This window comes from Oncorhynchus mykiss, chromosome 11 (genome assembly GCF_057628025.1).
Source record: "Oncorhynchus mykiss isolate SJ-2025 chromosome 11, ASM5762802v1, whole genome shotgun sequence".
Taxonomy (NCBI): Eukaryota; Metazoa; Chordata; class Actinopteri; order Salmoniformes; family Salmonidae; genus Oncorhynchus; species Oncorhynchus mykiss.
The window spans coordinates 71084855-71229033 of record NC_143032.1 but is presented as its reverse complement, the minus strand read 5'-3'; the positions used below and the strand labels follow the sequence as shown (position 1 = coordinate 71229033).

Below are 144179 nucleotides of genomic sequence, written 5' to 3'. Positions count from 1 at the left end.
TGAGAAAGCCAGAGGTCCCCCCCTGACCTTCTCCTCCAATGGGTTTTGAGGAGGGGAGAGGATGCGAGGAGTATGCAATTGAGATCTTCCCATGGAAGCAGTATGTAGCATAACGTATAAGCCAGGCCTCTGATATGAGTCAGCAGGCTAATCCGTAGTGACTAGGCACTGTTGTCATTTAACAAGGTCGAGGACATACATGCTGTTCTCCTGTAGACTGAAATACAGTAGTTTCTTTACCTCGTCTCCTCTCCTTCACACGACCAATGACTTTTCACGGCTCCTTGTCAGGGGTTATATGCCAAAATGTGAGGATGACTCCGCCTTCGGACATGATGCTGTTAGTTAACCTTCCATATCATGTTGGATAGCACAAGGACACAAAGAAATAGGCCTACATGAATGGATGAATTTTGACCAGATTCAAGTGGTTTGACTAGGACTGCATTCTCAGTCTATAAAACCATATTAGCTGTATTCATTTACCAGATGATCTCCCACTCGGGGTATAGGATTTATAAAGGAGATACTGCCCTATTACCCAGTTGCTTACTAACTGTACTGAGACTGTTGTCATTGTCATCTGTTTGTTTAATTTGGGAGACCTCTGCCCACCCCATACTCATTACTAATGTCAGGTTACCGTTAAGCTGTTTCTAAGCATGTAGGTGGCTGAGTATTCAAACATCGCAGAGCGCAATCTACTGTAGGCCTTGGCTACTGGCAGTGTTGCTGCTGCTGGCAGTGTTGCAGCCGGCAGTGTTGCTTCTGCGCAGTGTTGCTGCTGATGTTGCTACTAGTATTGCTACTAGACCTCTTTTGTTGTTCAGTCACTAGGCCTATGTTGATTTCTCAATAGGGCCTTTCATGCATTAATAGGCGAGGCATCAAGTTCCAATCAATCAATCTTACAGGTCATCTACAAGTCCATGCTAGGTAAAGCTCCGCCTTATCTCAGTTCACTGGTCACGATAGCAACACCCACCTGTAGCATGCGCTCCAGCAGGTGTATCTCACTGATCATCCCTAAAGCCAACACCTCATTTGGCCGCCTTTCCTTCCAGTTAGCTGCTGCTCTTTTGCACACCAGTATCTCTACCTGCACATGACCATCTGATCATTTATCACTCCAGTGTTAATCTGTTAAATTGTAATTATTCGCCTACCTCCTCAGGCCTTTTGCACACAATGTATATAGACTCTTTTTTTTTCTTTTTTTCCCATTTTTTTTTCTACTGTGTTATTGACTTGTTTATTGTTTACTCCATGTGTAACTCTTTGTTGTTGTCTGTTCACACTGCTATGCTTTATCTTGGCCAGGTTGCAGTTGTAAATGAGAACTTGTTCTCAACTAGCCTACCTGGTTAAATAAAGGTGAAATAAAAAATTAAAAACATGCACACTTATGCCATCACATATTGGCTGTGTAATTGCACCGGTCATAATGGTCCTTTATCCCACTCACTCTTCCTCAGGAAGGCCAGAGCTGTGCTCTTTCATCAGCTACACACACATGCGCACTCTCTCCTCTTTCTTTCTCAGGCCAACCTAGTGACAATAAGAGGTATGTATTATTCAGTCCATATGTCTTTTTAAAGTGAGCTCTTTTTCATCTTAAACTGTGTCTCTCTCATAGATGCATGGGTAGCTCTCTCTTTCTCAACAATCTATCTGCTCAATCTATTCAGCTGTCTCTATCTGTCTGTCCCCTATATTAGGCTATATATGTGTTATTGTTTTTACCATCGAGGACCACTTTGGAAACAAGCATTTTAATTAATTATTTCAAGTGATGTCGTCCAGTACATGTTGTTGTATATGTCTGTTACACAAAATACATTCAATTCAATACATGTGTTGTGCTTTACTGCTCCTATTTCTATCCCTCTCCAATCTGTTGCGCTGCAGAAAACTGGGGCGTAAGTAATTATGTGTGTTGTGTTTATTTGCCCAGGACGGAATTGGTCACTAAGCTCTAATGGACAAAAGCTGAGGGAAACATATTCCAGTGTTGTTATTTAGTTCAAGCTATCCCTATCCTCTCCCTTCTATCTCTATCCTCTCCCTTCTATCTCTATCCTCTCCCTTCTACCTCTATCCTCTCCCTTCTCTCTCTATCCTCTCCCTTCTACCTCTATCCTCTCCCTTCTATCTCTATCCTCTCCCTTCTACCTCCATCCTCTCCCTTCTATCTCTATCTTCTCCCTTCTATCTCTATCCTCTCCCTTCTATCTCTATCCTCTCCCTTCTACCTCTATCCTCTCCCTTCTATCTCTATCCTCTCCCTTCTATCTCTATCCTCTCCCTTCTATCTCTATCCTCTCCCTTCTATCTCTATCCTCTCCCTTCTATCTCTATCCTCTCCCTTCTATCTCTATCCTCTCCCTTCTATCTCTATCCTCTCCCTTCTACCTCTATCCTCTCCCTTCTATCTCTATCCTCTCCCTTCTACCTCTATCCTCTCACTTCTCTCTCTATCCTCTCCCTTCTACCTCTATCCTCTCCCTTCTATCTCTATCCTCTCCCTTCTATCTCTATCCTCTCCCTTCTACCTCTATCCTCTCCCTTCTATCTCTATCTTCTCCCTTCTATCTCTATCCTCTCCCTTCTATCTCTATCCTCTCCCTTCTACCTCTATCCTCTCCCTTCTATCTCTATCCTCTCCCTTCTATCTCTATCCTCTCCCTTCTATCTCTATCCTCTCCCTTCTATCTCTATCCTCTCCCTTCTATCTCTATCTTCTCCCTTCTATCTCTATCCTCTCCCTTCTATCTCTATCCTCTCACTTCTCTCTCTATCCTCTCCCTTCTACCTCTATCCTCTCCCTTCTATCTCTATCCTCTCCCTTCTATCTCTATCCTCTCCCTTCTACCTCTATCCTCTCCCTTCTATCTCTATCTTCTCCCTTCTATCTCTATCCTCTCCCTTCTATCTCTATCCTCTCCCTTCTATCTCTATCCTCTCCCTTCTACCTCTATCCTCTCCCTTCTATCTCTATCTTCTCCCTTCTATCTCTATCCTCTCCCTTCTATCTCTATCCTCTCCCTTCTATCTCTATCCTCTCCCTTCTACCTCTATCCTCTCCCTTCTACCTCTATCCTCTCCCTTCTACCTCTATCCTCTCCCTTCTATCTCTATCCTCTCCCTTCTATCTCTATCCTCTCCCTTCTATCTCTATCTTCTCCCTTCTCTCTCTATCCTATCCCTTCTATCTCTATCCTCTCCCTTCTATCTCTATCCTCTCTTTTCTATCTCTATCCTCTCCCTTCTATCTCTATCCTCTCCCTTCTATCTCTATCCTCTCCCTTCTATCTATATCCTCTCCCTTCTCTCTCTATCCTCTCCCTTCTATCTCTATCCTCTCCCTTCTATCTATATCCTCTCCCTTCTATCTCTATCCTCTCCCTTCTATCTCTATCTTCTCCCTTCTATCTCTATCCTCTCCCTTCTATCTCTATCCTCTCCCTTCTACCTCTATCCTCTCCCTTCTATCCTCTATCTCTATCCTCTCCCTTCTATCTCTATCCTCTCCCTTCTACCTCTATCCTCTCCCTTCTACCTCTATCCTCTCCCTTCTACCTCTATCCTCTCCCTTCTATCTCTATCCTCTCCCTTCTATCTCTATCCTCTCCCTTCTATCTCTATCCTCTCCCTTCTATCTCTATCCTCTCCCTTCTATCTCTATCTTCTCCCTTCTATCTCTATCCTCTCCCTTCTATCTCTATCCTCTCCCTTCTATCTCTATCCTCTCCCTTCTATCTCTATCCTCTCCCTTCTACCTCTATCCTCTCCCTTCTATCTCTATCTTCTCCCTTCTATCTCTATCCTCTCCCTTCTATTGAAAATGTAACGAGTACATTTGGGTGTCGGGAAATACTTTAAAGTATTTTTACTTAAGTACTTTCACCACTGCCCATCATCCATCTCTTTCATTTCTCTGTACTCTTTTTGATGCCTGTTCAGAGCTCTGTAGAATATCAGAGTGGTTGTGTTACTGAGTGAAAGGTTGGGTCCAGCAGCATACTATACTGCTCGGCCCAGCTTTGCTCTGCTCTGCTGCTGGTGCTCATGCCTCTGCCTGTACACTACAGAAAGACACTCTTGCTTTAGCTAACTCATTTGCCATATTCATGCTAAAGGAGAAACATACTGACTATCTGATAAATGTAATGAGTACACAGAACCTCTATCTATGCCTTATAAATTAATAGTAGGCCTACTTCCATGCCCCTAGCCTGAACTGCCTGGTGGTTACTGGTTAGCCAGTTCTGTTTCCAAACATGACAATGAAAAAGGAGTTGGCTGAAGGCAAACATAGTCTAGATCTGTCTACCAGGCTACAAGGCTGTGTCAATATGAACACAGAGCCTATTAAGCCTATGCCTCCCTGTGCCTCTCGGTGCTCCCTGTGTCTCTCTGCCTCCCTGTGTCTCTCTGTGCATCTCTGTGCTTCCCTGTGTCTCTCTGTGCATCTGTGTGTGCCCCTCTGTGTCTCTCTGTGTGTCCCTGTGTCCCCAGACTGGTTCAGTCTCACACCGCAGGGACGCCCTATCACACTGCCTGGATGAAAGCAAGGCATTCTGGGGATTGGGCCATTTGTCTTAATGGTAGGGCTGCAGCAGTAACGCCTTCCCCTCCTTTTATTTAGGGAGAGGGGAGCTGACATTATCGCCCGCTGCAGGCAGATTGTAAAATAATTGCCTATATGATTGCTATTTTTTTCATGCCTCTTTGAGGAGGTGTAGCCTTTGTCTTGGAATCAATGGCTGCTCAAGAGTGGACAGGGGAAAGGCAGCCTCCTTTCATGTGCAGGTGAAAAGGATGTATTTTCTTTGTGCTATTCACTTAGCACTGTATGCTATTCAGTTGTAATCTATTGGTCCATGCGCTGTGTGAGGAGGAATCCAATCTGGAATACCTTACCATCAACTGCCGCATTACCTCTTTCGAGAATTTTCTTTGGTTATGGTCACTGCCGTGTACATCCCTCCACAAGCCGACACCGCGACGGCTTTCAAGGAACTACACTGGACTTTGTGCAAACTGGAAACTGCAGATCCTGAGGCCGCATTTATTGTAGCTGGGGACTTAAATAAAGGACATCTGAGGAAAACGCTCCCAAAATTCTATCAGCACATCTCCTTTGTTTCTCACTGCGAAAGTTTGCAGACGACACAACAGTGGTAGGCCTGATTACCAACAATGACGACGGCCTACAGGGAAGAGGTAGGTGCCTTGGCGGAGTGGTGCCAGGAAAATAACCTCTCCCTCAAAATTAACAAAACGAAAGAGCTGATCATGGACTACAGGAGACTGCAGACAGAGCACGCCCCCATCCACATAGATGGACACAGAGGGTCAAAAGCTTGAAGTTCCTCAGTGTGCACATAACATACAACCTGAAATGGTCCCTTCACACAGACAGCGTGGTGAAGAAGGCGCAACAGCGCCTATTCAACCTCAGGAGGCTAAAGAAATTCAGCTTGGCCCCTAAGAGCCTCACAAACTTTTACAGATGCACCATTGAGAGCATTGTGTCGGGCTGTATCACCACCTGGTACGGCAATTGCACCATCCGCAACCGCAGGGCTCCCCAGAGGGTGGAGAGGTCAGCCCAACCCATCATCGGGGGTCAGGGTTGGGGAGTAACGGATTACATGTAATCCGATACATGTAAGGGATTACAAAAAAGTGGTAACTGTAATCCGTTACGTTACTAGCTAAAATATTGTAATCAGATTACAGATACTTTTGAAAAATTAGATGAGTACTTTGAGGATTACTTTTAAATTCAGAAAGGGTGTTTGCGAAAAAAAAATATTTAATACTTCTCTGTTTCCTCAATGACATTCAAATCAGCATTGAAATAAGGCGCAAGTTTAAGTTTGTTCCCCTAGAGCGAATCTGACTACAAGTCAGAGACCACTATGATGTCAGAGACTACTCTGATGACACACCAAATGTGTTTGATGAATCGCAGGAAAAGAGCAGGAATAGGCTTTGTAGGCTACAGTCCAAGCTATGTCTTCCAATGGTGCAACTGCTGTCGGCATCCAAAGATTATCCAATTTAAATAAATGCTTGGAGGTAAGGATTAGAGCAGTGGTGTAGTCTACGATGATATGTATACCACTTATTATTGATATCTACATAGTGCATTGATGTGAATCACACTGCTGCTCTCTCATTTAGCTATTTGCACCGTACGGATTGTGGTTGTTGTGGATGGCTGTTCACAAATCTAAATGTGTATTTGAACCCAATAATGCTGCCTATCAATCATTGTTTTTGAAACCAGTGGACAGCCAGTGAAAAATGTGCTCTTGCAGCAGCTGCACAGTGTGGATCACAGTCTATGGAACAACAGCTGCACAGTGTGGATCACAGTCTATGGAACAACAGCTACACAGTGTGGATCACAGTCTATGGAACAACAGCTACACAGTGTGGATCACAGTCTATGGAACAACAGCTGCACAGTGTGGATCACAGTCTATGGAACAACAGCTACACAGTGTGGATCACAGTCTATGGAACAACAGCTGCACAGTGTGGATCACAGTCTATGGAACAACAGCTGCACAGTGTGGATCACAGTCTATGGAACAACAGCTACACAGTGTGGATCACAGTCTATGGAACAACAGCTGCACAGTGTGGATCACAGTCTATGGAATAAAAGTGGGGCTTTTATTGCTCAATCTATTTCATGCTGATAAAAAAAATGTATTGATAGGCCTAATGGACACTTTTTTACGTATAAATATATATATACAGTATACACATCCATTGATTCCTGATGAATATAAAATATAAGCTTGTTTTTTCCCAATGTTGTAAATGTAAACAAACACTGTATAGCCTCATAACATGGTTAAAACATCCATAGCTATGTTTATTAATCTGAGAGTGGTTACATTTCTCCAGGCCCATGCATCATATGGCATTCATTTTCACGTGTAAAAAGCACTTTTCAGTAGTGCTCAGAGCATGCCATTCCATGAGCGCAGCATTTATGAGCCCAATCAGTCCTCCATGACAAGCAAATCATAAACAACAGAGTAGAGCTGGCTAATAAGTCCTTAGATTTAGGGTCATGCTCAGGGAAAACAATTTGGCTAATCTACTGTATACTTCCATATTTCCAAGTCCTTTTCTTGAAGATCAAGGGGTATAACATGTATTTGAATGTTTGGAATTCTAATAGACTTTAGATTTCATGTAAAGATATAATTTAATCATATTATCATATGTAGTAGAAAGTGATGGGTAAGAAGAAGCCTACATAACCAACCCACAAAGTAAAATGTAACATCCATATATGGCCAGCTATGTAAACTTAAAACATTGATTTATCCGGCAATAGATATCATTCATATGGTAACTAACATTTTTGTCTTCTTCTAATGCCTCTTAAGGGGAAAGTAATCTAAAAGTAACGGAATGTAATCAGATTACGTTACTGAGTTTGGGTAATCCAAAAGTTACGCTACTGATATGTATGTATATGTACTCCATATGTATATACAGTACTCTATATCATCTACTACATTTTGCCTATGCCGCACGGCCATCGCTCATCCATATATTTATATGTACATATTCTTATTCATGTATAAGGTAGTTGTTGTGAAATTGTTAGATTACTTGTTAGATATTACTGCATGGTTCGGAACTAGAAGCACAAGCATTTTGCTACACTCGCATTAACATCTGCTAACCATGTGACCAATAAAATTGATTTGATTACAATTTTGGACCGTTAACTAGTAACTGTAACGGATTACATTTAGAAAGTAACCTACCCAACCCTGTCGGGGGTACACTGCCTGCCCTCCAGGGCATCTACAGCACCCAGTGTCACAGGAAGGCCTAGAAGATCATCAAGGACCTCAGCCACAAGGACCCGAGTCACGGCCTGTTCACCCCACTACCATTTGGAAGGCGTAGACAATACAGGTGCATCAAAGCTGGGACCTAGAAACTGATAAAGAGCTTCCATCTCCAGGCCATCAGTCACCACTAGCCGGCCTCCGCCCAGTACCCTGTCCTGAACCTTAAACACTGTCACTAGCCGGCTACCACCCGGTACTCAACGCTGCACCTGAGAGACTGCTGCCCTATGTACATAGTTATTGAGCACTGATCACTTTAATAATGTTTACATACAGTTTTACCCACTTCAGATGTGTTTTACTGTATTCTAGTCAAGACTCATCCTATATAACTACTGCTATACAGACCTTTTCTATTCACATACTGTCTATACACACCATTCACAGACATATTATTGATATTCTCAGGTCCGGAAGCTAATTTAATGAAATTCTATCAATTTTGCTAAGTAGCCTTGTACTGTGTATTTATCTGCTGGATTCTTGACATAGCTCACTCTAATATATCTAATGCTGTACATATCATTCCTAGTATATCTTGTGTACATTCATCTGGTGTAGATACGTATACATTTATTGATTTCTTGTTGTTCTTTCAGGCTTTTAAATGGATTTGCCATTTTACTGCATTGTTAGGCGCTAGTAACAGAAGCACCATAACACTATAACTATATCTGCTACTCTGTGTTTGAGACCAATAAACTTTGATTTGGAACCGAGGGCTTCAGAGGTGCACCACGATGTGTGATAGAAAAGAGATATTGACTCTCTCTTATTTACTTCCTTACTTACTGACTGTAAATGTCCCCATGGGGAAATTTTATTGCAGTGTCATGTACACATTTAAATTGGCATTTAAATACAAGACAAAATTGACAATACAACTTTCATAACAGTTACATACCAATAAAACATTTTTTAAATAATAAAAACTAGCCTGCTGGCCTTACTAAGTCGATAGGAACATTAGCCCGAGCTATTTAGGAGGGATATCACACATGGCACAAATTAATGTCTGGTTCTGTTTTTACTGCTAAGGGGTGCCCTATACCTGCGCCCAGAGGGGAGTATTTCAAAGTCCGGGTACAGGGGGTGGCTTGGGTCTAAAATGATTTTGTGAGCCTTGCGGAGGGACCTGACCTCATCCAGGCCTGATTAAAAAGATCTCATCCAGGCCTGATTAAAAACATAAACGAACGCCACACCAAACATCACACACACTGCAAGATGCAACAGAGCCGCGCCCCTAGGAGTGATTAGGTGATTCTGAGGCCCTGTTCCAGGAAGTAAGTGTGCGTTTTATGCTTCCAGTTGTGATATTCTTTGGTTGTTGTTGTGCGACTGTGTGTGCGTGCAAACGAGAGAGAGAGAGCTAGTGAATTCTCAACACTCCATGCCTCAGCACACTTAACACAACAACAGATGGCTGTGTGTCATCAGAGCATTCATTCAGGCTGCACATACAGTATGCATGGAAGAAGTAACAGCAGAGGGAGGCTGTTTACTCCACCACAAGCTGTCCCTAGGGGTAGATGAAGGAAGATGTAGGCCTCTTTTCAGCACTGAGTTTATCATGGAGGCCTATGGCCAGAGCTGCTTGGGACATAATCTTCATTGATTAGCAACGTTGCCATGCATGGGCTTTCAATTAAGTTTGTTTTTCCAATACCCATCATCATGCCAAGTTCAATTGAGTACAGGCTTAACTGAATGAACAACAAAGATTGAATATGACATTTCATTAAATAGTTTGGGGAATGGCCTCGTCTCCAAGGGAAGATCCTCAGAGGCAGATGATGTGATGGCAGGTGCTCTACGCAGTGCTGCTGGCATAAAAAAAACCCGTTGGGGAAAAGGAGTTCCAATGACGAGTCTTAAGGTTATTATAGCTGGTGATGGTGGGGAGGTGGATGGCTGTCAAAAACTTCTACTGAAAAACAGCAAGTGAGAGAACGAGGGTAAGTTGACATATAAAGTCAGTATTCAGACCCCTTTACTTTTTCCACATTTGTTAAGTTACAGCCTTATTCTAAAATGGATCAACAATATAAAAATCCTCAGCAATCTACTCAATACCCCATGATGACAAAGCAAAAACAGGTTGTAAGAATTTTTTGCACATTCATTAAAAATTATTTACATAAGTATTCAGACCATCTGCTATGAAACTCGAAATTGAGCTCAGGTGCATCCTGTTTCCATTGATCATCCTTGAGATGTTTCTACAACTTGATTGGAGTCCACCTGTGGTAAATTCAATTGATTGGACATGATTTGAAAAGGCACACACCTGTCTATATAAAGTCCCACAGTTGACAGTGCATGTCAGAGCAAAAACCAAGCCATGAGGTCGAAGGAATTGTCTGTGTCTGTGCCTCGACACAGGATTGTGTCGAGGCACAGATCTGGTCAAGGGTACCAAAACATTTCTGCCGCATTGAAGGTCCCCAAGAACACAGGGGCCTCCATCATTGTTAAATGGAAGAAGTTTGGAACCTTCAAGACTCTTCCGAGAGCTGGCCACCCGGCCAAACAGCAATCGGCGAGAAGGGCGTTGATCAGGGAGGTGATCAAGAACCCGATGGTCACTCTGACATAGCTCCAGAGTTCCTCTGTGGTGATGGGAGAACCTTCCAGAAGGACAACCATCTCTGCAGTACTCCACCAATCAGGCCTTTATGGTAGAGTGGCCAGACGTATGCCACTCCTCAGTAAAAGGCACATGACAGCCCGCTTGGAATTTGCCAAACGGCACATAAAGACTATCAGACCTTGAGAAACAAGATGCTCTGATCTGATGAAACCAAGATTGAACACTGAATGCCAAGCATCACATCTGGAGGGAAACCTGTCACCATGTAACCTAACAAAATGTGGAAAAAGTCAAGGGGTCTGAAAACATTCTGAAGACACTGTAAATACATCCCAAAATATGCATACAAAATGATGTATTATTAACTAGCTAACTCAAATGAGCTGCTAATGTAATGTTTGCTACTGTTAGAGAATACTTTAACTCACACATTGTTTGAATTGTTCAGCTATATGTTCTCATTTTAAAAACGATACCAGTAGACAATGTATGAGGCTAATCATTATACTGGATTTTGTGCTGCCTTGTGCTGACATGAAATTGTTTAGTGCAAATCCAACCCTTGTGATCTAGGTTGTGAAATGTCTTGAAGCAGGAGTTGATGGGGTCCTTAGCTTTAAACATACAACTACTACCAAGTTCAATGCCAGATACTTTTTTCCCCCAGAAGGTCTGAGTGGCACTTGGAGGTGCCGCTGTGATAATGAAGATGGTTTGCCTAAAACTACCACAACAATTACATTGTCTATGCTAAATGTGTTTAAATTGTAAAATAAATACAATAGTTGTGCTATAATAAATATTTTTATTAAATGGGGCTAGGCAAAACAGAGATTACAAAATACTTTTCATTTCACCTATACAACAATAGTCTATTATTAAAGTACAGAATGTTTACAATATCAACAATTGTCTTTTACACATCCTACATTTGTCACGCCCTGACCATAGAGAGCATTTTATTCTCTATGTTGGTTAGGTCGGGGTGTGACTAGGGTGGGTCATCTAGGTAATTATATTTCTATGTTGGCCTGGTATGGTTCCCAATCAGAGGCAGCTGTTCGTCGTTGTCTCTGATTGGGGATCATATTTAGGCAGCCATTTCCCCTTTGTGCTTTGTGGGATCTTGACTATGTGTAGTTAGTTGCCTGTTAGCACTATTGTTAGCATCACGTTTCGTTTTGAGATTTATTGTTTTTGTTTTGCTGTGAGTTTCACCTAGAAATAAAAAGATGTGGAACCCAGAACACGCTGCGCTTTGGTCCAGTTATTCTAACAAACGTGACAAAATTAAATGACATATATTAATAGTTTAAGGCGGCACTTTTGGTTTAAGGCGGCACTTTTGGTTTAAGGCGGCACTTTTGGTTTAAGGCGGCACTTTTGTCATGATGACGAGGTGAAGGTGCTCTCTACGTAAATGACACAACAAAGTCATTCAGATTGTCCGAAGCACAGCCTATGACAACCATCTCGTATAACTGAGGGATTTCTTCTTTCATATCTGGAAAAGGACAAAGTAGAAACTGATGCTGCTACAGAATTGCTCATTTTCACAGTGGGAATCCAGTCGACATGGGTGTCTTCTTCAGGTCACCTATACTATCAGGGTTGTTTTAAATTCATTCCAGGTGTTTTAGTGTTAAACATGGAATCTATTGTTGGGCTTGGATAACCTGATGTGTTATCTCATTGAGGCCTTTGTCCTATGCTGTAATGTCCATACATCTTCCCTCATGAATGAAGTTATCAAATTATCATTGTGTTGGACTTTTATTGTATAATAATGTCCTTCAGGCTATATGGACATCATCATATTGTACAATTTGCTTCTCCCCTTTTCACAGTCATGGCTAGAATGGTTCCAGCTTTTGTCAAATGAAAGTAATATTTGACATTTCATAGTAGATTAGGATAATTTAGCAGGATTGGAAAAAAAAGTTATGTTTAGCTAAAATGCAAAAATGTAACTTTTTACATTAATTTGACAAAAGCTATATATCCCTTTTAGCTAGGACCCTTTTTCCTAGAATACATGGTTTCTTTCAAGACGAGGTCATTTTGGTTGATCTGTTGTCAGTGTCAGAGTAGGCCTAGAATACCATCGTTTTAAAAAAAGATTCTGCTAATGTCTCCAGTCATATAAAGTGTAGTAGAATTGCATGAAATGTTTATGAAAGGCCACATTTCTTCTGTGCAAAGGAAATAAATGTATCTGACAGCCTATAAACCTATGCTACTGCACACTAATTAATAACCTATATGATCACTATCCAATCTACTCATCATATTAGGAATAGTAGGCTTACATTAGTCTGTAATGCAATGATAGAGGCATACAATCCTTTGTTGTAAAGGGGAATTTCAATGGTGAAAAAACTCACGCGACACATGCTAATAGCAAGACTACACGTTATCGAGGTCATTTTGGCTAATTTAGTGTTGTTGTTAACACCTGGTTAGCATAACTGCAAAACTAAACTCGAAATCGATCAGACTAAATTAAATTATAAAGCAAACCCTGTTTTGACAGCTGCCTGGGTTCAGGTCTTGACGGGCAAAAATGTTTCTTCACTTTTCTGACAGTTCTTGAGTCTTGTGTCACCAATGGTGTTTCATGATTGCGGGGAATCTGTAAAAATGTTTTTTTCCCCTGTTGTCTTTCCTGCCTTGTTAGAGCAGAAAAATACTCCACAGAGGCGACTCTGCCATATCTCAGACTGGCCAATAAAAATAAAAGATTAAGATGGGCAAAAGAACACAGACACTGGACAGAGGAGCTCTGCCTAGAAGGCCAGCATCCCGGAGTCACCTCTTCACTGTTGACGTTGAGACTGGTGTATTGCGGATACTAGTTAATGAAGCTGCCAGTTGAGGACTTGTGAGGCGTCTGTTTCTCAAACTAGACACTCTAATGTACTTGTCCTCTTGCTCAGTTGTGCACCGGCGCCTTCCACTCCTCTTTCTATTCTGGTTAGAGACAGTTTGCACTGTTCTGTGAAGGGAGTAGTACACAGCGCTGTACGAGATCTTCAGTTTCTTGGCAATTTCTCGCATGGAATAGCCTTAATTTCTCAGAACAAGAATAGACTGACGAGTTTCAGAAGAGTCTTTATTTCTGGCCATTTTGAGCCTGTAATCGAACCCACAAATGCTGATGTTCCAGATACTCAACTAGTCTAAAGAAGGCCAGTTTTATTGCTTCTTTAATCAGGACAACAGTTTTCTAATGATCAATTAGCCTTTTAAAATTATAAACTTGGATTAGCTAACAACGTGCCATTGGAACACAGGAGTGATGGTTAATGAGAATGGGCCTCTGTACGTAGATATTCCATTACAAATCAGCCATTTCCAGCTACAATAGTCATTTACAATACATTTGGTCCATGTTATTTTAATGGACCAAAAAAGTGCTTTTCTTTCAAAAACAAGAACATTTCTAAGTGACCTGAAACTTTTGAACGGTAGTGTAGGTAATGAGGTAAATAGTGAATGACATTCCACACACGGCTAACAACCACGTTGTTCTACCTCCTACATATGCGATGACAACACCTGGTTTAAATGTCTCTAGAGACTATATCTCTCTCATCATTACTCAATGCCCAGGTTTACCTCCAATGTACTCACATCCTACCTTACCTTTGTCTGTACACTATGCCTTGAATCTATGCTATCGTGCCCAGAAACCTGCTCCTTTTACTCTCTGTTCCGAACGTACTAGACGGCCAGTTCGCATAGCATTTAGCCGTACCCTTATCCTACTTCTCCTCTGTTCCTCTGGTGATGTAGAGGTTAATCCAGGTCCTACAGTGCCTAGCTCCACTCCCCAGGTGCTCTCATTTGTTGACTTCTGTAACCATAAAAGCTTTGGTTTCATGCATGTTAACATACTCCCTAACTTTGTTTTACTCACTGCTTTAGCACACTCTGCCAACCCGGATGTCTTAGTCAGGTCTGAATCCTGGCTTAGGAAAACCACCAAAAACCTTGAAATCTCCATCCCTAACTATAACATTTTCCGCCAAGACAGAACTGCCAAAGGGGGCGGTGTTGCAATCTACTGCAAAGATAGCCTGCAGAGTTCTATATTACTATCCAAGTCTGTACTCAAGCAATTCGAGCATCTACTTCTAAAAATTCACCTTTCCAGAAACAAGTCACTCACTGTTGTCGCTTGCTATAGACCTCCCTCTGCCCCCAGCTGTGCTCTCGATACCATATGTGAATTGATTTCCCCCCATCTATCTTCTGAGCTTGTGCTACTAGGTGACCTAAATTGGGACATGCTTAACACCCCGGCCATCCTACAATCCAAGCTTGATGCCCTCAATCTCACACAAATGTTCAATGAACCTACAAGGTACGACTCCAAATCCGTAAACACGGGCAGCCTCATAGAGGTCATCTTAACTAACTCGCCCTCCAAATACACCTCTGCTGCTTTCAATCAAGATCTCAGCGATCACTGCCTCGTTGCCTGCATCCGTAATGGGTCTGCGACCAAACGACCACCCCTCATCACTGTCAAACGCTCCCTAAAACACTTACAGTATGTGAGCAGGCCTTTCTAATTGACCTAGCCGGGGTATCCTGGAATGACATTGACCTCATCCCGTCAGTAGATGATGCCTGGCTATTCTTTAAAAGTGCCTTCCTCACCATCTTAAATTAGCATGCACCATTCAAATAATGTAGAACTAGGAATAGATATAGTCCTTGGTTCACTCCAGACCTGTCTGCCCTTGACCAGCACAAAAACATCCTGTGGCATTCTGCATTAGCATCGAATAGCCCCCGTGATATGCAACTTTTCAGGGAAGTTAGGAAGAAATATACACAGGCAGTTAGGAAAGCTAAAGCTAGCTTTTTCAAACAGAAATTTGCATTCTGTAACACTAACTCCAAAAGGTTCTGGGACACTGTAAAGTCCATGGAGAATAAGAGCACCTCCTCCCAGCTGCCCACTGCACTGAGGCTAGGAAACACTGTCACCATCGATAAATCCACTATAATTGAGAATTTCAATAAGGATTTCTCTACGGCTGGCCATGCTTTCCACCTGGCTACCCCTACCCCGGTCAACTGACCGGCACCCTGCACAACAACCCGCCAAAGCCCCCACCATAAGGTCTTCGAAAGCCAAGTTAACAAACAGATCACCGACCATTTCGAATCCCACCGTACCTTCTACGCTATGCAATCTGATTTCAGAGCTGGTCATGGGTGCACCTCAGCCACGCTCAAGGTCCTAAACGAAATCATAACCGCCATCGATAAGAGACATTACTGTGGAGCCGTATTCATCGACCTGGCCAAGGCTTTCGACTCTGTCAATCACGGCATTCTTATTGGCAGACTCGACAGCCTTGGTTTCTCAAATGATTGCCTCGCCTGGTTTACCAACTACTTCTCTGATAGAGTTCAGTGTGTCAAATCGGAGGGCCGGTTGTCCGGACCTCTGGCAGTCTCTATGTGGGTGCCACAGGGTTCAATCCTCGGGCCGGCTCTCTTCTCTGTATACATCAAGGATGTTGCTCTTGCTGCTGGTGATTCTCTGGTACACCTCGACGCAGACGACACCATTCTGTATACTTCTGGCTCCTCGTTGGACACTGTTAACTAACCTCCAGACGAGCTTCAATGCCATACAACTCTCATTCCGTGGCCTCCAACTGCTCTTAAACGCAAGTAAAACTAAATGCATGCTATTCAACCGATCACTGCCTGCACCTGCTCGCCCATCCAGCGTCACTACTCTGGACGGCTCTGACTTAGAATACGTGGACAACTACAAATACCTAGGTGTCTGGTTAGACTGTAAACTCGCCTTCCAGACTCACATTAAGCATCTCCAATCCAAAATTAAATCTAGAATTGGCTTCTTATATCGCAACTAAGCCTCCTTCACTCATGCTGCTAAACATACCCTCGTAAAACTGACCATCCTACCGATCCTCGACTTCGGTGATGTCATCTATAAAATAGCCTCCAACACTCTACTCAACAAACTGGATGCAGTCTATCACAGTGCCATCCGTTTTGTCACCAAAGCCCCATACACTACCCACCAATGCGACCTGTACGCTCTCGTTGATTGGCCCTCGCTTCATACTCGTCGCCTAACCCACTGGCTACAGGTCATCTACAAGTCTCTGCTTGGTAAAGCCCAGCCGTAGCTCACTGGTCACCATAGCAGCACCCACTCGTAGCACGAGCTCCAGCAGGTATATCTCACTGCTCACCCCCAAAGCCAATTCCTCCTTTGGTCGTCTTTCCTTCCAGTTCTCTGCTGCCAATGACTGGAACGAACTGCAAACATCTCTGAAGCTGGAGACTCATATCTCCCTCACTAGCATTAAGCACCAGCTGTCAGAGCAGCTCACAGATTACTACACCTGTACATAAACATCTTGCTCCTTTGCACCCCAGTATCTCTACTTGCACATTCATCTTCTGCACATCTACCATTCCAGTGTTTACTTGCTATATTGTAATTACTTCGCCACCATGGCCTATTTATTGCCTTAACTCCCTTATCTTACCCCATTTGCACTCACTGTATATATATACTTTTGTTTTATTTTGTTCTACTGTATTATTGACTATGTTTTGTTAATTCCATGTGTAACCTTGTGTTGTTGTATATGTCGAATTGCTATGCTTTATCTTGGACAGGTCGCAGTTGCAAATGGTAACTTGTTCTCAACTAGCCTACCTGGTTAAATAAAGGTGAACTAAAAATAATAAAAAGGCTATGCTGACAGTGATACGTTTCTATTCACACCCACTATGCCCTTAGAATAGGAAACAAAAGTGTTATGTTATCCTTACTGGATGAAGTTAAATGAGCATTCAGACCAACCTTCCTTATTGATCTTTCATAAACTACATTTCATCTAGCAGTGATATGGACACACATTCGCCAGGCCGTAAGTGTTCTTTTATAGGAACTGGCTCAGAGTTAATAACTTGGCTGTATTACAAATGCATTAGGAGTAAGCCTACATTATGACCATAGAAGTAAATTGGAGTTCATATATTTTACTGAACCTTGTGTATTTCCTGTGAAGCCAGTTCTGACAAGCTTCTCTCATTGGTTTGCCCTCTCCTTTGGTCCTGCCCCAAAAGGACATGATTGACAGAAAAGAGCTATATAAGCCAGTCCTGTGTGAGTGTGGCTCAGTAGATGTGGTAGCATGTAGGCTACGTAGGCTACGCTGTAGGCTGGCCTCAATGGTTATTGCTTCACCACTAGAGACGACCTCCTAGTCTAACCCAGGAGTCCACTATTTCAACAGGAGATGGAGAGACTTTTAGTGTGGAGAGAGAGAAAACAAATTAGGCTATTTAGATTATGTTTTCCAGTTGAGCTGTGTGCTGCACGGAGCTGGCTGGCTTCACTCTGTTGTCAGTTAGATTAGTTCTGGACTGATAGGGCTTTACACTTCTGTCTGTCAGAATAGGTCAGACAGAAAAGACAGACAGCCTCCTCCCCTCCTCAAACCTTCTCTGCTTATTGAATTCACAGTATTCTCTTAAAACAGACAGGCTGCGAGATACAGGGAGAGAGATACAGGGAGAGAGATACAGGGAGAGAGATACAGGGAGAGAGATAGAGGGAGAGAGATACAGGGAGAGAGATACAGGGAGAGAGATACAGGGAGAGAGATACAGGGAGAGAGATACAGGGAGAGAGATACACAGGGAATTCTAACAGAGAAGGTGAAATGAGACGGTAGGGGGAGAGAGGGAGGATTACTGACAAAAAGGATGAAATTATAATGTGGTGGAAGAGAGGGAGAAATAGAGAGAAGGGGGATACTGACAGATAGAGGATGAAATGAGAGGTTGGAGGACATGGATGAGTACAGAGAGAGAGGGGGGCATGCTGACAGATAGAGGATGAAATGAGAGGTTGGAGGACACGGATGAGTACAGAGAGAGAGAGTGAGGGGGCAAGCTGACAGATAGAGGGAAGGTGAAGGAAGCAGAAAGAGAGGGTTTAGTTGAATGGTGTGATGGTTGGAGGAGAATAGAAAGGGGTGGACAGCTCTCTTCATGGACATCATGTGCTGGGAGGGAGAAGCAACATACAGCTCAGAGAGAGAAAGAGGTCAGTAACCATACAAGACTGGATTCACTACCTGCTGTATAGTCGATGTTCCACAACAACATAACAGTAAGATGCAGTGGTTTGAGGGGTGAATGATACCGACTGCCCTTTAGGGTGTGTTATTAGGTGAACAATGACACTACAGGCTGCTTCGGAGTGGAGCTCACCGCTACATATTACATGTGAAGGTTGCATCATAATCTAGGCTATTTATCTGCCTGAAAAGTATGTGTATGTGCTTCCTTGTAAACCATGTCTTAAGCACTTATACACCAATGTTGAGTGTGCAAGCAGTAGTGTCTGTGTGTTTGTGCTTTTCTGACATTTTCTAGCCTTGTGAAACCAGCCTGAGGTCACAGTAGTTCATTCACACTGTGAGTTCAAATATGAACACAGACATGAAACTGACCTACCTCTAAAACCCATGTCTTCATTTCCTTGCTTTTCTTTGTTTTCCTGATCACTCACTGTTAGTTACAACCATCAAACCTCATCCTGTCAGGGCAAAGCAGTCACCATGGCAACTGCCCCTTGCAGCAACTTTTTCCAGGGAGGATATTTAGGGGAAGGTGTGGGTAAGGTAGGGTACTAGGGGGTAGGGTAACCTATACTACACTAGCTGGCAGGCTGGGTGGGTGAGGTGGGGCGGCACCCGTATTTCTTCTTCTTATCAGGTCACTCTGTCTTCATGAAGCTGTCTATTGCCATACAGAGGGTTTAGACAGGACAGGACTACTCACTCTACAGCCAGCACACAGCTAAGTCAGGAGAAAGGTCCTGGTCAAGGTTTCTGGAGAGAAAAAATACAATAAAATATGTAACATTTGGTGACAACTTATTTTGTCTTAAATTCAAGATTTGGAGTGCTGCCTGGATGGATGGATGGATGGATGGATGGATGTTAATAATAATAAATCATAATAATTGGGAACTCAGTTGAGGTCTCAAATACAGTACCTTGCGAAAGTATTCGGCCCCCTTGAACGTTGCGACCTTTTGCCACATTTCAGGCTTCAAACATAAAGATATAAAACTGTATTTTTTTGTGAAGAATCAACAACAAGTGGGACACAATCATGAAGTGGAACGACATTTATTGGATATTTCAAACTTTTTTAACAAATCAAAAACTGAAGCATTGGGCGTGCAAAATTATTCAGCCCCCTTAAGTTAATACTTTGTAGCGCCACCTTTTGCTGCGATTACAGCTGTAAATCTCCGTCCCAGTCTCAGGTCTTTTGCAGACTCCATCAGGTTTTCTGCCAGAATGGTCCTGTATTTGGCCATCCATCTTCCCATCAATTTTAACCATCTTCCCTGTCCCTGCTGAAGAAAAGCAGGCCCAAACCATGATGCTGCCACCACCATGTTTGACAGTGGGGATGGTGTGTTCAGCTGTGTTGCTTTTACGCCAAACATAACGTTTTGCATTGTTGCCAAAAAGTTCAATTTTGGTTTCATCTGACCAGAGCACCTTCTTCCACATGTTTGGTGTGTCTCCCAGGTGGCTTGTGGCAAACTTTAAACGACACTTTTTATGGATATCTTTAAGAAATGGCTTTCTTCTTGCCACTCTTCCATAAAGGCCAGATTTGTGCAATATACAGTGCCTTGCGAAAGTATTCGGCCCCCTTGAACTTTGCGACATTTTGCCACATTTCAGGCTTCAAACATAAAGATATAAAACTGTATTTTTTTGTGAAGAATCACCAACAAGTGGAACACAATCATGAAGTGGAGCGACATTTATTGGATATTTCAACCTTTTTTAACAAATCAAAAACTGAAAAATTGGGCGTGCAAAATTATTCAGCCCCCTTAAGTTAATACTTTGTAGCGCCACCTTTTGCTGCGATTACAGCTGTAAGTCGCTTGGGGTATGTCTCTATCAGTATTGCACATCGAGAGACTGACATTTTTTCCCATTCCTCCTTGCAAAACAGCTCGAGCTCAGTGAGGTTGGATGGAGAGCATTTGTGAACAGCAGTTTTCAGTTCTTTCCACAGATTCTCGATTGGATTCAGGTCTGGACTTTGACTTGGCCATTCTAACACCTGGATGTGTTTATTTTTGAACCATTCCATTGTAGATTTAGCTTTATGTTTTGGATCATTGTCTTGTTGGAAGACAAATCTCCGTCCCAGTCTCAGGTCTTTTGCAGACTCCATCAGGTTTTCTTCCAGAATGGTCCTGTATTTGGCTCCATCCATCTTCCCATCAATTTTAACCATCTTCCCTGTCCCTGCTGAAGAAAGGCAGGCCCAAACCATGATGCTGCCACCACCATGTTTGACAGTGGGGATGGTGTGTTCAGCTGTGTTGCTTTTACGCCAAACATAACGTTTTGCATTGTTGCCAAAAAGTTCCATTTTGGTTTCATCTGACCAGAGCACCTTCTTCCACATGTTTGGTGTGTCTCCCAGGTGGCTTGTGGCAAACTTTAAACGACACTTTTTATGGATATCTTTAAGAAATGGCTTTCTTGCCACTCTTCCATAAAGGCCAGATTTGTGCAATATACGACTGATTGTTGTCCTATGGACAGAGTCTCCCACCTCAGCTGTAGATCTCTGCAGTTCATCCAGAGTGATCATGGGCCTCTTGGCTGCATCTCTGATCAGTCTTCTCCTTGTATGAGCTGAAAGTTTAGAGGGACGGCCAGGTCTTGGTAGATTTGCAGTGGTCTGATACTCCTTCCATTTCAATATTATCGCTTGCACAGTGCTCCTTGGGATGTTTAAAGCTTGGGAAATCTTTTTGTATCCAAATCCGGCTTTAAACTTCTTCACAACAGTATCTCGGACCTGCCTGGTGTGTTCCTTGTTCTTCTCTGCGCTTTTAACGGACCTCTGAGACTATCACAGTGCAGGTGCATTTATACGGAGACTTGATTACACACAGGTGGATTGTATTTATCATCATTCTTCATTTAGGTCAACATTGGATCATTCAGAGATCCTCACTGAACTTCTGGAGAGAGTTTGCTGCACTGAAAGTAAAGGGGCTGAATAATTTTGCACGCCCAATGCTTCAGTTTTTGATTTGTTAAAAAAGTTTGAAATATCCAATAAACGTCGTTCCACTTCATGATTGTGTCCCACTTGTTGTTGATTCTTCACAAAAAAATACAGTTTTATATCTTTATGTTTGAAGCATGAAATGTGGCAAAAGGTCGCAAAGTTCAAGGGGGCCGAATACTTTCGCAAGGCACTGTACGACTGATTGTTGTCCTATGGACAGAGTCTCCCACCTCAGCTGTAGATCTCTGCAGTTCATCCAGAGTGATCATGGGCCTCTTGGCTGCATCTCTGATCAGTCTTCTCCTTGTATGAGCTGAAAGTTTAGAGGGACGGTCAGGTCTTGGTAGATTTGCAGTGGTCTGATACTCCTTCCATGTCAATATTATCGCTTGCACTGTGCTCCTTGGGATGTTTAAAGCTTGGGAAATCTTTTTGTATCCAAATCCGGCTTTAAACTTCTTCACAACAGTATCTCGAACCTGCCTGGTGTGTTCCTTGTTCTTCATGATGTTCTCTGCGCTTTTAACGGACCTCTGAGACTATCACAGTGCAGGTGCATTTATACGGAGACTTGATTACACACAGGTGGATTGTATTTATCATCATTCTTCATTTAGGTCAACATTGGATCATTCAGAGATCCTCACTGAACTTCTGGAGAGAGTTTGCTGCACTGAAAGTAAAGGGGCTGAATAATTTTGCACGCCCAATTTTTCAGTTTTTGATTTGTTAAAAAAGTTTGAAATATCCAATAAATGTCGTTCCACTTCATGATTGTGTCCCACTTGTTGTTGATTCTTCACAAAAAAATACAGTTTTATATCTTTATGTTTGAAGCCTGAAATGTGGCAAAAGGTCGCAAAGTTCAAGGGGGCCGAATACTTTCGCAAGGCACTGTAACTGTTAGAGTTAGAATAGTAGAATACACAAGATGCAATTCAGATATTTGGTTTTGCATCAGCAGTTTTTCACACAGTCATTGAATTAGCCATGTCAGCTAACAATTTTAAGATTTCTACTTCTAGTCTGCGGCGCAGGACATACTACTTACCTGGGATCAGGCCCTAATCTTAGAGGCTTGGAAGAGAAAGAGACAGTGCAAGAGAGGCCAACATGCGGGCACCCTGACGAAACTACGTCGGCGAGTAGATAAATCGCCTCTATCCTCCGTTCTATTGGCGAACGTACAATCACTGGAGAACAAACTGGACAAGCTCTGTTCGAGACTATCCTATCAACAGGACCTGAAGAACTGAAATATCCTGTTTCTCAGAGTCGTGGCTCAACAAGGACATGGATAATATACATCTAACTGTTTTTCTATGCATCGACAGGACAGAACAGTAGCTTCGGGTAAGTAACTCTAGATCAACTTTACCTCCTACACAGAATCGCATACAAAGCTCTCTCTCATCCTCCATTTGGAAAATCTGACCATGACTCTATCCTCCTGATTCCTACTTACAAGCAAAAACTCAAACAGGAAGTACCAGTGATGCATCCAATAAGGAAGTAGTCCAATGAAACGGATGCTAACCTACAGGGCAGTTTCGCTAGCACAGACTGGAATATGTTGTGGGATTCATTCGATGGCATTGAGGAGTTTACCACATCAGTCACCAGCTTCATTAATATGTGCATCAACGATGTCGTCCCAAAAATGACCATACGTACATATCCCATACAGAAGCCATGGATTACAGGCAACATCCGCACTGAGCTAAAGGCTAGAGTTGCCACTTTCAAAGAACGGGAAATTAATAGGGACACTTATAAGAAATCCCCCTACGACCTCTGAACAGCTATCAAACAGGCAAAGCATCAATACAGGACTAAGATCGTATCCTACTATGCCGGCTCTGACGCTCGTCAGATGTGTCAGGGCTTGCAAACTATTACGGATTACAAATGGAAATCCAGCCGCGAGCTGCCCAGTGATGCGATCCTACCAGACAAGCGAAATGCCTTCTATGCTCGTTTCGAGGCAAGCAACACTGAACCATGCATGAGAGCACCAGCTGTTCCAGACAACTGTGTGATCACACTCTCTATAGTCGATGTGAGTAAGACCTTTAAACAGGTTAACATTCACAAAGCCACAGGGCCAGATGGATTAACAGGACACGTACTCAGAGCTTGCGCTGACCAGCTGGCAAGTGTCTTCACTGACATTTTCATCCTCTCCCTGACAGAGTCTGTAATACCTACATGTTTCAAGCAGACCACCATAATCCCTGTACCAAGAATGCCAGGGTAAATGAATATCGCCCCATAGCACTCACATCTGTAGCCATAAAATGCTTTGAAAGGCTGGTCATGGCTCACATCAACACCGTCATCCCAGACACCCTGGACCCACTCCAATTTGCATACCACCCCAACAGGTCCACAGATGAGGCAATCTCTATTGCACTCCGCACTGCACTCTCCCACCTGGACAAGAGGAACACCTGTGAGAATGCTTTTCATTGACTACATCTCAGCGTTCAACACCATGGTGCCCTCCAAGCTTATCACTAAGCTAAGGACCATGGGACTGAACACCTACCTCTGCACCTGGATCCTGGACTTCCTGATGGGCCACTCCTAGGTGGTAGTCAACAACACAGCCACCATGCTGACCCTCAAAACGGGTGCGTGCTTAGTCCCCTCCTTTACTCCCTGTTCCCCCACGACTGTGTGGCCACGCACAACTCCAACACCATCATTAAGTGTGCTGAAGACACAACATTGGTAGGCCATATCACCGAAAACGATGAGACAGCCTGAAGAGAGGAGGTCAGAGAACTGCCAGTGTGGTGTCAGGACAATAACCTCTCCAACGTCAGCAAGACTAAGGAGCTGATAGTTGACTACAGGAAACGGAAGGCCGAGCATGCCCCCATTCACATCAAACGGGCTGTAGTGAAGTGGGTCGAGAGTTCCTCTGTGTCCACATCACTAAGGATCTGTCATGGTCCACACACACCAACGCAGTCGTGTAGAGGGCACGGCATTAATGGCCTCTTCCCACTCTGAAATGCTGAAATTATTTGGCATTTGACCGCAAGATCCTCAAAAAGTTATACAGCTGTACCATTGAGAGCATCTTGACTGACTCCATCACCGCTTGGTAATAGTTCATCCGGGTAGCTATTCGGTTTACTATTTCACTATCTGCATTGACCCTTTTGCAGGAAATTTACTTTAAAAATAAAAAAATGTCTCTCTGCCGTCGGGGGTGGCCACTAAATATTTTGCCCCAAAAGGCTTGAGCCGGCCCTGTAGAGTACTGTCCCAGTTTTGTGCCATGACTGGCATTACTAAGGGGCAAGGTCCCCGTCAATAGAACCTCTCTGGGACTGTGGGTGGTGTGTGTGTGCGTGTGTGTATGTGTGTTTGCGTGTGTGGTGTGTGTGTGTGCGTGTGCGTGTGCGTGTGCACTCACGCGGAGGCGTAGGGGTGTGTTAAAGCAGGTGATGGAGTTTAACAGGGTCTGTTCAGGGTTCAACGAACACACACAGCTCATCCCTCGTAACAGAGGAGAATCACTGACTGGCTGCCGTCCCTACTGCCACAGCAACCCCTCAAACATCCGTTCCCCTCCTCCCCCTTCCCTTCTGCTCCTCCCTCCTCCCCCTGGACTCATCGCAGCCTGGCAGATGAATCGCTCAGACAGGTGAGATGGCTCATCAATATTCATGAGGAGGGACTTCATCTGACTGTACGTGGCCCCTTCCCCTCTCCACTCTTCTCCACTGCGCTGCGTTCGTCCTTCATGGTGAGCAGCACTGTGTCCTCCCTCCCATCCTGCAGGTTAATCTGGGCCTTCTGTGTGTGTGTGTGTGTGTGTGTGTGTGTGTGTGTGTGTGTGTGTGTGTGTGTGTGTGTGTGTGTGTGTGTGTGTGTGTGTGTGTGTGTGTGTGTGTGTGTGTGTGTGTGTGTGCGTGCGTGCGTGCGTGCGTGCGTGCGTGCGTGCGTGTGTGTGTGTGTGTGTGATGGGTGACTCTGTGCCCCCCTAGTGAGGGTGGGTGAGGCAGGCCTGTCATATGGTCCCGCTGAGAGAAAGAGCACCGCACACCCCTCCCCCACTCACCAGGTCGGGTTAAATAAAAAAAAATGAAGTGCCTGCAGCACACCAGGACCAGGGTTGCCTAGCCCATGGGCTAAGGTATATAGTCTATTCACTAAAGGTAGGCATACTCAGTGTGTAGCCTGCCTGCATGCTTTGTTGAGACTGAGAGCCCCGCTCTGAGGTGGTTGTGATGAAAATGGCTGACAGAAATACTGTGGGGGATTTTTCACGTTATTGTCTCAGAATGCTCCTTTCTTAAAACTGGCGTAGATCCATTTTTCATGTGATGATGGGTTAACTCTCTTCTCTGGTGAAGCACAAGAACATTCCTCCTCTGTGAGCCTGTTTGGGTAGTATTGTTGTGCATTATTATATTATAGCCTGTATTATGTATTATTAGAAGGAGTATTTGTATTACAACAAGGTCAATGTTCAGAAGGGACGACCCTATTAAATCAAATCAAGCCATAGTTATTTAGGAGGATCTGTTTTGATTGTGGGTTCTGTTGCAGCTGTAATTGGATGGAGGGCATAATAAAATGTGTTTATCTTACCCTGAAACAGACAGCGGAGAGAGGTTTACCCCTGACAGATGTACAGACGGATGGACGGACCTCCCGTGTGTGTGCGTATGTGTGTGCGTGTCTGTGTGAGTGTGCGTGCGTGCGTGCGTGTGCGTGTCTATGTGTGTGTGTGTGTGCATGTGGGCACGGGTTTCAGTGTGGTGGGAGGAATGGGCTCGTTTCATAAATATATATGTACATATTTGTTATTCAAATCCAAGAATAAAAGCCATGGTGGAAGGATTTAGTCATGCCTGCAATGCAAGGCGAGGGGACCCTAGGGAAGGTAGCCTAGCGGTTAAGAGCATTGGCCCGGTAACTGAATCTCAGAGCCAACTAGGTGAAAACTGTCTATGTGCCTTTGAGCAAGGTACTTAACCCTAATTGCTCCTGTAAATCACTCTGGATAAGAGTGTCTGCTAAATGAGTAAAATGTAAAATGTACATGTAAGCCATGCTAGAGGGAGGGTGTTGGAGAGAGAGAGAGAGGTAGATGTGTTAGAGAAAGAGGGACTGATTGCTTCTATTCATTCTTATTAGCTAAGCACTAGCTAAATATAACGCTTGTAGGGACTGTAGGATAATTCCACCATAAATTTATCCTCCACCACACACACCCAATGCAAATGTGGATAAGACCTGTTTATAATTAGCTTACTACCTGTTTTAATGTATTTGTTGGTATTGCTTAGAGATGCCAGGCTTGTGTTTGATTTGTAGGTCGTGGCGGTTTTTCTATGAAGCTGCTCTAAGCTGAATGATAAAGACATGTATGTAAACAAATAGAACAATTATACAACCTCTATTCTCATAGGCTGAACCAATTGATAGGCCCAGTTACTATGTAGGCTACCCTGCAGTGGGTCTATATAGCTTAGTAACTACTGTACACCAGGGGTCTAGACCAGGGGTCTCAACTCTTACCCTACAATATTTGTTCTGCCTTTAAAAGGATCCATTAGTCTTGACTATAGCTAAGAACTAAAGAGAGGTAGGCTATTTAGCCTGATTATTATGTGTGTATCTCAATAGCGTTATGGGCTTCCTCCTTCCTTTCCTCGTCTTCTTCCTTTCCTCGTCTCCTTTTCTTCACATTGATTCAGTGAGCCAGTTCATTAGAAAGTGCATCGGCGATGTCGTACCCACAGCAAGGATTAAAAACTTCCCAAACCAGAAACTGTGGATTACTGGCAGCATTCACGCAAAACTGAAAGCTGAACCACTGCTTTTAAACAGGGCAAGGTGACCGGAAACATGACCGAATACAAACAGTGTAGCTATTCCCTCCGCAAGGCAATCAAACAAGCTAAGCGTCAGTATGGAGACAAAGTAGAGTTGCAATTCAACGACTCAGACACAAGAGGTATTTGGCAGGGTCTACAGTCAATCACTGATTACAAAAAGAAAACCAGCCCCGTCGCGGACCAGGATGTCTTGCTCCCAGACAGACTAAATAACTTCTTTGCTCGCTTTGAGGACAATACAGTGCCACTGACATGGCCCGCTACCGAAACCTGCGGACTCTCCTTCACTGCAGCTGACATGAGTAAAACATTTAAACGTGTTAACCCTCGCAAGGCTGCAGGCCCAGACGGCATCCCCAGCCGCTTCCTCAGAGCATGCGCAGACCAGCTGCCTGGTGTGTTTACGGACATATTCAATCAATCCTTATCCCAGTCTGCTGTTCCCACATGCTTCAAGAGGGCCACCATTGTTCCTGTTCCCAAGAAAGCTAAGGTAACTGAGCTAAACGACTACCGCCCCGTGCACTCACTTCCGTCATCATGAAGTGCTTTGAGAGACAAGTCAAGGACCATATAACCTCCACCCTACCTGACACCCTAGACCCACTCCAATTTGCTTACCGCCCCAATAGGTCCACAGACGACGCAATCGCAACCACACTGCACACTGCCCACTGCTCTAACCCATCTGGACAAGAGGAATAACTATGTGAGAATGCTGTTCATCGACTACAGCTCAGCATTTAACACCATTGTACCCTCCAAACTCATTAAACTTGATACCCTGGGTCTCGACCCCGCCCTGTTCAACTGGGTACTGGACCTCCTGACGGGCTGCCCCCAGGTGGTGAGGGTAGGTAGCAACATCTCCACCCCGTTGATCCTCAATACTGGGGCCCCACAAGGGTGCGTTCTGAACCCTCTCCTGTAATCCCTGTTCACCCACGACTGCGTGGCCATGCACGCCTGCAACTCAATCATCAAGTTTGCGGACGACACTACAGTGGTAGGCTTGATTACCAACAACGACGAGACGGTCTACAGGGAGGAGGTGAGGGCCCTCGGAGTGTGGTGTCAGGAAAATAACCTCACTCTCAACGTCAACAAAACAAAGGAGATGATTGTGGACTTCAGGAAACAGCAGAGGGAGCACCCCCTATCCACATCGACTGGACAGTAGTGGAGAGGGTAGTAAGTTTTAAGTTCCTCAGCTTACACATCACGAACAAACTGAATTGGTCCACCCACACAGACAGCGTTGTGAAGAAGGCGCAGCAGCGCCTCTTCAACCTCAGGAGGCTGAAGAAATTTGGCTTGTCACCAAAGGCACTCACAAACTTCTACAGCTGCACAATTGAGAGCATCCTGTCGGGCTGTATCACCGCCTGGTAAGGCAACTGCTCCGCCCACAACCGTAAGGCTCTCCAGAGGGTAGTAAGGTCTGCACAACGCATCACTGGGGGCAAACTACCTGCCCTCCAGGACACCTACACCACCCAATTTCATAAAGATCATCAAGGACAACAAACACCCGAGCCACTGCCTGTTCACCCCGCTGTCATCCAGAAGGCGAGGTCAGTACAGGTGCATCAAAGCGAGGGCCGAGAGACTGAAAAACAGCTTCTATCTCAAGGCCATCAGACTGTTCAACAGCCACCACTAACATTGAGTGGGAATTGGGAATTGATGGAAATTGATGGAAAAAATGTATCACTAGCCACTTTAAACAATGCCACTTAATGTAATGTTTACATACCCTACATTACTCATCTCATATGTATATGTACAGTGGGGCAAAAAAGTATTTAGTCAGTCACCAATTGTGCAAGTTCTCCCACTTAAAAAGATGAGAGAGACCTGTAATTGTCATCATAGGTACACTTCAACTATGACAGACAAAATGAGGAAAGAAAATCCAGAAAATCACATTGTAGGATTTTTTTATGAATTTATTTGCAAATTATGGTGGAAAATAAGTATTTGGTCCACCACAAACAAGCAAGATTTCTGGCTCTCACAGACCTGTAACTTCTTATTTTAGAGGCTCCTCTGTCCTCCACTCGTTACCTGTATTAATGGCACCTGTTTGAACTTGTTATCAGTATAAAAGAGACCTGTCCACAACCTCAAACAGTCACACTCCAAACTTCACTATGGCCAAGACCAAAGAGCTGTCAAAGGACACCAGAAACAAAATTGTAGACCTGCACCAGGCTGGGAAGACTGAATCTGCAATAGGTAAGCAGCTTGGTTTGAAGAAATCAACTGTGGGAGCAATTATTAGGAAATGGAAGACATACAAGAACACTGATAATCTCCCTCGATCTTGCGTGGAGCAAGATCTCACCCCGTGGGGTCAAAATTATCACATGAACGGTGAGCAGAAATCCCAGAACCACACGGGGGGGACCTAGTGAATGACCTGCAGAGAGCTGGGACCAAAGTAACAACGCCTACCATCAGTAACACACTACGCCGCCAGGGACTCAAATCCTGCAGTGCCAGACGTGTCCCCCTGCTTAAGCCAGTACATGTCCAGGCCCGTCTGAAGTTTGTTAGAGAGCATTTGGATGACAATGATCCCAAACACACCGCCCGGGCAACGAAGGAGTTGCTTCGTAAGAAGCATTTCAAGGTCATGGAGTGGCCTAGCCAGTCTCCAGATCTCAACCCCATAGAAAATCTTTGGAGGGAGTTGAAAGTCCATGTTGCCCAGCAACAGCCCCAAAACATCACTGCTCTAGAGGAGACCTGCATGGAGGAATGGGCCAAAATACCAGCAACAGTGTGTGAAAACCTTGTGAAGACTTACAGAAAACGTTTGACCTCTGTCATTGCCAACAAAGGGTATATAACAAAGTATTGAGATGAACTTTTGTTATTGACCAAATACTTATTTTCCACCATCATTTGCAAATAAATAAATTAAAAATTCTACAATGTGATTTTCTGGATTTTTTTCCCTCATTTTGTCTGTCATAGTTGAGGTGTACCTATGATGAAAATTACAGGCCTCTCTCATCTTTTTAAGTTGGTGGCTGACTAAATACTTTTTTGCCCCACTGTATATACTGTACTCTATATCATCTACTGCATCTTGCCATCTTTAATGGCAATAAATAATAAATAATAATAAATAATAATAAATAATAATACTAGCCACTAGCCACTTTAAACTATGCCACTTTGTTTACATACCCTACATTACTAATCTCATATGTATATACTGTACTCGATACCATCTACTGCATCTTGCCTATGCCGTTCTGTACCATCACTCATTCATATATCTTTATGTACATATTCTTTAACCCTTTAAACCTGTGTGTATAAGGTAGTAGTTGTGGAATTGTTAGGTTAGATTACTCGTTGGTTATTTCTGCATTGTCGGAACTAGAAGCACAAGCGTTTCGCTACACTCGCATTAACATCTGCTAACCATGTGTTTGACAAATAAAATTTGATTTGATTTGATCTGCACTGATGTGATGGAAAATGTGACAGGTGAAACAAATACACCTACTTGGCCTGAATCTTATTGCTTTCACCTGTCCTGTGTCTTAAGATCCGTGCAAACGAAGGAAAGGAGATGAAGAGAAGAGGCCATGTATGTTGGACATAGTCCTCTACTGCCTCATCCATCCACACGTCTAATCTATCTGTTATCCCTGGACCAACAGCGCGCGTGTGGGTAGCGTGTGTGTCTGTGTAGTGGTGCCATTTGTCAATGTCCACTGTCTTCAGCTCTGTGAAGACTAATGGATTCGGCTGGAGTGGAATGGTGATGGAATGTTGACAGATTGATGTTGCTTGAAGCTTGTCCATCCATTCATCCTTCACAACAGCAAATGTGCATTGCATTCGCCACAGATCATCTCTCTCTAGCCGCTACATTCATAATGTAGAACCCAACCTCTCTCTAACTCTAACTCTCACTCTCACTCTCTCATTCTCTAACTCTCTCACTCTCTTACTCTCACTGTCACGCCCTGACCTTAGAGAGCCTTTTTATGTCTCTATTTGGTTTGGTCAGGGTGTGATTTGGGTGGGCATTCTATGTTTTGTATTTCTTTGCGTTTGGCCGAGCGTGGTTCCCAATCAGAGGCAGCTGTCTATCGTTGTCTCTGATTGGGAATCATACTTAGGTAGCCTTTTTCCCCACCTATGTTGTGGGATCTTGTTCTTGTATTGTTGCTGTTGAGCCCTACAAGGCTGTACGTTTCGGTGGTTTTCTCATTCTTGGTTTTCCTGGTTATCATTAAAGAATATGAGTAACCTACCTCACGCTGTATCTTGGTCTCATTCGAACTACGGTCGTTACTCTTTCTCTCACACTTCTGGGAATGTGAAACAGACATCTTTAAGGAATGTTGTGAGAACCTTTACTGCTCAATAATTTTATCTTTATCCCTCTCTTCATCTGGATGTCACTGTGCCTGCTCGCCTTGTTTAATCAGCAGTTTCCCCCCCAAATAATTGGTGCTGGTCCTGCTAGTAGTGCTGTAGAATACAGAATGGGACAGAGGGTTTTAGTATGCCTCTCAGCTCATCTCTCTTCTGTTGCCTGTGATATCTGACCTATCTTGTCTCCTATACGGCTTGACGTTGATTTGGAGGGCGTTGTTAGCGGAGGGCTGCAATTAGATGAGGGTGTCAGTGAGGGGGGGGGCTGTGGTTGGTGGGTTAGGGGGGCTGATTTACATTTAGGGGGGCTGTGATTGGTGCGTTAGGGGGGCTGATTTACATTTAGGGGGGCTGATTTACATAAGGCTTAGCCCAGATTTGGACACACTCTGAGAGATCTGAGGAGCAGGCCTGAGGGCCACGAGCTAATCATCCATGGCCTGTCAGAACACTGTCACTCCTCGTGTGTGTGTGCGTGCGTGCGTTTCGTGTACGTGCATGCATGTGTGTGAGATCTCAATTGTGTTTGTCTGTGTGGGTTGTTTTTTATGCACTTGATTACATGTCTATTTTCCTGTATTGATGTGTTAAAAATGATCTCTCTTTCGCTCTCTCATTGTTTTCTCAGGGTGGATAGTCTGGGCCAAGTGGGTGGTGGTGGCGGTTAACGCTACAGAGTTTGAGTACCTGGAAGGCAGCATATCCTCAGAGTGGGATGGTAATGTGGGGACATCTCTGGGTGGGGTACTGACACTTTAGCTGTATGCGATATGGATGCCTGCTAGTCTCCATGGTACAGTCTAAGTCAAGGGACCTGTGAATCTGGGGCTCGGAATACAACTGTAGTACAGATTACACAATAGTGCTAGGCAACAACAAACTGTACTAGAACAAACATGAATCACCTATTTATTCAGAAATGTATTCATGAATGTATCAAGGGCACCCTATCTGACAATCTCAAAAACTGTTTCCATTTTCCAGACAACTAGATAGGAAAAGTTCTCTGTCTCTGACTTGCTTTGGAGAAGGAGGGAGCAATAGATGGAGAGAGAGGTTAATCCAAGGATCAGAGTAGAAGAGATCTACTGTCTCTTACTTTATGCTGTATAGTAGTTTAAATGTGTACATTACTACAGTATCCTCTCTGCTTAGACTGGTAAATCACAGAGATGCCATATTCTAGATGTTATCGTGTCATGTATCACACTGGAATTCTAAAGAAAGGAAACAGGCAAAATTATGTTCAGATCACTTACTCTTAGTTAGATATTGTGTTACTTTAACTACACAGTTAAACAAGTGATTCAATGACGTTACATTGGATGTCACGTGTAACGGACCGTTTACACTATGAAGGGGCATCGCACGGTGAAACATCTGAAGCTATTCCCTTTCAATGGTAGGAAAGCGAGAGAACAGAGTGGGAAGGGGACTGTTGAGTGATGCGAGCAAGGTCGAGGGAGCTGAACAGGGCCGGACTAAAATTAGGGAAAGCTGAACTTTATTCAAATCCTCTGCGATATTGCGACGCGACTGACCATAGCTTTCAACCCCTGCTGGATTGATTGACAATGGCTGTTGATACGTAGCACCCACATGAGGGCGAGACTAGCGTGGCCAAGCTAGTGCTGCTTCTGTAGTGTAAATGACCGGTAACTGTTCATTTTGTTTGTGCAGTGGTATGGGTGTTCTAACTCTCGTCTGTCTGTTCCCTTCTCCAGGAAGCAAGGAAGCAGCCCCCTCCATTGAAGTGCGTACCCCTGCTGTGTTTGTGGGAGCTCTTGGGGACTGGGTATGGGGAGGGAAGAGTCTAGGAGAAACACTTTGTTTAGCTTTTTCTCCATTTTCAACAGAGCCACAAAATTTTGGGGGACGGGTATCCGTCTGTCTGTTTGGCAGACGATGGGACAGGTTGTGGTGGGAGTAAATCATAGAGAATGATAGAGGCCTCTAGTGGCTAAAAGGCTGTGTTAGCATGGGTAGCACCATTGAGGACTTCCACCATTTTAATGAAGTCAACTGGGTGGGACTTTCAACTTCATTGTCTGATCCCTCCTGGTGACCCTGTTGGAGTCATGTCCAACCCGGTCATCAGGAAGGATCAGCCAATCGTGAAGAAGATAATTGACTACTTCAAAAGGGAGATTGCCTCAATGGCGCTGCCCATGCTGTCACAGACGCTATAATGGCACAGATACAAAGATGAGCCCTCTATCTATCTCTATGGGCTCAACAGTCACACTTCTCATTTTGGTGGTGTCCCAAATGGCACCCTATTCCCTATGTGGTGAACTTACTTACTTTACTTTAGACCAGGGCCCATAGCTAGACGTCAAAGGCTATGCCTACGTCACAGAACAGGATCAAAGGGTTAGCCTGCTAACTTTCCTATTCTCAAACATGGAGGCTATGGGAAAGCCTCTACAAGGCTAATACCCAGGCAGCCCCTCTCTGTATACTCCATGCCAATGGCCAATGCCGTTCCTACCTCAGTGTTGCCAGAACATTCTATTCCAATTTTCTGTGTACTGTCTGCCCAGTGCAGTCGTCCACAGCTGGACAGTGGTGTAGCCAAAACCGCTCCCCTGGCACTTTATGCCCCCCCCCTTCCTTAACGCTTAATTTTGTCCCTGTCCAAGTTGACATAAATTGATTGGATTAAATCATGTCATTAACAGGCTGGAAAAGCGGTTGCATATGCTCGCCTCGTTCCCCAAAGCAGAGCTGTTTGGCCCTGGTCTCCCCTCTCCCTTCACAGCCTGCTAGTTCTGCTGCCAACACACAACAGCAAGAAGTCCAGACATCCCTCCCCGGCCATGGCTCTCTGGCTCTGCCAAGGCAAAACTAACACCATGGACTGGATAGTAGCTTTAGCTGCCGCTGATGTGTGACGTTCAGGGTTGAGCTCTTATGGATGAGTTGTTAGAGGACTCCTAACTATCCCCTCAAAAAGAGTGTGTTCAAAAGCCTTGGTTTTACCTCTGATATTAAGTGTGTGTGTGTGTGTGTGTGTGTGTGTGTGTGTGTGTGTGTGTGTGTGTGCGTGTGTGTGTGTGTGTGTGTGTGCGCCCTTCACAGTAGCTGGTGAGGAACCAGAACTACAGGGAGCACACAGAAGGCGAGGGAGGTGGAGGAGAGAGAGAGCTGCTTCCTAAGGAGTACGAGGAGGGGCTGGTGGCTTGGCCTACTCAGACCATAGTCGAGGGCCACGCCGCCTTCAGCTTCGGCCAGCCAGACGCATGTCAGAACAGCTAACATATTCCAGCCTGACTCCTGGACACCCACAGCCAAGATATACACACAGACACAAAAAAAAACAACAGTATTGCAATACTGGATTTTCCAGTGTAAAACATAAAACCCGAAGCAGTCTGAACTCTTGTCTTTTAAAAACCTGCTGTTGTGTGAACTGTTTACCTTATTAAGAAATGTCTGCTTATGTTTGGATCCTTATTTCCTTGCCATGATACTGGTACCTAACGCACACTATGGTACACACACAATACAGTATATACACGAAATAGAACTTCACAAGTTACCTTCCATCCTCGCCACCATTGTTCAGTACCCCACCTGAAAAGACTGGTCAATTGAAAGCAGCAAGGTAGAGGAAGGAAGCTTCATAATCCCTCTCCTTTAGTATAGGGAACTTGGGGCTGGAAGGTAGACTGGATCGTATTCATTAGTGCACACCTTAGCAAAATGCTTGGCAATGGAAACAGGTCATTTCAAACAAGTTTGACGTAAGTGGTTTCCAACCGCAACACGTTTTATTACGGTTTGCAGTAATGAATACAACAGACATTATGTATACTAATGGGAGCTCTCTTACATGAAAAACCTTTTGTGTTGAATCAGGGAATACTTAATATATGGCATTCATGGGGTGTAGAAGACACATTTTCTGATCTCCCCAACTATAAAGGCTTTGTATATGAGTTGTGTTGTAGGTAATCAAGGTATATTTGATGATTTTTTTGTGGATTGTAAATTAAACTACCAGGCTTGAGCAAACTGGGATGTGATGTAGTGCTGGCAAGTAGGTGGTAGTGTTTCTCAGTTGGTAGATCATGGCGATTGCAATGGGGCCACCCATATAAAAAGGTATGCACACACTATTGTAAGTTGATTTGGATAAAGTGTTTGCCCAAATGGCATACAAATAAATATTTTCATTTTTTATGTCTTTACATATGTATGATATACACCTCATCTGACACTACAAACCTTTTAACCACATGAAGCCCATGCATGACAACTGCCTGGAACACATCTTGGTCGAGTTCCTGCCAGACTTCTGCCAGATCTCAAAACGATTGGATAGGTGTTTAATTATCAGCTATGATATAGCAGTCTATGCCCGACGGAACAGTTGATGACATAAAACCATTGGTTGATGCAGTACAATGCCTGCGCATCAAGTCAGGTCGGAACTCAACCGTTTTCAATTAAGCGTCATACAGGCAGGGTTATGGGGAATTATGTTTTGCAAGAAATACAAGCCTATTTTATTTAGAACTTAATTTAATAAAAACATGCATGTGATTCAGAAATGTAACAAGTCATTTTAAATGGAGATAAACAATCAAAGTAGTTTATGAAATCATTGGAATGGAGTTGTTACAAATGGAATGCTAAGTACTGCAACACCACCATAATCAGAATCCCGGTTTACACGCTGATAGCCCAATCAAATGAGCCTCCTCTGTCTATACAGTTCCCTCTCAGCTCTAAGGCCACCATGTAGGGCCTACAATCCTTCCTGCACTGGACTGGGTTGAGGAGGCGAGGGCGAGCAGTGTTGCAAGTGAAGAGAGTGTTGAGCATAGCTGTGTACTGTAGCTATTCTTTCTCCCTCCACAGCTCAGTCTTTCTTGGTCCTCTTGGCCTTGGCGATATTCTCCTGACGTTTCTGCTTCTTCTTCTGTTCGCGGTCGCGCACTTCAATCATCTTGGCCAGTTTCCACGACAACAGGGCGCTGGCGATGAAGAGGGGTGTAAGTGCCAGGATGACAGTGGTCAAAAAGCCGTACGGGTCCTTGGCCGCCCATTCCACCAGGTACTCCGCCCACGCCCGCATGTCAATCATCCTGATCACCAACAGCAACTCCAATCCTGGAACATGGGAATGAGGAGAAGGTTTACTATTTAAACATAAGAAGCTTGCAACAAAACATTGCCACTGCCTACACACTGTTGCCCTGCTGAACATTAAACTGCTGACTGGGTACAATTTACTCACCACCAACAGGTGCTGCTACCCCCCCCAAAATAAACACACTTATCTTTTCCTACTTGCACAGACTTTGATAAATTGTTGAGGGGAAATGTACTTTATACGAATGATGTGGTCTCACCTATCTTAAGATGAATGCACTAATTGTAAATTGCTCTGGATAAGAGCCTCTGCTAAATGACTTAAAATGTAAAATGGAAGTAGCCTAGGCTCTGTTGCTACAGCCACACACAGTTTCAGAATCTGGTGACATCTTTTAATTTCAAATCTAACCAATGTTATGTTTACATTGGATGTCTTGTATGCTAGATTATATACCTACCGTGTACTGGTATACAAGTGAAAAACAGTCAAACTGCCTCTGTAATTTTAAAGTCTCAACCACAGATAGTTCCACGCCCAAAAGAGTTATTCCATGAGCATGAAATAGCCTATGCACAACGCACTGAATATACACATTACTTTAGTACTGGAGAAGCAAAAGACAGATTGCCTCTTTACAACTAACATTAGCTTAGCCACTAACCGTTAGCTACATAAACTCAGTTAGCGTCTGTAATCAATTAAGCTAACGTTAGGTAGCTAGCTAGCTTATTTGCATTGTAAAACAGCCTCATCGCCCTAGCAACTTTGATCTAGTTTCGCAGTAAACACAGCGACAACTATTTAAATCAAGGCTATATAACAGTGGTATAATTAGGTTAACATACTCACTTAACAGAGATTTTTGTTTTTATCCCACGCTGATCCGGAACCCTACCACCAGGAAGTTGGTTCTTGCTAGTGGTTATGACGTGTACAGCCTGGCATGTATGGAATTGTAGTTTTATTGTGAAAGAAGGATACCAGTGACCTCAGACTCTAGACAAATTCAAGAAAGTTCATGCGTGCGTTTGAGCAGATCCCTTTTGTGAAGCCGTTTTTCATTGTGTTGCACTACTGGACCAAAAGTGGGCTTGTTCGACATTGTAGATCAGTCAGTCAATCACCACTTACCCACAATGCATCATGGATTTGATGGTCTTGAGCTGATCACTTTTGTCAAGTCGGTTAGAATCGTCGGTCACTACCTTTCAAAGTGTATTGTATAATAGGTACCAAAATTGGTATTGTTCGATGTTGAAGCCGATAGTACAGGCGACTGCTGATTGACTGAGAGTTGTGTAAAGTACTTAAGAAAAAAAGTAGTAAAATACTACTTAAGTAGTTTTGGGGGGTATCTGTACTTTACTATTTTTGACAACTTTTACTCCACTGCATTCCTAAAGAAAATAATCTACTTTTTACTCCATACATTTTCACTGACACCAAAAAGTACTCGTTACATTACAAATGCTTAGCAGGACAGAAAATGGTCCAGTTCACACACTTATCAAGAGAACATCCCTGGTCATCCCTGCTGCCTCTGATCTGGCAGATTCACTAAACACAAATGCTTTGTTTGTAAATTACGTCTGAGTGTGCCCCTGGTTATCCTTATTTTTTTTATATATATATAAATATATATTGTGCCGTCTACTACTCAAATCACGCTACTCATTATTATTTGTAGCTCATTCAGTCACCATTTACCAACAATACATCATGGATTTGATGCTATCGAAAACGGCCTATTGGGTGCTTTCGAGTGGATCACTTTTGTCAAGTCGGTGACCATCGTTAGTCACTGACTTTCAAAGTGTGTTGCATTGTGGGAATAAAAATAGTCTGACTTGCACCTAAATGTCAACTGCATGAAGATCACCAACGATCTATCATGGTCCAAACACACCAAGACAGTTGTGAAGAGGGCACGACAAAACCTTTTCCCCCTCAGGAGACTGAAAAGATTTGGCATGGGTCCTCAGATCCTCAAAATGTCCTACAGCTGCACCATCAAGAGCATGGTTGCATCACCGCCTGGTATGGCAACTGCTTGACATCTGACCTCAAGGCGCTACAGAGAGTAGTACGTACGGCCCAGTACATCACTGGGGCCAAGCTTCCTGCAGTCCAGGACCTATATAATAGGCGGTATCAGAGGAAAGCCCATAAAATAGTCCGAGACTCCAGTCACCCAAGTCATAGATTGTTTTCTCTGCAACCGCACGGCAAGCGGTACAGGAGCGCCAAGTCTAGGACCAAAAGACTCCTTAACAGCTTCTACCCCCAAGCCATAAGACTGCTGAACAACTAATCAAATGGCCATCGGAATATTACATTGTCCCCCCCCCCCCCCATTTGTTTTGTACTATTATATTGACCCCACATGTGACAAATAAAGTTTGATTTGACTTGAAGTTTTGACTGCAATTTACTGCAAGTTTCTGCATTTGCTGTTAACCAACTTCATGCTGCAGTCATCGCCTGCATTGTGGGAGGCTTTATTGTCAACAATAGAGTGGATATACAAATTTTATGTGATATTTGAGGCTCTCTCTCACTAATTGATTATACAATGTACACACACCACAGGAGGTTGGTGGCACCTTAACTTGGGAGAACGGGCTCGTGGTAATGGCTGGAGTGGAATCAGTGGAATGGTAACTAATACACCAAACACTTGGCTTCCATGTGTTCGATGCTATTTCATTCTCGCCATCCCAGACATTATTATGAGTCATCCTCCCCTGATGCACATATATTTCAGTTTGTGATTGTGTGATCAGAGGGTTGGAGACATGTTTATTTCGACATTAAAAGGAACAACTTTTATTTAAGCTACCCTTAAGGTAAATATAATTTACTTAAGTAAAGTTACTTTGAAAAAGTAGTTCACTACCTCCAAATGACTTTCTGAAAAATGATCATGCGTAAATCTGAAATGTCAATGACTACAAATTGCAAGAACAAATCATTTTGCGGTCATATGTTAACGTAATGTGTAAATTAGCCTATTAAACACAACTAAATTTCCAATGAGAATTAGAATTCGTGAAATGTGATGCAAAAGGAAATGATTGCCTACTTCCCCCATATTTTATTTTTTGGAAAAAAAGTAGTGCAGTTCCAGTAGTTAGCTGCATCTTTAAATGGCAAAAACAGTTAACTACTGAAAACACTACCTAGATTTGAAATGAGTTAAACTACCACCAAGCTGCGGCAAAATGTAGTTAACTTACTGGTGGAACTACATGTAGTTAATTACTCCCCGACACTGGTTACAAGTGTGCTTCTTTGAAGGCAACCATCTTGAGACCATGCTGTTTTGACAATTGTTTGGGGTAGGCCAATGTTGGAAAGTGCTCAAAACGCAGGCCTATGTAACTTTATCTGCATCAGTGTTTGTTTATTTGAGTTTAAACCGTAGAAGGCAGTGTTAAATGTCATTTGAATCGATGGCCAAAAGTTTTGGTCACCAGTTTTCTGATATTTAATGAGAAAATAAAAAAGTTGAACTTCACAACAAAGGAGCATCAGGCTGTCTGAACTTCCTGTGTGGAAGTATTGAAACCAAATCGGGGTTGGTCACACCTGCAGTTCAAAGGCTTCTGCACACAGGGGAGGAGAGGGGGTTCTCCTGAAACGCATGCAGGACAACCAGACAGGCACATACCAAGCAGAGAGTTTGCTTTTAGTTGGGATTAATAATGCTCATTATTAGAGGGCAAGGTTTTTCTTTCCTGTTCAGTGAATGAGTCCATGAGTTTCCATGTATTTTTGTGATGTCAAATTTGTAAAATAGAAAATAAAATAAAAATCACAGCATGCAAGAGACCGTAGGTTTGTACTAGATCAAATTATGATTTGCCCACTTGGAATGTGAACCTTTCTGGGCCTAAGCTTAATTGACTTTACAAATGATATGTATTGGTAAGTTGTTAACAGAATATTCCTTATTTAATCAGTAATATAACTTTTTTTTTACTCAGTCATGTTGGTGCTTGAGCTGTGAGATGGATGAAAAGGCTGCTATGAACTGGATAAATATAAGTATTTATTGTTCCATTTCTAAACCAGCCTATTGTTTCAACATAGCATGTTATTCTATCAGCCTATACCAAAGTCTAGGCCTATAGGCTAGTTATAACGTTAATCTATTCACAAACCCTTTATAAATATGGGCATTAATAAAAAGGTACCCCAGTTAACTTACAACACAGGAAAAGAAAATGAAGGCACTTTTGTCAAACGTGTGTGCGTGTGCGTGAGTCCTTGAGCTAGAATGCAATGTTGGAATGTATTCTTGGTATTTACTTTTGTTCATTGGACAGAAAGAGAGAGAGGCCATTGTTAATTGAATAAGGCCCTTATTGATAAAATGATTAGAGAATGGACGAGCCGTCCATATCCTTACGTTCCTCCCACGCCCTCTCCCTCACTGACAGTTGAGCCCTCTGAACTTGCTAAGAAAACAACCCAGTCACTCGTGATGTTATTGAGAGGAGAGAGCCTACGGTTGTAGATGTCTTCTTCAATACCAAAAATGCGGCTTCAACTCTTGCCCCTTTAACCCCTGTGGGAAACTATAAGACCGCCCTTGGATAAGACCCCGCCTTTAAACTCAAACACTAACAAACTTCAGAGTATTTTCGTCTTTTAGTATCCCCCCACCACCACACACTGGGGCCCCGCCTTCTCGCTCCGGAATGGCTTCACAAAGGATTTGCCGACGTTTGGGAATTCCGCCTATAGCTCCTTTTTTTACCGACACTTGTGCGCTGGAATCGGCCCAGGATGACCAAGGATCCCACCCATCTCGGTTAATTTGACAACACAAAGGACTTCGCCGAACCCAAAAGAAACCGCCTACTATTCCAAATAAGGGTCGTCTCTCCATGTACGGCAAACAATCGGCTGGAGTGCCCTTTTCTCTTCCGTATCCCGTTTATATGATCGGGGAGACTGTGCTGCAAGTTACAGCGGTGCAATCATGGCGGAGCGAGTCCAGCAGCCCCCGGCCAAGCGGCTCTGCTGCAGGCCCGGCTACAACCCGGCATGCAGACAGGGGCAGCGGGCTGGAGGAGTACTGTGTGGCGGTCCGGGGTCCGCTCCAGGGGGATCGGGAAAAACACACAACCCCGAATCGCTGCTAGACATAGCGGCGCGGAGAGTCGCGGAGAAGTGGCCCTTCCAACGGGTGGAGGAACGGTTCGAACGTATTCCAGAACCCGTCCAGAGAAGGATCGTGTACTGGTCCTTTCCGAGGAGCGAAAAGGAGATCTGCATGTATTCTTCGTTCAACGCCGGAGGAGAAGAGAGTGGACCTAGCGGGGAAAATCATGAAGAGACTCAGCTGCCTTTCCTACGGGGTGTCACTCTGCTGGAGGGCGGCTGGGTGGACAACGTACTGCAAGTCGGTGAGTATCTATCGCTAGGCTACTGGGAAATATGATGCTTGCCGGGGAATAACAGTTAGCTAACCCACGTTGGTATATCTGTCATGTGGGAGAGAGAATTGACATTATCTACCCGCATTCATTCCATGCTATTCTTTCATTTCCAGTGAAGGGGGCAGAGTAACGAACAGTTTTCCCTTTGTTTTTGCCCAGTGCGCATATAAAATTGCCCTGAGCCGTTCCCATTTGAACGCATAGCACTTTGTTCATATTTTCGTGATCGTTTGTCTTTTCAGCTTTCTGTCCACCTCCAATGGGTAACCAAACAAAAGCCCCTATATCTTTTCACCACTGGATACATTTTATATATGTAGAATGGTTGGGAGGGACAGCGCTTTAAAGCCACAGCGCTTCTATTTTGTTTGCCAAACACCTTTCGTGAGATGTAAGCTTTTTTTTTCTACTGCTTTTCAGCTTTCGTGGGAGATTTTTTCAAGCACGAGAAAATGAGTAGGCTATGAGATGGCACGAGCTAGTGTAGGCTATGCCATTGCCAATATCGCACAGTTATGCGTCCTATTCCATAATGCATTATTTGTAGGATATCGAGTCTAAATAAATATAGGCATTTAGCCTGCTGTGGCCTCAACCCTCCTGCCTCCCTTTACCAGAGCCATAATATTCCTGCATTCATCAGTGCAATAGGCTCAGCTGTCACTCTGCCTCCCCACCTTTGGAAACGCTTCAGCATTTTAATTTCATTACCCTCCCCAGTTCATCTGAATTCTAATGCAATCTGCAAACTTGATTACATATGCAGGATCTTTCCCCATCCCTCCTCCCCTGGTTCTCTCCCTTCAGAAGGATCTGTATTTCTCCAGCTCTTTGGGTCTTGGATCATATGTTGTGCACAACAGTATCCCTCCACCAGCTCCTAGCTGTTTACCAGATTCCTTAGCATTAGTGCTTATTTGTGTGCTGCCTGCCATGTTAGCAAATGAGTGTTGGTTCAGATTTGGTGTGTGTGTGTGTGTGTGTGTAAAAGAGGGAGATGGATGGAAAGAGGAGTTTGTGTGTTGTCTGTCTCATTCTGCATGCTTTCAGGGAGAGGGAGGATGACAGGTGAACCCTCAGCAGGAGGAGGGCCTGTTGTGCTGATTGCAATTTTCGCCCCCAAATTTTTACAGGTAAAATAAAGTGATAAATAAAAGATGCAATCTTCTCCCAGGGGATAGGCTGCCACAGGAGGAACGGCTTAAAAGCAGGGTGACATGGGAGGGAGGGGGCTGTCAACCGCTGGAGGATTTGTCCAAAGTGTGTGTGTGTGTGTGTGTGTGTACTATTGGGGTGTTGATAAAAGACAGTACATGAACAGAGCGAGAAGGCAGAGGTTGTTGTGTGTAAAAGCTAATCTAGTTGAATGAGTCTGTACTCTCCCCGGTGAACAGCTATAAAATGCTCCATATTTACTCGCCTAAGGCCAACTACCAGCCCCCTGGTCTCCTGATTATTTATCTGTTTCTCAAAGACATTAATCACCCCCCTGTACATCAATGCTGAGTCTGAAGAATAGACCAGGGGGAGGGATGGGGGATGCAGTATAAGGAGAGAATGGGTAGAAGAGATGGAGAGAGAGCGAGCCCCAGGACAGCAACACAATTAGACCCAACCAAATCATGACAAAACAAAAATGCTATATGGCATTGACTATGTACAGACTCAGTAACTATTTGCACATTGTTACAACACTGTATATATATATATATATATATATATATATATATATATATATATATATAGCCATAATATGACATTTGAAATGTCTCTGTCCTTTGGCGTTTTGAGTGTAGTGTTTACTGTAAAAAAAAAAAAAAACTTTTGTTTTATCTATTTCACTTGCTTGAGAGAGAGAAATCCAGTGGCAGTCGCTGGACCCAGGTTTGAGTCCCTTTACTAGAGCCCTAATATACCTGCATTCATCAGTGCAATAGGATCAGCTGTCACTCTGCCCCCCCCCCCCCCCCCCCCACACACACACACACAGCCATTGATTGATTGATTGGAGGCCACTTGTGTCAATTACATAACATTTCCCAGGAATTCCTACCTGCAGCAACACTAGTGGACAATGCTGGAAAGCCTGTAAAAGCACAGTGCCTCAAAGTGCCCCAAAACTCCTGGCCCTAATTATGAGCTATGGAGTGGATTATGACATCATGTTGCAGTTATCTGAAAGTAGTTGACTTCATGCTTTTGCTGTGTGCACGTGTGTGTGCCTCCTAGTAAACCATTTCTTAAGCATTTAAATGGCAGTAATGAGTGCACAAGCAGTAGTGTCATCAGTTTGCATTTCATCCCAATTTAGGCCTTCACATCGACTTCATATCGCCTATAAATCACCTTTGTTTATCAGCAGCATTGAGCTGAACGTTGGGCACTATGTCATGGGCACAGCACGGGGTAAATCACTCCAGAGAGAAAGATGGAAGAAGGTGGTGGGGGGGGACTAGCCTCATTAGCAGGTGAAAAAACAACAGTGACCTCTTAAGGCGTATGCATACTTAATAGTTCAGAAGAGTTTGTGCTTATATTATGATGACATTGTGACTTTTTTTTGTTAGGTTTGGACTTGGGTAATTTTTTTTATAAAAAAAATATTTTTTTGACTGTTCGGGCACAACATTTTTGTGCAAGATGAAGTTCGGATCTGAAGTCTACATCCCATCATCGGTGATTGGTCAACAGTAGGCATTCTTCTATAACGTCTTTGTTGTCATTCAACGAGATGACTCGTTTTCAGGCACATATTTTTATTTGACTATATCAAAATGAATGACAGATTTCTATTACTGCTGTTTTCTCGTTGTTCAAGCGAAGGTCGGTTTGGCTAGCAGAGTTCGGCTAGGTTTAGGGTTACTACTCACATGTGCATGAGAGGATGAGAATTGGCGTACGTGTTCATGGGTTTAAATGTCTCTGCCTGTGACTAAGACAGTGACATTGAGCATGTGTGTATTGAGAACACACAACCTCACTTCTCTGCTTCAGGTCTTCAGGGGCCTGCTTTGACATTTCAGGTATTGTCAAATCAAAGCCTTTTATCCGTCACATGCTTAGTCTACATGTGGTGTTTACGAACAGTGAAACGTTTACTTACTGCCCTTTCCCAGCAATGCAGAGAGAAGGGAAAAATAAAGAAGTCATAGAAAAGTAACAACACGTGATAATAAAAGTAATTACATACACAATGAGTAACGATAACTTGGCTATAATGAGGACGTACCATGTTCAGGGGTACAAGGAAATGGAGGTAGATCCCTTCACTTTTTCCACATTTTGTAAGGTACTATTCAAAAATGGATGAAATTGTTTTAGTTTTTCCTCGCCCGTCTACACACAATGCACATAAAGACAAAGTGAAAACAGAGAATAAATAAATAAATAGAATAAATAAAATACGAAACGTCTAATTTTCGTAAGTATACACACCCCAGAGTCGATACATGTTAGAATAACTTTTGGCAGCGATGACAGCTCTGAGTCTATCTGGGTAAGTCTCTTAAGATCTTTGCACAAATATTTAATTCAAAACTGTGACTCTGCCACGCAGGAACATTCACCATCTTCTTGGTAAGCAACTCCAGGGGAGATTTGGCCGTGTGTTTTAAGGTATTGTCCTGCTGAAAGGTGAATTCACCTTCCAGTGTTTGGTGAAAAGCAGACTGAATCAGGTTTTCCTCTAGGATTTTGCTTGTCCTTAACAAGTACAAGCATACCCATAACATGACGCTATTTTAACATGACACAGCTATTTTCAGGTCTCTCCAGAAACGTTCGATCAGGTTCAAGTCCGGGCTCTGGCTGGGCCACTCAAGGACATTCAGAGACTTGTCCCAAAGCCACTCCTATATTGTCTTGGCTGTGTGCTTAGGGTCATTGTCCAGTTGGAAGGTGAACCTTCACCCCAGTCTGAGGTCCTAAGCACTCTGAAGCAGGTTTTCAACAAGGATCTCTCTGTACTTTGCGCCGTTCATCTTTCCCTCAATCCTGACTTGTCTCCCAGTCTCTGATGCTGAAAAACAGCCCCACAGCATGATGATGCTGCCACCACCATGCTTCACCGTAGGGATGGTGCCAGGTTTCCTCCAGATGTGACGCTTGGCATTCAGGCCAAAGAGTTCCATCTTGGTTTCATCAGACCAGAGAATCTTGTTTCTCATGGTGTGAGAGTCCTTTAGGTGCCTTTTGGAAAACTCCAAGCGGGCTATCATGTGCCTTTTACTGAAGAGTTGCTTCAGTCTGGCTACTCTACCATAAAGCCACGACTCCGAGAAACAGGATATTACAGTTCTTCAGGTCCTGTTGATAAGATCGAGTTCCTCCAGTTTGTTCTCCATTGATTGAATGAAAGGTATTTAGTTCACAGAAGTGCATGATTTATGATCTGGAACTTAAATGTTGCATGACCATGTTGTCTTTGAGTCTCTCTGTGGCTCCATTTGGGCACTATGTAAGCAGAAAGCTCTAGGCCTCTACACTCTCCTGTTGTAGAGGAGCCTTTATTTCCTTATGGTTGATTCCATTATTTTTTCAGGTTAGTTATCTGAGCACAGTTTCTTTTAAAACAACCACCTGGCCTAAGGGTTGTTTAGATGTATCTCCTTCATGGCCACTTCTTAAAGTATGCTAACTGTTCAGTGAAATATTCTGTTAACTCATACCCAAATAATGTTGTTGACTCATCCTATACTCATATTTGTGGACAAAGCATACATTGGAGACAACCCACAAACCCCCACCTCAAACTTGTATCTGATGCCATTTTGCTGAGGAGGATCAGCTGACCAATCAGCGGTCTACTCGCATGAATATTTTTAATGACCGTTATACGCCCAGACCATTCTGTTAACCATTCTGTTAACCCAGTAACCTGGTTAGCTTGTTGTGATTGGATTGGGCCCTGAGACTCCCTTTTCCCCTTGCCATGTGACCGACCCTAGGATCCTATCATCATAGAAACATGGCCGGGTCTGGGTTAGTGTAAACAACTGTCTTTCCAAAGGGAACATGAGCACACCAGAGACGGAAAAGGAAGTGAGACACCACACTCGCCGTTTTTTTTCTTCATTTTCTTTTTTTCTGGTTCAATAATCGTAAATGAACTAAGTAGACCAGACCCAGCTGCTATAGCATTGTTGTCTATGGGATACACACACAGTTAAGTAGACCTGAACGCACTATTTCTTTTCATTAGTTCACTCAGGCCGTTTACAATCTTCATTCATCATCTTTGGGAGCACCATCCAAGGGTAAGGAGTGTTTTAGGGAAAACCGGTATCCTACGACTCAGTTTCATTCGCATGGCTGACTGCATACAAGATGGGCTTCGTTTCAGCTGCTTTGTCATGGAAACACATTAACTGAGGTGGGAGCTTAAAGATAGGCAGAGGATACACAAAGGGTGTAGCCTAGTTCTGAAGAAGCTCACAGATATTTCAGCTGTATTCCAGCTTCCAGTTCCCAGTTCATATTCCCCTCCCCAACTTCCAGTAAAATGTATGCACACATGACTGTAAGTCGCTATGAATAAAAGCATCTGCTAAATGGCTATTATTATTATTTCTTTCCAGCCCTCAGTCCCTGTTCCCCTCCCCACCTTCCAGACCTCAGCTGTTGTCCCCCCTCTCCACCTTCCATGTTCCAGCCCTCAGCTCCTCACCCTATAGCCTCAGGCCCAACTGTTATGGATCTTCCAGCCCTAACCACCAGTCATACAGCCCCCTTCTCCAGTTCCATTCTCCAGCCTCAGTCTTCAGCCCCAGCCTGTGGTGTTTTCCTGTCTCCAGTCTTGGCCCGTGGCTGGGTTGTGTCATGACTCTTTCCAAGAATCCGGTCTTCCCCAGAATGGCGCTCATATGCTCTCGTCTCAAACCAGAGGAGAGAGGGAGGGAACAAAGAGAAAAGAGAGATGGCTATAGCACCAATGACAAGACCCCATTTTAAATGTTCTCAATTTCATTTCATTACTTTTTTTACCAGTCTTCTCTCGATTTGGCAATAATAACAGTAGAGGAATGCCAAACTCAGCATTTGGCTCTATCTTTTTCTTGATAATTAATTCCTCTTTGCACCAATGTGCTGCTGCTGAAATAAGCACTAAGCTGGACCCTGCCCCATCCTGCCTTGATCCCGTTTCTGTGTGTGTGTGCGTTCGGGCCCCCATCCTGCCTGGATCCCGTTTCTGTGTGTGTGCGTTCGGGCCCCCATCCGTGCCTCAGTCTGTAAGTAAAGTGGTTGATGGTTATCCTACCTGCTGTCGTTACTGATTTGAGAACGAACATCTCTATCTGCCCAAAAACAAACATGGCGAGTGACCACCGGGGCCACTGGAGGGCTGGGTGGTGTGAAGGTTTCTCCCTGTCCCTATCTGAACCACAACTGGTTTGGGTTGTTTACGGCTCAACGGTTACTGTTGTGTTTGGAGAATTTTATGCAAATCTGAAATAATTTGATATGATGTTAAAGGTAGGCAAAATGGTAAATATGGCTGTGTGTGTGTTTCAGCCTGGATAGAGTCTAGGCATTCTAAAGATGAGGGTGGATGGCATTCCTGTCAATCTTCGTCCTCATCCTATCTTGTTTCCATTCACACACACACACACACACACACACACACACACACACACACACACACTTGTCTCATAGCCTTGGGGCGCCAGGCAAGTTACTTAGTTTTGTTTGGCCCCTCAGAATGAACAGTTTACCTGGCGATGACCCCTCACACACACTCAAGGGGTGGAGGTGTTCACTCACTCTCCTCCTCCACGGAGCTGGCCTCAGTCTGACCTCATCACTTGACCCCTCGGGGACTAGGTCAAAGGTCAGACTGTCCCCAGCTGTGTCATTCCGTTCCAGGGACTGTCCACAGGCACATGACTGTTTTCTAATAAACACATCCTAACTGGCGGAATATCTGTTAATAGAAGCTCATGTCTTCCAGTTTCCCTCCAGTAAGCATGTAAATAGAAGCTCATGTCTTCCAGTTTCCCTCCAGTAAGCATGTAAATAGAAGCTCATGTCTTCCAGTTTCCCTCCAGTAAGCATGTAAATAGAAGCTCATGTCTTCCAGTTTCCCTCCAGTAAGCATGTAAATAGAAGCTCATGTCTTCCAGTTTCCCTCCAGTAAGTAAGCATGTAAATAGAAGCTCATGTCTTCCAGTTTCCCTCCAGTAAGTAAGCATGTAAATAGAAGCTCATGTCTTCCAGTTTCCCTCCAGTAAGCATGTAAATAGAAGCTCATATTTTTCTCCATTTACATTTGACATTTGAGTCATTTAGGAGACGCACATATCACAGTTATAGTAAATACATTTCCCTCAAAGTAGCAATCAGCAAAGTCAAAGCTAGTTACCCTCCTGTAATGTTAATAGAAGCTCATATCTTATTTACGCTCATCCATCTAGAATGGAAATACACTGTAGGCCTTTCTACTTCCTGTGTCCGTGAGGCTCCCACAGGAAACTCTGCTCTAGTACCATGAGCAAGACCTGACCTGGGGCTCTTTGCTCTCTGAACCACACCATTCCTATCCAAAGCAACATTCAGTGGTGGGGAGTGGGGGACACCAGTGGCCATATTTGTTACAGGCTACAATTTGGAGTGCTTGATTAGCATAATTGATGCATGTATCTAGATATGGGCTGTGTTTGTCTGATGTGGCCCATTCTGGCCTGCATGTTCCCCTAAGCAGCAGAACCCAGTCAGGCCCTCCTCCCAGCAGAACCCAGTCAGGCCCTCCCCCCAGCAGAACCCAGTCAGGCCCTCCCCCCAGCAGAACCCAGTCAGGCCCTCCCCCCAGCAGAACCCAGTCAGGCCCTCCCCCCAGCAGAACCCAGTCAGGCCCTCCTCCCAGCAGAACCCAGTCAGGCCCTCCTCCCAGCCTCCGCAGGGCTCTGTACTGAGACACGTGTAATCCAGGGAGTGATGGGTAATGGCCTTCTCTCTGACTTACAGTCAGTCTATTGGACTGGATAGATGGCAGACACGCCTATAAAAACAAAAGAAAGCAAAGAGAGAGAGAGGGAGGGAGCGGTCGATCGATAGAGTAGGGACACGTCTCCTAATAAAGATTTATTCCTTTTTTCATTCGCTCCATTCGCCCTGGCCGGGAGGGGGAGGAGAGACTGTGATTACCAGCTTGCCCCTGGTGTGAATGTGTGTGCACTTTGCAGTTAACATGTCTCTGTGTGTATTGTGTGTGTCTGCCGGTGTGTGTTGCGTTTGCATGTGTGCGTCTCTCTCCAGTGAATATGGAGGATAAAAGCATTCTCCATAGTCCTACAGGCAGTAGCAGCAGCTGTGTCTGTCCCCTGTGTTTGTGTCAGTTAATATTTAGTTAATCTCTGGTCTGGGACCTGCAGGATCGAGCGGAGCTCTTGGTCCACTATCCATCTCCCAATGATCTATATTCCACACCCTCCCTCCGCCATCAACCCCCACATAGAGAGAGAGAGGGAGAGAAGAGGACCAGGGGAGCGATGGGGATAGAGGCTGGGAGACCAGGGGTTTATTTGTGGAGGAAGGGAGGGGGGGGGATGGAGTGGGAGGAGAGTTGGAATGAGGAAGGGGTTAGTTTGTGAAGGGGAGGAGGGGTTAGTTTGTGAAGGAGAGGAGGAGGGGTTAGTTTGAAGGAGAGGTGGAGGGGTTAGTTTGAAGGAGAGGTGGAGGGGTTAGTTTGAAGGAGAGGTGGAGGGGTTAGTTTGTGAAGGAGAGGTGGAGGGGTTAGTTTGTGAAGGAGAGGAGGAGGGGTTAGTTTGTGAAGGAGAGGTGGAGGGGTTAGTTTGTGAAGGAGAGGTGGAGGGGTTAGTTTGAAGGAGAGGTGGAGGGGTTAGTTTGAAGGAGAGGTGGAGGGGTTAGTTTGTGAAGGAGAGGTGGAGGGGTTAGTTTGTGAAGGAGAGGTGGAGGGGTTAGTTTGTGAAGGAGAGGTGGAGGGGTTAGTTTGTGAAGGAGAGGTGGAGGGGTTAGTTTGTGAAGGAGAGGTGGAGGGGTTAGTTTGTGAAGGAGAGGTGGAGGGGTTAGTTTGAGAAGGAAGAGGGTCTGTGTGCACCCTCTGCATATGCCAATCAAGGGGAGGGGTGTGTGTGTGTGTCCTTCCCTCATCCACTATTTCCCTCACTATAGCCTATTATCTCATTGATATGCAGTGTGTAGTTATGACTGTCCACCTGCAGCTCATTGATATGCAGTGTGTAGTTATGACTGTCCACCTGCAGCTCATTGATATGCAGTGTGTAGTTATGGCTGTCCACCTGCAGCTCATTGATATGCAGTGTGTAGTTATGGCTGTCCACCTGCAGCTCATTTGATATGCAGTGTGTAGTTATGACTGTCCACCTGCAGCTCATTGATATGCAGTGTGTAGTTATGACTGTCCACCTGCAGCTCATTGATATGCAGTGTGTAGTTATGACTGTCCACCTGCAGCTCATTGATATGCAGTGTGTAGTTATGACTGTCCACCTGCAGCTCATTGATATGCAGTGTGTAGTTATGACTGTCCACCTGCAGCTCATTGATATGCAGTGTGTAGTTATGACTGTCCACCTGCAGCTCATTGATATGCAGTGTGTAGTTATCACTGTCCACCTGCAGCTCATTGATATGCAGTGTGTAGTTATCACTGTCCACCTGCAGCTCATTGATATGCAGTGTGTAGTTATGACTGTCCACCTGCAGCTCATTTGATATGCAGTGTGTAGTTATGACTGTCCACCTGCAGCTCATTGATATGCAGTGTGTAGTTATGACTGTCCACCTGCAGCTCATTGATATGCAGTGTGTAGTTATGGCTGTCCACCTGCAGCTCATTGATATGCAGTGTGTAGTTATCACTGTCCACCTGCAGCTCATTGATATGCAGTGTGTAGTTATGACTGTCCACCTGCAGCTCATTGATATGCAGTGTGTAGTTATGACTGTCCACCTGCAGCTCATTGATATGCAGTGTGTAGTTATGACTGTCCACCTGCAGCTCATTGATATGCAGTGTGTAGTTATGACTGTCCACCTGCAGCTCATTGATATGCAGTGTGTAGTTATCACTGTCCACCTGCAGCTCATTGATATGCAGTGTGTAGTTATGACTGTCCACCTGCAGCTCATTGATATGCAGTGTGTAGTTATCACTGTCCACCTGCAGCTCATTGATATGCAGTGTGTAGTTATCACTGTCCACCTGCAGCTCATTGATATGCAGTGTGTAGTTATCACTGTCCACCTGCAGCTCATTGATATGCAGTGTGTAGTTATGGCTGTCCACCTGCAGCTCATTGATATGCAGTGTGTAGTTATGGCTGTCCACCTGCAGCTCATTGATATGCAGTGTGTAGTTATCACTGTCCACCTGCAGCTCATTGATATGCAGTGTGTAGTTATGGCTGTCCACCTGCAGCTCATTGATATGCAGTGTGTAGTTATGACTGTCCACCTGCAGCTCATTGATATGCAGTGTGTAGTTATGACTGTCCACCTGCAGCTCATTGATATGCAGTGTGTAGTTATGACTGTCCACCTGCAGCTCATTGATATGCAGTGTGTAGTTATGGCTGTCCACCTGCAGCTCATTGATATGCAGTGTGTAGTTATGACTGTCCACCTGCAGCGGCTCAGAACTGCTGACTCAATTGAACACACAGACAAATGCTTTTATCACATTGACTTGCTCATCTGAATGGATGTATAATAGCCTGGAAAGTGATTTTCTCCCAGCAGCAGCTTGTCCTGTGGCAAAACCTCAACCACTCTCCTCGTCTTCAAATCTCATCTCAACACTTTTCTAGAAACAAGGCCAGTATACATGCTGCTCTGCCTTAATTACACACCCTTTCAACTCTCTCTCTCTCTCCACCTGTTCGGGAGCTCAGTGTGTCATGACTACAGGCCTAATGAATAGCTTTACTGCTGCAGAGCCACAACTGGCTTGGGGCCCCTGGTTCTGCCCCAGCCTCCTCCCGTTCCCAGCCCCCTCTCGTTCCCAGCCCCCTCCCTCCTCTCCTGGCCCCTTGCCTTGGCTCCAGCCATAGTCCTGCCTCAGCTGAGCGTTTGGCTCTATAGCTCTGGTTCTCTCTGGCCTCCACTTTCACCCCTCAACCACACTCTAGCTCCCTCACACACACATGCATGCACGCTGCACGTACTCATGCAGGAAATGATAATTTCCATGTAAAAAGACCAATGAGCACCAACGTGAAGTTCGTAGGTGCATGTCAAACTGGGTGTCAAATGAAAGATACAAATAAATATATTAAGACATTAAAAAAAAATCATCCATCCTGAAAAATTGGAATGAACAAAGGCTTTAATTTCTTGTCAAACAGATGGAAAATGGGTCTCTGTCACGGTCGTCATAATGAGGAGACCAAGGCGCAGCGTGGTAAGCGTACATACATACTTATTTAATGAAAGAACGAATACTGAACAAAACGAACCGTGAAGCTAATCTGGCTAGTGCAGAACAGGCAACTAAACATAGAATAACAACCCACAAACTATCCAAGGAATATGGCTACCTAAATATGGTCCCCAATCAGAGACAACGATAAACAGCTGCCTCTGGTTCTTAATCAAATTAGGCAACCATAGACATATAAACACCTAGACGAGAAAAACCCCATGACATACAAAAACCCCTAGACAATGCAAAAGCTAAACAAACCACCCTCGTCACACCCTGACCTAGCCAAAATAATAAAGAAAACAAAGATAACTAAGGTTAGGGTGTGACAACTCCCCCCCCCCTCCCCCTCCCAAAAGGTGCGGACTCCCGGCCGCAAACCTAAACCGATAATGGAGGGTCTGTGTGGGCATCAAACCTCTGTGGAGGCCCTGGTTTTGGACGCCGCCTCCCTTCTTTACACAGAGTCAGCTCTTGTAGCACTGACCCGTGGATCATCACCGGACTGGGGACCGTCGCTGGAGACCCCGGACTGGGGACCCCGGACTGGAGACCCCGGACTGGGGACCCTGGACTGGAGACCCCGGACTGGGGACCCCGGACTGGAGGCCCCGGACTGGGGACCGCCGCTGGAGGCCCCGGACTGGGGACCGCCGCTGGAGGCCCCGGGCTGGGGACCGCCGCTGGAGGCCCCGGGCTGGAGACCCCGGACAGGGACCGTCCCTGGAGACCCTGGACTGGAGGCCCCGGACTGGGGACCATCGCTGGAGGCCCCGGGCTGGGGACCGTCGCTGGGGACCGTCGCTGGAGGCCCCGGGCTGGGGACCCCGGGCTGGGGACCGTCGCTGGAGACCCCGGACTGGGGACCGTTGCTGGAGGCCCCGGGCTGGGGACCGTCGTTGGAGGTTCCGGTGACAGTACCCAATCCAGAGCTTCCGGCGTCAGTTCACAGTCCGGAGCCTCAAACGACGGTCACCAGCCCGGGGTCTCCAGCGACGGTCCCCAGTTGGTCTCCTCTTTATGACAACCGTGACAACCGTCTCAAAACATCTACCAGAAAAAGTATTCGGTATTAGAAATACATCAGAACACAATAAGGCAAGACCCCTGCCAACAAATATCAACACTTTTATTTAATTTTGGAGAAAATATTTGCGTTCTATAAGTTTAAGAAACATTGTATTGTGTCAATTCCATTCCCAAAACCCACATCTTGAAGTTATTTTCTGATTTCTCTTCTTCAAGAGGACGGATGTAATGAACGTTCACAGAAGTAACAAGTAACGGTACACCTATTAATTAGTTATGGTAGGGATCGGCGACAGGTGGGCCAAAATTATCTCACAAGTGTTTTTAGTAATAATTTACACACACACACACACACACACACACACACACACACACACACACCATTTTCACAAGTGTTTTTTTCATCATGTGATTGTGTCTCAATGTAATCAAGCTATGAAATTATTGTTATTTTCAAATACAATCTATTTTATTATATCTAAATTATTATAATTATGGTCGACCATCTGCTCTGACATAAATCAGAATGTAGTTGCCTACACCTGCGTTTTTTTTGTTTATTAATTATTGATTAAAACTCTTCTGTTATTGGTAACAGAATTTTGAAAAAACGTTAACTGAATTTCTGCAATTGACTTCGCTACAAAGGGCTACTGTCCTCCCTTCCACTGGCATACTGTTATGTTCAGTACTACTGTCCTCCCTTCCACTAACATACTGTTATGTTCAGTACTATTGTCCTCCCTTCCACTGGCATACTGTTATGTTCAGTACTACTGTCCTCCCTTCCACTAACATACTGTTATGTTCAGTACTACTGTCCTCCCTTCCACTGGCATACTGTTATGTTCAGTACTACTGTCCTCCCTTCCACTAACATACTGTTATGTTCAGTACTACTGTCCTCCCTTCCACTAACATACTGTTATGTTCAGCTCATAGTGTCTCCTGCTACTGTCCTCCCTTCCACTGGCATACTGTTATGTTCAGTACTACTGTCCTCCCTTCCACTAACATACTGTAATGTTCAGTACTACTGTCCTCCCTTCCACTGGCATACTGTTATGTTCAGTACTACTGTCCTCCCTTCCACTGGCATACTGTTATGTTCAGTACTACTGTCCTCCCTTCCACAGACATACTGTTATGTTCAGTACTACTGATCTCCCTTCCACTAACATACTGTTATGTTCAGTACTACTGTCCTCCCTTCCACTAACATACTGTTATGTTCAGTACTACTGTCCTCCCTTCCACTAACATACTGTTATGTTCAGTACTACTGTCCTCCCTTCCACTAACATACTGTTATGTTCAGTACTACTGTCCTCCCTTCCACTAACATACTGTTATGTTCAGTACTACTGTCCTCCCTTCCACTAACATACTGTTATGTTCAGTACTACTGTCCTCCCTTCCACTAACATACTGTTATGTTCAGTACTACTGTCCTCCCTTCCACTAACATACTGTTATGTTCAGTACTACTGTCCTCCCTTCCACTAACATACTGTTATGTTCAGTACTACTGTCCTCCCTTCCACTGGCATACTGTTATGTTCAGTACTACTGTCCTCCCTTCCACTAACATACTGTTATGTTCAGTACTACTGTCCTCCCTTCCACTGGCATACTGTTATGTTCAGTACTACTGTCCTCCCTTCCACTGGCATACTGTTATGTTCAGTACTACTGTCCTCCCTTCCACTGGCATACTGTTATGTTCAGTACTACTGTCCTCCCTTCCACTAACATACTGTTATGTTCAGTACTACTGTCCTCCCTTCCACTAACATACTGTTATGTTCAGTACTACTGTCCTCCCTTCCACTGGCATACTGTTATGTTCAGTACTACTGTCCTCCCTTCCACTAACATACTGTTATGTTCAGTACTACTGTCCTCCCTTCCACTGGCATACTGTTATGTTCAGTACTACTGTCCTCCCTTCCACTGGCATACTGTTATGTTCAGTACTACTGTCCTCCCTTCCACTGGCATACTGTTATGTTCAGTACTACTGTCCTCCCTTCCACTAACATACTGTTATGTTCAGTACTACTGTCCTCCCTTCCACTAACATACTGTTATGTTCAGTACTACTGTCCTCCCTTCCACTGGCATACTGTTATGTTCAGTACTACTGTCCTCCCTTCCACTAACATACTGTTATGTTAGGCTCATAGTGTCTCCTGCTACTGTCCTCCCTTCCACTGGCATACTGTTATGTTCAGCTCATAGTGTCTCCTGCTACTGTCCTCCCTTCCACTAACATACTGTTATGTTCAGCTCATAGTGTCTCCTGCTACTGTCCTCCCTTCCACTAACATACTGTTATGTTCAATACTACTGTCCTCCCTTCCACTGGCATACTGTTATGTTCAGCTCATAGTGTCTCCTGCTACTGTCCTCCCTTCCACTGGCATACTGTTATGTTCAGTACTACTGTCCTCCCTTCCACTAACATACTGTTATGTTCAGCTCATAGTGTCTCCTGCTACTGTCCTCCCTTCCACTGGCATACTGTTATGTTCAGTACTACTGTCCTCCCTTCCACTAACATACTGTTATGTTCAGCTCATAGTGTCTCCTGCTACTGTCCTCCCTTCCACTGGCATACTGTTATGTTCAGTACTACTGTCCTCCCTTCCACTAACATACTGTTATGTTCAGCTCATAGTGTCTCCTGCTACTGTCCTCCCTTCCACTGGCATACTGTTATGTTCAGCTCATAGTGTCTCCTGCTACTGTCCTCCCTTCCACTGGCATACTGTTATGTTCAATACTACTGTCCTCCCTTCCACTGGCATACTGTTATGTTCAGCTCATAGTGTCTCCTGCTACTGTCCTCCCTTCCACTAACATACTGTTATGTTCAGTACTACTGTCCTCCCTTCCACTAACATACTGTTATGTTCAGCTCATAGTGTCTCCTGCTACTGTCCTCCCTTCCACTAACATACTGTTATGTTCAGCTCATAGTGTCTCCTGCTACTGTCCTCCCTTCCACTAACATACTGTTATGTTCAGTACTACTGTCCTCCCTTCCACTGGCATACTGTTATGTTCAGTACTACTGTCCTCCCTTCCACTAACATACTGTTATGTTCAGCTCATAGTGTCTCCTGCTACTGTCCTCCCTTCCACTAACATACTGTTATGTTCAGTACTACTGTCCTCCCTTCCACTGGCATACTGTTATGTTCAGCTCATAGTGTCTCCTGCTACTGTCCTCCCTTCCACTAACATACTGTTATGTTCAGCTCATAGTGTCTCCTGCTACTGTCCTCCCTTCCACTAACATACTGTTATGTTCAGTACTACTGTCCTCCCTTCCACTAACATACTGTTATGTTCAGCTCATAGTGTCTCCTGCTACTGTCCTCCCTTCCACTAACATACTGTTATGTTCAGTACTACTGTCCTCCCTTCCACTGGCATACTGTTATGTTCAGCTCATAGTGTCTCCTGCTACTGTCCTCCCTTCCACTGGCATACTGTTATGTTCAGCTCATAGTGTCTCCTGCTACTGTCCTCCCTTCCACTGGCATACTGTTATGTTCAGTACTACTGTCCTCCCTTCCACTGGCATACTGTTATGTTCAGCTCATAGTGTCTCCTGCTACTGTCCTCCCTTCCACTGGCATACTGTTATGTTCAGCTCATAGTGTCTCCTGCTACTGTCCTCCCTTCCACTGGCATACTGTTATGTTCAGTACTACTGTCCTCCCTTCCACTGGCATACTGTTATGTTCAGTACTACTGTCCTCCCTTCCACTAACATACTGTTATGTTCAGTACTACTGTCCTCCCTTCCACTGGCATACTGTTATGTTCAGCTCATAGTGTCTCCTGCTACTGTCCTCCCTTCCACTGGCATACTGTTATGTTCAGCTCATAGTGTCTCCTGCTACTGTCCTCCCTTCCACTAACATACTGTTATGTTCAGCTCATAGTGTCTCCTGCTACTGTCCTCCCTTCTACTGGCATACTGTTATGTTCAGTACTACTGTCCTCCCTTCCACTGGCATACTGTTATGTTCAGCTCATAGTGTCTCCTGCTACTGTCCTCCCTTCCACTAACATACTGTTATGTTCAGTACTACTGTCCTCCCTTCCACTAACATACTGTTATGTTCAGTACTACTGTCCTCCCTTCCACTAACATACTGTTATGTTCAGTACTACTGTCCTCCCTTCCACTAACATACTGTTATGTTCAGTACTACTGTCCTCCCTTCCACTGGCATACTGTTATGTTCAGTACTACTGTCCTCCCTTCCACTAACATACTGTTATGTTCAGTACTACTGTCCTCCCTTCCACTGGCATACTGTTATGTTCAGTACTACTGTCCTCCCTTCCACTGGCATACTGTTATGTTCAGTACTACTGTCCTCCCTTCCACTGGCATACTGTTATGTTCAGCTCATAGTGTCTCCTGCTACTGTCCTCCCTTCCACTAACATACTGTTATGTTCAGTACTACTGTCCTCCCTTCCACTAACATACTGTTATGTTCAGTACTACTGTCCTCCCTTCCACTGGCATACTGTTATGTTCAGCTCATAGTGTCTCCTGCTACTGTCCTCCCTTCCACTGGCATACTGTTATGTTCAGCTCATAGTGTCTCCTGCTACTGTCCTCCCTTCCACTAACATACTGTTATGTTCAGCTCATAGTGTCTCCTGCTACTGTCCTCCCTTCCACTGGCATACTGTTATGTTCAGTACTATTGTCCTCCCTTCCACTAACATACTGTTATGTTCAGCTCATAGTGTCTCCTGCTACTGTCCTCCCTTCCACTAACATACTGTTATGTTCAGTACTACTGTCCTCCCTTCCACTGGCATACTGTTATGTTCAGTACTACTGTCCTCCCTTCCACTAACATACTGTTATGTTCAGCTCATAGTGTCTCCTGCTACTGTCCTCCCTTCCACTGGCATACTGTTATGTTCAGTACTACTGTCCTCCCTTCCACTAACATACTGTTATGTTCAGCTCATAGTGTCTCCTGCTACTGTCCTCCCTTCCACTGGCATACTGTTATGTTCAGCTCATAGTGTCTCCTGCTACTGTCCTCCCTTCCACTGGCATACTGTTATGTTCAATACTACTGTCCTCCCTTCCACTGGCATACTGTTATGTTCAGCTCATAGTGTCTCCTGCTACTGTCCTCCCTTCCACTAACATACTGTTATGTTCAGTACTACTGTCCTCCCTTCCACTGGCATACTGTTATGTTCAGTACTACTGTCCTCCCTTCCACTAACATACTGTTATGTTCAGCTCATAGTGTCTCCTGCTACTGTCCTCCCTTCCACTAACATACTGTTATGTTCAGTACTACTGTCCTCCCTTCCACTAACATACTGTTATGTTCAGTACTACTGTCCTCCCTTCCACTAACATACTGTTATGTTCAGTACTACTGTCCTCCCTTCCACTAACATACTGTAATGTTCAGTACTACTGTCCTCCCTTCCACTAACATACTGTTATGTTCAGTACTACTGTCCTCCCTTCCACTAACATACTGTTATGTTCAGCTGATAACTGTTTACTTTCTCCTTCTGTCATCTGGACAACCCCTCCCTTTCTTCTCTCTTTCTCTCCAATGAATGTCACCCAGCTCTTACTGACACCGGACGTCCATGGATGTTTGGTCAGTCTGCAGGCGTCGAGGCCGGCCTTCATTTGGCCCAATGATTGGTTCAGAAGTTTGTATATTACATTACAGTAGAGTATAGTCAGCACAATTCCGTTATCCTGGAATTGCCCACCCACACTCACACACGCACACACACACACTACCTCTCCCTTGCTTTGCCCCTGCCATAGCCCAGCCCGGTCTCTCTCTCTGGCTGACTGCTATCTCTAGCCCTGGCTCAACTTCAGCCTCCCGTTGCCTGGCTCCCAGACCCTGTCCTGCTCCAGCCCTATAGAGCTAGGGTTCCCAATCGTTTTCACTCAGGCCCACCTTCCCACATTGGGGAACATCTCACGCCCCATGTCTATTTCTATGGGCTCAAGCACTGTTCATGACACAAACTGTTCACACCCCTCTTGTTGGCGGAGAGAGGTTAGCAGGTTTAAAGCTTTTTACACATTTTGTCATGGGGTGCAGAGAACAGTTTTGCAGTTTTGAAGCTAATTTTCTTGCAATTCTATACTTGACTCAGACATTACAACAAAATGTATAGGCTAAAAAAACTTTCAAAATGTTTATTGCTGGGCCAGTTGATCTGGACATTTCTGACAAGTTCTAGATAGGTTCTAGATAGCTCTCTCGGGTAGGCAATGGCTGACATGAGGAAAACTGATGATGCACTTCCTCATTTTGAAATTGCACCTTGTGCTTTCTACTATTCCACCGTTCAAGAGTAAGTGAAAGCTGGAGTGAGTTCCTTAAAACATTTTTTTTTAAAGGGGCCCCTACAGAGGCTTATCTCCATAACACAAGTTTGGTGTAGTGTAGTGTAAAGATCTGAAATAACACAACCCCTCTCGCTCTAGTGTCTAGTGGGCTGTTTCTTTAGTCTAAACCCCTGATTGACTCATATGGGATGGTTTGGCGTTACTGATGGACAGTTAGCTTCACCCAAAGCCACTCTGGTCTTCCTACCTGTTTTACAAGTCTCTTTCCCCCCCATCTCAGTAAGAGCAGGTAGCAGACACCTGTCTGCATGGTGGTAGTGTGTTTGGGTTTAGTCCCAGACTGTGTTCTTTTTTCACCCACTAACTGTTGTGTTAACATTGAGGCAGGGAGGCTCAATTGGAAGGTTGGGGCCGGGATTCGATCCCGGGTCAAGTCGTACCGAAGATTTAAAAAGTGGGGGACGCGATGCCTCTGCTTGGGACTCAACATGAAGGAGATGGATTGGGGGTAAGACCCAGACTATCATCCTGTCCAGGGTGTGCACTTGTACAATCTGCCTCACACTAGCCTACATAAACAGGAGATGGGCTCCTGCCCTATGGGCCGTTGTGGCTTGGACTTACTAGAGAAGCAGGGTTGGACCCAGATTGATTGCGTTCTGTAATTGTTACTCAGCTGTATGAACAGCATGGTAAATCATGCTTTATGCAGTGCTGCCTCTCAACACCATAACTAATATAGACAACCGTCCCCCCACCCTGACCCCACACACAGCCTGTTCTGCCTGTCTCCCCCACACACAGCCTGTTCTGCCTGTCTCCCCCCCACCCTGACCCCACACACAGCCTGTTCTGCCTGTCTCCCCCCCCACCCTGACCCCACACACAGCCTGTTCTGCCTGTCTCCCCCCCCCCCCCCCACCCTGACCCCACACACAGCCTGTTCTGCCTGTCTCCCCCCACCCTAACCCCACACACAGCCTGTTCTGCCTGTCTCCCCCACACACAGCCTGTTCTGCCTGTCTCCCCCCACCCTAACCCCACACACAGCCTGTTCTACCTGTCTCCCCCACACAGCCTGTTCTGCATGTCTCCCCCCCCCCCCACCCTGACCCCGCACAAATCCTGTTCTGCCTGTCTCCCCTGACCCCACACACAGCCTGTTCTGCCTGTCCCCCCCCAACCTGGCCCACACACAGCCTGTTCTGCCGGTCTTCCCCCCCCACCCTGACCCCACACACAGCCTGTTCTGCCTGTCTCCCCCCCCACCCTGACCCACACAGCCTGTTCCCCCCCCCCCCACCCTGACCCACACAGCCTGTTCTGCCTGTCTCCCCCCCAACCTGACCCACACACAGCCTGTTCTACCTGTCTCCCCCCCACCCTGACCCCACACACTAACACACAGAGAGAATAATACATATGATGTGACATATGATTGACAGCAGGGGAGGTTTGGAAACGCATGCGCGCGCACGCACACACACACACACACACTCTTTGGGAATGAAACATGTGAAATACGATTGACGGTGGGAGAGGTAGGGAAACACAATGGCCAGGAATAGTGGGCCTTGTCACTTCCCGAGGCAAGCCAGACCAGGGGCTTGAGTTTGGTGGTTGCCCAGGAGGGGGAGTGCCTTTATTCCCCATCGCTGTCTGTCAGACTGGAGGATGCTGTGACGAGGCCCATCCAGGCCTCAGTGGGAGACGTGTACCACGTAAGACACCTGTCGGTGTTTCTCTGTGTGTTTGACAGCCCACTGTAAGACTCATCAACGGCAGCAGGACACATCAAACCGTATTACTGACACATGAAGGAAGGTTCAGAGACACCCATAGCTGTGACACACAGGAAGTTAGTGGCACCTTAATTGAGGATGACTGGCTCATTGTATGCCTGGAGCAGAATGAGTGGAATGGTATCATATACATAAAACACATGGCTGTGTAGCATATTTTTATTTATTTCATTTAACAAGGTAAGCCAGTTGAGAACAAGTTCTCATTTACAACTGCGACCTGGCCAAGATAAAGCAAAGCAGTGCGACACAAACAACAGAGTTACACGTGATAAACAAATGTACAGTCAATAACAATAGTAAAAATCTATATACGGTGTGTGCAAATGTCGTAAGATTAGGGAGTTAGATAGGCCATAGTGGCTAAATAATTACAATTTAGGAATTAAACATTGGAGTGATAGATGTGCAGAAGATGAATGTGCAAGTAGAACTACTAGGGTGCAAACGAGCGCAATGATATGTAAGCTGCTCGGATAGCTGATGCTTAAAGTTAGTGAGGAAGATATGACTCCACTTCAGTCATTTTTGCAGTTCGTTCCAGTCATTGGCAGCAGAGAACTAGAATGAAAGACAGCCAAAGGAGGAGTTGGCTTTGGGGATGACCAGTGAAATATATCTGCTGGAGTGCGTGCTACGGGTGGGTGCTGCTATGGTGACCAGTGAGCTAGGGCGGCGGGGCTTTACCTAGCAAAGACTTATAGATTACCTGGAGCCAGTGGGTTAGGCGACGAATATGAAGCGAGGGCCAGCCAACGAGAGCATACAGGTTGCAGTGGTGGGTAGTATATGGGGCTTAGGTGACGAAACGGATGGCACTGAGAGAGACTGCATCCAATTTGCTGAGTGTTGGAGGCTATTTTGTAAATGACATCAGGTTAGTCAAGAGGGTATGTTTGGCAGCATGAGTGAAGGATGCTTTGTTGTGAAATAGGAAGCCGATTCTAGATTTAATTTTGGATTGGAGATGCTTAAGGTGAGTCTGGAAGGAGAGCTTACAGTCTAACCAGACACCTAGAATATGTGGACAACGACAAACACCTAGGTCAGAACCGTCCAGAGTAGTGATGCTCGGCGGGCGGACGCAGGCAGCGATTGGTTGAAGAGCATAAATTTAGTTTTACTTGCATTTAAGAGCAGTTGGAGGCCACGGAAGGAGAGTTGTATGGCATTGAAGCTCGTCTGGAGGTTAGTTAAAAGAAGGGCCAGATGTATACAGAATGGTGTCGTCTGTGTAGAGGTGGATCAGAGAATCACCAGCAGCAAGAGCAACATCATTGATGTATACAGAGAAAAGAGCCGGCCCAAGAATTGAACCCTGTGGCACCCCCATAGAGACTGCCAGAGGTCCGGACAACAGGCCCTCCGATTTGACACACTGAAATCCAGGTCGATGAATACGGCTGCACAGTATTGTCTTTTATCGATGGCGGTTGTGATATTGTTTAGGACCTTGAGCGTGGCTGAGGTGCACCCATGACCCGCTCGGAAACCAGATTGCATCGTGGGAAGGTACAGAGGGATTCAAAATGGTCGGTGATCGGTTTGTTCACTTAGAAAGGCAAGGCAGGATGGATATAGGTCTGTAACAGTTTTGGTCTCGAGTGTCTTCCCCCTTTGAAGAGGGGGATGACCGCAGCAGCTTTCCAATCTTTGGGGACCTCAGACGATATGAAAGAGAGGTCGAACAGGCTAGTAATAGGGTTTGCAAGAATTGTGGCGGATCATTTTAGAAAGAGAGGGTCCAGATTGTCTAGCCCAGCGTGGGGTTGTGTAGCGTTGGGTTGTGTAGCGTGTGTAGTATATGGTTGTGTAGTGTGGGGTTGTGTAGTGTGGGGCTGTGTAGTATATGATTGTGTAGCGTGGGGTTGTGTAGCGTGGGGTTGTGTAGTGTGGGGTTGTGTAGCGTGGGGTTGTGTAGTATACGGTTGTGTAGCGTTGGGTTGTGTAGTATATGGTTGTGTACCCTGGGGTTGTATAGTGTGTGTAGTATATGGTTGTGTAGCGTGGGGTTGTGTATCGTTGGGTTGTGTAGTGTGGGGTTGTGTAGCGTGGGGTTGTGTAGTATATGGTTGTAGGGTTGTGTAGAGTGGTGTGGGGTTGTGTGGGGTTGTGTAGTATATGGTTGTGTGGTGTGGGGTTGTGTAGTATATGGTGGTGTGGGGTTGTGTAGTATATTGTTGTGTAGCGTGGGGTTGTGTAGCATGGGGTTGTGTAGCGTGTGTAGTATAGGGTTGTGTAGCGTGGGGTTGTGTAGTATATTGTTGTGTAGCGTGGGGTTGTGTAGCGTGTGTAGTATAGGGTTGTGTAGCGTGGGGTTGTGTAGTATATGCCAAACTTTATAGTCTATTGTTTTATTGTTTTTTTACTTTTTAAACAATAATTGTCCACCTCACTGTTCAGCTGTCAGAGATGTGTGTACTAAATCTATCAGGGTATGTATATGTAGCATGAGTAGTACTATAGGCTTAGTCCACTGTTTGATATGATCATGTAAAAATGCATCTAAAGGAAGAGAAGCTGGGCCTAGACCCAGACAGACAGAGATGCTGGTGGTATGCTATGACAACATGCATTTTTTGTAAATCCTTGTCAGATAGGCTACTGAGTCTGATTTACAGATGTAGGCGTGCGGAAGGATTCATTATATAGATAAGCATTATATTGTCCATTTATAGGAGTAACTCTGGTAGGCCTGACACATTCTTCCTGACCTCAAGGTCAACTGACAGTTGGAGCACCAGTGCTCGTGCCTTCATGTCGTAGGCCTGCAGTTTACATGTTTTATAAATGACCATATGTCCATGAGTTTTATTGTCCATTATTGAAAATGTCATTATTTTCAATTACCTCTTGCAACTTATTCAACTCTTTACTTTTTTCACAACAGCCACCAGTTTTGTGCTAAAACATTTAGAACAAAGACATAGTAAAAAAAACTTTACAAAACAAATAGGAAGGACATTTCAAGCTGAACCCCTCATATTAAGCACCAATGGTATTCATTATGTTTATGGTTTATATTTAGGAGAATGTTTTACAGCTTTGTCGTTCAATTTTGTATTTTAAACCCATCTTATTTGATTGTGTGGCATCATCACATGTAAATATATAACAGAGGGCCAGAGATAATTAGACACCTGTGATAATCTGAAGAACCCAAAAAGGCCACTCGATTTCTTGTGATAAAATCCTTGAAAGGTACCAAAATTCTGGTAGTTTACTGGTAAACTTCGAAAGTTACCGGTAATATACCCTACTGTTGTAACCCTAGTTAATGTACAGTAACACTGATAATTAGATATTCATTCTCAGTACAACATTTGTTTTTGGACAACTTTTGGAGTCCCACTTTCCTTTGAACATTTCAAACCAGGCACTGACGGCGCTGACAATGACTACCAATCAAACCTGTCGGACTTCGTAGCCTTCACTGCTCTGCCGTTTATTAACTACGACGCAGAACAACCTCCTACCTGATGTATGGATTCTTCAAAATGCCTGCCCCCCCCCCCCCCCCCCCACACACACACACACAAAGTGATGACGAAAACAACCAAACAGAAAGGGGGGAGGAGGAGAGGGCGGGAAGGAAGGGAAAGGAGAGGCAAATAGTTAGGCCTAAAACTGTTGTAACTGAACCTGATCAATGAAAACAAAGCTGTGATGCAGTGTATTTGTGATCAGAGAGTTTTGGGCAGAGAAAGTGTTTTGGGCAGAGAAAGTGTATTGGCTGAAGGTTGATGTTAAGAACTTTCCTGCTTGTGGTGACTTGTGTTGACTTGTGTGACTTGTCAGAACTTGGGGTTTAGGGAGTGTTTGTGTATGCATACGTATGTACGTGTGCGTTAGGGCTAGGTGATATATCGAATGTATTTTTTTGTGCGAATGTCCAAATGTCTATCACAGAATCAAGTTTTTATTTACATTTTTTTTTGCGTTTGTCTGCTTGTTCTAATGTTGTCTTGTTGGTCTCGTCTCCTTCTGTGCTCTGTGCACCTTCCCATTTCCACTACACATCTATATATAATGACGAGATCCTCATGTCTCCACCCTAACAATGGGGGGAGTCGTGCCTCTCGGACAAGTGGATTCAACTCGCTGTTTCAGGTGTGGTCCAACAGAATGGGTCATATGGAGACAGAAATACAGAGACATTATTTAACTGTAGAGGACAAGTTAACCTTTCTAATGATACTCCTCAAACTGCACACAGAGCAGACACAACTAAAACAGGAGTATCAATGAATAGGCTTTGGTGGTATACCGTATATAGCGTTTACCAGGGTATTTGGAAATAGCCACGGGATGGTTTTTCAATACCGTCAACTATATATTTGCAGTTTTTCAATAAATGTAAATATTTTTTGTCACCTTTTTTTAAGTTATTACCTGCAGGCAACTTGTGCAATACCTCAGGAGATAAAGATCGCATTCTTCATTTCACCTGTCACATTATTTTAAATGATGAAGCTTACCGTAGTTCCCCAGAACATTTCACCTGTCTCATTATGTACACATGCTGCTCTTCCTTCTCCCGTCTGCTCCATGTACACATGCTGCTCTTCCTTCAGAAAAGCATCTATCACAACTTTGTTCATTTGCACAATTTCTCTTGTTCACTTTCACTTGTATATGTCCACACACACCGAAAATGACATTCGTAGCTACTAACTACGCTTGTATAACTTTACGAGCTGGATTTGCCTGTTTCTGCAATTAGTTTGTTCATTTTAGCTCCATACCCCCAGATTCCTACCGCAAGTTCTGGACCTTTTCACCTGGATCATCGCAGCTAGCTAGCTGCCACCCGAGTGACTACTCCTGGCTAACGTCTGTCCCGAAGCAAGCACCAATTAGCCTGAAGCTAGCCCATGCTAGGCCCATTCTCCCGGCTAGCTGAAGAGGCCCATCAGCCACTCCTGGGCTACAATACCTGGACCCCTTCTACTGCCGGTACGGGGCACGGAACCCCGCCGATCCTTCACGACTGGATTACAACGTAATCTGCTCAAGGGGGGTACTCAACTGGCCCCTACATCACATTGTCCCCTGAATCTGCTAGCCACGGCCTGCTAGCTGCTAGCCGTGGCCAGCTAGCTGTCTAGAGCATATTGGACTGTTAGCTGAATAGATCCATCGGCCAATTTCTTGGGCCTCTATACCTATTTTTCCAATTGGACTTGTGGACCCCTCTGCTACTCGGAACCCTACTAATCCATCACGACTGGTCTATCGACGTCACCGCACGCAGAGGCTAAAACACTTTCCTACATTGAGACGTCCTTCTAAGGCCCTTCTGCTAGCCTGCTAGCTGTCTGAATCGCCGTGTCTCCAGCCAGCCCAACCACTCACTGGACCCCTATGATCACCCGGCTACGCATGCCTCTCCCTAATATATCAATATGCCTTGTCCATTACTGTCCTGTTAGTGATTATTGTCTTATTTCACTGTAGAGCCTCTAGCCCTGCTTAATATGCCTTAACCAACCATTTAGTTCCACCTCCCACATATGCGGTGACATCACCTGGTTTAAACGTCTCTAGAGAAAATATATCTCTCATTACTCAATGCCTAGGTTTACCTCCAATGTACTCACATCCTACCATACCTTTGTCTGTACATTATGCCTTGAATCTATTCTATTGTGCCCAGAAACCTGCTCCTTTTACTCTCTGTTCCGAACGTACTAGACGACCAGTTCTTTTAGCCTTTAGCCGTACCCTTATCTTACTCCTCTGTTCTTCTGGTGATGTAGAGGTTAACCCAGACCCTGCAGTGCCTAGCTCCACTCCTACTCCCAGGTGCTCTCATTTATTGACTTCTGTAACCATAAAAGCCTTGGTTTCATGCATGATACCATTAGAAGCTTCCTCCCTAAGTTTGTTTTATTCACTGCTTTAGCACACTCTGCCAACCCGGATGTCCTAGCCGTGTCTGAATCCTGGCTTAGGAAGACTACCAAAAACCCTGAAATTTCCATCCCTAACTATAACATTTTCCAACAAGATAGAACTGCCAAAGGGGGCGGTGTTGCAGTCTACTGCAGAGAGAGCCTGCAGAGTTATGTCTTACTATCCAGGTCTGTACCCAAACAATTCGAGCTTCTACTTTTAAAAATCCACCTTCCCAGAAAGAAGTCGCTCACCGTTGCCGCTTGCTATAGACCACCCTCTGCCCCCAGCTGTGCCCTGGACACCATATGTGAATTGATTGCACCACATCTATCTTCAGAGCTCGTGCTGTTAGGTGACCTGAACTGGGACATGCTTAACACCTCGGCCATCCTACAATCTAAGCTTGATGCCCTCAATCTCACACAAATTATCAATGAAACCACAATGGTACAACCCTAAATCTGTAAACACGGGCACCCTCAAAGATATCATCCTTACCAACTTGCCCTCCAAATACACCTCTGCTGTTTTCAACCAAGATCTCAGCGATCACTGCCTCATTGCCTGTGTCTATAATGGGTCTGCGGTCAAACGACCACCCCTCATCACTGTCAAACACTCCCTAAAACACTTCAGCGAGCAGGCCCTTCTATTCGACCTGGCTTGGGTATCCTGGAAGGATATTGACCTCATCCCGTCAGTAGAGGATGCCCGGATATTCTTTAAAAGTGCCTTCCTCACCATCTTCAATAAGCATGCCCCATTCAGAAAATGTAGAACCAGGAACAGATATAGACCTTGGTTCTCTCCAGACCTGACTGCCCTTGACCAGCACAAAACATCCTGTGGCGTTCTGCATTAGCATCGAATAGTCCCCGCGATATGCAACTTTTCAGGGAAGTTAGGAACCAATGTACACCGGTAGTTAGGAAAGCTAAGGCTAGCCTTTTCAAGCAGAAATGTGCATCCTGTAGAACAAACTCTAAAAAGTTCTGGGACACTGTAAAGTCCACGGTGAATAAGAGCACCTCTTCCCAGCTGCCCACTGCACTGAGGCTAGGAAACACTGTCACCACCTATAAATCCACGATTAATTGAGAATTTCAATAAGCATTTTTCAATGGCTGGCCATGCTTTCCACCTGGCTACCCCTACCCCGATCAACAGCCCTCCACTCCTTACAGCAACTCGCCCAAGCCTCCCCATTTCTCCTTCACCCAAATCCAGATAGCTGATGTGCTGAAAGAGCTGCAAAATCTGGACCCCTTCAAATCGGCCGGGCTAGACAATTTGGACCCTCTTTCTAAAATGATCTGCCAAAATTGTTGCAACCCCTATCACTAGCCTGTTCAACCTCTCTTTCGTATCGTCTGAGATTCCCAAAGACTGGAAAGCTGCTGCGGTCATCCCCCTATTCAAAGGGGGAGACATCCTAGACCCAGACTGCTACAGACCTAAATCTATCCTACCCTGCCTTTCTAAGGTCTTCGAAAGCCAAGTTAACAAACAGATCACCGATCATTTTGAATCCCACCGTACCTTCTACGCTATGCAATCTGGTTTCAGAGCTGGTCATGGTTGCACCTCAGCCACGCTCAAGGTCCTAAATGATATCATAACCACCATTGATAAGAGACTGTACTGTGCAGCCGTATTCATCGACCTAGCCAAGGCTTTCGACTCTGTCAATCACCACATTCTCATCGGCAGACTCAACAGCCTTGGATACTGAAATGACTGCCTCGCCTGGTTTACCAACTACTTCTCTGATAGAGTTCAGTGTGTCAAATCGGAGAGCCTGTTGTCTTCTGGCAGTCTCTATAGGGGTGCCACAGGGTTCAATTCTTGGGCTGACTCTTTTCTCTGTATACATCAATGATGTTGCTCTTGCTGCTGGTGAGTCTCTGATTCACCTCTACGCAGACAACACCATTCTGACACCATTGGACACTGTGTTAACAAACCTCTCCTTCTGTGGCCTCCAACTGCTCTTAAATGCAAGCAAAACTAAATGCATGCTCTTCAATCGATTGCTGCCTGCACCTGCCCGCCTGTCCAGCATCACTACTCCGGACGGTTCTGATTTAGAATATGTGGACAACTACAGATACCTAGTTGTCTGGTTAGACTGTAAACTCTCCTTCCAGACTCACATTAAGCATCTCCAATCCAAAATTGAATCTGGAATTGGCTTCGCATGCTGCCAAACATACCCCCATAAAACTGACATCCTACCGATCCTCGACTTTGGCGATGTCATTTACAAAATAGCCTCCCACAGTCTATGCAACAAATTGGATGCAGTCTATCTCAGTGCCATCCGTTTTCTCACCAAAGCCCCATACACCACCTACCACTGCGACCTGTATGCTGTCGTTGGCTGGCCCTCGCTTCATACTCGTCGCTAAACCCCCTGGCTCCAGGTCATCTACAAGTCTCTGCTAGGTAAAGCCCCGCCCTAACTCAGCTCACTGGTCACCAGTGCCTTACGTCCCTTATCCTAGCTCCTTTGCACATACTGTATGTAGACTTTTTCTACTGTATTATTGACTGTACGTTTGTTTGTTTCATGTGTAACTCTCTTTTGTTGTATGTGTCAAACTGCTTTGCTTTATCTTGGCCAGGTCGCAGTTGCAAATGAGAACTTGTTTTCAACTAGCCTACCTGGTTAAATAAAATGAAAAAGTAAGCAATTAGCTAACATTGTTGATGTGATTTCGCTCTTACTTTGTGCTAATTCTTTTAGCATTCTGGTAAAAGATGTGCTTCCTGGTGTGTTTAGCAGCCCCTTGTGTGTTATGCTGGTAATACCTTAAATCCGGGTATGAGGGAAGGCCTGTTAAACTTGGGCGGTATCTAGATTTGTCAATTCATTGATCTGGAATTGATTCTGGAAAATAAATGTTCAGTTTGTCGTGTGCACATACCGCTGCAGGATTTTAGCCAAAGAATGTTATACTAGCTTTCTAGTTTGTGTTTTATAAATGTGCAATAATCATAAAACACAATTTATATAAGGAATTGGCAACTTGTTCTCATTCTGAGAAATAAGGTAAGCCACTTGATTTCAACATCTGAACAAATTGAACATGCTGTTAAAAGTTGGAGATGGACAGAAGGGTGTGTTTGTAACAGTTCAACTGTTCTACCATGTTAGCTAGCAGATCCAAGTTGGCTAAACTTGAAATATAAAAACATAGCTGGCTACTCACTAGCATGTGGTGCTTGAGAGATTGTTTAAAAGGCCTGTGTTCATTTTCAATAATGCCTGCTATAAGAGGTTTGTCAATAGTGAATGTGTATTATGCATGGTTCTGGTTAAATTTGTAGCAAAGGGCATTTTTATAGACCGACTTGAAAGCCAGATTAGTGTGAATTGCAGAAAAGCAGGTTGTGGAAGGTTTATATTCAGCCTCAGTATAATTTCACGAACTCTGAATTCATTATATTATTGCTGACTGTTTGAAATGCTGTGTATTTGACATTTTACGCCCTCTTGAGTCAATTTCCACAGCCCCACGGAAATCTAATTGCATAATAAAAAAAACAAACATAGATTTTCTATCTGTTTAACCTCTGCGCACCGAACCCGGTAGGTAGCGGGATGAAATTCGACAACATACGGTGATCGCTACATAAATAGTCATATTAAACATGAATGAAAATACAAGTGTCTCACATGTATCGAAAGCCTAGAATCTTGCTAATCCAACTGCGTTGTCAGATTTAAAAAAGGATTTACTGCGAAATAATACAATGCGATTATCTGAGGATAGAGCCCCATTAAAAAAACAACTATTTCAACCAGGACAGGCGTAACAAAATCACAAACTGCAATAAATAAATTGTTTACCTTTGACGATCTTCCTCTGTTTGCAATCCCAATGCTCATTGTTACACAATGAATGGTCTTTTGTTTGATAAAATCCATTTTTATAGCCTAACACAAAACATTTTGTGAACCGCTTGTGTCGTGAATTCCGTCTCATTCCATTTTCGACGACACATTCGAGGTAAATACACACACACAAAACGTGACTTTTCCAGTCATGTTTGGTTTCATTGCAATCAACTGGTTTGTTTGTAACACAAGCAAACCTGATGGGTCATTTCGCAGGACGTATTGACTGAAAGAAACCGATTTGACAAGTAATGACATCATTGTGCACCAACGATTTGCCCGCTGTTTCGTTGATTGACTGTATTTTAACCCAATGACCACTGATCGATCGTCTTGAAATCTAGCTGGGTAGATAGCCAATGAGCTGAGGTAAACGCCAATATGTAATGTTTATGTGTTGGAAGACCAATCCATGTAGTAAACTCCGGCGTAAAGAGGGTAATTCGCCATTGACGAGTCATACCGGAAGGAGCCACGCATGTTGCGCACAGCATTGTTTTGGTAAAGTGCATTTTCAGCTGTTTTTAATATCAATCAGTATGGCGACTAAGTCAGGGAAAGCTAAATCTAAGTCTAGATATACAGATGTACCCACAATTTTAGAAGAAATTGATTGAGGGCGATTAATTTAGCGATTCCCAAATGGAGGAATATTTTTTGAACGGAGAGGACATCGTTTTGGACTGGTAAGTTCTTCTCATGCTAATGCCGTTGTTTGAAATTAATAATATAAAATATTATATGTGAAATGAAATAGCCAATTTGAGGCTGTTGAGGGGAGGGCAGGCCCACAACAATGGCCAAAGTGAAATGGAGACAGTAGATCTAGCTGGTCTGTCATAATATAATAGAAACAGATCTAGCTGAAATGTCATAATATAAATGAGACAGTAGATCTAGCAGGTCTATAATAATATATTCAACCTTATGTTCCCTGTACTCTATATATATATATATATATATATATATATATATATATATATATATATATATATATATGTTTATTATACCTGTTGATACAGGGCTCATATGTGAAACTATTCTAACTGAACATTTTCTTTCAGTGACACTGACTCCGAATGGGAGCCCCCAGTGCCAAGGTGTCCATCCCCCACTGAAGCTGGTTCATCCAGCTCCTGCCACAAGTGGTGTTCATCTGCCCAAATGTATTTCTGCAGGCATGGATGTGCTATGGCACCTGGCATCAGCAGCATAATATTGTGTAGAGGACTGAGGGTCTTCCAAATATTGAAAGTGTTATTTTGTAAATGTATATATTTTTTTCCCATGTTTTTTTTCTCCATTTTTTGGGGGGTGTGTGTTAGAATACCATTTTGGTATTTTGTATATAGTTGTTCCATTCAAAATGTATAACTTCACCAATTTGGCCACTTGGGTACATTTGAGCTACTTGTGTGGGACACCTGGGTGACTTCATGATAAATGTCATGTAGCACACTCATTTTGGAAGTTATCATTCTGAAACATTGCACAAGTACTGTTGCCCTCTTATGTTTTTCACTGAAATTGTCCCCATCATCCTATCTGAATGTTTGTTTTATCTTGTTCATTTAGAAGATGATGATACAACAATAAAAATAAACCTGTTTTTTTTTCATTGTATTATCTAAACCATATATATTGTGTTACATCCTCCTACATTCAATTCACATTTACACAAACTTCAGAGTGTTTTCTTTCAAATGGTACCAAGAATATGCATATCCTTGGTTCTGTGCCTGAGCTACAGGCAGTTAGATTTGGGTATGTCTTCAGGCGGGAATTGAAAAAAGTAGGGGTAGCTTTAATTAAGCGAGAGTTATCGATTTTGTCCTTCTGCGGTGAAAGGTGGCAGAGCTACAGTAGTTTGTCAGAAAAAATCGCTCTTCTCACGAAAATGTATGTACGGTTTGACCTACAAACTATGGCCCCTATATGGAATGTACATGTTGCTTGTTTTGCTCTAGAACACCCACAAGACTCGCCTGAAGGTAGTCTGGTACCTGTTAAATATGGAAGTAGTGCCTAAAAGGGGTCAAATATGTGTCCATTTAAAAAAATAAATCCTGATCTTATATCTCTCAGAAATAGGACAGACACTTTAAAATAAACTTCCTGTGTTTTTAGTACATTGTCCTGCTGAAAGGTGAATTAATCTACCAGTGTCTGGTGAAAAGCCGACTGAACAATGTTTTCCTCTAGGATTTTGACAGTGGTTAGCACTATTCTGTTTTATTTTTTTATCCTGAAAAACTCACCAGTGCTTAATGATTACAAGCATTCCCATAACTTGATGCAGCCACCACTATGCTTTAAAATATGGAGAGCGATACTCAGTTATGTGTTGTATTTGCCCCAAACATAACACTTTGTATTCAGGACAAAATTTGCTTTGCCATATTTTTTTCAGTATTACTTTAGTCCCATTTTGCAAACAGGATGCATGTTTTGGAATATTTTATTATGTACAGGCTTCCTTTTCACTCTGTCAATTAGGTTAGTATTGTGGAGTAACTACAATGTGGTTGATCCATCCTCAGTTTTCTCCTATCACAGCTGTTGAATTTTAACTGTTTTAAAGTCACCATTGGCCTCATGGTGAAATCTGAGTTGGAAGGACGCCTGTATCTTTGTAGTGACTGGGTGTGTTGATGCACTCTCCAAAGTGTAATTAATAACTTCACCATGCTTAAAGGGATATTCATTTTCTGCTTTTGTTTATCTACCAATAAGAGGTGCCCTTTGCAATGCATTGAGAAACATCCCTGGTCTTTGTGGTTTAATCTGTGTTTGAAATTCACTGCGCAACTGGGGGACATTACAGATAATTGTATGTTTTGGGTACAGAGATGAGGTAGTCATTAAAAAATCATATTAAACACTATTATTGCACACAGTGACTTGTTAAGCAAATTTAGGCTTGCCATAACAAAGGGGTTGAATACTTATTGATGCATTTTTAAATCATTAGTAAAAAATGGGGTATTGTGTGTAGGCCAGTGGCCAAAACATCTCAATTGAATCAATTTCAAATTCAGGGTGTGAATATATTCTGAAGGCAGTATAAATGATTCTATATGCTAGCTGAGCAGACCCCCCCCCCCAGCCTAGACTCTAGAGTTAGATGTACAACAAAGCTCCTTTTAGATATATGGCTCAAAAATCGAGATGCATATTTTGAACCCCCATGATTTTTAGGCCATATCGCCCAGCCTTAGTGTGTGTGTGTTTCCACATGTAAGTGTATTGTATTGGCCTGTATCTGTAATTAGCTGTCTAACCAATATGATGAACTCTGCTTAAACCAGCTGCTTGGTTCTGCTCCCATAACCCCATTAGTCCAGAGATCTCGCTCGCTCTCTCATTTTGACAAACTCATTGACCTAATTCAAGGATGGATGCCATCTTTATCAGCTGGGAGAGGGGGGGGGGGGGGGGATCTCTCAACCCCACCCAATCCCTGCCCTGTGTATCCACTGTATCATCTCAAATGGAACTAATGACGATCTCCAAACACACAACAGATGAAACATTTCATTAATATGATTAGTCAGAGGTAGCATATTTACAGATGGTGTTGATTCAAGCAGTCAATAACATAGCCTTGTGTTGTCTAATGTAATATAATGGAATTGAATAGAATAGACACCAGCTAGACTTGTGAATCATTGGTGGGCTGACCTGCCAGACGGTGTGTTGTGGCTGCCTACCTGGTGATGGTCAAACACCACTCCCTGTGGGGGATCACTTAGACAACCAGCCAGCATTATCATGGCTACTCCCATGTCAACAAAGAGCTCTAGGGGAAATATTCCCTTCTCTCTAGTAGTGTTGCAATTTCTCTCAATCATCCATCTATAAAGGGTAGTTATTTACATGCAATGAGAGCCATTTCACCGGAATAGGGTTCTGAAAGGGTTTTGATAAGATCAGCTGTCTGCGTTTAGCTGGAGAGACGAAACCTAAAGTATCTACAGACCTATTCGGAGGACTCAGTTCCCTATTCTAGTAACCGCTCTTAGGCAAGTCATCGACGCATTCAGTAGGCCCACTCTTTGACTCCATGTGTTTGTGTGAGATAAGAAAAGTGGTACTATATAATGTCAGATGCTTACAGCGTTAAAAGACAATGTTAGCTATCCATTGATAGCCTGCCCATGAGAGAATATCCTTAACCTCAATGTCAATATGTACAGGAATTACCTACAGGCAGGAGTTTCGACCACAGTATTTACAGGAATTGCCTACAGGCAGGAGTTTTGACCACAGTATTTACAGGAATTGCCTACAGGCAGGAGTTTCGACCACAGTATTTACAGGCAGGTGAATAGAACTATATTTCTCTCTCTTCTCCTCCTCAGTATCTGTCGATAGCAGCGCTGGGCTCGTGAGATGTTTGTTTTGGTCTTTGTTTGATGTGTGTGTATGACGGCTGAGGCTTTTACACAGCCTCAGCGGAGGGCTGAGAGATGCTAGATGACGCGTGTCAAGTGATATTAAACGTGAGCACCCCCCCATCCCCTCCTCCATTCCATCCTTCCTCTTGTTCCTGGCTTTGTCCGGTGTGGTTAGTGTGAAGAATGACACTTGTCATCTCTGTTTGGGGGTAGAAGATGTCATGTCTGATGTATTACCTCTGACATGGTACAGGTTCAGCGCCGCACGGCCCACTCTGGGATACATAGCTAGACAAAGGCAGGTTCAGGAAGGACAAAGACGAGCTCAAATAACACCCTATCCTGAACATATTCCCCAGTGGCTTTGGTCGAAAGTAGTGCACTGAATAGGGAGTCATTTGAGCAACCGGGCTCAGTGTAGGTCTATGTGAAGTCGCCTAAATGTCAAGGTAAGACGGCGTAGTGATACGCGTGTCTCCCACCGTATGTGCGGTCACATGCCTTTGTGATTCGTATGGGAGATAATCAGCTCCTGGAGCAGTGAGGGAATTAGTGTATAGGACGTTGTGCTTCTGAGCTCTCTGCAGCCTTCTTTGTCTTTTGAATTAGGAATTGTGTATAGGCTACCACTTGAAACCATGTCATTCATAAATGGATATTCATTGTGTGACTGCAAACCAAGAGATGATAGGAGTAATGTTTGAGTAGCGTGGGAGTTTGAGAGGTGTAGTCTTATTGATATGGGCTCTCAGGACAGTAAGCAGGAAACGCACTACTACAGTGAATGCAAAATGCCAAACAAAGATATTGGGGTTCGTGGGGTTGTCTTCCAAGCTGCCATTATCTGTTTCATTTTTATCTCTGCGTGACAGGACGAGGGGGTGCCGTGCTTGTGTGTTCCAAGGTATCCCCACTCCTTCTCTCACCCATGCATTCTGGATTGGGGCGGCAGGTAGCCTAGTGGTTAGAGCGTTGGACTAGTAAGCGAAAGGTTGCAAGATTGAATCCCGAGCTGACAAGGTAAAAATCTGTTGTTCTGCCCCGTAACAAGGCAGCTAACCCACTGTTCCTATGCCATCATTTGAAAATAAGAATTTGTTCTTAACCTCTCTGGGATATGTGGGACGCTAGCGCCCCACCTCAAACAGCTCTCATTCTCTCCCCCTTCACAGTAGAAGCCTGAAACAAGGTTCTAACGACCGTTGACATCTAGTGGAAGCCCTAGGAAGTGCAATTTGACCCCATAGACACTATTTTCGATAGGCAATGACTTGAAAAACTACAAACCTCAGATGTCCCACTTCCTGGTTGGATTTTTTTCTCAGGTTTTTGCCTGCCGTATGAGTTCTGTTATACTCACAGACATCATTCAAACCGTTTTAGAAACTTCAGATTGTTTTCTATCCCAAATCTAATAATGATATATATTTTTTAGCTTTTGGGCTTGAGTAGCAGGCAGTTTACTCTGGGCACCTTATTATCCAAGCTACTCAATACTGCCCCCCAGTCCCAAAGAAGTTATCTGACGTGCCTAGTTAAATAAAGGTAAAATATATATTTACATGTATGTGTGTGCTTTTAGCCATCGTTATCTTGGACTGTGGGCTGCTTGTGTGTGTGCGGCGTGGGGGTTGTGGCGTTGGTAAATCAGAATTAGAACACTCTAGATGCTGGTAAATTACCTGGGTGACTCCAGGAAGGGAGGGGTTAAGTCCGAACTGGCAGGGCTGCTTTACACAAACTGTGGCTGGCTGGAGCAGAAAGGGGAAGAGCTCAGAGGAACTGGCTCATGGCCAAATCCCACCATCCCTCACCCTTTGCTACAGCTGAGTGCTTCCTGTGTGTTTGTGAACACAGTGTTGGAATGCTGCTTCCCCCTCGTCTAAGGCCGTTATATGTGTGTGTCTGGAGTGGTGCCTCTTGTCTGGTGTGTGACGTCAGCACACACACAGCAGGTCAGTTTAGGGCTAGGCAGCACTGAGTGACTGTTGGGGGGAGGGAGAAAGAAAGAGGGGCTGTGTTTGTGGGAGTAGGAAGCATACTTTAGTAGTCAGGTAGGTGTGTGTGTTTGGTTTTACTATCCTTGATAGGGTTTAGGGATTTTTTTTTTGTGTGTGCGTGCTTGGGGGAGTCTAGCCTGTCAGTTGATTTTTCCAACGGAATGGGAGGGGCAAAGGGAAGGTTACTTCCTGACTAGTCGCCCCTAACACACACACTCTCTCTTTACTTCCCCTCTGATTCTCTGTTCGAAGGTGTGTGAGAAGCACATTCAGATTTCCCTTGGCCATCGTCATCAAAACCCAACCATGTTTTTCATGTGTTTCTTTTGTGTTTGGATTTGTACCAGTCTCGTGACATTGTAGCTGTTTAGGTCTAGCCTCATGTGTCACTGTCTGTAATCCCCCTCCTGATGTAGAGGCTTGTCCTTACAAACACATTTAGCCTGCTTTAAAGAGCTGACAATGGCTTTTCAATGGATCCTCAGTACATTCATCTTCAGACACACTTACACACACACACACACACAAACACCAACCACTTGCGTTCATCTTCAGCCAAGAGACTCTCTTGAGGGACTTTTCTTGGTAATTACACATGCTAATTTCCATACATCTCTAATTCCCCCATAACTCTTCACATGGTTGTGACGGATGTATAGACCGAGCGTCCAAAGCAGGCATGTGGTTTCAAAGAGGCTTGCTAAAACCCTGCTGTCCAAATAATTCAGTTGAATGTCTCACGGCTAGTCAGACAGCCGTCCTCTGCCAAGCTCCAGAATCACTCAACAGGCCAGTAAAACAGACTGGGTCTGACTGTCCAATCCAACAAAATTAGACTCCATTTTGTAAGTGATAGTTTGGAAATTGCAAGTCATTCCTGATGGATCGCGTGGCTGCTTCACCCGGCTAGACCAGAGTCGACTGTCATTTAAGTAGCCGCAGGATGACACCTCCACACACACACACACACACACACACACACACACACACACGCCCTCCTGATGATCAATATGCACATTTGCTGTCAAATTCACATGTAGAAGTAATGGAATTGAAATTCATAGAATGTAAAAAATCAGAAAAGGGTTAATTTTCTAGGCTACAGCTGGCTCTGGTTGGTGTGACTGCTCCTGTGGAGGACAAGGCCTTTGATGTTTCAGAGAGGTCATAGCACAAACATGGCCACCCTTGGTGCTCAGCTGTGCTATTTCAGCTTGACCCTCACCTAGACCACACACGCACACACTACAGCACTCCTAAAGCAGCGTCCCTTGTGTAAATGTATTGATCAGTGTTTATGATCTCTGTATGAGGGCTTCCTTATAGGACCACTCTCATTCTCTGGCTCTCTCTCACATGGGAATACACCACAGGTTGGTGGCACCTTCGTGGTAATGACTGGAGGGGAATCAGTGGAAGAGTATCAAATTCATCAAATGCATGCCATTCCATTTGTGCTGTTCTGGCCATTATTATGTGCCGTCCTCCCCTCAGCAGCCACCACTGGAATACACATAAGCCCCTCCACTCCCAGTAAGACTGAGGTGTACACCCACGCCCTAAAACCTCTGAATCTTTCCTTCTCAGATTTCCTCTGGAGGTATACAGCCAGCCCTTCGGAGGTTGTTTTAGATAATGACATCACTAATATAGGCCTAAGGGCTGAACAGATTGCTCACTCACTTTTCAAAGGGTTCTTAGTTTCCCCCTAGACCTCCAATTGTCCATCCCAAATAGCGCCCTGTTTCCTATCTAGTGCACTACTTTTGACCAGGGCCCATAGGGATATTCATCCCATCTCTGGTTCCACCCCACCCTCTCTCCTCTCCTGCAGTAGAGCACCATTCTTCACATGCTGGTCAGATCTCCTCTCAGGTCCTCTGATTCAGGCCATATGGAATTCCAAACGAGCTCTGTGCTTTTTTAGGTATACTGGAGGATTCCTCTGACTAACATAGGATCCATTCCCCTTCTACTGCGGTCTTCTACTGAGCTGAAATGGACATTGGCTCTGGCTTGCTTTGGTACAGAACTGGATTGAGCTGTTCCCTGTCTCTCTGTTGCTCATGTGGTAATGTGATTAAATGTCAAAGCTAAAGCCTCGCTTCTCTTGTCCTCTCTCTATCCTTGTCTATATAGGCCTACATCTTTCTTTCTTTCACACACACAGGCCTTTTCCTATTTGGACAAATCTGCCGTCTCTCCTCCGTCCTCTCTGCTCTGTCTTCTCTCCTCTGTCTCTAAGTGGTTGAGGAGAATTCATTAGTAGGCAACAGACGGTCCTCCCCTCCTCGATAGCCTCCTTTAGGTGAGGAAGCACAAGTGTATCCTTTCTGAAATTTTTGTGGAAGAGTTTTGAAATCTGCCACACCCCATTTGAACCAGCTATTGTTTTCTTCGAAGGAGAAAAGCATGCAAACGTTTAAACGATACACCACTTACGATACACAACTACTAGCAAAATAGTTATCATCTTTTATACTTTGGATTCCACCCTGTAAACATCATTGGCATGATGCCGCGCGATTGGAGAAGGAGAGTCTCATTTCATACAAGCATATTTTCTACCACTTTCCCTCTCCTCTCGTCGATTACCTTTGACTTTTTTTTTTAAAGGAGGCCAGAGAAGACGGAGGAGAGAGGACACAGGAGTTGAGCAAATCCAATTGAGGAAAGAGACACACACACACACACACACGACTGTGTCATATTAGATTTAAAGTGACATTCACTCTAACCAATTCTGCAAATAATGTTAATGAGCCAACTGCCCCTGTGGCTGAATTTTCTCCATCGACTTGGAATCTTAATTTGATTGAGCATCACACATATATTTCCCCAATCTAATTTATCCTAGTGGATGGTTGCACACTGAGAGCTTTTGTGCTTAGGCAAGCAGCCTTCCAGCCTCGACTAGGTCTCTTAATGTGGGAATGCTCAACCCAATTTTATTATAAGACCCCATATAAAAAGGCTACATTCTTGCTCCTGTGGGTCTGCATGGGTTAATTTTGGAGGGGCTGTGGCCTCTCCTTCTCCCTGAAATGAGAGCAGGGGTTTGGTATTTTGGGGGCCCCATGTTGTTGAATGTGAGGAAGGAGGGCTTGTAGCTGGTCAAGAGAGCTTGCTGGCTTATCACCACTCATGCAGTTTCCAAAGCGCAGAGGGAGTATCTGGGCTAGTGCTTTGATGTGGGCCCCCAAGTGTATGGGTGGTCTGGGGGCCCTTGTGCATTTACACACATACACACTCTCTACTTCTTGCGTTTTTCTCGCTTTCACGCTCTATGTTTCTCTCTCGAAGCCAAGTGTGATTTCACCAGAGTGGTCATGAGGGTGTTTCTAGGGCAACCTCACACAGGCCTTGTTCTAAAAATGTCTGCCCTGGCCTCTCCAACACACAGCAGCCCTTAGCTGCACTTTGGGAGGGGGCTGAGGGGGGCAGGGAGGGGAACACAGTCTAATAGCTAGCACATGAGATACTGAAGATTTCATACCAACCAGCAGACGGGAAGAAGAGGGAGAGAAGGGTGTGTAAATAGTTATATTCCTGTGCTCAGCAATTAGCTAAATTAAAAGTGCATTTTTCACGTGGGACTAGTTTGTGGTGGCCAAACCGATGTACAGGAGAGAAAGAAGAAAGGTCATTACTGACCCATCTGTCAAACAGAGAGGGAGAGAACTAAGATGGATGGAGAAAGGGAAGGAAAAGGAGGGAGGACCCACTAAAGAGCCCCGGCAGTAGTCTTAATGGGATAGACCTTGGTGTTTGTTATGTTATGGAATTTATCTGCTTGTAAGAGATTGGCATACGTTTTGTATTCTTCTTAACTTTTTGTTTGACTTTTTATTCCTATTCAGCCTGTTGTGGATTTCTGGTCTGCTAAAGATAAGTTACAGTAGGTGTTACATTTCCAAAGGGGTGTATCAGAGTTGCCAAGTTGTCTTTGAGCCGCATGTTTCTGATGTTCTGTTTATTCAACTCGTTGGACTGGAAAGGCTGGAGAACACACACTGAACCTGTTTTTGACACACACACACACACACACACACACACACACACACACACACACACACACACACACACACAGGCCCCATGTGGAGTAGCTGTGGCAGCTTAGATATCCCTGTTAATACACGCCTGAAATCACAGCACTCCCAGATCTTTGATAAGTGGATTTATACATGCATGTCTCCACTTGGCCCCGATACGTTTTCATCTTTATCTCTCTAACTCTCTCCTCAGCGCATAAATTAATTAATAACACACTCTGTCTCCCTGGCCCCTCCCCAATATTAATAAATGCATGATCTCACGCTGGCTGGGTCTCTTTCATATGCTCATCAGTGTGTGTTCTAGACTGGCACTTGCAGCCCCGCCCTTCTCATGCATATTCATAGATGCATAGTAACCCCCCCGCCTCTGGAAATGCAGAGCTCAGGAGATCAAACACTATTAAAATGAGCCAGCTCTATTATTCACTCTTAACACACAGTATCTGTCTTGCTATCATTGCTGACCCAACCAGCAGTCTCTGTTTCCGTTGATTTGATTCCGTGCCACAGGACTTTGCTCTGTATTCAATGTGGTCATAATTTGATGTTATATATGGAATATATCTTTGCACCTCTTTCATAAGGTTTATGAAGGTCTACCGTTACACATGGCATGCCTTTATTGAGAGGACATGGCTTTGTAATGAATTGTTTGATTTAATATACATCTCCCATGCCTGATGTTTTTGTGTATGTTGTTTAAAGGTTTTAGAGGTTTGGGCTTCTATGTCCTCTAGAGGTCGACCGATTATGATTTTTCAACACCGATACCGATTATTGGAGGACCAAAAAAGCCAATACCGATTTTAATCGACCGTTTTTAAATTAATGTATTTTTTATTTTTATAATAATAATAAATAAAAATGTATTTGTAATAATTACAATTACAACAATACTGTATGGACACTTATTTTAACTTAATATAATACATCAATAAAATCAATTTAGCCTCAAGCAGATAATGAAACATGTTCAATTTGGTTTAAATAATGCAAAAACAAAGTGTTGGAGAAGAAAGTAAAAGTGCAATATGTGCTATGTAAGAAAGCTAACGTTTAAGTTCCTTGCTCAGAACATGAGAACATATGAAAGCTGGTGGTTCCTTTTAACATGAGTCTTCAATATTCCCAGGTAAGAAGTTTTAGGTTGTAGTTATTATAGGACCATTTCCCTCTATACCATTTGTATTTCATTAACCTTTGACTATTGGATGTTCTTATAGGCACTTTTAGTATTGCCAGTGTAACAGTATAGCTTCCGTCCCTCTCCTCGCTCCTCCCTGGCTCGAACCAGCAACACAACGACAACAGCCACCACATCGAAGCGTTACCCATGCAGAGCAAGGGAAGCAACCACCCCAAGGCTCAGAGCGAGTGAAGTTTGAAACGCTATTAGCGTGCTAACTAGCCAGCCATTTCACTTCGGTTACACCAGCCTCATCTCGGGAGTTGATAGGTTTGAAGTCATAAACAGCACAATGCTTGACGCACAACGAAGAGCTGCTGGCAAAACGCAATAAAGTGCTGTTTGAATGAATGTCTACACTCCTGCTTCTGCCTACCACTGCTCAGTCAGATACTTAGATGCTTGTATGCTCAGTCAGATTATATGCAACACAGGACATGCTAGATAATATCTAGTAATATCATCAACCATGTGTAGTTAACTAGTGATTATGATTGTTTTTTACAAGATAACTTTAATGCTAGCTAGCAACTTACCTTGGCTTACCACATTTGCGTAACAGGCAGTCTCCCTGTGGAGTGCAATGAGAGAGAGGCAGGTCGTTATTGCGTTGGACTAGTTAACTGTAAGGTTGCAAGATTGGATCCCCCGAGCTGACAATGTGAAAATCTGTCTTTCTACCCCTGAACAAGGCAGTTAAACCACCGTTCCTAAGCCGTCATTGAAAATAAGAATGTGTTCTTAACTGACTTGCCTAGTTAAATAAAGATTAAATAAAGGTGTAAAAAAATGTATATCCTCCCTCTCTCCTCTGTCTCTCCCTCTATTTCCTCCCTCTCTCCTCTGTCTCTCACTCTATTTCCTCCCTCTCTCCTCTGTCTCCCTCTATTTCCTCCCTACGCTGTCTCTTCCTCTATCCTCCCTCTCCTCTTTCTCTCCCTCTATATCCTCCCCCCTCCCTCTTTCTCTCCCTCTGTATCTTCCCTCTCCTCTTTCTCTCCCTCTGTATCCTCTCTCCCTCTATATCCTCCCTCTCTCCCCTTTCTCCCTCTATATCCTCCCTCTCCTCTTTCTCTCCCTCTATCCTCTCTCGCTCCTTTCTCCCTCTTTCTCTCCCTATATCCTCCCTCTATATCCTCCCTCCCTCCTCTTTCTCTCCCTCTATATCCTCTCTCCCTCTATCCTCCCTCTCTCCTCTTTCTCTCCCTCCATATCCTCCCTTCCTCTATCCCCCCTCTTTCCTCTTTCCCTCTCTCTCTCCCTCTATATCCTCCCTCTTTCCTCTTTCCCTCTCTCTCTCCCTCTATATCCTCCCTCTTTCTCTCCCTCTATATCCTCCCTCTTACTCTATATCCTCCCTCCCTCTTTCTCTCCCTCTATATCCTCCCTCCCTCTTTCTCTCCCTCTATATCCTCCCTCCCTCTTTCTCTCCCTCTATATCCTCCCTCTCCTCTTTCTCTCCCTCTGTATCCTCTCTCCTTTCTCTCCCCTTTCTCTCCCTCTATCCTCCCTCTCTCCTCTGTCCTCTTTCTCTCCCTCCTTCACCTTTATTTTATAGTTGATGCCACGTTGAAGGCTTGTACAATAAAGGCTTGTTAAAACTCACTCTTTTTGTTTCCTTCCCAGGGTTTCATCTGAGTGGCACGGTAACAGACCCGGCCACGTCCTCTCAGCCTGAGATAATCTGCAGCGTGAGCGTCAGCTTCGACCGCTGTAAGATCACCGCAGTAACCTGTAGCTGCGGCAACAAGGACATCTTCTACTGCGCCCACGTTGTAGCGCTGGCCCTGTACCGCGTACGGAAGCCCGATCAGGTCAAACTGCACCTGCCCATCTCAGAGACGCTGTTCCAGATGAGCCGAGATCAGCTGCAGAAGTTTGTCCAGTACCTGATATCAGTGCATCATACGGAGGTGTTGCCCACCGCACAGAAACTGGCTGATGAGATACTGTCAACTAACTCCGAGATCAACCAGGTCCACGGTGTGTGTGTGTGTGTGTGTGTGTGCACGTAGGCCCCACTGAGGACATTGATTGTGAGCTAAAGGTAAAGGCAGCTCAATGCTGCTCATTAGTGTGATGCTGCCTGCAAACGAAACACTCTGTCCACCTCTAATCAACACTATAGACCTGGGTTTTATTTACCTTAGAAAGGAGGGAGAGGTCGAGGGAGGGATATAATCAGATTGTATTTGTCACATGCTTGGTGAACTTGCGATGTAGACGGTGAAATGGTTACTCACAGGCCCTTCCCAACAAGGCAGAGAGAAAGACAATATAAATAATATACAGAGGAATATGACTCCTCTCTCAGGTTTCCCCAGCTCCACAAGTTGCCTGAAGTAGATATATTATTTTAGAGTTATTTATTCAATTCATAAATCGTGTCGTATCTCTGTGTGCAGGGGCCCCGGATCCCACGGCAGGAGCCAGTGTAGATGATGAGAACTGTTGGCACTTGGATGAGGAGCAGGTCCAGGAGCAGGTGAAACTCTTCCTCTCTCAGGGAGGATACCACGCCTCTGGGAAACAACTCAACCTGCTGTTCAGTAAGGTAACCCCCCCCCCCCCCCCTCCTCCTTTAGACACTGAATATTTTCAGTCTGGTACAGAGTACTCTCCTCCTCACAGCTTCTCTATGTACAACTTTAAAATGACTAGTATTACTAGCTGAAACACAACTCCTTTCATATACAAACTCATTAACATCAAAATGCTGCATGCATTTCTACCAGGGAATTTCCACAGCCAAGTTGTTTCTGTTCAAATCAAAGCCTCTGTTAGTCTGAAGGCCCATTACCATGACAGTTGGCATGTACATTAAACAGTGCCATTGTTGAGGTTTGACATTGTTTTTAGTCCTTGATGTACACTTACACTCCTCTTGTGTAGAGAAGACTAACTGCTGTGTCAACTTCTGCATTAATGTCAAATATTTAGCTTGAAACTCAATTCTCTACTTTCAATCTGGACCCATCTGGTCAGAAGTAGTGCATTACATAATGAATATGTTATGGACTCTGGTCAGAAGTAGTGCATTACATAATGAATATGTTATGTACTCTGGTCAGAAGTAGTGCATTACATAATGAATATGTTATGTACTCTGGTCAGAAGTAGTGCATTACATAATGAATATGTTATGTACTCTGGTCAGAAGTAGTGCATTACATAATGAATATGTTATGTACTCTGGTCAGAAGTAGTGCATTACATAATGAATATGTTATGTACTCTGGTCAGAAGTAGTGCATTACATAATGAATATGTTATGTACTCTGGTCAGACGTAGTGCATTACATAATGAATATGTTATGGACTCTGGTCAGAAGTAGTGCATTACATAATGAATATGTTATGGACTCTGGTCAGAAGTAGTGCATTACATAATGAATATGTTATGTACTCTGGTCAGACGTAGTGCATTACATAATGAATATGTTATGTACTCTGGTCAGAAGTAGTGCATTACATAATGAATATGTTATGGACTCTGGTCAGAAGTAGTGCATTACATAATGAATATGTTATGGACTCTGGTCAGAAGTAGTGCATTACATAATGAATATGTTATGTACTCTGGTCAGAAGTAGTGCATTACATAATGAATATGTTATGTACTCTGGTCAGACGTAGTGCATTACATAATGAATATGTTATGGACTCTGGTCAGAAGTAGTGCATTACATAATGAATATGTTATGGACTCTGGTCAGAAGTAGTGCATTACATAATGAATATGTTATGGACTCTGGTCAGAAGTAGTGCATTACATAATGAATATGTTATGTACTCTGGTCAGAAGTAGTGCATTACATAATGAATATGTTATGTACTCTGGTCAGAAGTAGTGCATTACATAATGAATATGTTATGTACTCTGGTCAGAAGTAGTGCATTACATAATGAATATGTTATGGACTCTGGTCAGACGTAGTGCATTACATAATGAATATGTTATGTACTCTGGTCAGAAGTAGTGCATTACATAGGGATAGGGTGCCATTAGGGACACAGCCTAAACCCTAGCGCTAATGTCTTGACCGTAATGTAACTGTAACTGGCTGACCATTAACACCCTTGCCCCCCCCTGGTTTTAATATCTGCCTGCTTTAAGCTCTCTGATTCCTTTACACACACGGATGCTGTCCTCCTTGTCCCATAGGTGAGGGAGATGCTTCGTATGCGTGACTCCAACGGTGCCAGGATGTTAACACTGATCACAGAACAGTTCATGGCCGACCCTCGCCTGGCACTGTGGAGACAGCAGGGCACCACCATGACCGACAAGTACAGACAGCTCTGGGATGAACTAGGTGAGCACACACACTAATGGGCAGCAGAATTAATTCAGATTTAGTTCATTCAAATCAAATGTTATTGTTCACGTACACATGGTTAGCAGATGTTAATGCGAGTGTAGCGAAATGCTTGTGCATCTAGTTGCACGTCAGGAAGTCCAGGACCCAGTTGCACACGGTGGGGTCGAGACCCAGGGTCTCAAGTTTAATGATGACTTTGGAGGGTACTATGGTGTTAAATGCTGAGCTGTAGTCGATGAACAGCATTCTTACATACAATACGTCCTCTTGTCCAGATGGGATAGGGCAGTGTGCAATGTGATTGTGATTGCGTCGTCTGTGGGCCTATTGGGGCGGTAAGCAAATTGCACTGGGTCTAGGGTGTCCGGTAGGGTGGAGGTGATATGATCCTTGACTAGTCTCAAAGAACTTCATGATGACGGAAGTGAATGCTAATGATAGTCGTTTATCTCAGTTACTTTAGCTTTCTTGGGTACAGGAACAATGGTGGCCCTCTTGAAGCATGTGGGCACAGCAGACTGCCGAATATGTCCGTAAACACACCAGCCAGCTGGTCTGCGCATGCTCTGAGGACGCAGCTAGGGATGCCGTCTGGGCCGGCAGGGTTTTACTCACGTTGGCTGCGGTGAAGGAGAGCCCACAGGTTTTGGTCGCGGGCTGTGTCAGTGGCACTGTATTGTCCTCAAAGCGAGCAAAGAAGTTGTTTGATTTGTCTGGAAGCAAGACGTTGATGTCCGCGACGAGGCTGGTTTACTTTTGTATTCCATGATTGACTGTAGACCCTGCCACATGCATCTCTTGTTTGAGCCGTTGAATTGCGACTCTACTTTGTCTTTATTCTGACACTTAGCTTGTTTGATTGCCTTGCGGAGGAAATAGCTACACTGTTTGTATTCGGTCATGTTTCTGGTCGACTTGCCATGATTAAAAGTAGCGGTTTGCACTTTGTTTTGCGCGAATGCTGCCACGGTTTCTAGTTAGGGAAGGTTTTAATAGTCACCGTGGTTACAACATCACCGATGCACTTGCTAATAAACTCGCTCACCGAGTCAGCGTATACATCAATGTTGTCTGAGGCTATCTGGAACATATCCCAGTCCACGTGATTGGCCAGACCTGCGTTGAAAAGACCTGAGCACGGGTGTTTCCTGGCCGGTGAGTACACACATACTCACCGGACAGTTTATTAGGTACACAACCCCATTTACGAAAATGGATCGGACAGTGAGCCACATGGCCTTAGCTTGCTATATAAAGCAGGCAGACGGATATCGAAGCATTCAGTTACTGTTTGATTGAACGTTAGAATGGGCAAAACGAGTGACCTAAGTGACTTTGAGAGTGGTATGATCGTTGGTGCCAGGCGCACCTGTTCCAGTATCTCAGAAATGTCCAGCCTCCTGGGCTTTTTACGCACAGTGTCTAGTGTTTACAGAGAATGGTGCAACAAACGAAAAACATCCAGTCAGCGGCAGTCCTGTGGACAAAACAGCTTTTTGATGAGAGGTTGAAGATGATGACAAGAATCGTGCAAGCGAACAGGCAAATAATGGCACAGTACAACAGTGGTGTGCAGAATGGCATCTCAGAACACACACAACATATCGGTCCTTGTCACGGATGGGCTATTGCAGCTGACGACCACACCGGGTTCCACTCCTATCAGCTAAAACAGGAAGAAGCATCTCCAGTGGGCATTCACAACTTGCAGACTTGTTTTCGAGTTGCTGTGCGTTTTGTTGCCAACCTATTTTGCTACCTGACAACTTTACGGTTTTTACTTTTTAATTACCATTTATATTTTAGTTTTTTTTCCTCAACTTTTTCACTCCGGACGCTTTATCTGGACACGATTCGTCAGGACCTCCAACAGCCGAAGCTAAGTAGTAACATTAACACGATGCCTTACGGTGAGGATAGCTGTGCTACAAGCCCAGCTTCAGACGCAATCGTTAGGCAAGGGTAATTTCAGTGTAGGAAAGGATGAAACAGCGTCTGTGCCACCAGTAAGTACAGATAGTAGTATAAATCCCCTGGCACAGTCCCCGCAGCCGGACAACTTTCTCACGGTTTCTGGAAGGAAATGCTGTAGGAACGCTCAACCGGTGTCGCTCATTCAGCCGACAGAAACTTTCAACCGGTTTTCCCCATTAAGCAGCGAGTCGGAGTCAGAGGCTGAGTCTTCTCTGGTCTCTACTCCTCCCGTTACGGGGTCTGAGACGCCGAAGCTTCCCACCATTAGCTCTGAAAAATTGAAAACTCTAGTCATTGGCGACTCCATTACCCGCAGTATTAGACTTAAAACGAATCATCCAGCGATCATACACTGTTTACCAGGGGGCAGGGCTACCGACGTTAAGGCTAATCTGAAGATGGTGCTGGCTAAAGCTAAAACTGGCGAGTGTAGAGAGTATAGAGATATTGTTATCCACGTCGGCACCAACGATGTTAGGATGAAACAGTCAAAGATCACCAAGCGCAACATAGCTTCAGCGTGTAAATCAGCTAGAAAGATGTGTCGGCATCGAGTAATTGTCTCTGGCCCCCTCCCAGTTAGGGGGAGTGATGAGCTCTACAGCAGAGTCTCACAACTCAATCGCTGGTTGAAAACTGTTTTCTGCCCCTCCCAAAAGATAGAATTTGTAGATAATTGGCCCTCTTTCTGGGACTCACCCACAAACAGGACTAAGCCTGACCTGCTGAGGAGTGACGGACTCCATCCTAGCTGGAGGGGTGCTCTCATCTTATCTACCAACATAGACAGGGCTCTAACTCCTCTAGCTCCACAATGAAATAGGGTGCAGGCCAGGCAGCAGGCTGTTAGCCAGCCTGCCAGCATAGTGGAGTCTGCCACTAGCACAGTCAGTGTAGTCAGCTCAGCTATCACCATTGAGACCGTGTCTGTGCCTCGACCTAGGTTGGGCAAAACTAAACATGGCGGTGTTCGCCTTAGTAATCTCACTAGGATAAAGACCACCTCCATTCCTGTCATTATTGAAAGAGATCATGATACCTCACATCTCAAAATAGGGCTACTTAATGTTAGATCCCTTACTTCAAAGGCAATTATAGTCAATTAACTAATCACTGATCATAATTTTGATGTGATCGGTCTGACTGAAACATGGCTTAAGCCTGATGAATTTACTGTGTTAAATGAGGCCTCACCTCCTGGCTACACTAGTGAACAGATCCCCCGTGCATCCCGCAAAGGCGGAGGTGTTGCTAACATTTACGATAGCAAATTTCAATTTACAAAAAAAAATTACGTTTTCGTCTTTTGAGCTTCTAGTCATGAAATCTATGCAGCCTACTCAATCACTTTTTATAGCTACTGTTTACAGGCCTCCTGGGCCATATACAGCGTTCCTCACTGAGTTCCCTGAATTCCTATCGGACCCTGTAGTCATAGCAGATAATATTCTACTTTTTGGTGACTTTAATATTCACATGGAAAAGTCCACAGACCCACTCCAAAAGGCTTTCGGAGCCATCATCAATTCAGTGGGTTTTGTCCAACATGTCTCTGGACCCACTCACTGTCACAGTCATACGCTGGACCTAGTTTTGTCCCATGGAATAAATGTTGTGGATCTTAATGTTTTTCCTCATAATCCTGGACTATCGGACCACCATTTTATTATGTTTGCAATTGCAACAAATAATCTGCTCAGACCCCAACCAAGGAACATCAAAAGTCGTGCTATAAATTCACAGACAACACAAAGATTCCTTGATGTCCTTCCAGATTCCCTCTGTCTACCCAAGGACGCCAGAGGACAAAAATCAGTTAACCACCTAACTGAGGAACTCAATTTAACCTTGCGCAATACCCTAGATGCAGTTGCACCCCTAAAAACTAAAAACATTTCTCATAAGAAACTAGCTCCCTGGTACACAGAAAATACCCGAGCTCTGAAGCAAGCTTCCAGAAAACTGGAACGGAAATGGCGCCACACCAAACTGGAAGTCTTCTGACTACCTTGGAAAGACAGTACCGTGCAGTACCGAAGAGCCCTTACTGCTGCTCGATCATCCTATTTTTCTAACTTAATTGAGGAAAATAAGAACAATCCGAAATTCCTTTTTTATACTGTCGCAAAGCTAACTAAAAAGCAGCATTCCCCAAGAGAGGATGACTTTCACTTTAGCAGTGATAAATTCATGATCTTCTTTGAGGAAAAGATTATGATTATTAGAAAGCAAATTACGGACTCCTCTTTAAATCTGCGTATTCCTTCAAAGCTCAGTTGTCCTGAGTCTGCACAACTCTGCCAGGACCTAGGATCAAGAGAGAGGCTCAAGTGTTTTAGTACTATATCTCTTGACACAATGATGAAAATAATCATGGCCTCTAAACCTTCAAGCTGCATACTGGACCCTATTCCAACTAAACTACTGAAAGACCTGCTTCCTGTGCTTGGCCCTCCTATGTTGAACATAAACGGCTCTCTATCCACCGGATGTGTACCAAACTCACTAAAAGTGGCAGTAATAAAGCCTCTCTTGAAAAAGCCAAACCTTGACCCAGAAAATATAAAAAACTATCGGCCTATATCGAATCTTCCATTCCTCTCAAACATTTTAGAAAAGGCTGTTGCGCAGCAACTTACTGCCTTTCTGAAGACAAACAATGTATACGAAATGCTTCAGTCTGGTTTTAGACCCCATCATAGCACTGAGACGGCACTTGTGAAGGTGGTAAATGACATTTTAATGGCATCGGACCGAGGCTCTGCATCTGTCCTCGTGCTCCTAGACCTTAGTGCTGCTTTTGATACCATTGATCACCACATTCTTTTGGAGAGATTGGAAACCCAAATTGGTCTACACGGACAAGTTCTGGCCTGGTTTAGATCTTATCTGTCGGAAAGATATCAGTTTGTCTCTGTGAATGGTTTGTCCTCTGACAAATCAACTGTAAATTTCGGTGTTCCTCAAGGTTCCGTTTTGGGACCACTATTGTTTTCACTATATATTTTACCTCTTGGGGATGTCATTCGAAAACATAATGTTAACTTTCACTGCTATGCGGATGACACACAGCTGTACATTTCAATGAAACATGGTGATGCCCCAAAATTGCCTTTGCTATAAGCATGTGTTTCAGACATAAGGAAGTGGATGGCTGCAAACTTTCTACTTTTAAACTCGGACAAAACAGAGATGCTTATTCTAGGTCCCAAGAAACAAAGAGATCTTCTGTTGAATCTGACAATTAATCTTAATGGTTGTACAGTCGTCTCAAATAAAACTGTGAAGGACCTCGGCATTACTCTGGACCCTGATCTCTCTTTTGAAGAACATATCAAGACCATTTCAAGGACAGCTTTTTTCCATCTTGCAAAAATCAGAAACTTTCTGTCCAAAAATGATGCAGAAAAATTAATCCATGCTTTTGTCACTTCTAGGTTAGACTACTGCAATGCTCTACTTTCCGGCTACCCGGATAAAGCACTAAATAAACTTCAGTTAGTGCTAAATACAGCTGCTAGAATCCTGACTAGAACCAAAAAAAATATATTACTCCAGTGCTAGCCTTTCTACACTGGCTTCCTGTCAAAGCAAGGGCTGATTTCAAGGTTTTACTGCTAACCTACAAAGCATTACATGGGCTTGCTCCTACCTATCTCTCTGATTTGGTCCTGCCGTACATACCTACACGTACGCTACGGTCACAAGACGCAGGCCTCCTAATTGTCCCTAGAATTTCTAAGCAAACAGCTGGAGGCAGGGCTTTCTCCTATAGAGCTCCATTTTTATGGAACGGTCTGCCTACCCATGTCAGAGACGCAAACTTGGTCTCAACCTTTAAGTCTTTACTGAAGACTCATCTCTTCAGTGGGTCATATGATTGAGTGTAGTCTGGCCCAGGAGTGGGTGGGTGAACGGAAAGGCTCTGGAGCAACGAACCGCCCTTGCTGTCTCTGCCTGGCCGGTTCCCCTCTTTCCACTGAGATTCTCTGCCTCTAGCCCTATTACAGGGGCTGAGTCACTGGCTTACTGGGGCTCTCTCATGCCGTCCCTGGAAGGGGTGCGTCACCTGAGTGGGTTGATTCACTGATGTGGTCGTCCTGTCTGGGTTGCCCCCCCCCCCCCCCCCTTGGGTTGTGCCATGGCGGAGATCTTTGTGGGCTATACTCAGCCTTGTCTCAGGATGGACCTGAGCCATAGGACCATGCCCCAGGACTACCTGACATGATGACTCCTTGCTGTCCCCAGTCCACCTGGCCATGCTGCTGCTCCAGTTTCAACTGACCTGAGCCCTATGACTATGCCCCAGGACTACCTGACATGATGACTCCTTGCTGTCCCCAGTCCACCTGACCGTGCTGCTGCTCCAGTTTCAACTGTTCTGCCTTATTATTATTCGACCATGAGACTATCACAGTGCAGGTGCAATTATACGGAGACTTGATTACACACAGGTGGATTGTATTTATCATCATTAGTCATTTAGGTCAACATTGGATCATTCAGAGATCCTCACTGAACTTCTGGAGAGAGTTTGCTGCACTGAAAGTAAAGGGGCTGAATAATTTTGCACGTCCAATTTTTCAGTTTTTGATTTGTTAAAAAAGTTTGAAATATCCAATAAATGTCGTTCCACTTCATGATTGTGTCCCACTTATTGTTGATTCTTCACAAAAAAATACAGTTTTATATCTTTATGTTTGAAGCCTGAAATGTGGCAAAAGGTCGCAAAGTTCAAGGGGGGCGAATACTTTCGCAAGGCACTGTAAATAAATTTGATTTGATTTGATCCGATCACCAACACTGGATAATTGAGGAGGGGAAAACGTTGCCTGGAACATGACGTCGATTTCAGTTTACTTGAGTGGCCTGGTCAGTCCCCAGACCTCAACCCAATATCTTTGGGATGCGATGGAACAGGCTGTTCGCAGCATGAATGTTCCGTCGTCCAATCTGCAGCAACTGCGTGATGCCATTGCGTCAGCTTGACGTTTCCAACAACTTGTAGAATGCCCTGAAGAATTCAGGCTGTCCTGGAGGCAAATTTTATGTACTGTACAACAAACGCTCTTCCTTGCCTGCTGTTGTTTTTATTATGAATCTATGCCACACTCACCGACACATGCTATCCACCATACAACTGTGGATAGGAAGTACTCGCGTTAGTACAGATCACACACACACATGTGTATCCTGTGTTATGTTGGTTCTGCTCTCCTGCTCATGTGTGAATGAGGACCGGCGCAGAGACTAAGCATCGGTCTTTGAATGGATTACTGGTTGTTTACTCCTAATCACTAGACGGACAGTCAGAACTCAGAATCCCACTGGTCTGTTACCATGACAATGACTGCTGTTTTATCTCCAGCCTTTGTTGTTTTGTCTAGTTGTCTCTTTTTTGCTTCTGGCCTTGTTCTCTGCTTTTTAGGGAACACACACCCGCATTGTGGAAGTTTGGCTGCTTTAGTTTGTGTTTTTGGAAGTGTAACGATGCTTTGAAGTCCAGACATCAGTCTCTCCCAGAGTCCTTCTCTGACTGCTTGATGTGAGGCAAATGCTGCCTCTCGGCTGCTTTCTTCTTTTGTTTTTCCCTCCACCTCGGGGCCGTTACTCGTCTCCTCCAGACACAAAGCCTTCCTTCATTCCTTCTCTACTTCATCTCCATTTCTTTTTTCTCTCTCTCGCTCTCTCCTTGTCCCTCTGCGTTTCTCAACATTTTTCTCCCCCTTTCGTCCATCAATCGTTGCCTAATGTCCAATTGTAGTTGTAATAGCTGTGTGTGTGTACACGTGCATGTATTTTTGGTTTGTCTTTGTGACACCATCGTCCTATATATCCCTGAATGTGTTGTGATATCCTCTGAGACTTCTTCACTTTTAGTCTTTAGTTTGTTTCTGTTTACCTAGCTAGTATTGATGTGTGTCTGTGACAGTACGTGAACAGTTGTATTGTGTGTCAGTTCAAGACTGCATCTACTAAGTATGCGACTACCTTCAAATTGTTTGGAGTGAAAGAATTGATCGGATAACTTTCTAAACCCTAGACTTTGAAAAGTTGGATGAACTTTAAAACCCATTTCTTTAGTGTCGCTAAATAACAACACTGGACACATTTGTTGTGTGTGTGTGTGTACAGGTGCTCTGTGGATGTGCATCGTGCTAAACCCCCACTGTAAGACGGAGCAGAAGTGTTGGTGGCTAAAACAGCTGAGGAGGTGGAACAGCGTGGACGTGTGTCCCTGGGAGGATGGTAACCATGGCAACGATCTGCCCAACCTCACCCACTCCCTGCCTCAGGGTGCCCATGGCAACCAAGGTGCGAGACAGGTCTCTTTTGTCTTTCGTTCTCTCCCCCTCCCCTGTGTTTCTCTCTCTCTCTGCTGTTAGCCTGCAGCTAATGTTTGAACTCTCTCTCTCCCTCCCCTCAATCTAATGCTACTTTCTCTCTCCCTCCCTCCCCTCAATCGAATGCAAGTTTCTCTCTCCCTCCCTCCCCTCAATCGAATGCAAGTTTCTCTCTCCCTCCCTCCCCTCATTCTAAAGCTAGTTTCTCTCCCTCCCTCCCTCCCTCCCTCCCTCCCTCCCTCCCTCCCTCCCTCCCTCCCTCCCCTCAATCTAATGCTAGTTTCTCTCTCCCTCCCTACCCTCAAGCTAATGCTAGTTTCTCTCTCTCTCCCTCCCTCCCCTCAAGCTAATGCTAGTTTCTCTCTCTCTCCCTCCCTCCCCTCAAGCTAATGCTAGTTTCTCTCTCTCTCCCTCCCTCCCCTCAATCTAATTCTACTTTCTCTCTCCCTCCCTCCCCTCAATCTAATGCTAGTTTCTCTCTCCCTCCCTCCCCTCAAGCTAATGCTAGTTTCTCTCTCTCTCCCTCCCTCCCCTCAAGCTAATGCTAGTTTCTCTCTCTCTCCCTCCCTCCCCTCAAGCTAATGCTAGTTTCTCTCTCTCTCCCTCCCTCCCCTCAAGCTAATGCTAATTTCTCTCTCTCCCTCCCTCCCCTCAAGCTAATGCTAGTTTCTCTCTCTCCCTCCCCTCAATCTAATGCTAGTTTCTCTCTCCCTCCCCTCAATCTAATGCTAGTTTCTCTCTCCCTCCCCTCAATCTAATGCTAGTTTCTCCCTCCCTCCCCTCAATCTAATGCTAGTTTCTCTCTCCCTCCCTACCCTCAAGCTAATGCTAGTTTCTCTCTCTCTCCCTCCCTCCCCTCAAGCTAATGCTAGTTTCTCTCTCTCTCCCTCCCTCCCCTCAAGCTAATGCTAGTTTCTCTCTCTCTCCCTCCCTCCCCTCAATCTAATTCTACTTTCTCTCTCCCTCCCTCCCCTCAATCTAATGCTAGTTTCTCTCTCCCTCCCTCCCCTCAAGCTAATGCTAGTTTCTCTCTCTCTCCCTCCCTCCCCTCAAGCTAATGCTAGTTTCTCTCTCTCTCCCTCCCTCCCCTCAAGCTAATGCTAGTTTCTCTCTCTCTCCCTCCCTCCCCTCAAGCTAATGCTAATTTCTCTCTCTCCCTCCCTCCACTCAATCTAATGCTAGTTTCTCTCTCCCTCCCTCCCCTCAAGCTAATGCTAGTTTCTCTCTCTCTCCCTCCCTCCCCTCAAGCTAATGCTAGTTTCTCTCTCTCTCCCTCCCTCCCCTCAAGCTAATGCTAGTTTCTCTCTCCCTCCCTCCCCTCAAGCTAATGCTAGTTTCTCTCTCTCTCCCTCCCTCCCCTCAAGCTAATGCTAGTTTCTCTCTCTCTCCCTCCCTCCCCTCAAGCTAATGCTAATTTCTCTCTCTCCCTCCCTCCCCTCAAGCTAATGCTAGTTTCTCTCTCTCCCTCCCCTCAATCTAATGCTAGTTTCTCTCTCCCTCCCCTCAATCTAATAATAGTTTCTCTCTCCCTCCCCTCAATCTAATGCTAGTTTCTCTCTCCCTCCCCTCAATCTAATGCTAGTTTCTCTCTCCCTCCCCTCAATCTAATGCTAGTTTCTCTCTCCCTCCCCTCAATCTAATGCTAGTTTCTCTCTCCCTCCCCTCAATCTATTGCTAGTTTCCCTCTCCCTCCCTCCACTCAATCTAATGCTAGTTTCTCTCTCCCTCCCTCCCCTCAATCTAATGCTAGTTTCTCTCTCCCCTCATTCGAATGCTAGTTTCTCTCTCTCTCCCTCCCTCCCCTCAAGCGAATGCTAATTTCTCTCTCTCTCCCTCCCTCCCCTCAAGCTAATGCTAGTTTCTCTCTCTCTCCCTCACTCCCCTCAAGCTAATGCTAGTTTCTCTCTCTCTCCCTCCCTCCCCTCAAGCTAATGCTAATTTATCTCTCTCTCCCTCCCTCCCCTCAAGCTAATGCTAGTTTCTCTCTCCCTCCCTCCCCTCAATCTAATGCTAGTTTCTCTCTCTCGCTCCCCTCATTCGAATGCTAGTTTCTCTCTCTCCCTCCCTCCCCTCAATCTAATGCTCTTTTCTCTCTCTCTCCTTCCCTCCCATCATTCTAATGCTAGTTTCTCTCTCTCCCTCCCTCCCCTCATTCTAATGCTAGTTTCTCCCTCCCTCCCTGCCTCCCTCCCTCCCTTCAATCTAATGCTAATTTCTCTCTCTCTCCCTCCCTCCCCTCAATCTAATGCTAGTTCCTCCCTCCCTCCCTCCCCTCAATCTAATGCTAGTTACTCTCTCCCTCCCTCCCCTCAATCTAATGCTAGTTACTCTCTCTCTCCCTCCCTCCCCTCAATCTAATGCTAGTTACTCTCTCCCTCCCTCCCCTCAATCTAATGCTAGTTACTCTCTCCCTCCCTCCCTCCCCTCAATCTAATGCTAGTTACTCTCTCCCTCCCTCCCTCCCTCCCCTCAATCTAATGCTAGTTTCTCTTTCTCCCTCGCTCCACTCAATCTAATGCTAGTTTCTCTCTCTTCCTCCCCTCAATCTAATGCTAGTTATTCTCTCTCTCCCTCCCCTCAATCTAATGCTAGTTTCTGTCTCTCCCTCCCTCCCCTAGTTTCTCTCTCCCTCCTTCCCCTCAATCCAATGCTAGTTTCTCTCTCTCGCTCCCCTCATTCGAATGCTAGTTTCTCTCTCTCCCTCCCTCCCCTCAATCTAATGCTAGTTCCTCCCTCCCTCCCTCCCTCCCTCCAATCTAATGCTAGTTTCTCTCTCCCTCCCCTCAATCTAATGCTAGTTTCTGTCTCTCCCTCCCTCCCCTAGTTTCTCTCTCCCTCCCTCCCTCCAATCTAATGCTAGTTTCTCTCTCCCTCCCTCCCCTCAATCTAATGCTAGTTTCTCTCTCCCTCCCTCCCTCCCCTCAATCTAATGCTAGTTTCTCTCTCCCTTCCTCCCCTCAATCTAATGCTAGTTTCTCTCTCCCTCAATCTAATGCTAGTTTCTCTCTCCCTCAATCTAATGCTAGTTTCTCTCTCCCTCAATCTAATGCTAGTTTCTCTCTCTCCCCCTCCCCTCAATCGAATGCTAGTTTCTCTCTCTCCCTCCCTCCCCTCAATCTAATGCTAGTTACTCTCTCTCCCTCCCCTCAATCTAATGCTAGTTACTCTCTCCCACCCTCCCCTCAATCTAATGCTAGTTTCTCTCTCTCCCTCCCCTCAATCTAATGCTAGTTTCTCTCTCTCCCTCCGCTCAATCGAATGCTCGTTTCTCTCTCTCCCTCCCTCCCCTCAATCTAATGCTAGTTACTCTCCCTCCCTCCCTCCCCTCAATCTAATGCTAGTTTCTCTCTCCCTCCCCTCAATCTAATGCTAGTTTCTGTCTCTCCCTCCCTCCCCTAGTTTCTCTCTCCCTCCCTCCCTCCAATCTAATGCTAGTTTCTCTCTCCCTCCCTCCCCTCAATCTAATGCTAGTTTCTCTCTCCCTCCCTCCCTCCCCTCAATCTAATGCTAGTTTCTCTCTCCCTTCCTCCCCTCAATCTAATGCTAGTTTCTCTCTCCCTCAATCTAATGCTAGTTTCTCTCTCCCTCAATCTAATGCTAGTTTCTCTCTCTCCCCCTCCCCTCAATCGAATGCTAGTTTCTCTCTCTCCCTCCCTCCCCTCAATCTAATGCTAGTTACTCTCTCTCCCTCCCCTCAATCTAATGCTAGTTACTCTCTCCCACCCTCCCCTCAATCTAATGCTAGTTTCTCTCTCTCCCTCCCCTCAATCTAATGCTAGTTTCTCTCTCTCCCTCCGCTCAATCGAATGCTCGTTTCTCTCTCTCCCTCCCTCCCCTCAATCTAATGCTAGTTACTCTCCCTCCCTCCCTCCCCTCAATCTAATGCTAGTTTCTCTCTCTCCCTCCCCTCAATCTAATGCTAGTTTCTCTCTCTCCCTCCCTCCCCTCAATCTAATGCTCGTTTCTCTCTCTCCCTCCCTCCCCTCAATCTAATGCTCGTTTCTCTCTCTCCCTCCCTCCCCTCAATCTAATGCTAGTTACTCTCCCTCCCTCCCTCCCCTCAATCTAATGCTTGTTACTCTCCCTCCCTCCCTCCCTTCAATCTAATGCTAGTTTTTCCCTCCCTCCCCTCAATCTAATGCTAGTTTCTCTCTCCCTCCCTCCCTCCCCTCAATCTAATGCTAGTTTCTCTCTCCCTTCCTCCCCTCAATCTAATGCTAGTTTCTCTCTCCCTCAATCTAATGCTAGTTTCTCTCTCCCTCAATCTAATGCTAGTTTCTCTCTCTCCCCCTCCCCTCAATCGAATGCTAGTTTCTCTCTCTCCCTCCCTCCCCTCAATCTAATGCTAGTTACTCTCTCTCCCTCCCCTCAATCTAATGCTAGTTACTCTCTCCCACCCTCCCCTCAATCTAATGCTAGTTTCTCTCTCTCCCTCCCCTCAATCTAATGCTAGTTTCTCTCTCTCCCTCCGCTCAATCGAATGCTCGTTTCTCTCTCTCCCTCCCTCCCCTCAATCTAATGCTAGTTACTCTCCCTCCCTCCCTCCCCTCAATCTAATGCTAGTTTCTCTCTCTCCCTCCCCTCAATCTAATGCTAGTTTCTCTCTCTCCCTCCCTCCCCTCAATCTAATGCTCGTTTCTCTCTCTCCCTCCCTCCCCTCAATCTAATGCTCGTTTCTCTCTCTCCCTCCCTCCCCTCAATCTAATGCTAGTTTCTCTCTCTCCCTCCCTCCCCTCAATCTAATGCTAGTTACTCTCCCTCCCTCCCTCCCCTCAATCTAATGCTTGTTACTCTCCCTCCCTCCCTCCCCTCAATCTAATGCTAGTTTTTCCCTCCCTCCCCTCAATCTAATGCTCGTTTCTCTCCCTCCCTCCCTCCCCTCAATCTAATGCTAGTTTCTCTCTCTCCCTCCCCTCAATCTAATGCTAGTTTCTCTCTCTCCCTCCCCTCAATCTAATGCTAGATTCTCTCTCTCTCTCCCCTCAATCTAATGCTAGTTTCTCTCTCTCCCTCCCCTCAATCTAATGCTAGTTTCTCTCTCCCTCCCTCCCCTCAATCTAATGCTAGTTACTCTCTCTCCCTCCCCTCAATCTAATGCTAGTTACTCTCTCCCACCCTCCCCTCAATCTAATGCTAGTTTCTCTCTCTCCCTCCCCTCAATCTAATGCTAGTTTCTCTCTCTCCCTCCGCTCAATCGAATGCTCGTTTCTCTCTCTCCCTCCCTCCCCTCAATCTAATGCTAGTTACTCTCCCTCCCTCCCTCCCCTCAATCTAATGCTAGTTTCTCTCTCTCCCTCCCCTCAATCTAATGCTAGTTTCTCTCTCTCCCTCCCTCCCCTCAATCTAATGCTCGTTTCTCTCTCTCCCTCCCTCCCCTCAATCTAATGCTCGTTTCTCTCTCTCCCTCCCTCCCCTCAATCTAATGCTAGTTACTCTCCCTCCCTCCCTCCCCTCAATCTAATGCTTGTTACTCTCCCTCCCTCCCTCCCCTCAATCTAATGCTAGTTTTTCCCTCCCTCCCCTCAATCTAATGCTCGTTTCTCTCCCTCCCTCCCTCCCCTCAATCTAATGCTAGTTTCTCTCTCTCCCTCCCCTCAATCTAATGCTAGTTTCTCTCTCTCCCTCCCCTCAATCTAATGCTAGATTCTCTCTCTCTCTCCCCTCAATCTAATGCTAGTTTCTCTCTCTCCCTCCCCTCAATCTAATGCTAGTTTCTCTCTCCCTCCCTCCCCTCAATCTAATGCTAGTTTCTCTCCCTCCCTCCCCTCAATCTAATGCTAGTTACTCTCTCCCTCCCTCCCCTCAATCTAATACTAGTTTCTCTCTCTCCCTCCCTCCCCTCAATCTAATGCTAGTTACTCTCTCCCTCCCCTCAATCTAATGCTAGTTTCTCTCTCTCCCTCCCTTCAATCTAATGCTAGTTTCTCTCTCTCCCTCCCTTCAATCTAATGCTAGTTTCTCTCTCCCTCCCTCCCCTCAATCTAATGCTAGTTTCTCTCCTGTCAGAGTTGCGTCCCCACAGGACGGTGTTCACGCGGGCCATCGAGGCATGTGACCTCCATTGGCAGGACCGTCACCTGCAGCACATTATCGCCAGTGGCCTCTACGCCAACTATTGTTACCACGACAACCAGGACGGCTCGCTCTTCGACACACGCGGATGGCCCATGTGGCATGGTGTGTGTGTGTGTGTGTGTGTGTTTTTTGGGGTGTGTGTATCGGGATGATGGGTGTGTAAAGAGGACAGTGTGGATGGTGTTTGTGTGGGGTGGTGGTGTTTGTGTGGGGGGGCAGTGTGTGTGGGGGGGCGGGGTGTGGGGGCGGTGTCTGTGTGGGGTGGGGGCGGGGTGTGTGTGGGGGTGCGGGGTGTATGTATGTGTGTGTGGGGGGGGCGGGGTGTGTGGAAGGGGGTGTGGGGGCGATGTGTGGAGGGGGCTGTGTGTGTGTGTGGGGGGGCTGTGTCTGTGTGCGGGGTGTGGGGGCGGTGCGGTGTGTGTGGAGGGGGGTGTGGGGGCACGGTGTATGTATATGTGTGTGGAAGGGGGGGGCGAGGTGGGTGGGCGGGGCTGTGTGTGTGGGGGGGGGGGTGAGGTGTGTGTGGAGGGGAGTGTGGGGGCTGGGTGTGTGTGTGTGAGTGAGGGGGGGGTGTGGGCGGGGTGTGTGTGTGTGAGTAGACGATGGACGGTGGGTGTGTGTATGGATGGTATGTGTTTGTTTTGACGTATATGTGTGGGGGTGGTGGGGGTGTGTCTGTGGACAGTGGGGGTCTGTGTGTGGGGAAGGTGGTGGGGGGGGGGTGGACTGTCGGTGTGTGTGTGTGGACTGTCGGTGTGTGTGTGTGGACTGTCGGTGTGTGTGTGTGGACTGTCGGTGTGTGTGTGTGTGGACTGTCGGTGTGTGTTTGGACTGTCGGTGTGTGTGTGTGGACTGTCGGTGTGTGTGTGTGGACTGTCGGTGTGTGTGTGGATTGTCGGGGTGTGTGTGGACTATCAGGGTGTGGTTGTGTGTGTGTATGGAAGGTTGCGTGTGTGGACGGTTTTTCTGTGTGTGTGGACGGTGTGTGTGGACAGTGTGAGTGTGTGTGTTTGTGGACGGTGTTTCTCTCTGTGTGTGTGTGTGTGGACGGTGTTTCTCTGTGTGTGTGTGTGTGTGTGGACGGTGTTTCTCTGTGTGTGTGTGTGGACGGTGTTTCTCTGTGTGTGTGTGGACGGTGTTTCTCTGTGTGTGTGTGGACGGTGTTTCTCTGTGTGTGTGTGTGGGCGGTATTTCTCTGTGTGTGTGTGGACGTTGTGACGGTGTGTGTGGACGTTGTGACTGTGTGTGTGTGGACGTTGTGACTGTGTGTGTGTGTGGACGTTGTGACTGTGTGTGGTTAGACGTTGTGACTGTCTGTGGACGGTGCGTCTGTGTGTGTGTGTTTGTTGCCCTTTGCCAATATGAGTGGTCACAAGCCAAAAGCCTTATATAATGTGATCAAGACACGCAGCATCTGTCTCTTTCGCTCTCAGAACACGTTCCCACGGCGTGTGCTCGGGTGGACGCCCTGCGTTCCCATGGTTACCCCCGTGAAGCGCTGCGATTGGCCATTGCCGTGGTGAATACACTACGGCGGCAGCAGCAGAGGCAGCTGGAGCATTTCCGCAGACATAAGAAAGGTCAGACTGCCCTTAAGTGACCAAATATGAATATTATACCACCGTTCTATACCCCCATTAAGTACTAAAGCGTTGTCCACCAATTTAATGGGACTTATACCTGCTGAAAACGTTTTTACAATAAATAGTTGAGGCACACAGTGTTGTTAATTGGGACATTGCTGCAGCCTAAAAGGGTTGTGAGCGGTAGTTTACATGTTGTCCTGTTCGTGACAGAGCTGCTCCATAAAGGTATCACCTCCATAACCAACATGGAGGGCTGGGTGGGTCACCCTCTGGATCCCATCGGCACCCTGTTCAGCACCCTCACTGAGACGGGACGGGGGGCAGAGGAGGGGGCCAACACATGCCTTGACCTTTCAGGTACTAAACATATTCATCTAGTCTTCTGTCTCTCTCTCTCTACTTTTCTTTGAATCTTTTCTTCTCATCTCCCTCACTCAGATGGTCCCTTTCCTCCACCTCTCACCCCTCACCATTCGCTCACATTCCTCTTGTCTTTCTCTTTTCTCCTCTCCTAGTCAAACATAGTCAAGGCATACCCTAAGCTTGGCCCAGTGATATGGAAAAAAAGTATCTGGAGATCTCGGGCCTGTCCCAAATACTGTGGTCAAAGGTAGTGCACTATATATGGAATATGGTTCTATTTGGGACAGCCTGACCCTCAGTGGTGTGGAATATGGTTCTATTTGGGACAGCCTGACCCACAGTGGTGTGGAATAGGGTTCTATTTGGGACAGCCTGACCCTCAGTGGTGTGGAATATGGTTCTATTTGGGACAGCCTGACCCACAGTGGTGTGGAATAGGGTTCTATTTGGGACAGCCTGACCCACAGTGGTGTGGAATAGGGTTCTATTTGGGACAGCCTGACCCTCAGTGGTGTGGAATAGGGTTCTATTTGGGACAGCCTGACCCTCAGTGGTGTGGAATAGGGTTCTATTTGGGACAGCCTGACCCACAGTGGTGTGGAATAGGGTTCTATTTGGGACAGCCTAACCCTCAGTGGTGTGGAATAGGGTTCTATTTGGGACAGCCTGACCCTCAGTGGTGTGGAATAGGGTTCTATTTGGGACAGCCTGACCCTCAGTGGTGTGGAATAGGGTTCTATTTGGGACAGCCTGACCCTCAGTGGTGTGGAATAGGGTTCTATTTGGGACAGCCTGACCCTCAGTGGTGTGGAATAGGGTTCTATTTGGGACAGCCTGACCCTCAGTGGTGTGGAATAGGGTTCTATTTGGGACAGCCTGACCCTCAGTGGTGTGGAATAGGGTTCTATTTGGGACAGCCTGACCCTCAGTGGTGTGGAATAGGGTTCTATTTGGGACAGCCTGACCCTCAGTGGTGTGAAATAGGGTTCTATTTGGGACGGCCTGACCCTCAGTGGTGTGGAATAGGAGGGAACCTCCAAACCTCAAAGAACAGATAAACTGACTATTGAACATTGACCTCTCTCTCCCCTCTTTCTCTTGTTTTTCTCTTTCTCTTCTCTCTCAGACTGTTCCAGCGTGGTGAGTCGTGCGGAGCTGCAGCGTTTTCCAGTGCAGCGTTTGCTAGGCGAGGGGGAATCGTACGTGGCGCTGGCTGTGGAGACTGCTCTGATTGGCTTAGGCCAGCAGAGGGTGATGCCTGACGGGCTGTATGCCCAGGAGAAGGTGTGTCGCAACGAAGAGCAGCTATTAGCCAAGCTGCAGGAAGTGGAGCTGGATGACATGCTGGTCAAGATCTTCCGCAAGCAAGCCGTCTTCCTGTTAGAGAGTGAGGACACACTATTGGTTAAAGTGTACAATAATCTTCCATAGGGTTGCGTTGGATATGTGTGTTACTGTAGCTGTGAAAGCAGAAAGGGCTTTTTCTCTTTCCTTCCTCTCTCTCCTAGTCTGTCATTTCCTCTCTCCATAGTTTCTCCTTCCCTCTCTCCTTAGTTTCTCCTTCTCTCTCTCTCTCTCCAGTCCTAGTCTCTCTCTCCTCCCTTCTCCTAGTCTCTCCATAGTTTCTCCTTCCCTCTCTCCAGTCCTAGTCTCTCTCCTCTCTTCTCTCCTAGTCTCTCCATAGCTTATCCTTCCCTCTCTCCAAGTCTCTCTCCTCTCTCCAAGTCTCTCTCCAAGTCTCTCTCCTCCTCCATAGTTTCTCCTTCCCTCGCCTCACAAAGTAACACCGGGGACATTGTGTTGACACAGACAGATTATACTATAATCTTGTACTGGGACAGAATGTGACTGCTGGGGTTTGGTTGTGGGAGAGATGGTGGCCATCTCGGAGACCCAGCACTCAAACTGCCAGTCCCACCCTAACTTCTGCCTCTGCCTAGGACAACCAACTACCTTTGGCCTAGTTGGTAATTGAGTCCCAGGTTGTAAAGCCTAAGAGAGACTAGTGGGTGTGTTGTGGTTGGAGGGCCTGTTCAGTGTAAAATAACCCAGCGGAGGCAAGGGGAGGGAGGCCTAGTCTCCCATTCAACACGTCATGGAGAGCGCTTTGTGATGCGTGACCCTTTCTCGTCTGGACTAGGAGGAGGAAACAATGAAAGCTACCGTCTAGCTACTTAAAAACACACACAAGTATACTGTACGCAATCATTCTCCATTCTTTTTAAACACATTTAAAATATATATATACACTGCTCAAAAAAATAAAGGGAACACTAAAATAACACATCCTAGATCTGAATGAATGAAATATTCTTATTAAATACTTTTTTCTTTACATGGTTGAAGGTGCTGACAACAAAATCACAAAAATGATCAATGGAAATCAAATGTATCAACCCATGGAGGTCTGGATTTGGAGTCACACTCAAAATTAAAATGGAAAACCACACTACAGGCTGATCCAACTTTGATGTAATGTCCTTAAAACAAGTCAAAATGAGGCTCAGTAGTGTGTGTGTGGCCTCCACGTGCCTGTATGACCTCCCTACAATGCCTGGGCATGCTCCTGATGAGGTGGAGGATGGTCTCCTGAGGGATCTCCTCCCAGACCTGGACTAAAGCATCCGCCAACTCCTGGACAGTCTGTGGTGCAACGTGGCGTTGGTGGATGGAGCGAGACATGATGTCCCAGATGTGCTCAATTGGATTCAGGTCTGGGGAACGGGCGGGCCAGTCCATAGCATCAATGCCTTCCTCTTGCAGGAACTGCTGACACACTCCAGCCACATGAGGTCTAGCATTGTCTTGCATTAGGAGGAACCCAGGGCCAACCGCACCAGCATATGGTCTCACAAGGGGTCTGAGGATCTCATCTCTGTACCTAATGGCAGTCAGGCTACCTCTGAAAGAAATGCCACCCCACACCATGACTGACCCACCGCCAAACTGGTCATGCTGGAGGATGTTGCAGGCAGCAGAACGTTCTCTACGGCGTCTCCAGACTCTGTCACGTCTGTCACATGTGCGCAGTGTGAACCTGCCTTCATCTGTGAAGAGTACAGGGCGCCAGTGGCGAATTTGCCAATCTTGGTGTTCTCTGGCAAATGCCAAACATCCTGCACGGTGTTGGGCTGTAAGCACAACCTGTGGACGTCGGGCCCTCATACCACCCTCATGGAGTCGGTTTCTGACTGTTTGAGCAGACACATGCACATTTGTGGCCTGCTGGAGGTCATTTTGCAGGGCTCTGGCAGTGCTCCTCCTGCTCCTCCTTGCACAAAGGCGGAGGTAGCGGTCCTGCTGCTGGGTTGTTGCCCTCCTACGGCCTCCTCCACGTCTCCTGATGTACTGGCCTGTCTCCTGGTAGCGCCTCCATGCTCTGGACACTACGCTGACAGACACAGCAAACCTTCTTGCCACAGCTCACATTGATGTGCCATCCTGGATGAGCTGCACTACCTGAGCCACTTGTGTGGGTTGTAGACTCCGTCTCATGCTACCACTAGAGTGAAAGCACCGCCAGCATTAAAAAGTGACCAAAACATCAGCCAGGAAGCATAGGAACTGAGAAGTGGTCTGTGGTCCCCACCTGCAGAACCACTCCTTTATTGGGGGTGTCTTGCTAATTGCCTATAATTTCCACCTGTTGTCTATTCCATTTGCACTACAGCATGTGAAATGTATTGTCAATCAGTGTTGCTTCCTAAGTGGTCAGTTTGATTTCACAGAAGTGTGATTGACTTGGAGTTACATTGTGTTGTTTAAGTGTTCCCTTTATTTTTTTTAGCAGTGTATATACAGTATATCACAAAAGTGAGTACACCCCTCACATTTTGTAAATATTTGAGTATATCTTTTCATGTGACAACACTGAAGAAATGACACTTTGCTACAATGTAAAGTAGTGAGTGTACAGCTTGTATCACAGTGTAAATTTGCTGTCCCCTCAAAATAACTCAACACACAGCCATTAATGTCTAAACCGCTGGCAACAAAAGTGAGTACACCCCTAAGTGAAAATGTCCAAATTGGGCCCAAAGTGTCAATATTTTGTGTGGCCACCATCATTTTCCAGCACTGCCTTAACCCTCTTGGGCATGGAGTTCACCAGAGCTTCACAGGTTGCCACTGGAGTCCTCTTCCACTCCTCCATGGCGACATCACGGAGCTGGTGGATGTTAGAGACCTTGCACTCCTCCACCTTCCGTTTGAGGATGCCCCACAGATGCTCAATAGGGTTTAGGTCTGGAGACATGCTTGGCCAGTTCATCACCTTTACCCTCAGCTTCTTTAGCAAGGCAGTGGTCGTTTTGGAGGTGTGTTTGGTGTCGTTATCATGTTGAAATACTGCCCTGCGGCCCAGTCTCCGAAGGGAGGGGATCATGCTCTGCTTCAGTATGTCACAGTACATGTTGGCATTCATGGTTCCCTCAATGAACTGTAGCTCCCCAGTGTTGGCAGCACTCATGCAGCCCCAGACCATGACACTCCCACCACCATGCTGGACTGTAGGCAAGACACACGTGTCTTTGTACTCCTCACATGGTTGCCGCCACACACGCTTGACACCATCTGAACCAAATAAGTTTCTTGGTCTGTTCAGACCACAGGACATGGTTCCAGTAATCCATGTCCTTAGTCTGCTTGTCTTCAGCAAACTGTTTGCGGGCTTTCTTGTGCATCATCTTTAGAAGAAAAAGAGGTAAGATTGGGGAAGTAAGGCAATAAATAGGCCGTTGTGGCGAAGTAATTACAATTTAGCAATTAACACATTCTCCTTAACTCCACCAACGTTAAATTAAATGCATTTCCTGTTTTTGCAACTGATATTTCTGTCTTTGTTCCATCAGTGAACTGTTTCAACCTGACTTCCTGTCTGAACCACGTGTCTTCTGTCTCGTGTTCTTCTTCTCTCCTTGTACCTCCAGGTGGGCCGTACAGCGGCCACGGAGAGATTGTCCACAGAGAGAGTGTTCCCATGCACACCTTCACCCGCTACCTCTTCACCTCTCTCCTACCTCACGACGCTGAACTGGCGTACAAGATTGCACTCAGAGCCATGCGGTGAGGCTCTCTTTTATTATTAGTTGCGGAGTGGCTCTGTTTTGATATTGTTTTGGAAGGGGGAGCTGGATCAGTGAATATGAATGATGTTAACGAGATTTTAATGACTGTGTTATGAGATGGCTCTCACACACCTGGTCAACAGTGTCAGGACAGCTACATGGCTAACACCAAAACCTATCTGCCATTGGCTTCTCATTGAGATGCTTTGTGAACACTGCTAACACTGGCGACGCTTAATGATTGTCAATGAATGAGAGCTACGTCACGTATCATTGGGCACTGAAATATGCAAGCCGAAAAACTTTGGCTTGAGTAGTGCCTAAACTATACCTTAGTCAGGCCTCGCCTTCCGCCCTCCCAACCCACCTCTCTCCCCACCCAGCCCTGTGGAAGGAGAGGTTGAGGTAGAATATTGTGGCCACGTCTAGCTACTCCAGGGACCTGGGTGTCTGTCTGTCTGTCACATAATAAATGTGTTCAATGTGGTGCTGGTTTAATATGATAGCAGCGTATACCTTCCCACTCCCACGGGACAGGGGCTGCTGGTTAAATATAGAGGCCAGGTAAAAGGACTGGCTTTTATCAACCCATTAGAACACTATGATAGACTTACACAGCCTCTCCTTATTCAAACCACTGCTTAGTGCTAAGGAGTTCTATTCAGCTCAAGGAAGTAGTGTGTATGTACTGAACACACACCCTGCTGATTTCACTAGTGCAGGGGCGTTGGAATATCACCTGAATTAATGAAGATTGGTATCCAGCTAGTGTGAAATTACTGTTCCATGTAGCCTCCACTGCTAGTCTGCGTGGCTTGGGGAGCTTTTGTATATCAGGAAGATGTCTTGAGAAGAGGCTTCCAGCAGCTCCTGTGATGGATAGATTGGGGAAGTGAAATGACGTTTGTGAAGTGTTTACTTTGTCTGAGGGTGAAAACCAGGAGGTAAAGAGTTCAGTAGTCTCACTGATGTTCACCAGAAACCAGGACCAGACTATGAAATAACTGGATATATAGTTGCTCTCTTTCACTTCTATCTATTTTGCATTCGGAAAGTATTCTGACCCCTTCCCTTTTTCCACATGTTGTTACGTTACAGCCTTATTCTAAAATAGATTCAATACATGTTTTTCATCAATCTACCTACACACAATATCCCATAATGACATCACAATATCCCATAATGACATCACAATACCCCATAATGACAAAGCAAAAGCAGTTTTTTATTGTTGCAAATGTAAAAAACAGAAACCTTATTTACATAAGTATTCAGACCCTTTGCTATGAGACTCGATATTGAATTCCGGTGCATCCTGTTTCCACTGATCATCCTTGAGATGTTTCTACAACTTGATTTGAGTCCACCAGTGGTAAATTCAAGTGATTGGACATGATATGGAAAGGCACACACCTGTCTACATTTTTTTTTATTTTATTTTTTTTTATTTTACCTTTATTTAACCAGGCAAGTCAGTTAAGAACAAATTCTTATTTTCAATGACGGCCTGGGAACAGTGGGTTAACTGCCTGTTCAGGGGCAGAACGACAGATTTGTACCTTGTCAGCTCGGGGGTTTGAACTCGCAACCTTCGGGTTCCTAGTCCAACGCTCTAACCACTAGGCTACCCTGCCGCCCCATACATAAGGTCCCACAGTTGACAGTACATGTCAGAGCAAAAACCAAGGCATGAGGTCGAAGGATTTGTCCGTAGAGCTCTGAGACAGGATTGTCGGCACAGATATGGGGAAAGGTAACAAAGAATGTTTGCAGCAATGAAGGTCGCCAAGAACACAGTGGCCTCCATCATTCTTAAATGGAAGAAGTTTGGAACCACCAAGACTCTTCCTAGAGCTGTCCGCCTGGACAAACTGAGCAATCGGGGGACCTTGGTCAGGGAGGTTACCAAGAACCCTATGGTCACTGACAGAGCAGCAGAGTTCCTCTATGGAGGTGGGAGAACCTTGCAGAAGGACAACCATCTCTGCAGCACTCCACCAATCAGGCCAGACGGAAGCCACTCCTCAGTAAAAGGCACATGACAGCCCGCTTGCAGAGATGGAAACCAGGCACCATCCCTACGGTGAAGCATGGTGGTGGCAGCATCATGCTGTTGGGGTATTCTTCAGCGGCAGGGACTTGGAGACTAGTCAGGATCGAGGGAAAGATGAACGGGGCAAAGTACAGAGAGATCCTTGATGAAAACCTGCTCCAGAGCGCTCAGGACCTCAGACTGGGGTGAAGGTTCACATTCCAACAGGACAACGACCCTAAGCACACAGCCAAGACAACGCAAGAGTGGCTTCGGGACAATATATGTTCCTCTCCCCCTCTCTCTCTCTATCAAAGCATCCCACCCTGCTGTGACAGGGCGCTATAGTGCCACAGGACCAATCTGACACCACAGCTGCCCTCATCAGTCGCTTGGGACTGATGGTGTGTTATGGCTTACTGTTAAATGGATTCAAGTCAAGGCTAAGTGTCTTCATTCTTGTGCCAGTGAATAGCTAGCTTTTCGCCGGACGCCGACTGGTAAAACGCATCAAGGGGGGCGGTCACGTGTGCTAACAAGGCAGAGGTCCCGAGTTTGCTCTTAGGTATGGGAGGAAGTGAGCAGTGTGACGTACTTTACACTAGCAATGGATTCGTTTTTATGTGGAATAGACGATGCCGCTTCTGTGCCATTGCATTGAACAACAAAATTTAAACCATTTTTATTGAACCTTTATTTAACTTGGCAAGTCAGTTAAGAACAAATTCTTATTTAATATATAAATAAATAAATACAATATAAATATAGGACAAAACACACATCTAAACAAGAGAGACAACTCAACAGTACAAAGAGAGACCTAAGACAACAACATAGCAAGGCAGCAACACAGCATGGTAGCAACACAATAACAACATGGTAGCAGCACAAAACAGGGTACTAACATTGTTGGGCACAGACAACAGCACAGAGGGCAAGAAGGTAGAGACAACAATACGTCACACAAAGCAGCCACAACTGTCAGTAAGAGTGTCCATGACTGAGTCTTTGAATGAAGAGATTGAGATAAAACTGTCCAGTTTGAGTGTTTGTTGCAGCTCGTTCCAGTCGCTAGCTTCAGCGAACTGAAAAGACGAGCGACCCAGGGATGTGTGTGCTTTGGGGACCTTTAACAGAATGTGACTGGTGTTGTATGTAGAGGTTGAGGGTTGCAGTAGATATCTCAGATGGGGGGGAATGAGGCCTAAAAGGGTTTTATAAATAAGCATCAACCAGTGGTTCTTGCGACAGGTATACAGAGATGACCAGTTTACAGAGGAGTATAGTGTGCAGTGATGTGTCCTTTAAGGAGAATGGGTGGCAAATATGATGGCCAATAGCCCAGACAGTTCAGATTTTGACTCAAACATGAAGTACTTTCCAAGCTTGACTTATAAAATCTCCACAATCAGTCCCCACCAGTGGGTCTCTGTAAGGCACACAACGGTGGTAATGTTGACGAGGGTTCCATCTTTAGGGAGAGACATTTTGCTTAGTTCCACCCCACAATGGTCCAGAATCCCCCAGTGTTTTAGCAGATCTTTAGATGTGTTTGGAACGGACCCCTTGTCGCTTTCGCATTGGCACGTCTCCATTTCACACCAAGTCTCGTCTTGCTTTCTCTCACCTTTATCTAGTCAGACTGTTGGCCAAGCGTTTACCTTGTCTGGGCCTGACACACTTCAGCTAATAATCAACATTAGAACCAGACTTGGAGGTATTCCTCACGTAGCAATAGTGTCTCTGGCCCTTTTCTCTGAAATCAAACTGCCATTTAGCATAGTCTTGTAACATTGCTTTTATGTGTGGGGGTGGATGGGGGTGGGTGGGTGGGTGTGTGCGTATGGGTTTGATGTGTGTCCAGGCATAGAGGGCTGGAAGGTGAATCCGCTCATTTCCCCATGGACTCAATTAGCTTTGTGATTGGTTGAGATCTGCCCAGGTTCTCTTCTCTTTCCAAGGCAGCAAGAGAGACCTTTGCAACTGGGTTGGAAGATGAGGTTTGAAACTAAGATGAGCTGCCCACGGTAGCACACATAAAGACAAGAATATTGTATACTTCAATGTCTGTCTGTCTGCAGATGCGTAAGACCTATAAAGCATATTTTAATGTACACTGGTATGGATCCACATACCGGTATGGATCTTTACAATACTGTCTATAACGGTATTTGTATAAAGTGCTAAGTAAATGAAAAGTTCTACAAATTGGACTACTTAACTGTCAGTTTGGTTGAGTATAAAACCATAAGAATAGAGAAGGACATTAAAACAACTTATAATTAATTTACTGCCATCCTAGGATCATGCACTACTCATAACATATTTAGACTTTTATTATTCAGAAACAGAAAATGCCATCAAAAATAAGAAAAATATTGTGATATATTTTGGCCAGCAGGTATAGCAGGCCTATGTTCTTAATTACCAGTAATTCAAGGCAAGAAAACAGTCATTATGCTACTGTTGCTTCAGTTCTGGTTGGAAGTCGTTCTTGGTTGGAAGTCAATTGCAGTATGCCAACACCTTTAATGTACTCCAGAACACTGACACAATCTTGCTGATTATACTTTGTGCACGTGCTTGTGTTTGTGTGTGTGTGTGATCCAAATCAGCCTTGTGGTTTTTCTGTGCTCCTCAGGTTGCCTGTGTTGGAGTCCACAGCCTCGTCAGGTGACCTGTCGCGACCCCATCACATGGTGTCTGTGGTCCCTAACCGTTACCCTCGCTGGTTCACACTCACCCACATAGAGTCCCAGCAGTGTGAATTGGCCTCCACCATGCTCACTGCAGCCAAAGGTACACATATACACATATACACACACATACATACATACATACATACATACATTCATTCATTCATTTTGGTCCCTTTGTCATTGTACTGTATGTGGTTGTTCTGTTGGTCCAGGTGATAGTCGTAAGCTGGAGACTGTACTAGAGTCCATCCAGAAGAACATCCATTCCTCATCTCACATCTTTAAACTGGGCCAGGATGCCTTCAAGATCGCTACTCTGATGGACAGCCTGCCAGACATCACACTGCTCAAAGTCTCACTGGAGCTGGGGCTGCAGGTACACACACACACACACACACACACACACACACACACACACACCTCTCTACCATCCCTAACTGTCTCTCATTCACAGGTGATGAGGATAACCCTGTCTACGTTGAACTGGAGGAGGAGGGAGATGGTACGGTGGTTAGTTACCTGTGCCACTGAAGTAGGTAAGTGTACAACGTTTCCCTTCCTATGATATACCACAAACCGTGAGCTCCAGAATCATCAGGACAGTGACACATGTTGGATTGTTTTGGCTCTCTACGCCAGCACTTTGGATGTGAAATAATACAAGGGGGGTTCTACTAAACCAATGTACGAAAAGTTACAGGCATAAATATCATACCCCCCAAAAAATGCTAACCTCCCCTGTTATTGTAATGGTGAGAGGTTAGCATTATTGGGGGTATGATATTTGTGCCTCTAACTTTCTCCCTCATCATTATTCACAATTAATTCAGGATTATCCGTAATCATGGTAACATCCACATGAATGTAGAAGTGTTCAGAAACATGTTCTATTCTTATTTACAATAAAAGTGACTCCAAAATGACACAATACATTATTTACCATTCATTTCTATTGGGCGTAAAACATTATCTGAAACACAACCAAAACAAACCGCAAATGCATCTGACAAATTTGTAGACTCACAATTGTGTGCTATGAATATGGCACCAAATATGATACTTTTTTTAATACCCAAGTGAAATTGTCCCATTTAGTTTTGATCCCCTAAAATGGGGGGACTATGTACAAAAAGTGCTTTCATTTCTAAACGGTTCACCCAATATGAATAAAAATACCCCCAAATTAAAGCTGACAATTTCCCCGGCCCCGCAGAAATTGAATTAACATAATACAAAAATACTCATGAACACCCATTTAAGCTATAGATATCTGCTATTCTGCATGGGCTCAATCTACTGCATCCGCCAATATCGCCCTTACGCATCTGTGGTGAAAGGTGGCAGAGCTAGAGCGGTGTGCGTCAGACCATGAGACATCTGTGGTGAAAGGAGGCAGAGCTAGAGCTGTGTTTGTCAAGACCATGAGACATCTGTGGTGAAAGGTGGCAGAGCTAGAGCGGTGTGCGTCAGACCATGAGACATCTGTGGTGAAAGGTGGCAGAGCTAGAGCGGTGTTCGTCAGACCATGAGACATCTGTGGTGAAAGGTGGCAGAGCTAGAGCGGTGTTTGTCAAGACCATGAGACATCTGTGGTGAAAGGTGGCAGAGCTAGAGCGGTGTGCGTCAGACCATGAGACATCTGTGGTGAAAGGTGGCAGAGCTAGAGCGGTGTTCGTCAGACCATGAGACATCTGTGGTGAAAGGTGGCAGAGCTAGAGCGGTGTTTGTCAAGACCATGAGACATCTGTGGTGAAAGGTGGCAGAGCTAGAGCGGTGTGCGTCAGACCATGAGACATCTGTGGTGAAAGGAGGCAGAGCTAGAGCTGTGTTTGTCAGACCGTGAGACATCTGTGGTGAAAGGTGGCAGAGCTAGAGCGGTGTTCGTCAGACCATGAGACATCTGTGGTGAAAGGTGGCAGAGCTAGAGCGGTGTTCGTCAGACCATGAGACATCTGTGGTGAAAGGTGGCAGAGCTAGAGCGGTGTTTGTCAGACCATGATACATCTGTGGTGAAAGGTGGCAGAGCTAGAGCGGTGTTCGTCAGACCATGAGACATCTGTGGTGAAAGGTGGCAGAGCTAGAGTGGTGTTCGTCAGACCATGAGACATCTGTGGTGAAAGGTGGCAGAGCTAGAGCGGTGTTCGTCAGACCATGAGACATCCTGAAAATCTGTCTTCTCACGACAATGTCTGTAGTATCCAAACGGTTTGGCCTACAAACAAAGATGAGACTCTCGCGAACTTGGTGTTTTGCTCTACGACCCCCCACAAGCGTCTTGGGACTGGTCTGAAGTCGGTACAGACAATCTGCCAACTTATGTCTGTAGTGTTTGAGTACACACTAATATGACCCCTCGGAGGGAAGGTGAGTCTCTCAAGAACACGTACATGTTGGTTGTTTTGCTCTACAAGCTCACAAGACTCATCTAAAGGTCCCTGGTACCAGTTGTAAAAAATGATGTGTATATGGATCTAGGTTAGTGCCTAAAATAAGGGGTTAAATGTAATAAAAAAAATCAAATCAAATCAAATGTATTTATATAGCCCTTCGTACATCAGCTGATATCTCAAAGTGCTGTACAGAAACGCAGCCTAAAACCCCAAACAGCAAGCAATGCAGGTGTAGAAGCACGGTGGCTAGGAAAAACTCCCTAGAAAGGCCAAAACCTAGGAAGAAACCTAGAGAGGAACCAGGCTATGTGGGGTGGCCAGTCCTCTTCTGGCTGTGCCAGATGGAGATTATAACAGAACATGGCCAAGATGTTCAAATGTTCATAAATGACCAGCATGGTCCAATAATAATAAGGCAGAACAGTTGAAATTTCTTATACTGTATCTCACTCAGATATAGGACAGTCACTTCAGAACAAACTTCCTTTAGATTTTTTGGGGGGACTATCTTGTTCCATGTAGTGAATCTGTTAATAGCAGTGATGCCAAATTCAATGTTTCATCAAATAAACCCCTTAAGGGGTCTTACATTTCAATATCAAATAGCTAAATGATCCTTGCTATGGCCATCTTAAAACAATTCTGTCCATTAGTTTAGTAGAACCCCCTTTTTATTATTTCCAATCCAAAGTGCTGGAGTACCGAGCCAAAACAACATCAAATGTTTCACTGTCACAATACTTCTGGAGCTCACTGTATTTAGTTCATATTTAGTTAAGTATATATTCAGTTCAGTATGAGGGCTTCAAAATAAATATTGTTATTCAAATTACTCTGCTAACTCTCTGACTTCTCGTTCTTGTGTGTGTGTGTGTGTGTGTGTGTGTGTGTGTGTGTGTATGTGTGTGTCAGGGGTGTATGCGTTGGACAGCATCATGCAGAGTTGGTTCACCCTCTTCACCCCGACCGAGGCCACCAGCATCGTGGCCACCACTGTCATGTCCAACACCACCATCGTCCGGCTGCACCTGGACTGTCACCAGCAGGAGAACCTGGCCTCCTCCGCCCGGACCCTGGCCCTGCAGTGTGCCATGAAGGACCCCCAGAACTGTGCCCTCTCCGCCCTCACGCTCTGCGAGAAGGACCACATAGCCTTCGAGACGGCCTACCAGATCGTTCTGGACGCGGCCGCCACGGGGATGAGCTACACACAGCTGTTCACGATAGCCAGGTACATGGAGCACAGGGGGTACCCTATGAGGGCGTACAAGCTAGCCACGCTAGCCATGGCTCATCTAAACCTCAGCTACAACCAGGATACCCACCCAGCCATCAACGACGTGCTGTGGGCCTGTGCTCTGAGTCACTCGCTGGGAAAGAACGAGCTGGCCGCCGTCATCCCCCTGGTGGTGAAGAGTGTGAAGTGTGCCACGGTGCTGTCAGATATTTTGAGGCGGTGCACACTGACCACGCCGGGGCTGGTGTCCGCACTGCACAGCCGTAGGAACTCTGGGAAGCTGATGTCACTGGACAAAGCTCCTCTCAGGCAGCTGCTGGACGCTACCATCGGGGCCTACATCAACACTACGCACTCTCGCCTCACGCACATCAGCCCACGCCACTACAGCGAGTTCATAGAGTTCCTGGGGAAGACCCGGGAGACGTTCCTCATGGCCCAAGATGGACACATCCAGTTCACACAGTTCATAGACAACCTCAAACAGATCTATAAGGGAAAGAAGAAACTCATGATGCTGGTGAGGGAGAGGTTCGGCTGACCAGGGTCGGCCCCTAGGGACAGGTTCGGCTGACCAGGGTCGGCCCCTAGGGACAGGTTCGGCTGACCAGGGTCGGCCCCTAGGGACAGGTTCGGCTGACCAGGGTCGGCCCCTAGGGACAGGTTCGGCTGACCAGGGTCGGCCCCTAGGGACAGGTTCGGCTGACCAGGGTCGGCCCCGAGGGAGAGGTTCGGCTGACCAGGGTCGGCCCCGTGGGAGAGGTTCGGCTGACCAGGGTCGGCCCCGAGGGAGAGGTTCGGCTGACCAGGGTCGGCCCCGAGGGAGAGGTTCGGCTGACCAGGGTCGGCCCCGAGGGAGAGGTTCGGCTGACCAGGGTCGGCCCCGAGGGAGAGGTTCGGCTGACCAGGGTCGGCCCCGAGGGGGAGGTTCGGCTGACCAGGGTCGGCTCCTAGTACTTTTATATTAACTTGAGTCTGCCTTTTGAACTTCTTTGGACTTAAACATGGACAAGTAAAGAGTTGGAGGACAAAGCAAAAGAAGAAGGAAAAAACTATTTCCAGAGCCACACAGTATTATCATTCTTGCTGTTATTGTTATAAACATTATTACCATTATTATTATTACTGTGTACAATACTATGTGTGTTTTATTTTCAGAAGAGGAAATGTCACGTTGTGAATGTTGCGTGTGTTTTTCCATGTGTGTGCGAGAGGAAAAAGCAGATAACAGAAACGTTTATTATTATTAGCATCCCCCTGTTTTATATCTTGGTTTTATACTGAGTATATGTCAAGTGGCTTAAAGTCCCTTGTGCGAAAGCGCTTGTATAAAAACACATTGGCAGCCTCAAAGAGATACTATGGCTTTAAAACCACACAGACCTGACTATTGGAAGCACTGCACAGCCTGGCTCCGTGAGAAAACCACCATTTAGTATTTCTGTTGACTCGCCACTTGTGTTTTCTCTGTGTCATAGGTATTAGTTAGATTCTAGTTTTGGAAAAATAGTCTTAACAGACTGGTGTTGTTTCAGATGCAGTAATCATAACTATCTGTGTTAGATTAAGGACAACAATGCAGGACTACAGTAATGGCACATGGGCCATAAGATGAGGATATGGAGTATTATCAAGAGTACCAGCATTTGATGTATTATGCCAGAAATATCCCACACTGTAACAACAAATAATGTTTACAGTAAAGTTTAGAGTAATGTACCGTTAAACAAAAGTTTCTTTGGAATTTATGGTAATCTTTTTTACAGTAACTTACAGGTAACTAACTGGCTGCCAGTAAGTTACCGTAAAAACAACAGGATATATATATATATATATTTTTACAGTGCACAATGTACTTAAAACCAACAAACCTGTAATTGTGGGTTAGTTACTGGTTCAAGTCTTAGATGAACAGTTGCTGGAGACTAGCCGGGTTACCTGACTGTTTCTGTATTCACAAGACTAACCTTCACAAGACTAGCCGGGTTACCTGACTGTTTATGTATTCACAAGACTAACCTTCACAAGACTAGCCGGGTTACCTGACTGTTTATGTATTCACAAGACTAACCTTCACAAGACTAGCCGGGTTACCTGACTGTTTATGTATTCACAAGACTAACCTTCACAAGACTAGCCAGGTTACCTGACTGTTTCTGTATTCACAAGACTAACCTTCACAAGACTAGCCAGGTTACCTGACTGTTTCTGTATTCACAAGACTAACCTTCACAAGACTAGCCGGGTTACCTGACTGTTTATGTATTCACAAGACTAACCTTCACAAGACTAGCCGGGTTACCTGACTGTTTATGTATTCACAAGACTAACCTTCACAAGACTAGCCGGGTTACCTGACTGTTTATGTATTCACAAGACTAACCTTCACAAGACTAGCCGGGTTACCTGACTGTTTCTGTATTCACAAGACTAACCTTCACAAGACTAGCCGGGTTACCTGACTGTTTATGTATTCACAAGACTAACCTTCACAAGACTAGCCGGGTTACCTGACTGTTTATGTATTCACAAAACTAACCTGGTGACCTGGCTGTTTCTGTGTTCACAAGAATACAGGCTGGGTAACTAATTACAGTGCCAAAGTTACCAGGGTTCTAGTTGTACAGATGTAGGATCTTAATTGGATCACCTGCAATACAGGAAATGTTTTACTTGTATTTTGAGGTTTAAAGTGGTTTAATTTCCACTTTTCCACAATTTCTGACTTGATTTTCCCTTATGAAAAATGTATCAACCCCTACAAAAATGTCAATTTATTTTATACATAGTTCAAATTTCCTGTTGCTGCAGGATTATTTTCCTGCTGTAGCAAACAGGCTCAAATTAGAATCACACATCTGTAGAATCGGTGAGTGTAGCTCCAGAATGGGCCAGTGTCAATACTTCTGTGCATGTGGAACCATAGGATAATTAGAATTCCATTATAATACAGTTTTAATAGGCCTATTCTGTGTATAACCTTCAGCAACTGTCAAAAGACGTTCTCAGGGATTTCTCTAAAACTAACAGGAAGAAGGAATGAGTACAGGAAACAATGATACGAGCAAGCATGTATTGTACTGTGTATATCTACAATAGTGTAAGTCTGAATATGGAGGATTCAAAAGTATATGTTAACTAATTTATACAGAGTATTCTATGTAATGTGAAATACTTGAAGCCGCTGTAGCTTGCTCTTTTTCTCTTAGTGTTTTTTCTTTCAATTACATTTTTTTACCACAGAACACATCACATTGGCCTTGCTAATGGAGGGTTACTGTAGGCTCACAAGGGTAGTGTCAGTACTAAGACATTGGTTCAGATTATTGAACTGCTATCAACAGTTTGATTTGGTGTCTATTCAAGGTATTGGAGCACAGTGAAAATATTATCTTGTTCTCTCAAGGGTTACTTTTCACAAAGAAACAGATTTATGTATTTGACTGATGTACAGTGTTCCATTGAAATGTCATATGAAAACACGAGCATTGATTTTTCATTACGTGGCATCATAACAATGATCAGCTGTTGAGAAATGACCAACATCCAGTTGTGTATAACTCTGGTCCTCGAAGGCCACGGGGTCTGCTGGTTCTCTTCCTTATCTGGTAATCCCAGACTTTTTAGAGTTATATCTGGCTAATCAGTGGTGTGAAAGCTAGGTCAGTCAGTGATACTAACTGATCTATTAAAACCAGCAGGGCTGTCACCCTTCAGGACAAGAGTTGTGCTCCGCTGAAATGTCCGCTTGCCTCTGAACACGCCACAGACCAGACCAGTGTGTGTGTCTTCCTGTACGAGGTCCGGCTATTGTACTAATAACTTGTCTTGTTTCTTTATTTTTCTGTTTTTTTGTTGAAGTGCTTTCTCTTTTGTTCTGTAAAGAATGAACAGCCTTCTCTCTTGCCTTGTTTTGAAGTAACCGAACAGGAGTTCTAACAACCAAACACGTTCCAAGAAGTGAAAGCCAAGCCACCTTGGTCCCAGCTTTAGTGTCCTTAATTAGTAACTGAATGGCTCTGTAAACACTGTGCTTTTAACGAAGCATTTCCTTGTGTGTTTGGTGGAAAACGTTGTCCTGTGTGTCTCGTCCTCTAATGAGTGGATTTCCTCTTTCTCTCTAGCTGATTTTTTTTCTTCTGTTCGTGTAGGAAATGGAATCTTCTGTTTTCACACTTTATTTATTGTAATGATTCATGTATACATGCTTATGAAATTAAGATTTGATTCACCGATATCAATTTATTTATGTAACTAAAATCACTGTTTTATAATCTTTTTTTTGTTTGTTTTAATTAAAGTTAGTTTTTTTTAAAGGTACATTTTGGCCTCCTTGGTTTTGTATTCGTGTGGTTACAGTACATCTCATTCTGATACACAAGGTTGCTCAAAAAGGATGGTCGGCATAGAAACAGACCAGCGAGTGCAGCTCAATCAGGAAAATCACTAAGAATCACTCACTGGATCCAGTTGTTCTGTATGCAGTTTTCAACTCTATCACAATAGTATTCAATGACATCCATAGTTTGTGAATCAAATTTGGACCAGTCTATACCACACACCTGTTTACAGGTATGTAGCATTGACAATGTTGCCACAGCATCCCCAATTCCCCACAGGTTTATTAGTTAGTGTGTGTGTGTTTGGGGATTTGGGAACAGGTGGTACTTCCAGACAGACTCCTGACAGCCGTGGGGTCCCCAGACTCCCGTCACTCATTAAATATTGACACAATCACTGAAACTGTCTGTGTGTGAACAGTAATAAGGCACAAACACACAGAGGTGGGTACAGCAACACAGCAGCACAAGCTGTGTGTGTGTGTGTGTGTGTGTGTGTGTGTGTGTGTGTGTGTGTGTGTGTGTGTGTGTGTGTGTGTGTGTAACCAGTGCATTCGGAAAGTATTCAGACCGCTTCACTTTTTCCACATTGGTACGATACAGCCTTATTCTAAAATGGATTAAGCCATTTTTCCCCTCATCAATAATGACAAAGCAAAAACAGTTTAAGTATTCAGACCTTTTACTCAGTGTTGTTGAAGCACCTTTAGTAGCGATTACAGCCTTGAGTCTTCTTGGGTATGATGCTTCAAGCTTGGCACACCTGTATTTGGGGAGTTACTACAATTCTCTGCAGATCCTCTCAAGTTCTATTAGGTTGGATGGGGAGCGTCGCTGCACAACTATTTTCAGATCTCTACAGAGATGTTTGATAAGGTTCATGTCTGGGCTCTGGTTGGGCCACTCAAGGACATTCAGAGACTTTGGCCGATGCCACTCCTTCGGTGTCTTGGCTGTGTGTTTAGCGTCGTTGTCCTGTTGGAAGGTGAACCTTCACCCCAGTCTGAGGTCCTGAGTGCTCTGGAGCAAGTTTTCATCAAGGATCTCTCTGTACTCTGCTCCGTTCCCCTTTCCCTTGATCCTGACTAGTCTCCCAGTCCCCGCCGCTGAAAAACACCCCCAATTAATGATGCTGCCACCACCATGCTTGGGATGGTATTGGCCAGGTGATGAGCGGTGCCTGGTTTCCTCAGATGTGACGCTTGGCATTCAGGTCAAAGAGTGCAATCTTAGTTTCATCAGACCAGAGAATTTTGTTTCTCATGGTCTGAGAGTCCTTTTAGGTACCTTTTTTGGCAAACTCCAAGCGGGCTGTCGTGCCTTTTACTGAGGAGTGGCTTCTGTCTGGCCACTACCATAAAGGTCTGATTAAAGGTCTGATTGCTGCAGAGATGGTTGTCCTTCTGGAAGGTTCTCCCATCTCTACAGAGGAACTCTGGAGCTCTGTCAGAGTGACCATCGGGTTCTTGGTCACCTCCCTGACCAAGGCCCTTCTCCCTTGATTGCTCTGTTTGGTCGGGCGGCCAGCTCTAGGAAGAGTCTTGGTGGTTCCAAACTTCTTCCATTTAAGAATGATGGAGGCCACTGTGTTTTTGGGGACCTTCAATGCTGCAGAAATGTTTTGGTACCCTTCCCCAGATCTGTGTCTCGACACCATCCTGTCTCGGAGCTCTACGGACAATTCCTTCAACCTCATGGCTTGGTTTTTGCGCTGATATGTACTGTCAACTGTGGGACCTTTCCAAATCATGTCCTATCATTTGAATTTAACACAGATGGACTCCAATCAAGTTGTAGAAACATCTCAAGGATGATCAATGGAAACATGATGCACCTGAACTCAATTTCGAGTCTCATAGCAAAGGGTCTGAATACTTATGTAAATAAGGTATATTTCTAAAAACCTGTTCGCGCTTTGTCATTATGGGGTATTGTGTGTAGATTGAATCGATTTTAGAATAAAGTTGTAACGTAACAATGTGGAAAAGTTGAATACTTTCCGAATGTAGGCCTACTGTGTGTGTGTGTGTTGGTACTGTAATTAGGTTAATTTGTTGGCAGTGCACATGGATACTCAGAATGTATATATTCCTGATGAAAATAACATTGTCACGTATACTCTCTCCCTGGCGCTCTAGGTCACCAGGCTGCTCATTATTACGCACACCTGTCACCATCATTACACGCACCAGCGCCTAACCAGACTCACCTGGACTCCACCAACTCCTTGATTACCTTCCCTATATATGTCACTCCCTTTAGGTCTGTCCCCAGGCATTGTTTCCTTTTCAGTGTTTCATGTCTGTGCATTGCTCGTGTTTTTTGTTTTGTCCATGTTAGTTTGTTAAATGATTCACTCCCTGAACGTGCTTCCCGACTCCCAGTGTACACTTTACAAACATCAATCAAAGAGAAGTTAGACCTGTCCATTTGTTGTGTTGTCTTGATGCATGTAACATTGACGGCGTTGAGAGAAAATGGCTTGTCAGTTAGCTGTGCTCTTGTGTCTGTGCCTATGTCCATGTGTGTATGTGGTACTGACCATAGCATAGGACCCTGTTCAGTAACAGGTGTTAATGACGTCCCTACAGTATGGCAGCCTGAACAGACCGGTCTCACTATATACTTCTAATGACATTGTGTCAAAAGCCCTTTTCATCCCCATCAACTCACACTTCTCTCTCTCTCTCACTCACTCACTCATCCGCCAAATCACTTTCAGATATCACCCTAATCCTACATGTCTAGTGGGGAGAACCATTAGTTCTACACTAGAAACATTTTGCAGAGACAGACATACCTAATGCATCTTGTCACAAGTGTCAGGGTGAAATCAAGGATACTACATTAGAATGGGAAAAGGTGCATGTCTTTGAGTCTATCCTCTCTGGAAATGAGTGGCCCCTTGTACAATGACTGTATATATGAAGACCTGTTAATCGGGGGACTCCGAAAGAGGTGTCGATGGTTTCAAGGTGGCATCAGTTTTTTATGGTCCTTTGAGCCAGATTTAAACCAGGAACCTACCCAAGGACAACATACAACAACCTATGAAAAGCAAGTGTGCATGCTCACTGGGCTACTCCGCAGCAGTGCGTAGTGTTCTGATCACCAGTGGGATCTCCTCCTCTTCTCTGGCTGTTTAAATTTGATAGACCTTTATATTAGGTCTGGATCTTTATGGCACAAGAGAATAGTTACCTAGCCATTGTACTAATCTAAACCACCATACATGAGGAGAGATCATAGGCCTCTTCGTGATATGCTAGCGAGCAGTGCTGCCAGCAGTTTGGTCACCAGTGGGACTGTCTTCTTTCTCCTCTTCCATGGCTGTTACAGTTTGATCTTCTCCTCTCCCCTCCAACGGCCCCGGGGCGTCTGATTAAATGCTAATTAAAGCCGTTAGCCGTGCTATCACTGGCGCTAACTCCTCTCCCTGTCATGGAGATTAATGCCCCTCGTTCATCATTCCACCTCTTCGACCCGGGGTACCTGCCCACAAAACCCGATCAAGACATCCGCTCCCCACTCTCCACTCCCCTCCCGCCACCTGCCTCACGGAGATCGAGGAGGGTTTTGAAAATTTAATTTGAAAATTGCCCTCAATTACATTTGCAGAGAGCGACCACTTGCTAGAGCGCTCTCTCTGGTTGAGTGGGAAGGGGCGAGACGGGTCAGTGAGCGCGATGAGCGATAAGGGGACATTAATAAAAGCGAGAAGTTAATTTCAAGCCGAAGGGGGGACATCAGGGCGGGAGCAGCTCTCATTATTTAACTCCAGCTTTATATAAAGGACTTTATTTAAGGGTACCAAATGAATATGTCCTCCAGGACAGAGAGTTAAAGCGCCTGACACACTGAGAAAGTTGTCCATAAGTTATACCCCATGGAAACACAACAGACTCATCTTTTTATTCATTTGACAAATAAACCTTTTAAAAAGCCAGGATAACATTTAGAGGCCTATAAACTTGATAGAGCAGTGTTACACGTAGCATTTATTTTTATACTTTCACAATCATTGGGTCACAAAGGTCAAAGCTGTTCCGTTAGAGCTAGTCAGAATGGTTATGCATAGTAACAGGGCAACCAAGTGCAGTTTCAACATCCCCAGGATGATCATTTTGACAAGAGGAAATCGTGTTATGTGGAAAGGGATAAATAGAGTAAAAACACTCTTCTCAATGCCTTTCTGCCACTTGGCCTTACCAGTCCTACTGTTCACAGTAAAGGACCACAGTAAAGAATGTTTAAAAAAAAGAAAATGTATAGAAGCTACGCTGTGTTCAGTTATTGACTAGATGGATTTTCATTAGAAAATGGGTTCTTTCTCAAACAACGTGTGTTTTCAAACAATGTGATACATACGCTGAGTTGCAGAGGTGATATCTAGAATATCTAGATATCTAAAAGTGTTCTTCGGCTGTCCCCATAGGAGAACCCTTTGAAGAACCCTTTTGGTTCTAAGTAAATCCCCTTTGGGTTCCATGTAGAACCCTTTCCACAGAGGGTTCTATATGGAACCAAAAAGGGTTTTCTATGGGGACAGCCGAAGAACCCATTAGGAACCATTTTTTTGTAATAGTGTAGGTAAGAGAAGTCAGACTTTGTACATGTATTCAGGGTATGGTGATTGGCCAAAGGCAGGATAAATAACACAGTGAATAATACACGGAGTAGTATGGTGATTGGCCAAAGGCAGGATAAATAACACAGTCAATAATACACAGAGTAGTATGGTGATTGGCAAAAGGCAGGATAAATAACACAGTGAATAATACACTGAGTATACCAAACATGAAGAACACCTTCCTAATATTGAGTTGCACTCCATTTGCCCTCAGAACAGCCTCAAAACATCAGGCCAAGGACTCTACAAGGTGTTGAAAGCTTTCCACAGAGATGCTGGCCCGTGTTGAATCCAATGCTTCCCAAAGTTGTGTCCTTTGGGTGGTGGATGTCCTTTTGGTGTCAGACCACTCTAGATACACACGGGAACTGTTGAGCGTGTGTCTTGACACAAACTGGTGCGCCTGGACCCTCCTACCCAGTGGTGGAAAAAGTATCCAATTGTCATACTTGAGTAAAAGTAAAGATACCTTAATCGAAAACGACTCAAGTAAAAGTGAGTCACCCAGTAAAATACTACTTGAATAAAAGTCTAAAAGTATTTGGTTTTAAATATAGTTAAGTATCAAAAGTAAATGTAACTGCTAAAATATACTTAAGTATCAAAAGTAAAAGTATAAATCATTTCAAATTCCTTATATTAAGCCAACCAGACGGCAACATTATCTTGTTTACTTCTATATACGGATAGCCAGGGGAACACTCCAACATCTTTACAAACAAAGCATTTGTGTTAATAAGTGAATCTGCCAGATCAGAGTCAGTAGGGATGACCAGGGATGTTCTCTTGATAAGTGAGTGAATTTGACAATTTTCCTGTCCTGTTAAGCATTCAAATGTAAATATAGTGCTCTAGGGTGTCCCTGCTCTATCTATTGCTGTTCACTGGACCATATGATCACTTGGCTACATAGCTGATGCCTGCTGGACTGTTCATTTATCACGGTACTCCATTTTGTTTATTTTTTTGTTTATCTGTCTCACCCAGTATAACCTGCACGTCCAGAGATGCAACCTCTCTTATCGTCACTCGTGCGTGGGCTTACCCTCACTGTACCCGCACCACACCATACCCCTGTCTGCATATTATGCCCTGAATATATTCTACCACGCCCAGAAATCTGCACCTTTTATTCTCTGTCCCCAACGCACTAGACGACCAGTTTCGATAGCCTTTAGCCATACCCTCATGCTATTCCTCTGTTCCTCAGGTGATGTGGAGGTTAACCCAGGCCCCGCGTGTCCCCAGGCACTCTCATTAGTTGACTTCTGTAATCGAAAAAGCCTTGGTTTCATGTTAACATCAGAAGCCTCCTCCCTAAGTTTGTTTACTCACTGCTTTAGAACACTCCACCAACCCTGATGTCCTTGCTGTGTCTGAATCCTGGCTTAGGAAGGCCACCAAAAATTTAGAGATTTCCATACCCAACTACAACATTTTCCGTCAAGATAGAACTGCCAACGGGGGAGGAGTTGCAATCTATTGCAGAGATAGCCTGCAAAGTTCTGTCATACTTTCCAGGTCTATGCCCAAAGAGTTCGAACTTCTAATTTTAAAAATGTATCTCTCCAGAAATAAGTCTCTCACTGTTGCCGCCTGTTATCGACCCTCCTCAGCTCCCAGCTGTGCCCTGGACACCATATGTGAATTGATTGCCCCTCATCCATCTTCAGAGTTTGTTCTGTTAGGTGACCTAAACTGGGATATGCCTAACACCCTGGCAGTCCCACAATCTAAGCTAGATGTCTTCAATCTCACACAAATCATCAAGGAACCCACCAGGTACAACCCTAAATCCGTAAACATGGGCACCCTTATAGATATTATCCTGACCAACTTGCCCTCCAAATATACCTCTGCTGTTTTCAATCAGGATCTCAGCGATCACTGCCTCATTGCCTGTATCCGCTTTGGATCCGTGGTCAAACGACCACCCCTCATCACTGTCAAACGCTCCCTAAAACACTTCTGTGAGCAGGCCTTTTGCAAGGTCCTGGGTGTCGTGAGGGTGAAATCAGGCGCAGGAAAGCAGAGTTCAATAAAGTGCTACTTTAATACACACACGGTGAACTACGGTCAACCCCCTTACTCAAACCAAATGCCCCAGACACAGGGAAACGAAAACAGTCTAGCACTAAATACACGAACATGTACATCGAATGCAAACACCAGGGTTACAATAATCAATCCCGCACAAAGAACCAGGCGGGCCGGCTGACTAATAAAGCCTCACTAATTATACCCAACTCAAAACAGGTGTACTCAATAAACACATAAGGAGGGGGAGAAAATAATCAGTGGCAGCTAGTAGGCCGGCGACGGCGACCGCCGAGCCCCACCCGAACGGGAAGGGGAGCCACCTTCGGTCAGAGTTGTGACACCTTTCTAATTGACCTGGCCTGGGTATCCAGGAAGTATATTGACCTCATCCCGTCAGTTGAGGATGCCTGGTTATTCTTTAAAAGTAATTTCCTCACCATCTTAAATAAACATGCCCCTTTCAAAAAATGTAGAACTAAGAACAGATATAGCCCTTGGTTCACTCCAGACCTGACTGCCCTTGACCAGCACAAAAACATCCTGTGGCGGACTGCAATAGCATCGAATAGTCCCCGTGATATGCAACTGTTCAGGGAAGTCAGGAACCAATACACACAGTCAGTCAGGAAAGCAAAGGCTATCCTTTTCAAGCAGAAATTTGCATCCTGTAGCTCTAACTCCAAAAAGTTTGGGACACTAAAGTCCATGGAGAAGAAGAGCACCTCCTCCCAGCTGCCCACTGCACTGAGGCTAGGTAACACGGTCACCACCGATAAATCCATGATAATCAAAATTTCAATAATATTTTCTCTACGGCTGGCCATGCTTTCCTTCTGGCTACCCCAACCCCGGCCAACAGCTCCGCCCCCTCGCAGCTACTTGCCCGAGACTCCCTAGCTTCACCCAAATCCAGATAGCAGATGTTCTGAAAGAGCTGCAAAACCTGGACCCGTACAAATCAGCTGGGCTAGACAATCTGGACCCTCTCTTTCTAAAACTTTCCGCCGTCATTGTTGCAACCCCTATTACAGTCTGTTCAACCTCTCTTTCGTATCGTCCAAGATCCCTAAAAATTGGAAAGCTGCCGCGGTCATCCCCCTCTTCAACGGGGGTGACACTCTAGACCCAAACTGTTGCAGACCTATATCCATCCTGCCCTGCCTCTCTAAAGTCTTCTAAAGCCAAGTTAATAAACAGATCACCGACCATTTCGAATCCCATCGTACCTTCTCCGCTGTGCAATCCGGTTTCCGAGCTGGTCACGGGTGCACGTCAGCCACGCTCAAGCAGTCTTCATCGACCTGGCCAAGGCATTCGACTCAATCACCGTATTCTTATCGGCAGACTCAATAGCCTTTGTTTCTCAAATGACTGCCTCGCATGGTTCACCAACTACTTTGCAGACAGATTTCAGTGTGCCTGTTGTCTGGAACTCTGGCAGTCTCTATGGGTGTACCACAGGGTTCAATTCTCGGGCCGACTCTTTTCTCTGTATATATCAATGATGTCGCTCTTGCTGGGGGCATTCCCTGATCCAACTCTACGCAGACGACACCATTCTGTATACATCTGGCTCTTCTTTGGACACTGTGTTAACTAACCTCCAAACGAGCTTCAATGCCATACAACTCTCCTTCTGTGGCCTCCAACTGCACTTAAACGCTAGTAAAACCAAATATATGCTTTTCAACTTTTCAACCGTTCGCTGCCCGCACCCGCCCGCCCGACTAGCATCAACACCCTGGACGGTTCAGACTTAGAATATGTGGACAACTACAAATACCTAGAGGTCTGGCTAGACTGTAAAACTCTCCTTACAGACTCATATTAAACATCTCCAATCCAAAATCAAATCTGGAATTGGCTTTCTATTTCGTGACAAAGCCTCCTTCACTCACGCCGCCAAACTTACCCTCGTAAAACTGACTATCCTACCGATCCTCGACCTTGGCGATGTCATCGATAAAATAGCTTCCAATACTCTACTCAGCAAACTGGATGCAGTCTATCAAATCAAATTTATTTATATAGCCCTTCGTACATCAGCTGATATCTCAAAGTGCTGTACAGAAACCCAGCCTAAAACCCCAAACAGCAAGCATTGCAGGTGTAGAAGCACGGTGGCTAGGAAAAACTCCCTAGAAAGGCCAAAACCTAGGAAGAAACCTAGAGTGGAACCAGGCTATGTGGGGTGGCCAGTCCTCTTCTGGCTGTGCCGGGTGGAGATTATAACAGAACATGGCCAAGATGTTCAAATGTTCATAAATGACCAGCATGGTCGAATAATAATAAGGCAGCCATCCGTTATCACAGTGCCATCCGTTTTGTTACCAAAGCCCCTTATACCACCCACCCCTGCGGCCTGTATGCTCTAGTCGGCTGGCCCTCGCTACATATTCGTCGCCAGACCCACTGGCTCCAGGTCATCTACAAGTCTCTGCTAGGTAAAGCCCCGCCTTATCTCAGCTCACTGGTCAAGATAACAACACCCCCCCCGTAGCATCGCTCCAGCAGGTATATCTCACTGGTCATCCCCAAAGCCAACACCTCATTTGGCCGCCTTTCTTTCCAGTTCTCTGCTGCCAGTGACTGGAACGAATTGCAAAAATCGCTGAAGCTGGAGACTTATATTTCCCTCATTAACTTTAAACATCAGCTATCTGAGCAGCTAACCGATCGCTGCAGCTGTACATAGTCCATCGGTAAATAGCCCACCCAATCTACCTACCTCATCCCATCATTGTTTTTATTTACTTTCTTGCTATTTTGCACACCAGTATCTCTACTTGCACATCATCATCTGCTTTTAACCTGTCTCCTCCGCTTCATCTACACTGATTGAAGTGGGTTTATCAAGTGGTACCAATAAGGGATCGTAGCTTTCACCTGGTCAGTCAATGTCATGGAAAGAGCACATTCCATGTGTGACAACAGGGCTAAATAGGAAACTGAGATCGGCTCTGCGGTTAGCCAGCCTTCTCTCCTCTGCAGCAGACTTTCTGTGTCCAATTAACAGAAACACAGGAAGGAAAGAGAGGGATAGAGTGAGAAATAAAGGAGCATATATTTTCAGTCAGCAAGATTTCCGCACAATGTAGAATAGTCATGAAGACTACAGAATAACAAACCATGGTCATTAACAATATTTCCTTGTGCTATATCATCTGGGGACTGAACATCTTTGCATTTCTGTGTAAAGACAAAACTACTGGTGTTAGGTGGTAGGGACATTACCACCGGTAGGACTTAACTGTCACCTGTTGCTAGCTCTTTTGAGCGTGCTGGCCTACGCTGCTCAGTACTTTGTGGCAAATGAAGATGTGAAAAGTGTTAGCTATGTAAATAAAATGAATTAGTTGATTGAATACTATAGTTATTTGTATGAAATGCATGGGTCTGTTGCTGTTCTAGAGATATGACACGTTGTAAAGAATTTAGAACTTGCATGGTTCACACGCTTTTCACACTATGTACCAACCCAAATTTGGATATCCTATACCGCTGACATGCTGTGCCTCCCTACCAGTCACCGTCGTCTCTTGCTCTGCTGTACAGAGATGCGGTGTCAAAGGGATGCAAATTTCATCACTACCCCATTCCCTTCCCCCACCCGCAAATGCAGATGGCCCCAGGCTAGTCCCTTGCTTCTCTTTTATGCAGAACCAGTGACAGGAGTTACACACCATTTCCCCCCACTGTTAAAAACTGTTCTCCTTAACAAGCTGCCACTGTGTCCCTCTGGAAGTCACTCACTCAGTATGGAGGGTTGTGATTGGACCAGGCACCCTGAAGAAGGCTTTTAATGAGGGAACATGTTTTTTAATGGTGGCTGAATATTTCCTGTACTTTCAGCCTGTCATTCAATTAATGGACATTTATTGACTGTGAGGAAACAAAAGAATAATGTTTCATTTAGCCACAGCATAAGAATATAACTCTCATTTGTTCTCTCATTTGAGTCTGGAAGTAGCTAGATAGCAAGCTAGCCAACTTTAGCCAGTTAGCTTGGGTGCTTGACTGCCGTTGTGAGGTCAGAACGCTTTGATCAACCCTACTCCTTGGCCAGAGCATCCAGTGTGCGCTCTGAATGACCCGAGAGCAAAACCTCTGAATTTATGAACAATGCTCTGAATTTATGAGCGCACTCTGGCACTCCGGAGTGAATTTATGAACACACCCTATATGTAGATACTACATTTCACTTCTTCTACTCCTCCCTTTAATTCTCTATCACTCATCCCTATTTTTAAACTTCCCTATCCTCATCTCCTCTCCTTTTATTTTCACTGAGAGATAAGGTGACCATGTGTTTGTGTGAATGAGTGTGTGAATGAGTGTGTCGATGCAAGCTTGTGCCAGTGTACGTGTGTGAGAGCGCCCGATGCCAGTTCCTGATTTATTACTTTAGATTGTCTCTGGGCCAGGTCTTCGACAGGAAGATATCCAAACGTACTAATTCAATCCTAGGTGGGAGATGGAAGGAAAAGGACAAGTAGAATGAGAGAGGGAAGGGGGGAGAAAAGGACAAGTAGAATGAGAGAGGGAAGGGGGGAGAAAAGGACAAGTAGAATGAGAGAGGGAAGGGGGGAGAAAAGGACAAGTAGAATGAAAGAGGGAAGGGGAGAAAAGGACAAGTAAAATGAGAGAGGGAAGGGGAAAGAAAGGACAAGTAGAATGAGAGAGGGAAGGGGGGAGAAAAGGACAAGTAGAATGAGAGAGGGAAGGGGAAAGAAAAGGACAAGTAGAATGAGAGAGGGAAGGGGGAGAAAAGGACAAGTAGAATGAGAGAGGGAAGGGGGGAGAAAAGGACAAGTAGAATGAGAGAGGGAAGGGGGGAGAAAAGGACAAGTAGAATGAGAGAGGGAAGGGGGGAGAAAAGGACAAGTAGAATGAGAGAGGGAAGGGGGGAGAAAAGGACAAGTAGAATGAGAGAGGGAAGGGGGGAGAAAAGGACAAGTAGAATGAGAGAGGGAAGGGGGGAGAAAAGGACAAGTAGAATGAAAGAGGGAAGGGGAGAAAAGGACAAGTAGAATGAGAGAGGGAAGGGGAAAGAAAGGACAAGTAGAATGAGAGAGGGAAGGGGGAGAAAAGGACAAGTAAAATGAGAGAGGGAAGGGGAAAGAAAGGACAAGTAGAATGAGAGAGGGAAGGGGGGAGAAAAGGACAAGTAGAATGAGAGAGGGAAGGGGAAAGAAAGGACAAGTAGAATGAGAGAGGGAAGGGGAAAGAAAGGACAAGTAGAATGAGAGAGGGAAGGGGGAAGAAAAGGACAAGTAGAATGAGAGAGAGAAGGGGGGAGAAAAGGACAAGTAGAATGAGAGAGGGAAGGGGGGAGAAAAGGACAAGTAGAATGAGAGAGGGAAGGGGGGAGAAAAGGACAAGTAGAATGAAAGAGGGAAGGGGGGAGAAAGGAGAGAAGTGGGGTAAAAAAAAAGTGGGGTATTGAATAGAGGAGAGAGAGGAGAACATAAAGTGGGTTATTGAATAGAGGAGGAGAACATAAAGTGGGGTATTGAATAGAGGAGAGAGAGCAGGAGAACAAAGTGGGTTATTGAATAGAGGAGGAGAACATAAAGTGGGGTATTGAATAGAGGAGAGAGAGGAGGAGAACATAAAGTGGGGTATTGAATAGAGGAGAGAGAGGAGGACAACAAAAAGTGGGGTATTGAATAGAGGAGAGAGAGCAGGAGAACATAAAGTGGGGTATTGAATAGAGGAGGAGAACAAAAAGTGGGGTATTGAATAGAGGAGAGAGAGCAGGAGAACAAAGTGGGGTATTGAATAGAGGAGAGAGAGGAGAACATAAAGTGGGGTATTGAATAGGGGAGAGAGAGCAGGAGAACATAAAGTGGGGTATTGAAGAGGATGACAAAGGTGGTTTTGAATAGAGGAGGATAACATAAAGTGGGGTATTGAATAGGGGAGAGAGAGCAGGAGAAGATAAAGTGGGGTATTGAATAGAGGAGAGAGGGGAGGAGAACAAAGTGGGTTTGAATAGAGGAGGAGAACATAAAGTGGGGTATTGAATAGAGGAGAGAGGAGGAGAAGATAAGGTGGGGTATTGAATAGAGGAGAGAGGAGGAGAACATAAAGTGGGGTATTGAATAGAGGAGAGAGGAGAAGATAAGGTGGGGTATTGAATAGAGGAGGAGAACATAAAGTGGGGTATTGAATAGAGGAGAGAGGAGGAGAAGATAAGGTGGGGTATTGAATAGAGGAGAGAGGAGGAGAACATAAGGTGGGGTATTGAATAGAGGAGAGAGGAGGAGAACATAAAGTGGGGTATTGAATAGAGGAGAGAGGAGGAGAACATAAAGTGGGGTATTGGATAGAGGAGAGAGGAGGAGAACATAAAGTGGGGTATTGAATAGAGGAGAGAGGAGGAGAACATAAAGTGGGGTATTGAATAGAGGAGAGAGGAGGAGAAGATAAGGTGGGGTATTGAATAGAGGCGAGAGGAGGAGAACATAAAGTGGGGTATTGAATAGAGGCGAGAGAGGAGGAGAACATAAAGTGGGGTATTGAATAGAGGCGAGAGAGGAGGAGAACATAAAGTGGGGTATTGAATAGAGGCGAGAGAGGAGGAGAACATAAGGTGGGGTATTGAATAGAGGAGAGAGGAGGAGAAGATAAGGTGGGGTATTGAATAGAGGAGAGAGGAGGAGAACATAAAGTGGGGTATTGAATAGAGGAGAGAGGAGGAGAACATAAAGTGGGGTATTGAATAGAGGAGAGAGGAGGAGAACATAAAGTGGGGTATTGAATAGAGGAGAGAGGAGGAGAACATAAAGTGGGGTATTGAATAGAGGAGAGAGGAGGAGAACATAAAGTGGGGTATTGAATAGAGGAGAGAGGAGGAGAAGATAAGGTGGGGTATTGAATAGAGGAGAGAGGAGGAGAACATAAAGTGGGGTATTGAATAGAGGAGAGAGGAGGAGAACATAAAGTGGGGTATTGAATAGAGGAGAGAGGAGGAGAACATAAAGTGGGGTATTGAATAGAGGAGAGAGGAGGAGAACATAAAGTGGGGTATTGAATAGAGGAGAGAGGAGGAGAAGATAAAGTGGGGTATTGAATAGAGGAGAGAGGAGGAGAAGATAAGGTGGGGTATTGAATAGAGGAGAGAGGAGGAGAACATAAGGTGGGGTATTGAATAGAGGAGAGAGGAGGAGAAGATAAGGTGGGGTATTGAATAGAGGAGAGAGGAGGAGAAGATAAAGTGGGGTATTGAATAGAGGAGAGAGGAGGAGAAGATAAGGTGGGGTATTGAATAGAGGAGAGAGGAGGAGAACATAAAGTGGGGTATTGAATAGAGGCGAGAGAGGAGGAGAACATAAGGTGGGGTATTGAATAGAGGAGAGAGGAGGAGAAGATAAGGTGGGGTATTGAATAGAGGAGAGAGGAGGAGAACATAAAGTGGGGTATTGAATAGAGGAGAGAGGAGGAGAACATAAAGTGGGGTATTGAATAGAGGAGAAAGGAGGAGAACATAAGGTGGGGTATTGAATAGAGGCGAGAGGAGGAGAACATAAAGTGGGGTATTGAATAGAGGCGAGAGGAGGAGAACATAAGGTGGGGTATTGAATAGAGGCGAGAGGGGCAGAGTAAACAGGGCAATCAAGACAGCGTCGGCTTTCTCCAGTGTCTGTGCTCTCTGACACATTAGTCTTGACTTGAATAGGACTCAGGCCCAGAACCATTCTCTGTCAGGGCCGCACTTGCCCCTGGGATTGGATTAGGGTAACCCCATTATACTGTTGCCATGGTGTCCCTGACACCTCCACTGATGAATGAGTGTTAGAGAGCAATAACAAGGATGAGTTGCAGAGGTGTGTGTGTGTGTTCATGCAACTCAACGATCCAAACTTAAAACTATTGAATTGATGGTATTATATTTCAGATCATATTGATTTCAATCCCCTCGATGACCTTTCTTTGACTATTGAAATGTCAGTTCTGGCTGCCCTGCATGTTACGGTGTATGGGCTCGACTGTCCCCGCTTCACACACAAAACCCAAAGGAAACACTGGGCAATACAGTAAAACCATTCACAGAAGAACAATGACCTTCAATCATGCCTGGTCCTGGGGAAATTCAGCTAATCAAGGGCTTGATGATTCGTTGACTAGTTGAATCTGGTTTGTTATGGCTGGGCTAGAACAAAAGCCTGCACAGCCTGTCTTTGGATGGCTGGAAAAGAGATGCCACCCAACGCACCATCTGCTAATTCCAGAATAAAAATATACAAAAATATACAATTTCCCCAATATCCCCTAGTTTTGATGGATGGTATTTATCCAGTACCTTTCCTTTTGATTTGACATAGATTTGCATTGTGTGAGGAGGGTGAATAACTCACCCGCCCACCATTGATGTGTTAGATAGAATCCTGGTCTGGTGAAGCGTCACAAACAGCAGCCATTTTGTGCAAGAACCCAGACCACCCAGACCTGAAAGTGCTTTACATTGGTGATGTGTAGCACCCACCTGGAGGATGCACGGCAGACATTTAGTGCCAGAACGTTCTCCGCATCACGTGTGAGTGAGCCATGAGTGAGCCATTGTTAGCTATCGCAATGGACCACAGTGAGATCTCATCATCTGTCTATTTCTCCATACATCCCAGTGTTACTGGTTATAAAGACTGGGCCCCCTCAGTGAGTGACTGGGGGATAGAGAATCCCAGTAGGGAGAGATGTGGACAGGAGAACTGGTCTGTTTTTGAATTCACTACAGTGTTCTGTGGCCAGGCAGATGGTGGAGGTGGGAATAAAACATGCACGAGTCGTCTGCAGCCCAGGAAAAGAATTACTGTCATTTAGCAGACATGTAGAGGGTACAGAACAGCCAAGTCTGCCCCCACTGCCCTCACTGCTACAGCAAGACCCTGCCTGCATACCGATGAACAGAGAGAGAGGGGAAGAGAGAATAGCCACTCAATAGGAGAACAATGGAGTTACACGTGTGTGTGTGTGTGTGTGTGCTTCCGTCTGTGTTTGTGTGCTTCCGTGTGTGTGTTACCCTGTAGAGGAATAAAGTATACTGTTTTTATCCTAGTGGAAATACTGATAATACCTAGCCAAATGCACTGGATTTAATCCTAATTCTCTGTCTAAACTCCAATTCTATGATGGCATGTACTCACCTGAGAAAATCACTCACTCACTCTCACTGTCTCTCAGCCTGAACTTGAGTCACTACAGATTTATGCTACATGGAGTCCTGCCAAAGTAGATCAAATTCATGAGCTGGTTCCTAGTGACTCCCTATCATTCTTTATGGTTGATCAACTGGTCCTGTGTTCATTAACCGGAGTTATACAATATGATTATTACCTTCCCCAGCCCTAGCCTAAGCCACCCCCTCTAGCCCCAGCCTCAGCCATCCCCCTCAGCCTCAGCCATACCCCTCAGCCTAAGCCATCTGCCTCAGCCATCCCCCCCAGCCCCAGCCTGAGCCATCCGCCTCAGCCATCCCCCCCAGCCCCAGCCTGAGCCATCCGCCTCAGCCATCCCCCCAGCCCCAGCCTCAGCCATCCGCCTCAGCCATCCCCCTAGCCCCAGCCTCAGCCATCCCCCCCAGCCCCAGCCATCTGCCTCAGCCATCCCCCTAGCCCCAGCCCCAGCTCCAGCCATCACCCCAGCCTCAGCCATCCCTTCAGCACAAGCCTCAGCCACCCCCCAGCCTCAGCCCCAGCCATCCCCCAGCCTCAGCCTTAGCTTCAGACTCGGCCCTTGCCAGGTCTGTCTCTCAGATGGCACCATATTCTCTAAATAGTGCACTGTACAGGGAATAGGGTGCCATTTAGGAAGCAGCCCAGGTGTAGTAACTATACATCTCTTCACCTCAATGGTATGTATGACTGATCAGAGAACATCCAAGGATACTTTTTTGAGATACGTAGCTGAGTAAGAAGCAACAGACTTAAAGCATTGGCGACAAACAGTTAGACTTTAATAACCTACCCTTACAAATGCACATGTTAATGTAAACCACGGTGGTAGAGAATGTTGCAGGGTGTCATGAAAAGTGTCAGTAGAGAACCCAGTGTGTGACATCTGTCTGCTGAGCCCCCTGCTGAGTGTGTATGTGTGTCGGTGTGTGTGTGTGTGTGTGTGTATGTTTGTGTATGGACCAGCTGGAGAGTAGGAGAGCAGGACTATTAGGACTCCCTGGGATTCCATCGATCTCCACATTGATTCTCTACTGCTCCTACAGGGACCGTCTAGATCAGTGGTTCTCCCTAAAAAAAAACTAATGTGGCTTATTTTTCAAATTGTCATGTTTTATTTCTAAATGTCTGCGCAAGAGTGAAGGTTTCACTGAGTTGTGAGATATGTGCAAAAGTACTATAACACACTGTGGCTGAGGAAAGGCACTATTCCCAATATACTGCAAATAAACACCAAATCAATGTAGTTCTCATCATATTTGCACCTCTTCGATGGTCCAACGTCCCTGTCTGTTGTTCAGTGCTTTCCCAGGTAAGGGTGCAGCTCTTCGGCTGCATCAGATTCACAACTGTCAGTGTCGATGCTAGCTGGACTAACAACAAAAGTAGAATTACTGATGCTAGTATTGGATGTGCTTGTGGAAGCAGAACAACTTGTGTCGTCGACAGGTGCAGGTGTAGTACAGTACTACCAGTAGAGATGGTATGTGTCTCAATGGCCTTACTTTTTAAAACCCATTTATCATTTTGTGAGTAAAGGGAATGAGCAGCAGCTACGTTTGGCTACATACGTAGTGGATTTCCCGCGAGAGAGTAATGGTTCATGTGACTGGATGTTAATTATTTGACTAGGCTACCTGTATTTGACACTAGATGGTTTAATTGTATTGTTGGCAGTTAAATGAGGCTACTCAGGCAAGAAAAAAACCTCACCCAAATGTATAGCCCCGTTGGAAAATATACAGTGCCTTGCGAAAGTATTCGGCCCCCTTGAACTTTGCGACCTTTTGCCACATTTAAGGCTTCAAACATAAATATATAAAACTGTATTTTTTTGTGAAGAATCAACAACAACTGGGACACAATCATGAAGTGGAACGACATTTATTGGATATTTCAAACTTTTTTAACAAATCAAAAACTGAAAAATTGGGCATGCAAAATTATTCAGCCCCTTTACTTTCAGTGCAGCAAACTCTCTCCAGAAGTTCAGTGAGGATCTCTGAATGATCCAATGTTGACCTAAATAACTAATGATGATAAATACAATCCACCTGTGTGTAATCAAGTCTCCGTATAAATGCACCTGCACTGTGATAGTCTCAGAGGTCCGTTAAAAGCGCAGAGAGCATCATGAAGAACAAGGACCACACCAGGCAGGTCCGAGATACTGCTGTGAAGAAGTTTAAAGCCGGATTTGGATACAAAAAGATTTCCCAAGCTTTAAACATCACAAGGATCACTGTGCAAGCGATAATATTGAAATGGAAGGAGTATCAGACCACTGCAAATCTACCAAGACCTGGCCGTCCCTCTAAACTTTCAGCTCATACAAGGAGAAGACTGATCAGAGATGCAGCCAAGAGGCCCATGATCACTCTGGATGAACTGCAGAGATCTACAGCTGAGGTGGGAGACTCTGTCCATAGGACAACAATCAGTCGTATATTGCACAAATCTGGCCTTTATGGAAGGGTGGCAAAAGAAAGCCATTTCTTAAAGATATCCATAAAAAGTGTTGTTTAACGTTTGCCACAAGCCACCTGGGAGACACACCAAACATGTGGAAGAAGGTGCTCTGGTCAGATGAAACCAAAATTGAACTTTTTGGCAACAATGCAAAACGTTATGTTTGGCGTAAAAGCAACACCCTGAACACACCATCCCCACTGTCAAACATGGTGGTGGCAGCATCATGGTTTGGGCCTGCTTTTCTTCAGCAGGGACAGGGAAGATGGTTAAAATTGATGGGAAGATGGATAGAGCCAAATACAGGACCATTCTGGAAGAAAACCTGATGGAGTCTGCAAAAGACCTGAGACTGGGACGGAGATTTTGTCTTCCAACAAGACAATGATCCAAAACATAAAGCAAAATCTACAATGGAATGGTTCAAAAATAAACATATCCAGGTGTTAGAATGGCCAAGTCAAAGTCCAGACCTGAATCCAATCGAGAATCTGTGGAAAGAACTGAAAACTGCTGTTCACAAATGCTCTCCATCCAACCTCACTGAGCTCGAGCTGTTTTGCAAGGAGGAATGGGAAAAAATTTCAGTCTCTCGATGTGCAAAACTGATAGAGACATACCCCAAGCGACTTACAGCTGTAATCGCAGCAAAAGGTGGCGCTACAAAGTATTAACTTAAGGGGGCTGAATAATTTTGCACGCCCAATTTTTCAGTTTTTGATTTGTTAAAAAAGTTTGAAATATCCAATAAATGTCGTTCCACTTCATGATTGTGTCCCACTTGTTGTTGATTCTTCACAAAAAAATACAGTTTTATATCTTTATGTTTGAAGCCTGAAATGTGGCAAAAGGTCGCAAAGTTCAAGGGGGCCGAATACTTTCGCAAGGCACTGTAAATGGACTGTTTGAAAATGTGGAGATTTTTTGTTGTAAAAAAATATAACAATATATATTTTTTAAATGTGAATGACAATTTTATTTGCCATACCCCCGAAGGCATTGCTCATAACTCAGTTTAGGAATACCTGGTCTAGATAACTAAAAGCCTGGATATCCTCCACTACTAGAGGGGGAAGCAACGTTCAACAATACCATGGTCCCCATTCAACACCCTACACACAACACCATGGTCCCCATTCAACACCCTACACACAACACCATGGTCCCCATTCAACACCCTACACACAACACCATGGTCCCCATTCAACACCCTACACACAACACCATGGTGCCCATTCAACACCCTACACACAACACCATGGTCCCCATTCAACACCCTACACACAACACCATGGTCCCCATTCAACACCCTACACACAACACCATGGTCCCCATTCAACACCCTACACACAACACCATGGTGCCCATTCAACACCCTACACACAATACCATGGTCCCCATTCAACACCCTACACACAACTCCATGGTCCCCATTCAACACCCTACACACAATACCATGGTCCCCATTCAACACCCTACACACAATACCATGGTCCCCATTCAACACCATGGTTCCCATTCAACACCCTACACACAATACTATGGCCCCCATTCAACACCCTACACACAATAGCATGGTCCCATTCAACACCCTACACACAACACCATGGTCCCCATTCAACACCCTACACACAACACCATGGTCCCCATTCAACACCCTACACACACAATACCATGGTCCCCATTCAACACCCTACACACAATACCATGGTCCCCATTCAACACCCTACACACAACACCATGGTCCCCATTCAACACCCTACACACAATACTATGGCCCCCATTCAACACCCTACACACAATAGCATGGTGCCCATTCAACACCCTACACACAATACCATGGTCCCCATTCAACACCCTACACACAACTCCATGGTCCCCATTCAACACCCTACACACAATACCATGGTCCCCATTCAACACCCTACACACAATACCATGGTCCCCATTCAACACCATGGTTCCCATTCAACACCCTACACACAATACTATGGCCCCCATTCAACACCCTACACACAATAGCATGGTGCCCATTCAACACCCTACACACAATAGCATGGTGCCCATTCAACACCCTACACACAATACCATGGTCCCCATTCAACACCCTACACACACTACTATGGCCCCCATTCAACACCCTACACACAATAGCATGGTCCCCATTCAACACCCTACACACAACACCATGGTCCCCATTCAACACCCTACACACAACACCATGGTCCCCATTCAACACCCTACACACAATACCATGGTCCCCATTCAACACCCTACACACAACACCATGGTCCCCATTCAACACCCTACACACAATACTATGGCCCCCATTCAACACCCTACACACAATAGCATGGTCCCCATTCAACACCCTACACACAACACCATGGTCCCCATTCAACACCCTACACACAACACCATGGTCCCCATTCAACACCCTACACACAATACCATGGTCCCCATTCAACACCCTACACACAATACCATGGTCCCCATTCAACACCCTACACACACAACACCATGGTCCCCATTCAACACCCTACACACAACACCATGGTCCCCATTCAACACCCTACACACAATACCATGGTCCCCATTCAACACCCTACACACAACACCATGGTCCCCAATCAACACCCAACACCATGGTCCCCATTCAACACCCTACACACAACACCATGGCCCCCATTCAACACCCAACACACAATAACATGGTCCCCATTCAACATCAACACACAACAACCTGGTCCCCATTCAACACCCTACACACAACAAACTGGTCCCCATTCAGCACCCTACACACAACAAACTGGTCCCCATTCAACACCCTACACACAACACCATGGTCCCCATTCAACACCCTACACATAACACCATGGTCCCCATTCAAACCCCTACACACAACAACAACCTGGTCCTCCCCATTCAATACCCTACACACAACAACCT

At 45.1% G+C, this 144179-nt stretch overlaps 2 protein-coding genes and 1 long non-coding RNA gene across 3 annotated transcripts; 2 read left to right on the top strand and 1 right to left on the bottom strand.

The window, feature by feature from the left end:
• The first annotated feature begins 32520 nt into the window (after positions 1–32520).
• LOC110536301 (uncharacterized) lies at positions 32521–36075 on the top strand. Its single transcript, XR_002475399.3, has 3 exons — positions 32521–32610; positions 33617–33645; positions 34974–36075. It is a non-coding gene; the product is annotated as an uncharacterized LOC110536301 (long non-coding RNA).
• Positions 36076–36401: 326 nt separating this feature from the next.
• On the bottom strand, positions 36402–38077 carry LOC110536300 (small integral membrane protein 15). The gene is made up of 2 exons (XM_021622022.3): positions 37846–38077; positions 36402–37010 (listed from the first exon to the last, which is right to left on the bottom strand). Exon 2 carries the CDS (start codon positions 36982–36984, stop codon positions 36760–36762), a length of 225 nt encoding a protein of 74 aa, XP_021477697.1. The 5' UTR covers positions 36985–37010; positions 37846–38077; the 3' UTR covers positions 36402–36759.
• A 2956-nt stretch (positions 38078–41033) lies between these two features.
• Positions 41034–122898, top strand: LOC110536299 (zinc finger SWIM domain-containing protein 6). Its single transcript, XM_036936212.2, has 14 exons — positions 41034–42410; positions 86117–86473; positions 86896–87044; positions 88656–88806; positions 96922–97101; positions 103137–103307; positions 104639–104785; positions 105002–105148; positions 106281–106541; positions 110083–110218; positions 114894–115051; positions 115164–115327; positions 115406–115487; positions 118254–122898. The coding sequence occupies exons 1-14, from the start codon at positions 41984–41986 to the stop codon at positions 119117–119119; spliced, it is 3396 nt and encodes a 1131-aa protein (XP_036792107.2). The 5' UTR covers positions 41034–41983; the 3' UTR covers positions 119120–122898.
• The last annotated feature ends 21281 nt before the right edge of the window (positions 122899–144179 follow it).

What these genes read in the sequence shown, in the direction of transcription:
- LOC110536299 (XM_036936212.2), top strand. Translation starts at nt 41,984, where the DNA reads ATGGCGGAGCGAGTCCAGCAGCCCCCGGCCAAGCGGCTCTGCTGCAGG. An exon ending in GGACAACGTACTGCAAGTCG is followed by an intron (nt 42,411 to 86,116) that starts GTGAGTATCTAT and finishes TTTCCTTCCCAG; the next exon opens with GGTTTCATCTGAGTGGCACG. An exon ending in CGAGATCAACCAGGTCCACG is followed by an intron (nt 86,474 to 86,895) that starts GTGTGTGTGTGT and finishes CTCTGTGTGCAG; the next exon opens with GGGCCCCGGATCCCACGGCA.
- LOC110536300 (XM_021622022.3), bottom strand. Translation starts at nt 36,984, where the DNA reads ATGATTGACATGCGGGCGTGGGCGGAGTACCTGGTGGAATGGGCGGCC.